Source organism: Quercus robur, chromosome 2, assembly GCF_932294415.1.
Source record: "Quercus robur chromosome 2, dhQueRobu3.1, whole genome shotgun sequence".
NCBI classification, from domain to species: Eukaryota; Viridiplantae; Streptophyta; class Magnoliopsida; order Fagales; family Fagaceae; genus Quercus; species Quercus robur.
In genome coordinates this window covers 60,485,625-60,605,926 of record NC_065535.1, presented here as the reverse complement: position 1 = coordinate 60,605,926, position 120,302 = coordinate 60,485,625, and the positions used below count along the sequence as shown (strand labels likewise).

At 36.4% G+C, this 120,302-nt stretch overlaps 7 protein-coding genes, 1 long non-coding RNA gene and 6 other non-coding genes across 15 annotated transcripts; 9 read left to right on the top strand and 5 right to left on the bottom strand.

Annotated features, from left to right (window-relative positions):
• Positions 1-3,292: 3,292 nt before the first annotated feature.
• LOC126714327 (ALA-interacting subunit 3-like) lies at positions 3,293-6,586 on the bottom strand. Its single transcript, XM_050414422.1, has 8 exons — positions 6,394-6,586; positions 5,748-5,806; positions 5,532-5,606; positions 5,289-5,405; positions 5,099-5,169; positions 4,633-4,933; positions 4,166-4,455; positions 3,293-3,506 (listed from the first exon to the last, which is right to left on the bottom strand). Exons 1-8 carry the CDS (start codon positions 6,479-6,481, stop codon positions 3,446-3,448), a joined length of 1,062 nt encoding a protein of 353 aa, XP_050270379.1. The 5' UTR covers positions 6,482-6,586; the 3' UTR covers positions 3,293-3,445.
• Positions 6,587-8,652: 2,066 nt separating this feature from the next.
• On the bottom strand, positions 8,653-15,232 carry LOC126714326 (sucrose synthase 5-like). Its single transcript, XM_050414421.1, has 15 exons — positions 14,885-15,232; positions 14,622-14,776; positions 14,062-14,254; positions 13,824-13,942; positions 13,533-13,749; positions 13,335-13,430; positions 13,073-13,246; positions 12,773-12,889; positions 12,529-12,695; positions 12,049-12,273; positions 11,372-11,938; positions 11,096-11,234; positions 10,115-10,191; positions 8,991-9,020; positions 8,653-8,891 (listed from the first exon to the last, which is right to left on the bottom strand). The coding sequence occupies exons 1-15, from the start codon at positions 15,119-15,121 to the stop codon at positions 8,876-8,878; spliced, it is 2,529 nt and encodes an 842-aa protein (XP_050270378.1). The 5' UTR covers positions 15,122-15,232; the 3' UTR covers positions 8,653-8,875.
• A 4,075-nt stretch (positions 15,233-19,307) lies between these two features.
• LOC126701508 (uncharacterized) lies at positions 19,308-20,162 on the top strand. The gene has a single exon (XM_050399646.1). It carries the CDS (start codon positions 19,308-19,310, stop codon positions 20,160-20,162), a length of 855 nt encoding a protein of 284 aa, XP_050255603.1.
• Positions 20,163-38,580: 18,418 nt separating this feature from the next.
• Positions 38,581-39,474, bottom strand: LOC126701500 (uncharacterized). Its single transcript, XM_050399634.1, has one exon. It carries the CDS (start codon positions 39,472-39,474, stop codon positions 38,581-38,583), a length of 894 nt encoding a protein of 297 aa, XP_050255591.1.
• Positions 39,475-42,690: 3,216 nt separating this feature from the next.
• LOC126714325 (uncharacterized) lies at positions 42,691-45,405 on the top strand. Its single transcript, XR_007651578.1, has 2 exons — positions 42,691-42,933; positions 43,299-45,405. It is a non-coding gene; the product is annotated as an uncharacterized LOC126714325 (long non-coding RNA).
• LOC126716204 (small nucleolar RNA Z103) lies at positions 43,048-43,148 on the top strand. Its single transcript, XR_007652023.1, has one exon. It is a non-coding gene; the product is annotated as a small nucleolar RNA Z103 (small nucleolar RNA).
• Positions 43,253-43,374, top strand: LOC126716263 (small nucleolar RNA SNORD14). Its single transcript, XR_007652070.1, has one exon. It is a non-coding gene; the product is annotated as a small nucleolar RNA SNORD14 (small nucleolar RNA).
• LOC126716205 (small nucleolar RNA Z103) lies at positions 43,471-43,568 on the top strand. Its single transcript, XR_007652024.1, has one exon. It is a non-coding gene; the product is annotated as a small nucleolar RNA Z103 (small nucleolar RNA).
• LOC126716201 (small nucleolar RNA Z103) lies at positions 43,793-43,890 on the top strand. Its single transcript, XR_007652020.1, has one exon. It is a non-coding gene; the product is annotated as a small nucleolar RNA Z103 (small nucleolar RNA).
• LOC126716264 (small nucleolar RNA SNORD14) lies at positions 44,287-44,408 on the top strand. Its single transcript, XR_007652071.1, has one exon. It is a non-coding gene; the product is annotated as a small nucleolar RNA SNORD14 (small nucleolar RNA).
• Positions 44,676-44,771, top strand: LOC126716203 (small nucleolar RNA Z103). Its single transcript, XR_007652022.1, has one exon. It is a non-coding gene; the product is annotated as a small nucleolar RNA Z103 (small nucleolar RNA).
• Positions 45,406-48,452: 3,047 nt separating the features above from the next.
• Positions 48,453-54,299, bottom strand: LOC126714323 (protein SET DOMAIN GROUP 40). The gene is made up of 5 exons (XM_050414420.1): positions 53,931-54,299; positions 53,710-53,841; positions 53,457-53,597; positions 52,609-52,902; positions 48,453-49,185 (listed from the first exon to the last, which is right to left on the bottom strand). The coding sequence occupies exons 1-5, from the start codon at positions 54,264-54,266 to the stop codon at positions 48,526-48,528; spliced, it is 1,563 nt and encodes a 520-aa protein (XP_050270377.1). The 5' UTR covers positions 54,267-54,299; the 3' UTR covers positions 48,453-48,525.
• A 14,758-nt stretch (positions 54,300-69,057) lies between these two features.
• Positions 69,058-74,869, top strand: LOC126714322 (phytoene synthase 2, chloroplastic). 2 transcript variants are annotated; one of them, XM_050414418.1, is made up of 7 exons: positions 69,058-69,459; positions 69,916-70,517; positions 70,639-70,689; positions 71,986-72,158; positions 72,720-72,955; positions 73,681-73,873; positions 74,592-74,869. In XM_050414418.1, exons 2-7 carry the CDS (start codon positions 70,043-70,045, stop codon positions 74,769-74,771), a joined length of 1,308 nt encoding a protein of 435 aa, XP_050270375.1. In that variant the 5' UTR covers positions 69,058-69,459; positions 69,916-70,042; the 3' UTR covers positions 74,772-74,869. The 2 variants fall into 2 exon arrangements, with proteins under 2 accessions (XP_050270375.1, XP_050270376.1); XM_050414419.1 differs by lacking the exon at positions 69,058-69,459 and adding an exon at positions 69,503-69,637.
• A 2,300-nt stretch (positions 74,870-77,169) lies between these two features.
• On the bottom strand, positions 77,170-82,638 carry LOC126714321 (glutathione S-transferase F11-like). Its single transcript, XM_050414417.1, has 3 exons — positions 82,416-82,638; positions 81,576-81,624; positions 77,170-77,936 (listed from the first exon to the last, which is right to left on the bottom strand). Exons 1-3 carry the CDS (start codon positions 82,560-82,562, stop codon positions 77,488-77,490), a joined length of 645 nt encoding a protein of 214 aa, XP_050270374.1. The 5' UTR covers positions 82,563-82,638; the 3' UTR covers positions 77,170-77,487.
• Positions 82,639-120,302: the final 37,664 nt, after the last annotated feature.

Here is a 120,302-nt window from a genome sequence, read left to right as displayed (position 1 = left end):
AATGTTAAAATTTCAAATTTTTGTAATCTAAAATTGTATATAAAAAATAAGTATATTGATCAAATAGTAAATAACATCCGATTTGAACGAAATTTGATATAAATGTTAAGAACATAAGGAACATAGAATAACATAGTTAGATTTTCAAATTTTACCCAATATATATATATATATATATATATATTTATGAGAAGTTTGAAGAGTTTGTTTTTTTTCCCTATGTGGTCTACTCTTTAAAAAGAAAATTGAAATGCAAACTTATAAAAGTAGGGATGACAACAAAATGGCACATTGTCAAGGTAGGGGCATCTTGTCCCCTCAATTTTTATTTATTTTTTTCATTTTTATAATAAATTTATTTCAAAAAAAGTAAAGATATACCCAAAAAAAAAAAGCGTAGAACAAGCATTAATGATGTGTGATCCTAATGCATAGAAATTACTATTCCATCATGGGGAAGCAAGATCCCTTACTACTTAATGGTTCGTTTGGTTGGAGGGATGAAAATGCAAGAGGTTAGAAAATGAGGAAAAGATAAAAAAGTGGGAAGATATAAGAGATTTTAGTTTCCCTAATTTGTGTTTGGTTGGAGGTGGAAAAGTAGAGGGATGAAAAAAATGAGTTTTGTATAAGTGTGCATTTGGGACAAGTTGAAAGTTTCAGCTTATTTTTGCTACTATTTATGGGTCGCACTACCCTTTTTGGTACTATTCATGGGTTTCATTGTACTATTCAGCTAATTTTTACATTTATCTACAGTACTCTCAACAAAAAGTTTTCAGTTTCAGTTAAATAAGCTGCTCCCAAACAGACACTAAATTTACTCATATGCCCTTGTTAAAAAATGATGTCCAATTAAAACAAAAAAAGTGACAAACAACCACCTAAAAAAAAAAAAAAGGCAATCACCCAAATTTTTTAAGGACAAAACTTAGGTACAGTACCTTATGTGCTGTTTCTTAGATTCTCCTCTTAAGATTTAGTCATGTGACTACTTAACTAAAAAATACTCTTCCATCCTATGAGAAAAATCCATATGGCAAAATCTTAAAAAGGGAACCTAAGGAACACTACCTAAGTACTGTACCTAAATCTTGCTCATTTATTAAAAATGCAAAATCATGCCAAAAAAAAAAAAAAAAAGAGCAACTAGCATGTTCACGTAAGAGAAGGAGGTGGATAGTTTAGTCATTGATTGCAACTAATCCTCTCTCCTCTATGTTCTCCCCAAATTGGGAAAATAGAATTTGGGTCAGCCAAGGGAGAAAACACCTGAGCCGTACCAATTTTCCATCCTCCCTCTCTCCAATCAAATATCCATAAAATCAGTTTTCTCTCCACTTTTCTCTATCCTATTTTCTATCTTTCCTATTTCACCCCAACCCAACAGACCATAAGAGTTGAAAAGAACCAAGCTTTACAAACACAAGATGATTAATCACTTATAATAAAGGTAAATTTAGAAAATTATAGTTTCTAAGTAGGTTTTGTAAATTTAGAAAATTATAGTTTCTAAGGAGGTTTCATAATGATATTGGAGACATTTTGACCCCATTTTCTCTTCCCATTTTCAGTTGATGAATTTTTATTAATTAAATTTCTCTTATTTTCTTCTTTAGCTACATCACTATTTGAAGCCGGAGAAGATTGAAATGAAGGACCTCACTAATATCATCTTGAGTTGCATTGACTGAATGGCATTCCAGGGTTCCAATTCTTGAGGACCATTAACTTTCCTAGAACACTGAAAGACCCTCCATTTAAAATACTAATGCAATTGCAAGTAGAGTCACTAGTGCATTTGAATAGTTAGAAGTCATTGCCTAGCAAAATGAAATCATCTATGGCATACTGCCATTTTTTGGCTGCCCAATGTTTTCCCAAGCGCGTAGGGAGAGGCCTATCCCTATGCAACTAATGTATTCTCTTGTCAATAACCCTTTGAAGATATCCCCTCTGAGATGTGAAAGACACCACTTTCATAGGCTCAACAAATTATTTTTTTATTGGCATGATAGGTATCGCCTTACCTATATTGGACTTAGCCTCACTACCATGAAAGAGTGTTGGCCCAAGAAGACATCATTACAGATTTTAGGTTCTCCTACTAAGTGGACTCGTATAAAATGATGGATCTTGCTTTAGAAAGCTTTGGATTTGGACCCATTTGTTCAGTTGAGATCCCTTGGGTCTACTGGGTTGCAAGTGATGCTCCAAAGGAGGGAAATCATAAGTTCCAAACTTAAAATTGGTTCAAGGCCTTCATGTCATGTCCCTACAAATCAACTTAATGGGGCCCACCTAAACCAACTTTTCTTTTTTTTTAAAATCTTTGCAAGGAACTAACATAGTGTTTGTCGGTTGTGAAAACCAAATAAAAAAATATACATTGTTTGTTGGTTACTGTCTTCCTATGTTTTCCTTCTTTTCTATCATAATCTCTTGGACTATCATCAACCAATCCAGTAAATTCCTTTAATCTCTGTATTCTTGATCCTGGCTTGCTCATGGGGCTGGGACTCCCCTGCGGCCCTGCCTAAGATCAATCTTGAGAGGCTATGAAACTGATTCACAAGAATCATGCAAACTAGACAAAATGCTCATTAAACTCTCTAAAGACAAATTTTGAAACATTTCTCACTGCAGAATTCTTTCCCATATTGCAATGAATTTTCTGGGGTGCTTGGACTCCCATGCCAGAGACAATTTTGAAACATTTTACATTTCTCTCTTAAAGAATTCTTTCCTATATTTCTTAAGGAAAGAATTGTTTCATGACTGATTTTAATGTATGAGAGAGATTTAGCTAGAGAAGAGAGCAGGTTGAAGTCACATGATGCATTAAAATCTTCATAACAAACTAATTTAGACAACCAGAGTCTAATTGGTCCTAGGTTGAGAGAACTTGATGGGACTAACAGGGTAGTGTTTAATCCACTATCCATAATTGGTAAACAGAAACCACATATATACCTACAAAAACATGGAAGATGAACAGTAATGCCATGCAACAAAAATTACATTAATAATTTAGGCAAGAAATCCATAAAAAAGGTTCAGTCCAACTTTGCTTTCTTTTCTTTCAATTACATTAGGATATTTGCAATCCATTTGAGTTGAGACTAATTATCACGAATGCACACAATAGTCCACAAACTATGCCCATTGTGGCAACCCAAAGGGAATTGAATTTAAACCTGTAATCCCACTTGCTTTGGAGAAAACAAAGTATAAAGTAAGATGAAAAATATTATAACAAAACTGATCCTATCACCAAATTAAAACAGTGCCATTGCTAACTAAAAAAGATAAATATTGATAACAGCAGGGCTTTCTATACACTCAAATTAGAATGTTGCAAACATAAATTAGGCTCAGCCTTGTAAAAACATTAATAGTAAAACATTAGCACATGAGAGATAGAGCATATCTTAAAAAGTTAAGCCTAATTCATTATTCCTGATGGGTTTCTGTTCCAAGACAAGAAGGCTGGGTCCCCAAGAGGCCTGCATAAAAAGCAATTACAAATTCAGACTCAACTTAACAAATGGCCTATGCTTTACAATTCAAGGAACCATTCTAATCATCAATGTATGAACCAGGGTGGAATCAAATTTGATTTTCTTTATAAATGTAAAAGAAGAAATAGTGGAACATGCCAGGGCAGATAAAGGTACAAGTTCAACATTGACTAGGCTATGAATCACACAGATTAAGTGCCTGTTTTCAACAAGACCAATAAAATGACAGGATTGACACCTTACAAGAACCAGCTTAAGTTTTATACTTGCATCTTGTTTGTGGGACCCTTCAGGTGTTGGAACCTAGATCTGGGTGGATACCACCTTTGAAGAAATTGAGTAAGAGGACGATTCCAAGAAATTTTTGCATGCCATCCCCCAAAATCAGGAAAAGTACACAAGGAGGTACAAGTACTAATATGGGTTGATAAATACCAGAAGCTTATCAACATTGATGGACGTCTAAAATTTGGGAGGACTTGGTATTTAAACATGCTGCTATTAGCCTAAAAAAATCTAGACGGCAGTTTAAGCAACCATATATTCTCCATTATACAAAATTAAATCAGAAATTTCTTTAACAAAAACAGGAACTAGTTTCAGCTGAGCATAGTGACTAATAAATTTTTGAACCATTTCCTCACCTTGGCTTGATCACATAGAGAAGTAAGAAGCCAATAGCCAAGAAAATGCAGAATCCACCAACAGTAAGATATGCTATTCCTAAAAAATCATTTTTGCCGCCAATCCAGCTTGTGGTTGAAAGAACCAGCCTCTTTCTGCCACCAAAACTATAGGTGTTGTAGTTGTTCTGTATAACTACTGTTATTTCATCATTAGCTTCAAGGTCTGTCTCTATCTTCCCATATAGTTTTCTAAAAGTTGGCAGTGCCGCAGTTCGCATCCAAACAATAAGATCCTCTTGTTCACTCAACTGTTACATGCAGAACCAATCATAATTATATCTTCTTTTGCAAATAAAAGAATATAATACAAAATACGAGAACAAGGACATAACCAGGAAAAAGGGATAACGAAAAAGGAAAAAAAAATTTGGGGGTGGGGATATGAAAAGATGTAACAAGCAAGGAAGAAGATGAAGACGTATTACAGGTATGCTCGCATTTAGTTTGCCACCCCCAATCAAACCTCCACTCTGAAAATTTTTTGGATAGACATCAGAGCCAAATTTATGCTCTTGGTCACTTTTCCAAGCTATGTTCTTTTTGCTGACATTTAGCACCTTGTTTTTCACTGAGAACCCATATGTGTCATTAAACAAACTCCATGCAATAAGGCCACAAGGAACAATTGGAGAGTTATTTCCTGTTGTAGCTTCAGGTTTACAGGTACTTATATCAAGTTCACCTGCTTTGCTTCGCAATTGTTTATCACTTCTACTCTTAACATATCTGGAAACAGTAATTCACATCCAAGATAAGGTCCACTTTCAGAAAGAGAAAAAATAAACAGTTAATTATGAGTGCAAGATGTTTAAAGTTTTAATTCCTATAATACCTCCAAGCGCATTAACTTGATAAAATAAATAAAATATTTGCTCAGTGATTTTAACATACCGACGATGATTCTGATAGAAGTTATCAAGCTGATAATAGACATAGACGGGACCTTTCATTTGCTTTGGAACCTGCACAATATCCAATTAATGCACGCATTTAGAAGTAGATAATAAGGCATAATGTGTAAAGCAAAACCAATGCGTAAGCTATATCAAACACATGAGTGGTGAAGGAAATGAAAACTAACAGTGAAATTCTTAGTACACGTCTTGTTAGTGATACTACTTTGAATAAAGGCAAGCTGATCGCCGCTAAAAATAGGAGGAACACATTCTTCATCGTAGCGGTGCACAATTTCCACAACCTGCAAGACAAAAAAAGCATAGTTTCCTTATGCTCAAAGCTCAATATCGGTCCCATTGCTATTGCTAACACTACTAGATTTTGATGCAAAATAATGAATAAATAAAAAGGATTAGAAATATTTTACACGTTGTGATGCAAATAAAGAAGCAAGGCCTATCGGTATGAAGACAATGCCAACAGCGATGAAAGTTGCAATGACCTGAAAACCAAATTTGTAACAAATAAATAAATAGCTGATGAATGTAAAGTAACATAAGTGAAACAAAAAGCTCTAGCAATGTAAAATTGAATAAATAAATAAACAAATAAAGATTAAAGAGATATATTTGTTCAGCTATACCCATCCTGGTGTTAAAATTGGTTTGCAAGCAGGAAGCTCTTGCTGTGTGAACCTAGAATCTGCAGTAAACAAAACAATACCATCTATCATTTAATTATATAAATTAAAAAAAAAAAAAAAAAAAAAAAACAATTTCCTGGCAGAAGATTAGCAAATCAAAAAGAGTTCTTCTAAGGCCATCATAAAATCTTACAACATTTCACAACAACTCAATACAAGGTTGTTGTAAGAATGTTGTGAAATTTTGTTGTGTACATAGATTAAAACCCCATTTTACTTTGATCTCTTAAAAAATCAAACTTTAAGGTTTAAAACCCAATCTTAGAAAATATTGTTCAGAATCCAACATCTGGGTCCTTGAGATTTCAAAGGCAAAGACAGAAACTTTTTGATTAAAAAAAAAGGAAAACAAAAACCCATCAAGATAAAATGGCTCATCAAATTCTAGATTAGATTACATTACTCCAAAACAAAAATGTGTGGAAATGAGAATAGAGAAAAACATGGGAAAAGATGAATGGCATTGGGGGCATAGATAGGATAGGAATACTGGAAATCACAATGTGTAATGTAATGAAGATCAAGATGCATTGCATTTCTAACAATGAAAAAAAAAAAAAAAAAAAAAAAAAAAAGAAATACAGACATTTGGGTTTCTTGGAAATCCTCTTGGATGAATCTGAAGTCCCCAGTTGGGGGCCCCCAGAGCTGCTGGCTGCTCCTCTGCTAGACATCTTCCCACACACACAAACCCCGACACCACTCTGTTTTTTATGGGTTAAATTTTAAGGAGAAACTTTTTGTTTAGGTAAGGATGGGTGATATGTAATTTTCTTTTTTTCTTTTTTCTTTTTTTTGTATGTTTGATAAAAATTTAAAAAAATATAAAAAAATGAAAAGAGCAAAATTAGATTGAATTAGGTTGATTATTTCTAGAACTACAACTATTATTATAACTTCCCTATAATTATTTTACGTGGCAATGTACAATCGGTTCCCTATTATTTTCATATAGATTCTTCTTTTTTTTTTTTTTCTTTTTCCTCAACCGCTCACATTTTACCGCATTAAAGTTGTCAAATGGTACTAGAGATTTTAGGGGTTGGATTGGGTGTGAAAAACGGTTTGGGAAAGAGGAGGGAGGAAAGGAGAACCGCAAATTAGCGAAGTTGTTTGTTTGTTGGTTGCACTTTAGCACAATGCACTAGCGGAACTACCGGTCCTTTTTACTTACTTACTTTCCCTGTGGATAGACCGTTTGGAATGGATCACGTGACATGCGACCCATACTATGGCCTTTTTTTTTTCTTTTCTTTTTTTTGTTGTACCTACAAAAACGAATTTTTAAATTTTTATTAAAAAAAAATTGGTTGTACAAAAGTATTCACAAAAAGCAGCAAGGTAAGGGCCACACGAATATACAGTCGGCACTTTAGATACTGCCTATGATGGGCCCATATGATATGTCTTTAAAATTTACTATAAAGACTTAAAATTTTATTTATTTATTTATTTTTTTTTGTCTCTTTCTTGATTTGTCAATGTTAACCATCAAATCTTTAACATGACAAATAATCTTTCTCTCTTCAAGAAGATTGTTACGTGATTATGTTATTAAGTTATTGTTTGGATAGCACGTCCAGCCTCTAACATTTTTTTTGGTGAATCCTGTGTACTGTTCATTAGACTTGTAAATATTTTTTTCACAAAAATAATTTTAAAATTAGGTCCCATGATACTATTCACACATTTAAAAATTATTTTGCTACAATATTTTCAGTTTTTAATAATAAGCGGTATCCAAACAGATCCTAAGTGAAGTTGTAATGCATTTGATAAAGTAGATTATGTTATTCGCTTTAAAATTTATTTTATTTTTGTCATATTATCATTTTAAGTTGTAGATAGTTTTTCTTTTATTTGTTAATTTTTTTTTAAATTATAAATCTACATTAGAAATATCATTCTCAATATGAAAAACTTAAAGGAAAAAAAATGAGAGAAGAATAGAGAAGTTGATTTTTTTTTTTTTTTTGAAAAATAATTACAACATACTGCTAACCCCACAGCTCGAACCATTTTCCCTAAACCCCCAAGTACTTTGTGCATGGAGAGATGTCAATTCAGATACAAGATTTTTAGCATCGAATAGAGAAGTTGAATTGAATCTCACATAAGATCTCTAAATAAATTTGTTATTAAGAAAATAAGATAAAACTTATATATAAAATCTTTCAAAAAAAATAGTTATAACATAATGAACTAATACAACTGAAAAGTTTTTCAAATTAAAATTTTTAAAATTATAATTAAAATCAATCATATTAAAAAAAAGCAAACTAAGTGAATTGAATTAGTCATATTTCAATTGAAATCTAGACATTACAAAAACTTATTTAAAATTTAATTAGTAATTTTCATATTAAAAAGTAAGAAAAAATGAATTCTTTTAATACATATACGTGTGTATAAATAAATTAAATAAATAATACTTAAAAAAAATCGACTTAAAATTGTTGCCTCAGACCTCGAACTTTCTTGAGCCAACCGTGATGATGTGAAGAGCATCAATTAAGTCAACTGAGATGTCTATGCAAATGGAAATTATTTGTCTCTTGATATACCTAGGGATAAGGAGTTAAGGAATAAGGATCCAAAACGATCATGCATGTCCCATTACAAATGATAGCTATACATATAAAATCCTTTTTTTTTTTTTTCTTTTTTTGAGAAGGGATAAAATCATTTAGTTAAAATAGAATGTTACGAGACAGTCTTATGAAATCTCTCACATAATATGTGTGATTCTCTGGGATTGCTAGGAATCTGTCACCTATATTGACCAAATTGAGCCATCAATAATAACAGTGTAAAACATCTCAGCAACAAGAAATTGATCTCAACAGAAGAAAAAAAATTAATAGAATGTTTTATAAAAATTAAAAGAGTCACATTTGGAATATCTGGTTCATACACACTTAGAACTGGTTTATATCATAAAACCCGGTTCTCCAATTCTCAATCATTACACAATAATTTTAATTACAAATGTTAAAAAGAAATGGAACTTTATGAAGACACAACACTGTAATTACATGCCACCAGTGTCTGAAGGCTTGAGGTGCAATTTAAGATCCAAACAACCTGAAGAGTCAGTTAAATTGGTTTGAGTGAATTGTTAGGTGGCTAAAGTGCAAAATAATCCATAGCAATGCCAATGAGTCAAGAAGGGAGAAGCCTTACCTTTGTAGTCGAGATTGAGAGCGTTTTGGGCTGCACAAAACAAAATTTTGTATTTTATATTGAGTGAAAAGTAAACATTTTTATTTTGTTGAAAGAATAAATATTATCTGAAACAAATAAAAGAGAAAGAAAATTAGATGAGTTATCAGCAATATATGCAAAATATGTTATAAAACTCTATATCTAAGAATTAGTTCTGTTTGATTGTGTTTTCATAAAATAACTAACTTTTAAAATGGTTTATTTCAATGGTTTTGTTTTATATAAACCAATAAAAGAAAAAGTAGAAAAACATCATTCCGTATTTGATAACTTTAGTTTGCGTTGTTTTCTGTGTTTGTGAAATTATAAACAAAAGATTCCTTTTTAAAAGGAAAGTGTTTAAAGGATTACAAATTTTTATTTATTTATTATAAAAGACTTACAAAGTGGCTTAACAATGAATGTAATTAGTATTACTTAAATTACATAATAAATTAATGTTGAATTATATTTTTAGTGATTGGTGATATATCAATTTGTGACTTTAGCATTTTTTCATCAATTTATAAAGTTTTTGTAGTAACATTTGTAGTATTCCTAATATTACTCTTTTACAAGTGGTTTTTAAGAAAGTTCATTGTCTAACTTAATAAGCAAAACGACACAATGAATGAATGAAGAAATATGTGAAATTGGAAGAACATTGGTATAACTTCGAGACTAATTTCAGTTACCATGTGGTCAAGGTTTAGTTTTGTCATTAAAGAGCTCCAAACACTTCATTACTCGAGGTTTTTATTATTATTTAATTTTAAATATGGTTCCAATAATTTATCAAGGATTCCCATTTTACATGCTTTGAGTCATAAAAAGTAGCTGAACACTGTTCTGGCACCCCGTAATTATAACAATCTTATTCTAAAAAAATAATCATAAAAATTATAACAATCTTCTCATTCATATAATAATATAGACCATGCATTAATCATATTGGGGAAGATGATCCACCTTCCATTCAAATATAATTTTGTTCAGTAAAAAAAGAGCAAGAATTTGTTGTAATATACTATTATTTAAGAATATTTATAACATCAAGTAATTATTAACAAAGTTCCCTCTATATTTTTGGTCCAGTAACATGCCTTTTTGAGGGCTGCGGCTTGACATCTGGTTTTGGCGCTGGTGGAGCTTCTTCACTTGGGATAGGTACGTTCTTTGCCTGTAACAATTAATGACATGATGTGAGAAACACTAGGGACCCATATCTTGAAAGAGTTGTGATAGTTATACAATAAATGGGGGACATAAAGTCAATGGCTGAGCCAAGAAGTTTTATTTGGGACACAACTAACATAAACCATATATCTAAACAACAAAAAACTCAAGTAGAAAAAAATATTGGTATAATTATTATTATATTTAAAATGCTTTGAATAATTCATTTTATATTTCATGTTTCTATTTATTTATTTATTTAGATGTAAAAGAATACTATGTCATTGTATATTGTTTACTCTATAATTTAGAAGTTATCTAAATATTAAATAAAATACAGTTTTTTTTAACAATTTGTTGGCAGCTAAGTATTGTAATTAAATCAATTATAAATTATAGATATGCGGTTAAAACGATTGAAAATTATATGGAATAAAAAAAAAAATTATACTTGGAAAAATATTATTATATTTTACACATCAAAAAAAAAAAAAAAAAAAAAAAACACTAATGCTATTTACAACCTAATACACACACATATATATCGTCACTCTTGACATATATTATGAGAGGATTATTACTTAATTATTTGTTGACTATGCTTACATTAAAAAGTATTTAGACATTTAATAATAAATAAAGGAGGCCAAGTTGTATTTTCTCAATTAGCTACTTGTAAATATAATTACGTCATATATTAAAATAGATATTTTTCAAAATATTTGGGGGGGCCTAGGCCCCCTCTAGTCCCTTTGATCATCCGCCACGGTATACAATTGAAATTGTGTTTTGAGAGTGTGCGGCAGTGTGTAACTCAAAATGTGCAACAATTAGTGATCTTGAAACTTGTATCAATCGGGACAATTAATAGTTACGCAATATTATAGGTTAGAAGTGAAGTAACATACCAAGCTTTTGAATTGGAGACCATAGAACAATTGAATGTATCTTTGCTTTGCCAGTTTCTTCTCCTTGTTCAGTTGTCTCCAGAAACTATAAATGCTACCCATATTCAGCACCTTGTTTGCGTATATCTTCCAGGTGTAGCTACAAAGAGAGAGAAAATAATTCAAATTTCATATGATATATAAGTAATGAATCCTCACAAACTGATAAAAGTGAGGCCTAATGAATGAAAATAGTCTGAAGTTGGAAAGCTATGAAATACTCAGTTTTGTGATTACCATTCATTTATACGTTGCAAACCGGCTGTTGAAAACTTGCTCCAGTATGTGGCATCCACCTTGCACTTGTCAAAGAAATCCGCAATTTTGTTACTTGATTCACCCCCATTGTTGGGATCAATATGAAAACCTGAGACCCCATCAACAATGATTTCAGCTGGGCCACCTTGATTGGTTGCAAAGGTGGGTAATCCACAGTTCATTGCTTCAATGACAGTTAGACCAAATGCTTCATACAGAGCAGGCTGCACAAAAGCTCCCTTTGAGTCAGCAATGCAGCGGTATAGTTCTCCATTGCGTTGCCTATCAGTCTGTGCTGCAATCCATCTTATCTGACCCTTAAGTTGGTATTTTTCTATCAATGCATGCATTTTCTTAATTTCAGAAATTTCTTCTCTATCCTTTGATTTGGAAGCATCGAAGAAGCCCCCAACCACAACAAGGTTAACCAGATTTCTCAGCCTCTTGTTTTTCCCATACCACTCGGTTAATCCAGTAATGTTCTTCACAACATCAAGCCTTGCCATCGAGAAGATGATAGGTTTCTTCTTGTCTGCTAGATATCCACTGTTTTCGAATAAAGTTCATAGAAGATGTCAGGCAATTTCAACAAATTTCATGATCCATAGTAATAGCAGTAAAAAGGTACATGCATGTTTTGAGGCTCCAGAACTTACATGTGTTCATTGTTATCATCTTTACTATACAGTAATTCTTCAATGGCAGGGTGAAATGATGTGAGTCGTCTTTGTCTCTCAATGTAAGGGAAATAGATGGACTGATCAGCCCCTGGTGCAGCAATGTTGAACTTTGGATCAAATACGTTGATGCCTGAAACTACTCTGCAAAGCCCCGGGAGTGTAAATGCTGTATGGCTTTCATACTGTCCAGGTCTTTCTTTGCTGCAAGAACAATCAAATTCATGTGAAACAAACTTAATTGCACTTATACATCAAATAGTTCTTTCCTTTTTTTGTATGTGCATTTATTACTAGTTATATTCCATCCATATTGAATTTTGCTAAAAAAATCTGAAAATTTTTATCTGACTTGATTCTGAAAACTTGTGCTTCTATATCATTCTAATTCTTTGGCTAGCCTGTTATATTACTTCAAGTTCTATTAGATATATATAGCTTTGTGTGTAATTCTCTAACCTTCCTGCAATCTCCTGGTATGTGCTGGCTATGACAAAATCTGTTGCATTCATTGCAATTGTATCAGCAATGAATTGGCATGAGAAATGATACTTGGGATCTAATTCCTTCCATCTGATGTCTGAATCTTCATACTTAGTCTTCTCTAAAGCATGCGCAATAGTTCCCTGGTTTTTAAGAGCACTAGTTTAGTAAATATAACAGAGAAAATTTATAGCTGAATAAACTGATGAAGAAAAGACACCTGAGTGACCCCAAGTTTACTAGCCATGAGAGTTGCCACCAAATTCCCATCAGTATAATTTCCGATGATAAGATCTGGCTTCCCTTCCATGTGGTCAAGGACTTTGGTTGTAGCATCCTGTTAATAAAAGTGTTAGAAATGGTTAAATGATTAAATCCACCATTTATTTTTAGTTTAAGATTTTGGGACAAGTAATAGTTTATTAAAAAAAAATGAATAATTGATAGGAACTAAATCCCACTAAAAATGTCATTATAGGAAATTTTAAATCATGTTTTCAAAGATAGATGGAACACATACCTGACTGAACTTCTCAAGATAGGGATAAATATCAAAACGAGAAACCCATCGGCGGAGGACTCCATTCTCTGTCTGAAAAGGCACCCTAAGAATGTGGGAGTGCTTGGTACCATTGATTGCTTCCACCTCCTGGTTACACTTTGTTCCCCGAGCATCTGGTATGAGCCGCGTGACCTGTCATCATCAATAGCATGATTACATGATGCTTCCAAAGTAAACTGCTGTAACTGAGATATCATTCCTGGCTCCTTATGAAACTCACCACAACAATTTGAGGCTTCGCATTAAGCCCTTGTTGCTTAATTCTAAGGAGCAATTCTTCTTCAAGAGCTTTTACTTGATCCAGAATGTAAACCACCTGTTTTTAAGTGTAGAGGAAGAGCAATGTCAGCTTACTAATGAGTGTTAATTACTGCAGGCAGACTACTTTGATTTTTAAGGCCAAGTAAAAAACTTGTACCTGCCCACCAGTGTCTGGCAAACCTAGAACATCTGATTGACCAAAGTAGCCATGAGGAGAGAAAATTACAACATTGAATATTGTAGGAAGCCTGCTAAATAACTTCTCCATATTAATTGGATCGGGTGCTTGGAGTACTTCTGAGAGTGTTCTCATTGTCTCCTTTACTCTTTGTGCAGTATCTCCCCACCCTTTCTCAAAGCCCCACTGCTTAAACCTGTAAAGGAAATTGATTTATCAGATAACAATTCTTCAGCATCTGATAACAAAATTTAGTATTAGATAGATCACCTTAGCTCAAAATCTGGATATGGAGTGTCCTTGGGAAGTGCTGATAGGAACACCTCAGCTACTATCAGTGCCATCTGAAGCTTCAAAGCAGTATCAATGGTGCTATTTATCATAAGATTCTGCAAATTTAAAATTACTATAAGTATTCAGAACCATTTAATAGATATTACAATGGCAAATTCAACAATGTGTTTGGATAATATTTTCTTTTAATGATCGAATGCTGTCTTTCCCATACATCTCCTAGATGATTCAGTGATAATAAGTAGTCCACAAGTGGCTGTGAATTCTCCAATTTCTGGCTAAGCGTTGAAGTTATGAACTTTGAAACCAAGGCGACTCCATTTCCAATTGAAGAAGATAGGGTTAAGCGAGGCATAGAATAGTCCAGTGCTGCGAAATCCACTTCCAAAGCACTTTGATCATTTGCCCTGCAACATAAAGCAGAGTTATTATTACACAACCTTTGAGCTATAAACTTGGATACAATGCTGGTTATAAGCCAGGAAATATACACATGTAATACAGGTGATCAAAAACATGTGAAGTGCATGAGAAGCTAGCAATTTGTTCATTGAAATAATGGGCGAAGGTCTTTTCCCTGTGGTACTGTTCCACTTGTATTTGATTTTCGAAAACAAATCCAAAAATTCTAGGAATATGATTAAAAGAAAAATACTCAGTCAAGTCGTTAGATAGATATATAAGTATTTTAGAAACATGGAATTTAAATTTAGCTGGTGCTATGCTAATCACATGAAGCAAGCAATCAGAGCTAAATGAAGAGAGAAAACATACCAGTTTTCATCATAGATCATTTCTTTACATTTCAAGAAATCTGTAATGGTGATTCCCTCAACCGATAAATCATCAGCGCTGACTTTAACATATTCCCAAAATCCAGGATTTGGTCTTATGGCAAAGGCAACATAAGGTGGTATAACAATCGCTTCCTGGAAAAAAAAATAGCATTTTGATATCAACAAGCCTATCATCTTGGTTTCACAATGTTAACCAAAGAGGAAGAAAAAAAAAAGTGAATGTCAAAGAAAAACAAGAACCTGTGTAGAACACAATATGTAACCAAGTAATCCCCCCAGGACCTGAGTTCTGTCATTCTTGTCATCAATGGCTTTCTCCATTTCTTCCATTAGATGGGTCAGTTTCATTATCCTCCTTCCCTTTTCGATATACTTAGCAAAGCACCTCTTCATATGGTAACGACTCTGCTTCAAGGCTTCGGGCAAGCTATCAGTTATTGACTCAGAACGCTGTAAGACTCCTGCAGCTGAAGCCATTTCAGAAGACAAGTTGTTAAGGTTTTGAATTGTGGAAATCAATTACCAGTTTGGCTTGGTCAGTGGATAGGATTCTGCTTTTATAGTCTATGGAGCTAGGATTTTTTTTGTATTTAATGCATGGCTAACTTGTCCATCATGATAGCTTGCTTTGAGTTTCGTCAACGTTTTGGATTTTTAACTTTCTCCAGCTGGAAAAGAAGGGTGCATTGGTGCAAGAAGAAAGAAAGAACATTTCACAAAGAAAGGGTAGGAAAAGAAAAGAATGTATCTGTAGGAAGAGATTCCTAGTGAAAAAGCAAAGCTACCATGGAAATTATTTTTCACGCGAAGTACTGGGTAATGGGTATCATTCTTTCCTTATTTCTCTGTCTGAATGTCTGATGTTGTTTGTGAACATAGGAAAGAATACGTAAAATTGTCATTTCTAAGGCAACACCATATCTTGTATCATTGCAAACCTTTATATGGCATTTGGTATAATCTTTTATGATTTTTAAGAATGTTTGAAGATTCTTATATTTGGTTGCAAATCATACTAAGGAATCAGATGTTAAGAGAATCTAGATTCTCCCTTTAAAACCCTCTTAGTAGGAATGAAGATTCCCTTTAAAACATGTGGATATCCAGATTCTCAAGCTTAAAGGAAATTGTATTTTTTATATATTGACAATTTTAACCCTTTTGGCTTATCATTTAAGCAATTAAGATGAAATATAAAACAAATCATCAATATATTTTCCCTTGTCTTTATCTTTTCTCGCCAAAATAACATTAACAGGATAGATAACTCTGTTGATATATTCTTTAACAAAGTTCTATTTAGATTTCACGTGTGGAAAAAAAAAAGTTTAAAGGAGTCCTCAGCTAAATAAATAATTCATTTAAGATTCCTCTAAATAAATAATGAAAAACAAAGTTTATGTATCTTAAGAGATTCATTTAAGATTCCTGGGAATAGACCAAACATTATCATCTTAAATCCCTAGGAATCTTAAGAGATTCCGAATGAAACCAAACATAGAAATAGTTACATTTTTAGGCATCTAGATTGCAAGAAATCACATTCCTAGGAATTCGCAATCTAAATGCCAGGAATAATGTGAATTTCCCTGTATCAAACACTACATTAAAATTGGAATTCTCCATGTTGGATTTTAACTCAACTGGTTCACGTCAACTTCTTCCTTGGGTCAAAGTGGTTCATTATGCACCCATTCAAGGCAGCCTAGCTAGGCTATGTGGAATTATGAGATGGATTAAAAGGAAAGGATGAAGTTGATTAATTTGAAGTAAATTGGATATGTAAACATAAAATTTAGACTTTGCCTTCAATGGGGATTTTCTCTTGGTTCTTCATTTCATCAATGACCTTTTCCTCACTTTGTTGTACATTGTCTATTAGGATATGTTCTTTTCACATGAAATCTGGAAAACATTAGTATTATTCCCAAAAGTTCATTCTTTCTTTCGTTTTTTGATAGTACCAGAAGTTCTTTCTAATCTGTGCATATGGAATTAACAATTTTTTTTTCATTGTATTATAAACAAGGACGGAGCCAAGAGGTCAGGAAAAATGCACTATGTTTCGGATGCATAAGTCTTTCCTCTCATATAAAAGTAGACCCCACACTTGTGGGATTCACCCTCATGTAAGGGAGAGGACTCGTAAATCCGATACATGATATACCTCCTTAGGGGGTTAAGCGGGGGCAATTGCCACTCGACCCCACCCAAACCCCACCTTCTATACTTCATGGTTTTTGTTAGTTTTCGTTTTAGGTTTTCATGTTCTTAACTTTATCCAAATACAATTTACATCCGCTAACTTTATCCAGGAATTATTTTGGTCTTTTATGTTTGAAATTAGTCATTGACTCATTATATTCTCGTAACTTTGCCCAAAAATCATTTTAGCCTTTTAAGTTTGAAATTTATCGGTTTCTCAACAAGTTTGAAGTTGGTCATTTTAATCTAGTAACTTTACCCAAAAATCACTCAAAACTACCAACTTATAAGACTAAAATTATTTTTAGGTAAAATTAACAATTTCAAACTTAAAAGACTAAAATGATTTTGGGGTAAAGTTATTAGACTAATGTGACCAACTTTAAACTAAAAGCTCTAAAATGATTTTTGGACAAAGTTAATGGTGTACATTGTATTTTTGCCAAAATGTTTTTGTAGGGGTAAAATTCCCAAGTGAACAATGGGCCTTGGGCCCCGTACGGAGTCCAGCCATGACCAAGGGGGAAAAAGGGGACCAAAATACTTACAGCCCAATCCTGTTGAGCCCAACTTATTTAAAAGACGTCCGAGGAAGAATGTCTCCTCGGACGTACCAAATACGGGTCCAATGTGCGCCCTATCCATAGTGAAGAATCATCCCAAACAAATGTGGGTAATAGGATAAGCCTCACAAAGTAGGAAGAAGGAAGAAAATGTAAGACGTCCAGGGGGAAACCACAACTGCCGCATTAAATGCAAGGAAACTACTTTTCCAGCCGCATTAATGTGGAGAAGACAGGCGAACAGTGCTACATTGGCCAATGCAACTCACAAAAAGATAGAGTGGATGTCCGATGGGACGGGCACTCAAGTGAAGGTCCAAATGGTTAACAAGTGTAAGGCTTTTATTAATTTAAGGAGGCTATATAAGAGAAGGAAATCCCCATGAAGAAGGGATCGAAAAAGAGGGAAGAAAAATGAGATAGAGAGAAAGAAGAATGCTATAGTCTTTAATCAGAACCAGAAGTGCACCCATACGTCTCCTTGGACCAAGTGTCCTGTGGACATAAAGGAGATATTCTTACGTTCAAACTGCTGCATGGCATGCAATTAACTAACATTCACTTCGTCAAACCCTAGTTTTATAACCCGCTCTCTACAAATTCATTGTCTAGGGTTCTTTGGGCCAGAATCACTTACTTGTTGGGCCTGGGCCTCAAAAACGAACCCTATAATTGGCGCCGTCTGTGGGAAGAACTTGTTTTTCGACAAGTGAGACTGTTAAGAAATGGAAGGATCAGGTCCGCGCCAAACCGGACACGTAGATTCCCAACAACAGGACAACTTTTTGAATCTCCAACAAGGGAAAAATCAAGACAAACAGCAAGAAGGCAGCGCGAACACCTCCCACACGAGTAGAAGTCGCTCGAAAGGGAAAGATCATGCATCCCATAAGCGAAACGATTGCAAAGCTTTACAGCAAGAAATCGATGACTTAAAGAAAAAGTTAAGCCGAGCAAAGCTAAAACGTCCTTCACCCGGCTCGGATACTAGCAATGAGGAGGACAATGAATATAGGTGGAGATCAAGAACCCCTCTCAGCGAGACTTTTTCCTATGAGGAAGAGCAACCTCGCAAATGCGATCATAAAAGCCCATCTTATCAAGGCCTGACCAACGATGCTATGAGCAAGGCCCTGGATCGCATCTCCCAGTCTCCTTTCACACGTAGAATAGAAAGGGCAGAGCTTCCTCGGCGGTTCCATCAATCAACCTTTGCTATATACAATGGTCGGACAGACCCAGTAGAGCATGTAAGCCAGTTTAATCAGAGGATGGCCGTCCATTCAAGGGACGAGGCGTTAATGTGTAAGGTGTTTCCGTCCAACTTGGGACCTATGTCGATGAGATGGTTTGATTCCCTTAAGCCAAATACCATAAATTCCTTTAAACAACTGACACAGGCTTTTGGTTCCCGCTTCATTACTAGTAGCAGAGTCCCTCGGCCCTTAGATTCCCTCCTATCCTTGTCCATGCGGGAAGGAAAGACACTAAAGGCCTACTTAGACAGGTACTGGGAAATGTATAATGAGATGGAAGGAAATTACGATGACGTCGCCATTAGTACATTCAAGAAGGGCCTGCCGACAGAGCATGGCTTAAGAAAGTCCCTCACCGGGAAGCCAGTCACTAGCGTGCGCCAACTTATGGACAAAATTGACAAGTACAAAAGGGTTGAGGAAGACTAGCAGACGAGGAAGGGCAAAGCTAAGGTTGTCCCTCAGGAGAGGAGGGACTTCAGGTCAGACCGCATTATCAACAGTAATAGGCCGAGAAGAGATTACTCAGAACAGTCTGGTTCCACTGGGGCACTAGTGGTCCATGCTGTGTTCCGAGAACCACTACACAAGATCCTAGACAAGGTAAAGGGCGAATCGTTCTTTCAATGGCCAAACAGGATGGCTGGTGACCCCTCGAAACGTAATCAAAATCTGTATTACGCATACCACCAAGAGCCAGGTCACACCACCGATGATTACAGGAATCTAAAAAACCATTTGGACCGGCTTGTCCGAGAAGGGAAGTTGAGGCATCTGTTACATCGCCCTGAGGGATGGCAGGAACAGTCAAATATCAAAACCAGACAAAGTACATTGAGGCCACCCATTGACACAATAAATATCATACTTGCCGCACCTGGAAGAACCGGTTCCAACCCTTTCAGAGTAATGTCAGTGGGCAGGTTCCCGGCTGAACCGGACGACAGGGAATCCAAGAAAGCTAGAGTAATTGTCATGCCCTTAATCAGGTTCTCGGATGAGGACAAACAAGGAACTCTTCAACCCCACGATGATGCCCTAGTCGTCACGCTCAGAATTGGAGGTTATGACGTGAAAAAAGTGCTGGTTGATCAAGGCAGCGCCGTGGAAGTAATGTATCCTGACTTGTATAAAGGATTGAACCTGAAACCAGAGGACCTGTCGGCATACAACTCCCATTTGGTCAGTTTTGAAGGAAAAATCGTCACCCCGAAAGGCATGATTAGGCTGCCTATACAAACAAATTCAGACGTGATGGAGGTAGACTTCATTGTAGTAGATGCTTACTCCCCCTACATGGCCATCGTAGCCCGACCGTGGCTTCATGCACTAAGAGCTGTGTCATCAACTTTACACCAAAAAGTGAAGTATCCGTCAGGAGGTCGAGTGAAAGAAGTAGTTGGGAACCAAGGGATGGCCAGGCAATGCATGGTGTCGGCAATCTCACGACAACCAAATAGTGAACCCCCCACCTCAGCCGAGAACAGCTTATAGCAATTAACGACCCAGGTCCCAGCGACGGGTAGTAGAGGACCAGCCATGGAGGTGAGTTGCAAGGATCTGGAGAAAGTACTTGTCGGATCAGATCGAGAGAGGTTTTTTCAGCTCGGCTCAGAATTACCGCCCCAAGAGAAGTCAACACTAGTTGATTTTCTTATACAGAACGTGGATGTATTCGCTTGGGACGCCTACGAGGCCCCTGGGGTCGACCCAGATTTCATCTGCCATTATCTTAATGTGAACCCGGCTATAACGCCTAAGAAGCAGCTTCCTCGGCGACCGTCGAAAGAACACACAGACGTCGTGAAAGAGGAGGTCATAAAATTGAAGAAAGCAGGGGCTATCAAGGAGGTATTCTACCCTAAATGGTTAGCCAACACAGTCGTGGTAAAAAAGAAGAATGGGAAATGGCGGGTCTGTGTATATTTCACGGACTTAAACAAGGTCTGCCCAAAAGACCCCTTCCCCATGCCGCGGATAGACCGACTGGTGGATTCGACCGTCGGACACCCCCGAATGAGTTTTTTGGACGCCTTCCAAGGCTATCATCAGATACCCCTAGCTGCTGAGGACCAAGAGAAAACTGCTTTATTCACCTCCGTCGGAAACTATCATTATAAGGTGATGCCCTTTGGCTTAAAGAATGCCGGGTCGACCTATCAAAGGATGATGACCAGGATGTTTGAACAACAGATGGGTAAGAGCGTTGAAGTGTATATAGATGACATAGTGGTAAAAAGCAAATTAGTGGCCAACCACGTTAGAGATCTCGAGGACATCTTCCAAATTCTGAGAAAGTACAAGCTGCGACTAAACGCATCCAAATGTTCATTTGGGGTTGGATCAGGGAAATTCTTAGGTTACATGGTGACCCACAGAGGTATAGAAGTTAACCCTGACCAAATTAGAGCTATACATAGCCTGCAGCCTCCTCAGAATCCCAAAGAGGTCCAAAAGCTCACCGGCATGATTGCCGCTTTAAACCGTTTCATCTCCCGCTCAGCGGACAGATGCAGGCCTTTCTTCCTCCTATTGCACAAGTGGAAGGGCTTTGAGTGGACTGAGGAGTGTGCTTTAGCTTTCCAACAGCTCAAGGAATACCTCGTCCGACCACCAATTATGTCCAGTCCTGATGCCGACGAGGTGTTGTTCGCCTACATCGCAGTAGCCTCTCATGCAGTGAGCTTAGTGCTAATCCGAGAAGACAATGGCACGCAACGGCCCGTCTATTACGTGAGCAAATCACTGCACGAGGTGGAGACCCGTTATCTGCCCCTCGAAAAAGCCATCTTGGCCATCGTACAAGCCACGCAAAAGCTCCCCTACTATTTCCAGGCACACACTGTAGTTGTGCTAACTCAACTACCGTTGAGATCCATTCTCCGCAGCACCGACTACACAGGCAGAATTGCAAAATGGGGAACGATTCTGAGCGCCTTCGACATTAGGTACATGCCTCGCACCGCCGTGAAAGGTCAGGTCCTCGCCGATCTAGTAGCTGAATTTGTGGAGCCCGCACTAGAAGGAAAGGAAGGGTCAAGATCACTAAGTCCTGATGGGAAACTGATCAGCACAATCTCTCAACAAGAACACAATTGGTGGAAAGCACACATCGACGGTGTAGCCAACCAAAGGGGCTCAAGGGTGGGGCTCGTTCTGGTCTCCCCCGAAGGGATAACCATCGAAAAATCGTTGAGGCTTGGATTCTCCGCCACGAATAACGAAGCCGAGTATGAGGCACTATTGGAAGGAATGTCAATGATCCGGAAACTGGGTGGAAAATTTGTGAACATGTTCTCGGATTCGAGACTCATCGTGGGACAAGTAAACGGGGAGCTGGAGGCGAAGGATGAAAGAATGTGAGAGTATCTCGTCCAAGTTAAGCACCTGCAGACCCACTTCCATCTGGCGCATGTATCCAAGAGCGGGAACACCCATGCTGATTCTCTCGCGACGCTCGCCACCTCTTCGGCTCAGCCACTTCCTCGGGTTATTTTAGTAGAAGATCTCTACTGCCCAACAATGGAGAAGGCCAATGGAATACTGGTCCACAACGTCAAGGTAGGACCTAGCTGGATGGATCCTCTGGTGCTGTTCTTAAAGCACGACACCTTACCAGATGATAAGAACGAGGCCAACAAGATCAGGAGGAAAGCTTCTTGATTCTGGTTGTCCGAGGACTCCAAACTGTACAGGCGCTCATTCTCAGGGCCATACTTGCTGTGTGTGCACCCAAAGGCAACTGAACTCATCTTGGAGGAGTTACACGAAGGAATTTGCAGAAGTCATATGGGGGGTAGGTCCTTGTCCCATAGGGCCATAACGCTGGGTTACTAGTAGCCGAGCATGCATAAAGAGGCGCTGGAATATGTGAAAAAGTGCGACCAATGCCAAAGGTTCGCCCCGAATATACACCAGCCAGGCAGAAAACTTAACCCGCTGTCCAACCCTTGGCCATTTGCACAATGGGGCCTAGACATCCTAGGACCATTTCCCAAAGCGGCAGGGAACAAGAAATTTCTTCTCGTCGGCACTGATTATTTCACAAAATGGGTCGAAACTGAGGCACTGGCAAACATTAGAGACGTTGATGCCAAGAAATTTATTTGGAAAAATATCATCACCAGGTTCGGGACCCCCCACACACTGATCTCGGACAACGGCCTCCAGTTTGACAGTAAAGCCTTCAGAAGATACTGTAGTGAGCTGGGAATTACCAACAGATACTCCACGCCGGCTTACCCACAGGGTAACGGACAGGCGGAAGCCGTCAACAAAACTATAGTGAATGGGCTGAAAAAGAGGTTAGACGACGCAAAAGGGAGGTGGGTTGAAGAGTTGGTCCATGTCTTATGGACATACCGCACCACACCTCGCAGGTCCACGGGAGAAACCCCCTTTTCAATGACCTAAGAAGCCAAGGCTGTCATTCCATTGGAGATAAACTTCCCAACATAGAGGACCACTGCCTTCTGCCCCATTGCCAACAACGGACTTCTGGAAAAAAGCTTGGAACTCATCGAAGAAAGGAGGGAAAACGCGATGGTCCACCTAGCATACTATCAGCAAAAGCTCAAGCAAGGTTACGATGCCAAGGTGAAGCTAAGGCCCTTGGCGCCCGGGGATCTGGTACTGAGGAAAGTCCTGGGCACTGCGAGAAACCCCGCGTGGGAAAAACTCGAATCAAATTGGGAAGGCCCATATCGTATCACCTCCATAGCTAGCATAGGAGCCTACTTTTTGGAAGATTTGGATGAACATGTAGTGCCCGCCCTTGGAATGTAAATAACCTGAAAATGTACTGTTATTAATAAAAGACATAATTCTTGGCGCCACACTACTGTACAGCCATTTTCACTTAGTGTTAAACAGAACCCAAGTACTGCCTGGCTCTTCGGACCACATGCTTGGGGGAAATTAACGATTCTATCAGTTTTGCTAAGTGTTAAACAGAACTCAAGTACTGCTTGGCTCCTCGGACCACAGGCTTGGGGGAAATTAACGATTCTATCAGTTTTGCTAAGTGTTAAACAGAACCCAAGTACTGCTTGGCTCCTCGGACCAAAGGCTTGGGGGAAATTAACAATTCTATTAGTTTCGCTAAGTGTTAAACAGAACCCAAGTACTGCCTGGCTCCTCGAACCACAGGCTTGGGGGAAATTAACCTTGAAACCATTATTGCCAAGTGTTAAACAGAACCCAAGTACTGCCTGGCTCCTTGGAACACAGGCTTGGGGGAAATTAACAAATCTATCAGTTTCGCTAAGTGTTAAACAGAACCCAAGTACTGCCTGACTCCTCGGACCACAGGCTTGGGGGAAATTAACAATTCTATCAGTTTTGCTAAGTGTTAAACAGAACCCAAGTACTGCCTGGCTCCTCGGACCACAGGCTTGGGGGAAATTAACAATTCTATCAGTTTCGCTAAGTGTTAAACAAAACCCAAGTACTGCCTGGCTCCTCGGACCACAGGCTTGGGGGAAATTAACCTTGACGCCATTCTCACCAAGTGTTAAACAGAACCCAAGTACTGCCTGGCTCCTCGAAACATAGGCTTGGGGGAAATTAACGATTCTATCAGTTTTGCTAAGTGTTAAACAGAACCCAAATACTGCCTGGTTCCTCGGACCACAGGCTTGGGGGAAATTAACAATTCTATCAGTTTCGCTAAGTGTTAAACAGAACCCAAGTACTGCCTGGCTCCTCGGACCACAGGCTTGGGGGAAATTAACCTTGAAGCCATTCTCGCCAAGTGTTAAACAGAACCCAAGTATTGTCTAGCTCCTCGGAACACAGGCTTGGGGGAAATTAACAAATCTATCAGTTTTGCTAAGTGTTAAACAGAACCCAAGTACTGTCTGACTCCTCGAACCACAGACTTGGGGGAAATTAACGATTTTATCAGTTTTGCTAAGTGTTAAACAGAACCCAAGTACTGCCTAGCTCCTCGGACCACAGGCTTGGGGGAAATTAACAATTCTATCAGTTTCGCTAAGTATTAGATAGAATCTAAGTACTGCCTGGCTCCTCGGACCACAGGCTTGGGGGAAATTAACATTGAAGCCATTTTCATTAAGTGTTCAACAGAACTCAAGTACTGCCTGGCTCCTCGGACCACAGGCTTGGGGGAAATTAACAATTCGTTCATTTTCGCTAAGTATTAGATAGAATCCAAGTCCTGCCTGGTCCCTCAGATCACAGGCTTTGAGGAAGTTAACCTGGAAACAGTTTTACCTGATCAATGACTATCATTTTTGACTCATTAATTATCATTTTTTACACATTCACTCATTCATGCTTGGTTCTCAACAGTTAGTGGCAGAATAGATATTCATTTATGATGAAAGCAGAAAAGGTATTAGTGCAACAAAATTTAAAGGAAAATGACATCATTCATTGAAATCCAAAACCGTTCTTTCATAAACATTAACGGTACAAAATGTAAGGATTAAAGAAAACAGCTACAGATAAAGCCCTACACTACTTTCCTAAATCCTAACCCTAAGTAGGCTCAGGTTGAACATCTCCTGCCTGAGGTCCCGGAACAGCCTCCTTAGCTTGCGCGACAACATCCCTGATTAAGAGACTGTCCTCAAGAGATTTATCCCTCGCGGCCGGCTACGTCCCCTCAACTTCAGGCACCTGCGAGTCCGAAGTTATGTCCTTCGTAGGAAGAGGTTCCTCAGGAGCAGCCGAATCTGGAATCTCTCGAATATCTTCCGGGAAAAAGATATTCTCAGCTTTCCGAAATCAAAGTCCGCCGGAACTGCCGCCCAATCCAAGGCTACACCCCAAGACATGGTGATGTAATCCCTGCATACAGCGGCCACCTCCTCGGTCAACCTAACCTCTGTGTCCCTTACTCCGCGATCATATGAGGTCGCCACTACTTTCTCGGCTGCCTTCCTGGCCACGTGGGCCTCCTCCTTGAGCTTTGCAAGCTTGGCCTTGAAATCTGAAACTGCCTGCTTCTCTATCGCGAGTTTTTCTTCGAACTGGCGGAGCTGCTGGCTCAAATCCTCAGCCTGCTTTGTGGTGTTTTTAAGGCCGGCTTTCACGCTCGCGCGACCCTTTTGTGCCTCTTTCACTTCACTGCTCAAGCGATCCTTTTCCTACCTAAGGGTACCGGCAACGTTCTCGGCAGCAAGCCGGGACTGAGCCTCACTGTGCAGGTCCTCGCGAGCCTTCTTGGCCCATTCCTCAGCAACAAAGATTTGTTGGGTGACCTGCGCCAGAAAAGTAGAGGTCTAATTAAAAGAAAATGACGAATAAGTAGATACGTAATGAGAAGACTAGATAGGAGAAGTCTTCACTTACCATAGCCATGTCCCTCTTCAACGACATGAAAAGATCTGGTTGCCAAGTAGCCTGAAGACCCTCCATATCGAGAGGCAAAAGGAGGGGCTGTTGCAAGGCCTCGGCCAGGAATGATGCCTGCCCTCGTTGGGACTCCCATAGAGTCGCGTCCTAGGAAATCGGGGCACCATCTAACTCGAGCCGTGGCGACCATGTCCGCTGTTCCTTCCGAATAGCCGCCTCGTCTCGGCTATCAACAGACATGGTCCTCTTCTCCTTAGGCTCTTTAGGCTCTTTGCCCTTCTTTTGGTGCTTGGCCTTTTCATGGCCAACCTTACCCTCCTCCAGTTCTTCCACAAGCCTTTTTCGCCTCAAATTAGGCATAGGCTGTAGTGTTACATCCGATGTGGAAGGAAGAGGCGGAAGAGCCTTGGAGGTAGGCTGTTCCTTTGGGGCATCTTTGGAGGATTGCCCCTTGTTTCAGTTGGAAAGAAGGCCCCTGAGACCAGACCTTGGTTTCAGATCCATTCCTTCTTCCTCGATCTCTTGGCTGGTATCAACTTGTGCAATTACCAAACCAAGATTGGGGGCTGCCGAGGCTCGGTCTAAGTCTGAATCAGAGTCCAAGAGCTCTACTGGCCTGGCCGACACCTCTCCCTCCTCGGCGAAGTGGAACTAATCTATCTGATCTTCCAAAGACAAATGCGAGGAACCAGCTTCTTCCCCTGGGACAACTGCTACGGGAGGAGCACACTGAGCAGGCAGCTGAACGGGAGGTAAATCTCTCGAAGCGAGAAATCCTGGTATGGAGACGTCAATGCATGCTAATCTTGGACTACCGGCCCTGATGGCTTGACTAGCGTCCACTAAAGATCGCGAGAGGGGCATGTAGTCCAAAATCAAAGGAGCGGCCCGCAGTTGCCCGTCCGCGCTCACGTAAATCTCAGACCTTAGAAGAAAATTGAGTGTCGGGACGTTGACCAAGCTTAGCCGAGGAGACGTTCGCTCCCTGTCTGCGAAGCCCAAAGAAAGGGTTACGTTAGTCCGAGGAGGCAAATAAACAAAATCAAAACTGAAAAAGGAAAAGAGAGCTCAAAACTAAGGTCCCCTCCAGGGGATCTAATTCTACAATGCCCCACCTGGTGTTCCTACCCTAACCGGACAATGAATACCGTCGTGCCAAGGTCCGGAGATGATCAAAAGGTCGTCCTTCAAGCCTTTGTTGGACTTGGGAAGGCAGGATATCAACCTCACCTCGTCGGACCTGGACTTTAGGTAATATGAGTCGCCGAGGCTATGGCATTCATATAGATGAACCACGTCGTGCCACGAAAGGCCGAGGTTCATCTGATCGTTCAAGGCATCTACGCATCCCAAGATCCGGAACATGTTCGCGGCACACTGGTGGGGGGCCAACCTATGACCACGCAAATAATCCCTAGTTATCCTCCCCATTGGGATCGTCATTCCTCCTTCCACGAAGGCTATCATTGGAATGGCGACCTGCCCCGTCTTTCTCTTGATCAAAATTTCCTCCAAAGGGCAATACTCTAGACCTACTTTCGGCAGAATACGGTACTTCGCCCTGAAGCCTTCCATACCGGCCGGAGAGTCTACCATTCTCTTAAGCTTACCCATCCCCCTAATCCTAGGCAACACGAAGACGATTTATTTAAGGAAGAACGCTGGGAAAGGCAACGGAAAAGAAATGCGCACTTACGGGTGAGGAACTTGCTGGGAATCTTCAAGGGAATGACTGCGAAGGCTTGAACACTTTGAAAGGGAAGGTACTGGAGTGCTCTGGGTGCTTGAGTGCTTGTCCAAAAAATGGGGAGTAAATGCTTTTAAAAATCTTATATATCCGGGAGAAGCTAGACAGACATACTCCCGCCTAGAGAAATGGAAATAATATCAACCGTTGATCTGGCACCCAACCGTCGGATTGAAAGGATATAAAACCGCTAAACACAATAATTAGCACCTCATGGGTCATTAAACGCCTTCAGCATTAATGAGGCACGTGGGAAGCACATCTCCGCGCGGATGAAGCAGGAATCCACAATAAATGATCCTATGAACGTCAAAATCCCGCCTTTCCTCCTCGAACAAGAGAGAAAGAGCCGGAATTTTGAGGGGCTATATTGTAGGGGTAAAATTCCCAAGTCAACAATGGGCCTTGGGCCCCGTACGGAGTCCAGCCATGACCAAGGGGGAAAAAGGGGACCAAAATACTTCTAGCCCAACCTTGTTGAGCCCAACTTATTTAAAAGACGTCCGAGAAGGAATGTCTCCTCGGACGTACCAAATACGGGTCCAATGTGCGCCCTATCCATAGTGAAGAATCATCCCAAACAAATGTGGATAATAGGATGAGCCTCACAAAGCAGGAAGAAGGAAGAAAATGTAAGACGTCCAGGGGGAAACCACAACTGCCGCATTAAATGCAAGGAAGCTACTTTTCCAGCCGCATTAATGTGGAGAAGACAGGCGAACAGTGCTACATTGGCCAATGCAACTCACAGAAAGATAGAGTGGATGTCCGATGGGACAGGCACTCAAGTGAAGGTCCAGATGGTTAACAAGTGTAAGGCTCTTATTAATTTAAGGAGACTATATAAGAGAAGGAAATCCCCATGAAGAAGGGATCGAAAAAGAGGGAAGAAAAAGGAGATAGAGAGAAAGAAGAATGCTATAGTCTTTAATCAGAACCAGAAGTGCACCCATACGTCTCCTCGGACCAAGTGTCCTGTGGACATAAAGGAGATATTCTTACGTTCAAACTACTGCATGGCATGCAATTAACTAACGTTCACTTCGTCAAACCCTAGTTCTGTAACCCGCTCTCTACAAATTCATTGTCTAGGGTTCTTTGGGCCAAAATCACTTACTTGTTGGGCCTAGGCCTCAAAAACGGACCCTACAGTTTTCATTAGATAAGCTTTATATGTAAAACTTAATCAAAAAATGTAAAAGTTTTCCTTCTTTTTTTTTTCTTTTTCATTTTCTTTAAATATGTTTTATATGTCAAGCTTAATTGAAAAATGTAAAAGACAAAAGGTTTCTACTTAGTGTTTTTTAATTTTCTTTTTTTAAAGCTAAAAAAAAAAAGGATTTTAAAAAATAGATAATAAAGAAGCAAACGTTTTTTAATTCAAGATTTTAAAACAAAAATTACCCCCCCCCCCCCAAAAAAAAAACTTTAAAAGGGTGAAGAGGTCAATTTTTAATAAAATAATATTTATTTATTTATATTTTTATAAAAATGAATATATGAGTCATAAAACTTAAAAATATTTAATAAACTCCATAATTTGATATTCGTTCTAAGTTGAACTCTAAAGTTATAGATATACAAATGGTTACAAATATGACTTAAAATTGTTACAACACTAATTTTATAATTTAACAAAAGTTATCCTTAAGGTTTATCTAGTAAGTAAAAATCGTTGCAATATATTATAAGTAGAATTTTGATCATAAAAAAAATTACAACACTATCTTTTATTTATAAAATAAATTTTAAGAAATGAACACAATATAGCTATAAGGACCCGACTTGGCTTCCTTGTCTAGGACGTGGATGGACTTAGGCCCAAGAAACCCAAAACAATGAATTTGTAGAGGAATGGGTTGGAAAATTGGGATTTAGTTGGTCAAACAATGATCTAGATAGGCTTAATGACAAAAAGATAAAAATAGACAACTATAAAATGAAGAAAGAACGTCCTCAGCGAAGTCCGAGGACAATAGTTCTTATATAATGCTCTTAGATAACGTTACAAGTTTGATTGTGGGTTGCTACAATATTTCTTTTCTCAATTTTTCCTTCCCCTCTCTTGTTTCCTCCTTTTTCTTTTATACTCTCCCCCCTTTTCACCTCCACCGTCCACCTGTATGCTAGATGGTTAGAGCTGATACTTGTCCCATCAGCCCTTCTCATAAGTCCTCAAGTAGTAGCTGTAAGGCTAAAATATACTATTCAGGTATCACTTCTACATTAATGTGGTCAGGGGATTAGCTACAGTGCATTTAATGCAAAGGTAGCAGCTTTCTCCCCAGATATTTTGGGGCTCATCCTTATCTTATATCTCTGCAGTGCTTGTCCGCCCCAAATGAATTTCAGGGGTTGTCATCCTTGCTGTCAATCCATTTTCCAGGACCTCAGCCAAGTTCGGCCGAGGAAGTTTTCATCCTCGGCACACTCTCTGAAGCCTTTAGGACCAAATCCCACCTTTTATTCATCAACGCAATCTCCTCTGACAAAGACATCTCCTTCTCGGGCAAATCTTCGTTCTCGACTTGGGCCACAGGCCCAATATATGAATACATAATGAACTTCTGGGCCCAAGGACCCTACAATAGCCCCTCGAGATTCCCCTTTTTGGCTCCTTGGGAAGAAAGGAGGATTTCAATGTCTCTAAATTAGCTTCATGCCTATTTTGCTCTTCCTTTGCTTATGAAGACGCCTTTTTGTCTGCCCAAGATGCACTCCTAGCGCTGCAGCATTCAAGGCACGTCCTTATTAAATTATGGCGGCTCTTTGTCCCCCACGTTCTAGGGCATGATGTGAATCGTAAGGTTGGGGCTTCGTTGGGAGTTGAGCGGGAACTTTCTTGCTCTCTGCTCTCTCCTTGGTATAAATATCTATTAAATCAACTTTTTTCCTCACTTTAGCATTCATTTCGTTCTAGCGCTCATACCTTGAACCTGTACACTTTTTCAACTTTCCTGGGCCCTTACAAATACTATGAACTTGTCCGAGGACACCTTTACTCTTACCGTAAGTCTTCTTAAACTTTTTCTCTTTAATTTTCTACATCCTCCTCTTTTCTTCACGTTCTTTCTTTTTCTCCTCGGTTCTAATTTTCTTTCTCATTCTCTTTAGTTTTCCCAGACTTTTCTAGAAATTGGTAGATTTAAGAGTTTAGTAGATTCCGAGGAGGGGATAGAAAGCTTTAGGGCTCGTTATAGTGTCCTTCTAGGAGTAGGATTTAGATACTATGATGAGAGTCAATGGCATGAGGATAGGCAAGTCAAGGAGGTAGTAATCCCGATGATTGCATTCATAGAAGGATGGATGAAAATCCCCATGGGTGGAGTCACTAGAGACTACCTTAGAGCTCTTAGGTTGGCTTCCACTCAGTGTGCCCCTAATATGTTTAGGATCCTAGGCTTCGTGGATGCCCTAAACGAAAAGATGGGTTTAGGTCTAACCCACCACGATGTCAATTGGGTTTATAACCTTCACCGCCTAAAGGGATAGGGATACTACTTGAAATCAAGGTATCCCGAGGTTAGGCTCATTCAATGCCTCCCCGAATCCAACAAGGGGCTAAACAAAGACTTCCTGATCTTGTCAGGGGAGTGGAGCGATGGTCTCCCTTGCCCGACGAGAGAAGGAGAACCAGGTGAGGTACTAGGCCTAGGGTATTCATTTACAAGTCCTTTCTTTGATTTATTGAATTTTTATATCTGACAAAATTTTATTTCACTGATGGATTTGTAGACAGACGTGCTGCTGAATCGAATTTCAACTTAGTCAACAAGGATAACCTAGAAAAAATCCTTAAGGCCAAGATATTCGTGAATTCGAACGACCAGTTACGAGCAGCTCATTTGATCCTAGGATACACGCCGATCTCGTCCAGCTTTCAAGCTCCGAAGTGCGTCATAAGGGCCAGAGACCCTCGCCTACATCAGATAAGCGTAGCTGCTCCAGGTTTCCTTCTTCCTGGTCCAAAAGTAGAGATCGAAGAAATCACAACCCCCATTCCTGAAGGTATACCAACAGTAAGGGCCTCGTTGCTACAATAGACAACCAATGCGGCCACTTCATCTTACCCCCCCAGCATACAAGAAGAAGAAGTGGTAGAAGTAGCCGATTTAGAGGATGAGTTTGAAGTTTTCAACCGAGTATTGTCCCCGGAAGTTTCAAATCCTGATCTCGGCCTTCCATTCTCACCAATAATCTACGAGATGGGGATACAGCGCAAACCAAAGTCCAGTTTGCTTGACTTAATAGAGTCTCAACTTGGGAGGGATGCACTTGGGAAGGCTGCCCAGACTAAGCTTTCCACTCCATCCCAGACTAGGATTCCCACTCCTCCACCTGCCTTGCCATCTTAAGCGGCAGAACTGAAGAGGAAGAGAGAGTCAAAAGGGAAGGAGGTGATGGGAGCTAGACAAACCCTCCCCCCCCCCCCCCCCGCTAGGATGAGGTTCAAAGGGCGTTCAAACAAGCCAAAACGGGGCAGAGGGGCAACGAGAGGGTTGCCGAGAAGAGGAGCGATCCCCAGATTGGGCCTCCAGCCTGGCTCCCTGCCTCAATGCTGAATGGGGAACCTCTCCTTGCTAACGCCTCAATTCACGATTTTCAAGGAGAAGTAGTCGGTTACGTGGCCGACGTAGTGGAGCAAGCTTTACTGCTCCCTGAGGACATGGCCGAGCTACGAGACATGAGGAGACATGAGGTTTTTCTCAATCTCAAAAGATATCTGGCTATGGTACGTCCCCCTCATTTCTTTCTAACTTATTCTCTTCACTTTCCTCTTTTGATTCTTTTTTCTTTCCTTGGCAGGCTATTCAAGCATCTTTCGGGGCTGAAGAGATAGCCAACTCCTGCCATCGACAGATGAAGGAAGAGGAAGGGAGGCGCAACGCTACTGTGGACGACTTTCATGTGGCCGAGAAGAGTATCCAGGAGCTTAAGAAGAAGCTGCAAGAGGAGGAGAAAGAAAGGAAGTATGCGGCGGCATCCCTAAAGAGTGCTAAAAAACAAGCTGAAAGCCAAAGGTTGCTGCTACATACTGCTGAGGACAACCTGGCCTCTTCCAAAACTCAGATTGCTGCATTAAAAAAGAAACTGGAAGAGGTTGAGAAAGCCAGAAGTCTCGCCAAGAAGGCTCGAGAGGAGGCAGAGAAAGCAAAAGATGAAGTAGAGGAGCATGGCTATGACGTAGGCGTGGCCAGGACTAAGGACGCCCTTAAGGCCGAGGTCCCTGCCGTTTGCAGAACTTACTACGCCCAGACGTGGGAAGAAGCCCTCAACCAGGCTGGGGTTGAGGCCTCTTCCATGCTCAGGAGGGCAAAAAGTGTCTACTACCCGCCAACCATACTCCTTACGAGCTCTTCAGATTCTAAGGTCGACCCAACACCCTCGGAAGCAGCTAAAGCCCAAGGAAGTCCACCTAGAGCCCCTCCTGCAGCTAATACTTTTTCTGAGGGTGGGGAGCATGCCGAGGACACTACAAAAGCTGGGGATGCCAACCAAAGCACAGTCCAAGGTGCTAACTTAGCTCCGACTATTCCAAGGGATTTCCTCAAAGAAAAAGAAACTTCCCAGAGCATGGAGTTGGTGTTGGCAACCCTTGCCATACCCCCAAAAGTGGACCTAAAGGATAAGGCTTAAGTACCCCCCACAGTAGCGGATACCCAGCCTCCCAAAGATGTAAAGGAAAAACTTGTAATAAAGATGAAAAAATAATAGTATCTTTTCCTTATTATTTAGCTGCGTTTATTTGAGGCCTAAACTTTAATGGAAGTTGCAGATTTTCTTTTTATAATTTTGCTTGTTGTGATGGGATATATCTTGAGTGACCAATCGTCTAAGTAACAACACGTACCTTACACAAAAATATGACCAGTATTAAAACAAATTGAATCTGCTAAGTTAAACACCTCGGCCATGCCTAAATTTTTTTTTTTGAAAAACTTACACAACATTTTGACGTGAGCATAGGTATTAAAGTTACAACTTGCCTTACTTAAAAACAACTTTATAGGAGCTGAGTGGCAGACCACTTTCATACAGACATGGGCATGCCTACAAATGTTTTAAGTGATGCTCATGAACATCTAATTGAGACCATTGTAACTGTACCCAGAGTATGTCATGCTTAAACACTTAGGTAATGGTCAAGACATGTTAACTTTCCTAAGGCAGATGGTCCGAGTAACCAGGCTTAGCTAAGGTTCTGTTTAATACTTAGAATAATGAATAAAGTTGTCAATTTTCCCAAGGCATGTGGTCTGAGGAGCCAAACATGGTCAAGGTTCAGTTTGATACTTAGATAGATGGCAATGAGTATTAATTTTCCCAAAGCAGATGGTCCGAGGAACCAAGCATAGCTAAGGTTCTGTTTAATACTTAGAATAATGAATAAAGTTATCAATTTTCCCAAGGCATGTGGTCCGAGGAGCCTGGCATGGCCAAGGTTTGGTTTGATACTTAGATAGATGGCAATGAGTATTAATTTTCCCAAAGCAGATGGTCCGAGGAACCAGGCATTGCTAAGGTTCTGTTTAATACTTAGAATAATGAATAAAGTTATCAATTTTCCCAAGGCATGTGGTCCGAGGAGTCAGGCATGGCCAAGGTTTAATTTAATACTTAGATTAATACTTAGATAGATGCCAATGAGTATTAATTTTCCCAAAGCAAATGGTTCGAGGAACCAGGCATAGCTAAGGTTCTGTTTAATACTTAGAATAATGAATAAAGTTATCAATTTTCCTAAGGCATGTGGTCCGAGGAGCCAAGCATGACCAAGGTTCAGTTTGATACTTAGATAGATGTCAATGAGTATTAATTTTCCCAAAGCAGATGGTCCGAGGAACCAGGCATAGTTAAGGTTCTGTTTAATACTTAGAATAATAAATAAAGTTATCAATTTTCCCAAGGCATGTGATCCGAGAAGCCAGGCATGGCCAAGATTTAGTTTGATACTTAGATAGATGTCCAGAGCACATGACAAGCAATATAACAAACCCAAAATGGGGTGAAGAGAATCTCCATTGATAATAACATCTCCTTAGGTTATATACATTCCAGGGGCGTGGTACGGCCCTTTCTTCTAAATCTTCTAGATAATAAGCACCAATCCCGGCCATTGATTTAATACAATAGGGCCCCTCCCAATTAGGTCCCAACTTCCCCCATGTTGGGTTCTTAGCAGTCCCCATAACTTTTCTTAGTACCAAATCTCCAGGTGCCAGTGGCCTTAGCTTTGTGTTAGCATCATATTTTTGTTTGAGCTTGTGTTGATAATAAGCTAATTGAACCCTAGTATTTTCTCTCCGTTCTTCAATTAAATCTAAGCTCTTTTCTAACAGCTCATCGTTGCTGCCCGGAGCGAAAGAATTTGTTCTAAGTGTGGGGAACCCAATCTCCAAAAGGATGACAACTTCAGCACCATAGGTCATTGAGAAAGGCGTCTCTCTAGTAGATCTACGAGGTGTAATCCGGTAGGTTCAAAGGATGTGTGGCAATTCTTCTACCCATTTCCCTTTTGCGTCGTCTAGTCTTTTTTTGAGTCCACTCACTATAACTTTGTTGACCGTCTCGGCCTGCCCATTTCCTTGTGGATAGGCCAGAGTAGAATACATATTCTTTATTCCCAGATCACAGCAGTACCTCCTAAAGGTTTTACTATCAAACTGAAACCCATTATCCAAGATGAGGGTGCGAGGAATCCCAAACCGTGTGACAATATTCTTCCAAACAAATTTTTTAGCGTCCACGTCCCTGATGTTTGACAGGGGTTCAGCTTCGACCCATTTAGTGAAGTAATCTGTGCCGACCAACAAATATGTCTTACTCCCTGCTGCCTTAGGGAAAGGCCCCACAATATCTAAGCTCCACTGACGAAAGGCCAAGGGCTGGTCAAGGGATTAAGGACTCCTCCAGGTTGGTGGATGTTTGGTGCAAATCTTTGGCATTGATCACACTTCTTTACATAGTCCTGAGCTTCCCTTTGCATGTTTGGCCACCAGCAGCCTTGTGTGAAGGCCCTGTGAGACAAATATCTACCTCCCGTGTGGCTTCCACAAATTCCTTCATGCAATTCTTCTAGGAGCAGCTCCATTACTTCATGGTGCATGCACAACAGATACGGGCCAGAAAAAGATCTTTTATACAGTTTTTGGTCCTCAGACAACCAAAACCGAGGTGCTTTTCTTTGCACCATGTCAGCCTCGGATTTATTCTTAGGCAAAACATCTTTTTTAAGGAATAGTGCAATAAGGTCCATCCAGCTAGGCCCCACCCTTACTTGATGAACTTGAATCACATTCCTTACCTCTTCAGAAGGTTTGTGTAAGTCTTTCATAAGGATTACCCGGGGTAAGTCCTGTGCCGAGGAGGTTACCAGTGTGGCAAGAGAATCCGCATGTGCATTCTTACTTCTAGGAACTTGTGATAAAGCAAAAGACTCAAATCCAGATTGCAAGTGTCTAACCTGGCTCAAATACTCCTGCATTCTGGGATCCTTTGCCTCCAACTCCCCTTGGACTTGGCCTACCACCAACCTTGAATCAGAGAACATCTCCACTGCTTTTCTACCCATTTTCTGAACCATGGTCATCCCTACTAAAAGAGCTTCGTACTCGGCCTCATTGTTTGTAGTCGAGAATCCCAATCTCAAGGACTTCTCGATTGTGATCCTTTCTGGGGATATTAGGACTAGCCCCACTCCAGATCCTCTGTAGTTGGCTACACCATCAACGTAAACCTTCCAGGACAAAGGTTCTTGTAAGGAGATTATGCCAACCGATTTTTCATCCTTGTTTTACTCTTCTAATTTATCTTCTGATGAGGTCTCGGTGAACTCAGCTACCAAGTCGGCGAGGACCTAACCTTCGACCGAGGTGTGAGGCATATATTTGATATCAAAAGCCCTTAGGATCGTACCCCACTTCACAATTCTCCCTGTGTAATCGACACTCCGAAGTAGGGACCTGAGCAGGAGTTTAGTCAAAATAACAACCGTGTGTGATTGGAAATAGTGGGGGAGCTTACGTGTGCCATGCACTACCGCCAAAATGGCCTTTTCAAGTGGTAAGTATCGGATCTCAGCTTCATGTAATGACTTGCTTATGTAATAGACTGGTTTCTACACACCACAGTCGACACGAATCAAGACTACTGCATGAGGGGCCACAGCAAGGTAAGCGAACAAAACCTCATCCATCTCGGGCCTTGACATAATTGGTGGCTAAGAAAGGTATTCTTTCAATTGCTGGAAAGCCCAGGCATATTCATCGGTCCATTCAAACCATTTCCACTTATTTAACAGTTTAAAGAAAGGTCTACACCTGTCAGCTGACTGAGAGATGAACCAGTTCAAGGCAGCGGTCATTCCCATAAGCTTCTGGACCTCTTTTGGATTCCGAGGTGGTTGCAAGTTGTTGATCGCCTTAATCTGGTCGAGATTGACTTCAATTCCACGGTGTGTGACCATGTAGCCCAAAAACTTGCCTAACCCGAGACCAAAAGAACACTTGGAAGCGTTAAGTCATAGTTTGTGCTTCCTCAAGATATCAAAAATATTCCCGAGATCATTAACATGCTCGGACTTTGCCTTACTCTTTACTACCATATCATCGATATAAATCTTAATGTTTTTTCCTAACTGTGGTTCAAACATCCTGGTCATCATCCTTTGATAGGTAGCCTCTGCATTCTTCAAACCAAAGAGCATCACTTTGTAATGATAGTTTCCTATAGGAGTGATAAAAGTTGTCCTCTCTTGGTCGTCCAAGGCTAGAGGTATCTGATGATACCCTTGAAAGGCATCCATAAAACTCATTCGAAGGTGGCCCACAGTGGTATTCACTAATTGATCAATCCGAGGCATAGGGAATGGGTCCTTTGGGCAAGCTTTGTTCAAGTCTGTAAAATCTACGCATACACGCCACTTTCCCGTCTTCTTCTTAACCACTACGGTATTAGCCAGCCATTCAGGGTAAAAAACCTCTTTAATAGCCCCAGCCCACTTAAGTTTCATCACCTCATCTTTTACAGCATCCGAATGCTCCTTGGATGAACGCCAAGGTGGTTGTTTCTTGGGGATGACAGATGGATTGACATTCAAATGATGGCAAATGAAGCTTGGGTCCACTCCTAGAGCCTCGTAAGCATTCCAAGCAAATACATCAATATTGTTCTTAAAAAAAACTACCAACTCTTCCTTCTCCTGAGATGGAAGTTGAGCCCCAACCTGAAAAAACTTTTCTGGATTGTCACCAATGGGGAATTTCTCCAAATCCTTACATTTGGCATCCTCGGTAGGCCCCCTCGTTGGTAATTCCGAAGGCATTGACTACTATAAACCTTCTTTGACTATGGTCGAGGACTCAGCTGCTGGTTGATGCAAAATTGTAGACACGAGGCACTGCCTAGCCATAGTTTGGTTTCCTACTATCTCCTCAACCCGGTCTCAAGACAAATACTTAACCTTCTGATGTAGAGATGAAGAAAACGCACCCAAGGTATGAAGCCAAGGTCTGGCGACAATGGCCGTGTAAAAGGAGTATGCATCCACCACTATGAAGTCCACTTCCACCAATTCTGAACCGGCCTGCACGGGTAACCTAATTTGACCCTTCGGGGTAACAAGCTTTCCATCAAAACCCGCTAGAGGCGAATCATAAGCTATCAGGTCTTCAAGTTTCAAGTTCAATCCTTTGTACAGGTCAGGATACATAACTTTTACACAACTGCCTTGATCCACCATTACTCTCTTCACATCATACCCCCCTATTCAAGGGTGACCACTAAAGCGTCACCATATGGTTGGATAGTTCCGATCTTGTCTTCATCCGAGAAACTCAATGAAAGTCAGATCTCTAACCTAGCTCTCTTCGGCTCGGAGTTTGGGTCCTCAGCTGGTAACCTGGCCATAGACATCACCCTGGCAGGTTGAGAGCCAGTCCTTCTAAGCGTAGCAAATATGACATTTATTGTGCCCAATGGGTGCCTTAAAGAAGCACTCCCCTGGCCATATGACCTTGATTGGTCTCCCTGTCCATTAGGTTGGTACAGAAATTGTTGCAGCTTGCCCTCCTTAACCAATGGTTCCAGATGGTTCCACAATGTTCGACAATCCTCAGTGGTATGTCCTCGGTCCTGATGATACTGACAATGGAGGCTTTGGTTACGCCTTGTAGGATCTCCACTCATCTTGTTCAACCATTTAAAATACGGCTCGTTCTTGATTTTCTCTAAGACTTTATTCACAAGTTCTCGGAACACAGTGTTTACTACTTGTGGGGCTGCAAGTCCAAATTGTCCAGCAAAATCTCGCCGAGGTTTGTTATTATTGTAGCGTTCCGACCTGAAATCCCTCCTCTCTTGAGGGATAACCTTGCCCTTCCCTTTATCTTGCAGCTGGTCTTCCTCAACCCTCTTATACTTGTCAATCTGATCCATGAGTTGACTTATACTGGTAACAGGTTTCCCCATCAAAGACTTCCTTAAACCATGCTCTGCAAGCAAGCAGAGCTTGAAAGTACTGATGGCCACGTTCTTAAAATCACCCTCTATCTCGTTGAATATCTCCCAATATCGGTCCAAGTATGTTTTTAGAGTTTTACCCTCTCTCATGGACAGAGATAGCAAAGAAGCCAAAGGATGAGGCGCTCTGCTACACGTAATAAAACGGGACCCAAACGTCTGGGTGAGTTCCTTAAAGGAACCGATGGATTCTGCCCTCAGACCATCAAACCACCTCATTGCCACAAGCCCTAAACTGGACGGAAAAACCTTGCACATCAAGGCTTTATTCTTAGAATGTACTATCATCTTTTGATTAAAGTGGCTAACATGTTCAACAAGGTCCGATCTGCCATTATACAAAGTGAAAGTGGGTTGAGTGAATCGTCGAGGAAATCTTCCTTCCTCAATCCATCGGGTGAAGAGGGATTTAGAAACTTGGCTGAGTGCTTTATTCATAGCATCATTTACCAGGCCTCTCGAAGATGAATTGTTGGTTCTGCGTCTACAGCAGTCATCTTCATCATACAAGAAAGATTCATTGGGGGGAGTTCTTAACCTTTGCCTATAGTCTTAATCCTCTTCATCATCGGAAGAGTAGTTAGAATTGGAGGGAGCTCGCCTTCTGCACTCATGGCGAAAGCTTCTCTTTAGGTGGTCAATCTCCTTCTGCATGTTTCTGGCATTTTCCTCATGAGAGATATGGTTTTTACCTCAAGACTAACTCTTGCTGGTGTGTGTAGTGCACACACTTCCCTCCCAGTCTCTCTTTCGCTCAAGTTCACGGAAATGATCTTGATGCTGAGAGCCCATAGATTCTGCTGGATTTGGACCTGATCCTACCATCATTCAGCATCTAACTCACTATCGCACCAGTAATTTCCCACAGACGGCGCCAATTGTAAGGACCTGACTTGGCTTCCTTGTCCAGCACGTGGATGGACTTAGGCCCAAGAAGCTCAAAATAATGAATTTGTAGAGGAATGGGTTGGAAAACTGGGTTTTAGTTGGTCAAACAATGATCTAGATAGGCTTAATGACAAAAAGATAAAAATGGACAACTATAAAATGAAGAAAGAACGTCCTCGGCGAAGTCCAAGGACAATAGTTCTTATATAATGCTCTTAGATAACGTTACAAGTTTGATTATAGATTGCTACAGTGTTTCTTTTCTCAATTTTTCCTCCCCCTCTCTTGTTTCCTCCTTCTTCTTTTATACTCTCCCCTTTTTTCACCTCCACTGTCCACCTGTATGTTAGATGGTTAGGGCTAATATTTGTCCCATCAGCCCTTCTCATAAGTCCTCAAGTAGTAACTGTAAGGCTGAAATACAATGTTCAGGTATCACTTCTACATTAATGCAGCTAGGGGATTAGCTGTAGTGCATTTAATGCAGAGATAGCAGCTTTCTCCCCAGATATTTTGGGGCTCATACTTATCTTATATCTCTGCAATGCTTGTCCGCCCCAAATGAATTTCAAGGGTTGTCATCCTTGTTGTCAATCCATTTTCTAGGACCTCAGACAAGTTCGACCGAGGAAGTTTTCATCCTCGGCACACTCTCCGAAGCCTTTAGGACTAAACCCCACCTTTTATTCATCAACGCAATCTCTAACAAAGACATCTCCTCCTCGGGCAAATCTTTGTTCTCGACTTGGGCCACAGGCCCAATATATGAATACATAATGAACTTCTGGGCCCAAGGACCCTACAATAGCAATTATATAATATTTTTATGTGTTTTATAACATTAAAATACCACTTAATATTCACATTGGTGTCATTTTGAGAGACTGCTTGGGTATGAGTTCAACTAAATTACATTAATCAATCACACTTCTCATTAGTATCCAATATGAGACTTCACTCTTTAACTAATATGTTACTCATACGTGAATATTCCAACAAATCTCTCACTTCACACGTGAGTCTTCTATCAAGTCATTCATTTTTGGCACTTCAGTTAGTCTCCCCCTTAAATATAAGTTTTTTTTCTTGACAGTCCAAGTGTCAAACATCACTTATACCAATAGTGTGCCTTTCACTCAACTATGCTTAGGGTGAACTTGGTAATTTTCCTTGCACAACTATGGAAGTTACTAATACACAATTGTTTTAACTCACCACTGGTAGAACCCTTACTCAACCATGGGTAGAGGCATGGGAGTCTTCCTTATTCTACTCAGTGGCAAGTCACTCACTTTTGGCACTTTTGTTAGTCACCCCCTTTAACAAAAGCTTTTTTTTCTTGACAATCCAAGTGTCATGCATCACTAGCAACAATAGTGTGCCTTTCACTCAACTATGCTTGGGGCAAACATGGGAGTTTTCTTTGCACAACTATGGGAGTCACCAATACACAATTACTTTGACTCACCACTGGTAGAATCCTTACACAACAATGGGTGGAGGCATGGGAGTCTTCTTCATTCTACTCAATGGAACCCACTAATGAACATTTGCCTTTTAAGCATCAGCCCTGATACCATTTATTGGGGAGAGAAACATCTGGAAAAGACTCTTTGAGTAGTTAATATAACATATAAAAACTCAAAAGGCTTAAGCCCAATGAGTATAACTCAACGATATTATATTAATCATGCACTCTTCTTATTATTCTCTAACGTGGGAATTCACTTCTTAACTAATTCTGTTACTCACACATGAATATTCTAACATTATAAAATTTGCTCCTTTTGCAGCCAAATATTGGCTCCACAACTTATTATAAAAGTCCAAATATTTTATACAATTAGTATTATGCCCATATGATGAACAACTTAATCAATAATCATATATAAATTAAATAAAAAATTTCAATAATACAATGAACTAGAAGTTTTTTTAAATTGTGAAGAAGATTTTAACTTAATTACTGATCATAATAATTTAATTAAAAAACTATAGACAAGTATAAGCTTAATCAGAGTATACTATGGTATATTTATTAAGAAAAAAAATTACAAACTCCCTATATATATATATATATATATATATATATGTATATATTTATTTATTTCAATTTTATATATGTATTAACTTATCAAACATGTTTCTTAAAAAAAAATCAAAATTTTCTTATATATAATCAATTTATTTAAGCAGGTGAATGTATCCTTTATTATTACAATTTTATATTTATGGGAGATGCTACAAGTATTTTTTTTTTAATACATTTATGGAGATAAAATATTTGAACAAATAATAATGATACTAATTATAAAATTATTTAATTTATACATTATAAGCACTTTTTTATTTTTTCCGAAAAATTTATTTTATTATCAAATCATATTATACTTATATACCATACCAAATTGTGAATTATTACATAGTATTTATGTCTATATTTAAGCTTTCTTACAGCCGTACACGTGGCAAAAGGGCACCCGTCGATCGCTAAAACCTAATAAAAAGACGAGAGGTTTTTAGGTTTAGGGTTTTGTAGTTGGAAGACGAAGCTATATATAAATACCCTTCGCCTCTCTAAGCCTAAAATCATTCTTAAACCTCTCTCAAATGTCTTTTCCTGCTTCTCTGCCTCTGCATCAGCCTCAGCCTCTAGGGTTTTTTAAGTTTCAACTAAAGTAACTCTGAGACGAAAGTGCGGCGTCGTTATACTGATTACCGGCGCTCATATCAGTGGGCGTTGAGTATGAGCCGACGCCGATAGTTGGTCCGTCTCTGCAAATCTACACAGTAAAAAGAGGCTCTTTATACTCTCTTTTTATATACTTGCAGATCTGGATAAATTCTATTTCTCTTTGTTCTCTATTCATTTAGATCTGAAACATATTAATATGTGATTACATGATGGAAGTGATGATTATTTCCCCAAATGATCGAAGCTGAATAAACTGAGCGATTTTTTTGTTTCTCTTTTTTGAGAAACCAAGCCAACAGTTCTGATCCATCTTTCTTTGTTCATATAATAATTGCTATTTCACATGTTGATAACTTTGAATTGTGACTTTGCTTGTGATTGGTTTTGAAAATTAGTTAATATCTATGAAGTATGGACTGATGATGATAAATCTAAGGCTTGTTTCTCAAAACATTCGCAGGGCCGCCTAAGAGCTTTCGCCTTCGCCAGGCTTGAGAGCTAATGCTGCTTTTTTCCTTCCTTGGATGTCTGAGGTCTTATGTTGTTTCTTTCTTAGAGATTCTGATTTTTTTACTTGTTTAATGTTAATGTCTGAATATCTGTTTAGAAAATAGATGTTATATATATTAGAGATGGAGGTGATGATTATTTCCCCAAATGATCGAAGTTGAATAAACTGAGCGAATTTTTGTTTCTCTTTTGAGAAACCAAGCCAAATGTTCTGATCCATCTCTAGTTTATAATTATTTTGTTAGAAATACAATTTATACAACATTTTTTTTTGTGTGCATCTCTTCAGAAATTGTGTCTCTGCAAGCATTTTACTTGTATGGTTTTTTTTTTTATGTATAACTTGTTCCACTTTAGTTGAAATCTTATTTGTAGCTTGTGAGATAAGAAATCTTAATTTTTTTTTCTAGTTCTTTTGGAAATTAAAGATTAAATAAAATTTTGATGGAAGTGATGATTATTTCCCCAAATGATCGAAGCTGAACAAACTGAGCGATTTTTGTTTCTCTCTTTTGAGAAACCAAGCCAATGTTCTGATCCATCTCATTTTTTTAACTAATTTGATTTTTTGTTTCTCTTTTTTTTTAAAAAAAATTGTTTTTAGTTTATTTATATAATATAATTAAATCGTTTTGGCAAGCATTATTAATTTTATTCATTTGCATTTTTGTAATTAAGCGTTTCGGAGGTCACAGTTGGTAGTTGCTAAAGGGTGTTGTCTCTTTGAATTATTGTATTCCTTATGTGATTGGCTACATTTATGAGATATTCTTAAACTTCCATGGACATTAGATTTGCTAGACTGCTTTTGTTTTTATAGTTAATAGTAATGTAGTTTTGTTTTGTATTTAAGTTTTTGTCATGTTTGGGTGGGAATGGGTTTATTTGAATTGTAACATGCCATGAATATTGGATGGTGTTTCCTAATTTAATATAATGTCCGATGATGACAAATCTAAGGCTTGTTTCTCAAAACATTCGCAGGGCCGCCTAAGAGCTTTCGCCTTCGCCAGGCTTGAGAGCTATTGCTGCTTCATTCCTTCCTTGGATGTCTGAGGTCTTTATAAGACAATTGTGCTTGTTATTGCTGAATAAATTGTTCTCTTCCCATTAGGTTGTTATTTTTTATAACATTTTAGCTTTGCCTTCTCACTGCTCAGGATCTGTCTTGCCTGAGCTTGTAGCTTGTACTTTTCAATCCTTTCTTGTGTTGGTACTTCTCAGTCTTATAATTTTTTGTTCTAATAGGTAGCTAAATGTTGCACAACTGCTCTTTGGATACAGTTAATTTGTATGTGATTAATTTTTTTGAGATGATTAAATGGAGATGGATGTGATGATTATTTCCCCAAATGATCGAAGCTGAACAAACTGAGCGATTTCTTTCTCTCTTTTGAGAATCCAAGCCAAATATCTGATCCATCTCTATATTAATCATCAATCATGGATTATTAGTTTCTTTTTTAAGTTTATATTCATGTGACGATTTATGGATTCGTGCTTTTCATTTGCCAGTGTATAACATGGACAATGGCAGGTCAAATTTTTTAAATTATTGTTTTTAATGTGCTCAGTTTTTCTTGCTTTTGCATTCTATTAGCTTTTCTTTTCCCTTTCTAAAAACAATATTTGATTTCTTAAAAATTTGCAGTAGCTACCTAAGATTGGCTTCATCCCCATCATACATACTATATATTGGAAAGTTTTATGTTAGAACCATAAAACACTGCTGTTGTTTGGTAATATTTTTTTACTCTAGCATTTGCGAAGTTGTGTTAGAGAATGTCTTTCAGTTAGGAGTTTTTGTGGTGCGGTGTAGTTTTGGGCCATTTTTAGCACTGCACTTGGCCAAAACCGTAATCGGTGTGGTGCGGTTTTGAGTTGCTTGTTCCGTCTCTACTTAAAAGGAAAGATTGTGGCAGAATAAGCAGATTTTATGGCGTCATTAAAGTTGTTTCTTGTCTTTGTAATAATATTTTCTTGCCGCCATAGTCAATTGTTTCTAGTCTCAGAGATGTAAATCAATATTATCAATTTTAATTTACTGTTCATCTGTCTCTATTGGTTTTAAAAAAAATAATAATCTATCTACCATTCCCACGTGTGAACCGAAATTATAACTTGTAGTCACGATTTTTATGTTGGAAATTAAAGTCATTATTTCAGTTCAAATGTGCGTGTTCTTTTAGGGTGACGTTTATACACGCTCTACCAAACAATGTGTAAAACATCCTCAGAATATTGCTTGCAGTGATCACACTTGTCTTTGAAAAGAACTCAACCCCAACACGGATTCTTTACTGGGATTGCTTCTTTGGAGCATTCTCATAAGCCTTTTTATAAAAAATGTCATTTTGATTCACTGAAAATCTACTTTATTATTTTACTACATTGTTTTATAATATCTCATTTATCATATATTTTATTTTTTCCTTCTATATATTAAAATAATATTTACAACGCATTAAAATAATATATTAAACTCTTTCAACAACAACTCCTCCACCACTGTCACAATAACCGTCACCAACAACAACTGTTGCAACAACACTAATAGCCACCACTTGTCCAAATCCACATCCACCAATGACACTTTAAAAAAAAAAAAAATCCACAACAACCTAAAAAAATAACCACCACAACTACTCAATAATCACCATCACAACCACCAAATTGCTGCCACAACCACAGTACTTAACCCACCACATTTACAAACCTCAAAACCCATCCCAAATCAAACAAATCCAAAACTCAGGCCTTAAGATCAGCTTGAGGATGAGAGAGGAAGAGAAAGAGAGTGAAGAGGGAGCTGTAGAGGACGACTATGGCTTCGGCAAGATCAACGGTGAGGTTGGCGGCTTTGGCCAGATCAGCAAGGGAGAAGAACTCAAATGCAAAGAGAAAAGAACGAAGATGAGAGAAAAGATGAGATAAAAGAGAGAGAAAGTCGGAGTGAATATATGAAGGACAAAGTTTAGTTACAAAATTAGTTGTAACCTTAAACTACAAACTTACTTAATATCTTTTTATTGGATGTGAATTTTGACAAATCTACCATTGGATTACATCTTCTTCTTATATCTTTCATACTTTCAAAATTTCAAGAAAATTAAAGATCAATAACTATGTCATCAATAATTTTTTTAAATTGCAAGTTTTTGTAATTTAAAATTATATACAAAATATAAGCTTATAAATCATATAGTAAATGATATTCAACTAACACAAAATTTAACATGTGTATCAAGGGCGTAAATAACATGCAATTCAACGGTTAGATTTTCAAAATATGTTGTAGTATTTATTTTATTGAGTGAGTTTGTAACCTTAAGTTACAACCAATTTTGTAACTAAACTTTGTCCATATATGAAAGAGAAAACCCAATGAATAAACAAATAATAAAAAATTTGGCATTGATGTCCATACCGTTTCATATTTGAGACGATACTGTAGCATGTTGCAAAATTTTGACACATTTGAAACACCTCATGAGGCTTGAATAGTAGTGTTTGGTGTGTCAAATGCCAAATATTTGGCATTTAACACACCTAATGAGCATGCTCTTACACGCTTTCCATAAAAAATTACCATAAAAACTCTCACGAAATAACTTCCTTACACGCTTTCCATAGAAAATTTCTCGCCTGGGGGGGCTAAATTTGAAATTTATGTTAGAAGATACTTAAAAGAGCTGGTTAAGAAAGTAGACTACTAATGAAATATAGAACTTTACTTGGAAACATAAACTAGAATAGAAGATTATATAAACATGGTTTTTACATTAGATTTTTACATAAACTAGAATTTTTGAAAATATCTATCTTGAATAAGTTCCTGAAGGGACATAGGGCCAAATCAACTTGTCCTCCATAGTGGGTTGGCAAAGAGAGATGGTTTCAATCAATTCAGCTTCTTGGGGGGCAAATAAACCATGAATTAATTCTGTATCCTAGCTTCTAGTCATTGGATTTATAAGGGTACTCACCTTCATATCCTCAAAACTCACAACCACTAGAGATTGAATATGAGGATGATCAAGAGGTGGAAGCCAGGAGTCCAACCAAACACTGATAGAATCTCCACATCATACACTCCACCTAGTACCCCTTTTAAGCTCATCCCTTCCTCGCAAGATGCTTTGTCAAGCATAGGATCCAGAGATAAATTCAAAGGCCTCCATAAAAGAGCAATTGGGAAAGAACCTTGATTTAAAAACCCAATAGAAAAGGGAATTGTTTTTTGTGTAGAAGTCGCCAAATTTGCTTTGCTAGTATAACATCATTAGAGAGAGATGTGCCCATACCTCCTTTAGACTTGGGTTGACAGAGAGTTTCCCACTTAACTCAATGAATTTTCCTGCGATCCCCCATTTGGCCCCACCAAAATTTTCTTATGAGATTCTCAATTTCATTGCGGAGACCTAAAGGAAGTTTGAAACAACTCATTATGTATGTAGGAATAGCTCGAACTACGACTTTAATCAAGATTTCCCTCCCAGCTTGAGACAAAAGTTTTTCCTTCCAATCTTGAAGCTTCCTCCGCAACTTCTTTTTAATGAAATTAAAACTAGCTTTTTTCCTCCATCCTACCAAAGAGGGCAAGCCAAATATTTTCCGTATTGTCTGATTTTCGGGACACCCAAAGCTTGCTTGATGCGGATAATAAAATTTAGAAGGTGATGCAGTGAATGTAATCAAATTTCCAACAAGATAATATACTTTCTTTGAATAGTGCACACAATCTTGTGGTTGGGCCTCTTGCGTGACACAAGTTGTGTCCTTTTTTTTCTTTTTCTTTTTTTTAAATAAAATCATTATTTAGCAATATTAATAATATAAGACCCTGTTAGTCTCTTTTTAGAGTGATACCAAGTGTACTCTCTCATCTGCAGTGACTAAGGACCCCAACCATACCATACCACTTATGGCGTGTATTTCCATGTGTTCCAGTATGCCAAGCCTGTGGTCGTATTGTGAATCTGTGATTAGAGGTGACTGTCACACTCGCCTGTTTCACCGCCACCAGAGCTTGTGGTTTGAAGAACTTTAGTTAGATTTCAGTTGTTTTTCACAATCAATCAGTTATTAAAGTAGAAGATGCATCTGGGCATATTATGGTTACTCTTCCAAGCCATTAAAGTTCATTGATATCCAGAGAGAGAGAGAGAGCATCAAACTCAGCCTTGTTCAATTCTCAAGGTAGAAATATTTTTCGGCGAGAGAGAATCAATGATTTCACTGCAATAAGAAATACAATCAAGAAGTATTTTCTTGTATCTGAGCCTCCACTGGATAGCCAAATTCCATCTGTCCATAGACCTTCTTGTTTTCCTGGACAAAAGTAAGTTACTACCAGTTTCTACATTTTGCAAATTATTGGCTTTTATGAATGCCTGAATCTCGTCTCTAGAAGTGGAAAACTCCTTGCCAAGCTCCAAAAGAGTATCGAGATCTTGGATCTCATTGATAGCACTTAGTAGCAAACTGTCTTCTTTAATTGATGTTGGCAAATTCTTCAAAATGGTATTGCATTTCTTTGCTGTCCACTTCATGACAACTATCTCATTGTCTACTGAGAGTTGAGAGCCTGAATAAGCAAGGTGTCCAAGAGATCTCCGCTTATTTGGTGGGGTTGCCCATAATCGCAAAGCAGACAAGAAGGAGAAAGATGGCTTTCCATTTTGATGAATATATAGGGACTCCTTTGGCCATGAACTGGAAGAATAAATTTCAGGTTCCAAGGGAATAAACACTTTGTCATTTGGATTTTCATTTAGAATAAACCCATAATGTTCAAGCAGCTCTAAATTTGTGTATGTCCCATAGCATAAAAGAACCTGGAGAGAATAAAGTACCATCTCAGTTCCATATCTCCTCATGCACCAAATAAAGGTAAAATATGTAAGTCAATTGTACACCTCCCTAGGCTTAAGGAATCACCGCTTTTATAAGGTCACCTCGTTTTTAGAAATTCATTTGGTAACATGTCCAAGTAAAAGCCCAATAACCTGTGTTGGTTTTTGGTCACAATTTTAAACTAAGAAATTAATTGTAAACAAAAAACAATATTTACTAAATTAATTGTAAGATCTGTATATAAAACCTATGCTCTGGAAAAAATAAAGTTTTTATCATTTCTCATTCGTTAAAGAGATGAATGGACTCTTATTTTTGCAGCAATTCATGGACTGTACAAGGGCTTCTTCATTTTGATCTTGCTGCCATAGAACTTTGTTTAGTCACAGACGATAAGAGTATTTCTCAAAATAGATCAGAAACAATTCAAGGGAGTAGAAATGATCCATCTCAAATCTTAGAGCATTTTGGATTGGGAGCTATGGAATTGGTTCTGCTAGAGCTAACGACGTTGTTTTAGCTGTGGAATTGCAGATTAGGAGTAAAGTGTTACACTCTATGATTGGCCAAAGCAATAGAGTGCAGCCCATCTGAACAAAAGGGGAAAGGATGTTGGAACCGGGGCCGTAGTGTGGCTAGGATTGAATACAACCAACACTTTGAGTTTACCATTACCTTGATGGGACAAAACACGGACCAGCCCTCCAATAATAACTGCTTTGCTCTATCAAGGCTTGAATATTTAACCTACATTTCTACGTTTTGAAGCAATTTCGGGGCTGAACATCAACTTGCATAAGAGTAAATTGGTCCCAATAGGGGTTGTGGACATTACTGTTGTAAGGTGGGATCTTTACTCCTGACCATTTTGCATATGCTTTCATACTGTGGCATTGACTATGATTTTAAAGAGGATGGAGAAACTGTTGGCTGGTTCAAAAAAGTTATATCTGTTGAAGGGCGTTCATCTTACATTAATTAATAGTCTATCTGGCCTTCCAACCTATTTTCTTTCCTTGTCTACTATACCTACACATAGCAAATGGAATGAAGATGATCCAAAGGAATATTTTGTTAAATTCCATTTGGTAGATTTAAACATGGTGTGTTTCCGTATAAAATTAGGTGTTCTGGGAGTGATAAAGTTGACTTCCTTGAACCAAGCTTTGTTGGGGAAGTCATTAGGGAGGTTTGTTTGATTTAACAGGTTTTTTTGAAATTTTCTGCCAATATTCCTTTTGCTATAGAGGGTGGTAAAAGAATCCATTTTTGACATGATGTGTGGAGGATGTGCATTAAAAGATTTATACCCTAACTAACTTACATCTGATTGTAGAAACTGAAGATGCATCTGTATTTGTTATACCGAATTCAAGAGGGGAGAATGACTATGTTATTGGAATCTAAGCCTCATACAGGCTTTTCATGATTGGGAACTGGAGGTAGTAGGTTGCCTAATGGATTTGTTGTATTCTAGTGTAGGCCTTTTTTTTTTTTTTTGGGGGGGGGGGGGGGGGGGGGGGGATAGGAGGTGTGTCAACTGTGGCATTAGGTGAAATTCTGACAGTGAATAATATTATTTAATGCAATGTGGTCATGGACAATTGGTGTTGTATCTGTAAGTATTGCTGTGACTTTCAGGATCATTTGTTGCTACATTGCTCGTTTGCTTAACAGATGTGGCCCTCTTTATTTTCTAAATATGGGATCAACTGAGTGATGCCATAGAAGGTGATTTCTATGCTACTTGGAAAGGGTTGAATGGTCGAGCATACTCATTTTGTTATGCGGACCATCTGGAGAGGGGAAAATCAAACCTTTGAAAGAGTAAAGAGATTGGTTTTCAGACTAAATCTAGATTTTTGTATTCTTTGCTTGAATATTGTACTTCGATTGGTGGGGTACCTTGTAATTCTATAGCTGATTTCACGATCTTTTAGATCTCATGTAATTCTTTAGTAGGCTCTATCATTTGAGTTCTCCTCTTTTGATAAAATACTATATACAAAATATATAGAGCATGAAAAGCCAAAGATTGAAGTGACCAATTACCAAAGAAGCCTAATGATACAACTGAAGAGGTTCTTGACATGAAGAAGGTCCAATTGTATTATGAGTAATCACTATCAATTAGAACATCCAGTGGTTTGGCAAAAATGCTACTTAAAGTACTTGGAGTTTTGAACAAAAGAGTAAAAGAAAATCTATTTATCCTTGTCTTCTTGCTGTGGTCCAGTTATTTTCACCACAAAGGAAAGAAGTTGCACTTTACTATATAAGTTGCTGTTCACACTAATGTCGCACGAATTAACAGTTTTATATTAAGGGTTTAGGGGATTTTATGGAACTCTTATGCTGGACTCTCTCAATTTTCCAACTCCTTTAAAGGTTCAATTTTTTAGACATTGATGAGAAGCCAAAACAACACGAATCACCTACCCCCACCCCTCAAGTCTTATTCAATTAAATTATGTCAATGTTATTTCTAAAGGAATATATGTTGGGGTCACAACCTATGACACCTATTAGAGTAACTAGTTGCAACCCCATGCAATGCATGGGAATACATAACTATTTTGTAAAGAGGTGTAGTTTATGAAAAGCAACAATTGCTTCAAGTATTGTCTTCTTTTTTTCTTAAAGACTTCTACAAGTTCTTTTATCTTTTTATCTCTACAAACATAAATAAATAAAAAGGCTTCTATAACAGTTGCTTTCTTCACATCAATTCTGACTCTCATTCCTATGCTAAGAAGAGCCTAACTACTAATAATCCAAAAAAAAAAAAAAAAACTCATTTTTTATGAGTAATCTAGAAAAAAAATGAAGTACTTTCTGTTAATTGATTTTGAATGTAGACATTTAATTATAAGTCACTGAACCATCTTCTATTGGATTAGTGGCTAGGGAGCTCTGATACTTTCTGCCCTGGTTCAGGGTGGGGTTTTGCCACAATGTGTTTCTGATGTTCACTCTAGCTAGCATGGTAGATTTGGAAATTACATGACTCACATTGCAAGTTTGGAGAGTTGCTTTTATGTGCTTGTTTTGGAGTTTTGGGAGGAGACTGGAGAGCAAACAGAAGTCATGTTAAAGGTGTGGAGCATTATATTCTAGAACTTTTCATATGTTGCATTGTTAATTCTTAATTAATACTCTATGGTGGCTTCTCTTGTAAACAACTTGTATACTTGGTTTGCGCCTCCTAAGCAAACTTTATAATGGGTTCTCTTTTTTAAAAAAACATGAAAGTCCCTTCAAAATTTAGGTTTTAAGATATAGAAAAATGAAGCTAGAAGCATTAAAGCAAATATAAGAAGTCATGAAATCATATGAAATATTGATCAGCCAATAACTACTATGAAACCCAAACTTAATGTTGAATTATGCAAAGCTTGCAATACCTGCTCTCCTTTTTTATAATCTTGCCGAGCATAGAAGCAATATGCAGCAACATCCTCCTCGAACCCACCATCAATTAACCTCTGAAAATGAGGATCGAATTGCACCACATCCGACTTATGTGTACAGTCGCCATTTGACAGAGAAGCGACCTGAAAGGATGAGGCACACATCCAACTGTCTACATCTTCAGAATCCAATGTCTCCTCTCCTGGTGCAGCATAATTAAATAAGTCTCCCACAGGACATAAACATCCAGCTTGATCCCATGGTATATGCAACGTCCGTGAGGATATCTTTGAACAGAAACAGATACAAAAGATTCAGATTACTAACAAATTAAAAACAAGGGCAAAGTAGAAGTATATAATGTAAATAAGTCCCAAAAGTAACAAATTAGATTACACCTCTTGAATGCACCAATTAACAGATGGGACTACTAAATCAAAGTGCATCAATAAACAGATAGAGACTATTAAATTGGTAAACATAGCCCAAGAGCATCTTGCTGGTATACTATTGTACAAAGAGCAGTAGATTTTGCGGCTCTTGGATGTTGCCAAGAGCCTTGTAGTTCAACTGGCACCTCCTGGTGTTTCCAAGGGAGACATCAGGGTTCAAATCCCTCCTCCCCCATTGTTGTAAATAATTATCAAAAAGAAAAAGAAAAAAAGAGCAGTGGATGTTTAACCATAAACTAGATTTGTCAATATATGTATTATACATATAAATTTTCAGACAATGCTCAATGAGTCAAAAACCAGAATGAAGATATCATCAAATGGGGCAACTAATTTGAGTATGCATTTCATTTATATGATTAGAAATAGAAGGGGGCAAGTATTCTCACAGTTGCAGCAGCCCAAAGCCATGCCTTGAAAGTTAGAAATTGAGGCTTAAGCTGAAGTAGTTCCATGAGTTGATTAGCTTGTTGCCACTCGGATTTAGCCTTTGATATGGCCTTTTCAGCAGCCCAGATAGCATCATCAACCTAGCAAGCAACCCGCCAACAATTTTAATCACTAAGTTAACATGAGCGTAATATAGACACAATAAGTTGGTGAAGATTTTTTAAATGAGAAAGCAAAAAAAAAAAACAGAACTTGCAGAGCTTTCACGTGGAATTCACAAAATGTTGATAAAAGATCATAAGAGCGAGGCATGTGGATGAGATAAGGGTGCCACCATGAACTCTTTCCTTTACCCATTTCGTGTAATAAGCAGACAGTGAATATCTGCATCAGAAATAGGAAAAATTTTCAATTAAATCAAATAAATAAAAACAGTATTGTATTTGAATGAATGAATGGAAATTCTGTCTTACCTGAGTGGAGGAGAGAGAAGAAGCGTGAGTGTTGAGTTTTTGGAGAGGAAGAGAGAGTTTGTTGAAAAGGGTATCTTTGGTCATGAAAGCAGATTTGGGAACTCTGAGAATGAGTTCTCCTTTTCTAAGATCACGCGAAGCACCCAAACCTCGACCTCCTGCTTGAGGAAAATAAGAGAGGGACAGAGAATGGCCCAAACAGCCACAAGAACGAGTGTCAGTGTGGGCATCAAAATCATCATTGGTGGAGTCTGAAATTCCAAGGTCTGCTGCCCACTTCAGAAACCTTTCCAGCTCCACCATAATGACTCCTTCTTCCTGCTCCTGCTCCTCCATTTCTCTCTCTCTCTCTCTCTTTTGCTCTTTGCTCTTTCAGGACTCAAATTTCCAACTCAGATCAGTGGGCTTCAGAGGCCGGCTTGGGCCTTTCGTCAACTTTGGTCATGTCGGGCCCGATACTTTTTAAGGCCCAAATGTAAATAGAACCATCTATATTGAGTTCTTTAAGTTTTTAGATTTATTCAGTTTAGAATTTTTTTTTTTCAATTTCATTAAAAAAAAATTGAAATTAAGCATGCAGTTTACTAGTGAAAAACATTTTTTGAAAAAAAAAAATTTTCTCACATAAAAATTGGATGGAAGGTCTTAATTGAATAAATTTGATTGGAATGTCTGAATTAAATAAATTTGAAATTTAGAAAAATTAATATAAGTAAAACTAGATAATTGAAATAAATTTTAATCAAACTTAGATGGTGTAATTTGAATTTTAGCATTTTTTTTTAATTTATAATTGAAAAAAAAGGACTAGCAAGGGTGGTCACTCTCCTAGCCCACTTAAATCCTGTCATGCATGGCATGGGACTATTTGCGCAATAGTGAAGTTTGCTATTATACAAACTCACAAGTGTTATGAGTTACAAGAGTTTTCTACCACCAAGCTACTTCTATGGATTAGTGACAGAGTCAGGATTTTAGTGTACAGACAAGAAGATTAAAAGATAAGAGGTTAAAAGTTAAATTGACCTTAAAATAAGTATTCAATTTAATAACAAAATAAATAAGTAATTATATGCTAATGTAATTGTCACACACAATCTAATATAGATGTAAACTATTGTAAAGTGGTGGGTTGTGCTAGTAGTGTTGGGCTGCTTCCTGCTGCATTAGGCTCAAGTTTTCTAGATAAGGGAGTTGGGACCGATCCAGCTACAACTCAATTTGGTCCGGCTTGTGCGCAAACTAAGCCTGGTTTGCCAGGAACGTGCTTACGGCAGACAAAGCTATTTCAGACAAGTTATGGCAGAAGGACATAATAATAATAAAATAAAATATCTGGCTACTTAGTAAGAAATGACCAAATGAACCCCAAACACAATCACAGTAATAATAATCACTTTTACAGAAAGAAAAGAACAGAACGAAAGGGAACAAATAGTAATATGTATGAGTTAATCAGAAGATGAAGAAATCAACTAAAATCTGGTCTGCAGGAGCAAAACCAGAGAGGAAATGATGCGAACCTCAATAGACACGCTTTGAGACCCAACAAAAATATTGGAATACTTGCCCAAGAAAGCTAAAATTCAGATTTTGATAGAAAACCCTGACCCAACGTTTATAAGTGAAACGCGAACCAAAGGTATAAGTAACACCTTGACCCAATGATTATAATTGAATCACGAACTAAAGGTATAATGTTTGAACGCCACAAGGAAGAATCCCTGATAAGTTCACAGTTCTTGAAGAACCAAAAAAAGAGCAAAGCCTCACCTTTTCTGATTTTTATTCAATAATCCTCTATTACAATGAGTGCATGCTACTTATAAGGCATGACTGAAAAATAGAAAATATGAAAAACGTAATAAATAATAAAACCCTAAATAAAAGTTGATTTGGTCTGAAATTAGCATATCCAAAATAGGAAAATAGCTAAAAAACGTTCTAAATAATAAAAGCCTAAAATTAAGGTAGATTTGGTCTAAAATAATAAGTTCCAGAATAGGAAAAATGGCTATTAACTAACATGGGGCTGGAAAGTCAATCAACCATTAATCCACGTCATAAATCACTCCCAATCAAAGCAGATCAGCCCTCAATAGCTTGGATTAAATTTATTACACCTTCATCTTCCTTTGGGCCAAGCTTGGAATGTCCTGCGTTAGAATCAGCCCAAATCTCTTGAATCAGCCCATTAAGTGTTTCTTTGATCTTCTTGGATCTTGCTTTAGTAATAGGCCCAACTGGAACATGCAATGGATCCTTGAATGCTTTGTGTTTCTCATCAGGAAAGAACGTTCCTTTTCAACGCAATTAATCTCTCAGGAAAAATCCTACTGTGAAGATTAACTGCCCTGAGAGAAACGGACCTGAATGGTTGATGCACAAAGGCCCCTTTTAGTTTTAACAGAGAGCAAGATTTTGTAAGGGAGAAAGGGAATCAATCTACCGGTACATGCCTGCCGTTCTAATTGTCACTTTACTTTCTTTCTGGTTGTTTTCCTTTTTTCCCTCCCACTTGTTTCTTTTCTATTTTCTGGTCTCTGTTTTTGAATTCCTATTTCTTAGTTATGATTTCTGTTCTTCCCCTGTTTTATGTTCACGACAAGGTTCTCTTTTTATAGTGCCTACCGTGACTGGATTTTACTATTTTAGCCTTAAACCTCCTTTGTCTGGTCAGGGTGTACTGGCCGACCACCACTAGTCCGTCTGTGTGCCACCCCTTCATCACCAGACAAAGAAGGGCATTTTGTTTGTTTGTCTACCGTGGCACCCTTTCTTACTAAGGTTTGGGTTCTTTCTCTCTCCCTATCCCTCATGGCATGCACCTAGTAGTTCCAACTCAGCTTGCTTCTTTTGGGTAGTAAGTCATCCCAGCAGGATACTTCCCCGAAAGAACCTGAGCTGGAACCTCAAAAATAGATTTTTTTCCCTCTCCCCACCACCAAACCATGCCATCTAAATCTCTGACCCCCGACCTCACCATGTTCTGTATTGGCTGGGTACAGGCTGGTGGTGTTTAGGCCTTGCGCGTTCCTTCCTTCCATATATGTCCAAAATCTGCCTGCTACTCATTCGTCTACCATGGTCTGAAGGCTTGCTTGCATAGCCTGCTGTCTGTTTTCTTTGATAATAGGCCTTATTTGATAATAGGCTTTATATTTCTTTGACCCACTTCTTGATTGCCCTCATTTCCTACTGTATTATTCTGTTATTCCTGCTGTAATGACTCAATCCTGTTGGACCTCTTTAGGCCAGCCGTTTACTCTTTCCCCCAGTAGCTTGGTATGACCATTGGTTTTCCTACTTATGGGCTCCTATGTCCCTTTTGTCTTTCTCTTGGGCATCCTTGGCCCACTTGCTTTTTTTGGGCTTCCTTGGCCCTTTTACTAACTCTACATTCCCATGGGTTTTTACTAACTTCATTGGGCTTCCCTGACCCAATTACCTTATTCTCATCCTTGGGGTTCATGGGCCTTCCATTAACCCCTTACTTTCTTTGTTTGCATTACTTTGAGCCTACAGCGGCCCTTTCTCACTTTTATACATCATATACTTCCCATGAGTATGCTATTTCTCTATTTCTAGGCTTCTTTAAGCCCACTTGCCTCTTCAAGGCCCATTTGTTTATTTCATGGCCCTGTGATCCATTATTCCTGCCGCTTGGGCCTAATGGTTTTGCCATCTGCTTGCCAATTCTTTGCTGCCCTTGTCGTTGGGCTTTTCTTCTTTCTATTTAGATTCTCACAAATGACTCTCAACAACTATATGAAACTATAAGGTTTAAATAAAACATTTTAACCACTTGACATTTGTTCCAAGTGTTTAAGATTTAAAATATAAGGTTTAAAAATAATTTATCTTAAAAAAAAAAAAAAAGATGTGCGACAAATTATTATTGTTGTTATTATTATTACTTATGTGTGACAGATTACTATTGATGTATAGGTATTATTATTCAATATTGTAATTATAATTTTTTTTTTAAAGAAACATATTGTACTTATAATTATAAAATCTAAGAACTCCACTAAGAACATCATGGACATTGGACACCACTAAAACCCTGTTGGGTCTTTTTGGTATGCGGTCACATTCTATCCATTGGAGGCCGACCCAATGAAGACTAATGTCTACCATTGCACTTTTTGGCCCACAAGAAATAGAAGGCCTAAAACCCAAGAAAAACAAGATAATACAGATTCAACGGTTAATATAGTCACGAGTGTCATGTGATAGGGTACTAGTAAAATCATAAATCCAATGGTAAAGAAACTGCAAATAATGATATGATCAACCATCAGGTTTCCAGATTATAGACACGAACTTTATTAATGATGGGAGGGGAGAAAGTCTGGCCAACTGTGCACAAGGGTGCATTGGCCAAGTCTATTTGTTGATCACTAGCTTAAAGGAATATTGGATTTTGTCCTCCCAATATTAGCGTCTTTCTTTTCATTGAAATGTTTTTTGAGTGGAGTGATGTGAGGAAGGGAAGAATGTGATTTTTCAGTAGTGACTGTAGTGTATTTGGTTTATCGGCAATAGGGCAATAATGAGTTTTTAACTTCTTGTCTTTTTGGCTGAGCCAGCTCTAGGCCTAGGCCTAGGCCATGTATATACCATGTTTCTAGTATATGTATTCCCTTTCTCAGATGGAGTCTACCCCTGTATAAGAGGATGATACATGCACTACATGTATAGTATACCACCTCCTCTACTAAAAAAAAAAAAAAACCTCCAAATTTCTGAGCAACGAGTGATTTTTATTTTTTATTAAATTGAGATTAAAAAAAATTGAAAGACATATTATTACTAACAAAAAAAAAAAGGAACTAATGATATTTATTTGGTAAATAAGTTTGATGACTTTGATCTGCAAATCATAGATCATAACAATTACTATTTTAAATGGGACTTTACCATTATTAGCATAATGATTTTGTAATGGATTGTTTGATTTTGTATATTAAAAGGAAAATTACTCTGAAATTTAGTATATAGTCGATCATAGATGATTTTTTCAAGAGAGATACTACGTCTACAATATTTTTACAACAAATCACAGGTGGTTAGTTGTTATTGGTTCAAATTCGAAAATAACACTAAGATTACTTTTTTAACCTAATAACAACCAATAACAATCTGCCACTTAGGATTTGTTGTAAAAATGTTGTAAAAATATTATAGACATATCATTTCTCTTTTTTCAATTTAAAACAACGTTGAGTTCCATAGTGATAGCCCATAAATGATTGACTTGAGATGTAGTATGAAACATTTATTTCATGTTTTCTCTTTTGTTTAGATTTTTTTAGTAATGAAAAGATACTAATTTTATTTTTAATGTATTAATTTAGTTATATATTTTAATATATATTTTTTGAATGATCATTTTTTATTAAAATTTTATGATTTAACCCAAATATTTTTAAAATTTTTGAACATTTTGGCATTCACTTTCAGATGGTAGATTTAGCTCGGACTATAAATGAGCCGACTTTTGTTGAGTAATGAAAGTTTGAGTTGACTTGATAACAAAAATAAAATGTTCAGGTTTGGTTTGAGCTCAAATGAAGCTTATGAACAATGTTTGAACTCAACCTTTTCAGAAAGTTCAAAACCTTAAGCTTGACTTGGCTTAGTTTATAGTCAAGCTAAGCCCAAGCTCAAGATCCTACCCAAGTACATTATCAAGTTCATGTAATTTGAATGAGTGGTTCAAACTCTCAATTAATTAAGGGCTCAGTGAGATATAAAATTATTTCTCAAGCTCATAAATAACCCTAGGCTCAACTTATTTTTTAGGGAAAATTCTTAGGTATTCTTGAAGTATAGTGAAATGATGCTTCCTCCTCTCACATTCATGGTGGACCTCACCATGAATGTGAAAGGAGAGAACACCATTTGTCATGCTCTGGAAGTATCTAAGAATTACTATTTTTTTAGGCTGAAATGCAATTGCACCCTCTAAGTTTAGCTGAATTTAATTCCAGTCCCTTAACTTAACTTTTATTTTATTGAGTTTTCTAAATTTCAAATTTATTCAATTAAGGTATTCTGTCAAATTTTGTTAAAAAATTACGATTAAACAAATTATTTTCACAAGAAAATTTTTTTGTAAGATTAATAAAAATATAATATAGGTTTTTTATGAGAGAATTTTTTTTATTAGTTAATTGCATACTTAATGGAATTTTTAAAACACAATTGGACAAAAAGCCCGAATTGAATAAATTTAAAACTTATAGAACTCAATTGAAAGAAAGTAAAATTAGAAGATTGAAATAAATTCCAGTTAAACTTAGAAGGTACAATTTACATTTTAATTACAGTTCTTACATCCAACATTAAAAACACATACACACACATATATATAAAGGTATAACAGTACTCACATCAGTGCTTATATGATAGAAAATGTATCACATTTTGGCTAATTAATTGAATTAAGTCCAAAATTCATTCACATCATGACATGCAAAGTTTATGTAAAAATACATGATTTTTATAATAACAGTGTATTTTTACACTAACATTATTTATTTTTCATTTGATTTTTTTTCTTTACATATTCCGATGACGAAGAAGAGAAAGTAAATGGTGTTTATTATGTGTGAAGAAATATAAAAAAAAATAAAAAAATCAAGAAAAAAAATGATATTTTATTAATATATAATGTAAAATAAATAATATGATTTGAGTGGTGTAGGGACACGATTCTCAAGCGGCCCAACGTTGACGTTGGGCTCGCGCGTGATGGATCCCTCACAATAAAATTTGTAGAGAATGGGTGTGAAAGGCTGGCGTTGGGTCACGGGGCGTTGGTACAGGCCGGACATTAGATAAACCTAGACTGAAAAAGGCTTTAGTCCGGTTATCTAAGCCCATTAACTTTATGAATTGAGGGATTGGACTCCTCGGATAATGTCCGAGGAGCACTAATGTATTCTCCGGTTACCCGTCGATGGGTTATCCTTGGTGGAGCGTATATACTTTCCGGGCATTCTCGTTCCTGGAGTTTTTCTTTAGGAAGTGAGATGGATCCCCCCCTTTTGTTACCTTGTGTTTTCTTTTATACTAGCCTACGTTCATTATCCCCCGTCCACGTGTAGGGTCGACTTTTCCAGGACAGAGATTTGTCCCATCAGTCTCATCCCGAAATTGTGGGAGATGGTCCATAAAGCCTAAGAATCTGGCTCTGTTAGGTGCGGTGTCATGTCAATGAAGGGTATTAAGGACTATTTCCCTGAAATATTTTCTGATCTTTTAAGTTTGATTATACTCCACTTTCGTCAATGGGATTCTGGGTCTTCCGAGGACTGAGTGGTCCTCGGACGTATCTTTGAGCCATATCGGGCTCACTATTTTTGGGCTTGGGTCCTGGCCTCCTTTAGTTTGGGGCCTATGGACTCCATATAAGCGAGCGAGCCGGGCCCATAAACTATTGGGCCCCACAATAGCCCCTCAAAACCCTGCTGTCCAACGTCTTGGTTGGAAAGGTGGGTTTTGGTAATACCGAGCCTTAACTGCGGCTCATTTAATTCGGCCCTTGATCAACGTTGGCGACTCTTCACCTCCACGAGGAATGCGTCGGTCTACAAGATATTCCCCTCGATTTGCGCGTGATGCGCTTATTCCGTTCGGTTATCCGTAGCACGCCTTTAATATCTTCCTTTTACGAGACCTCCCCAACCTAACAGTTACTGATAGCGTGGGGGAATGAAACGAATGCACATTTATTCGCAGATTTCCTTGGGGATCAGAACGTGTTACGCACTCTCGTCTTACTCCCCTATATAAAGAGAGAGGACAAAAGGTGATTCTCTCATATCTGAATCCCTCAGTCCCTTCTCATAGTTCATTTCTTCCGTCTGGTTATTCTTTATCCAATAATACATCCTCCATAATAGTCAACCATGAATAAATCCTTCCTTTCTCAGAAACGCCATGTCCTAACAAAACTTAAGATGGCTCGATCAGGGCAAGGATGGCGGAGACTCAAGATTTGCCTCCCCATTCTTTTAGCCAAAATCCGAAGCAGGGACCCGTCACACCTCACTTCCGGTGTGACTGAGTCGAAAACCTCCCTTGTCATCTCCATCCGCTCTCTCATGAGCATACCTAATATGGCTCCCCTTCTCCCTCTTTTGCTCCTTTTACTTTCTTTTCATTGCTTCCCTCTTCTTCTCCTCCTTCCTACTCATGTCCTCCATCTTCTTTTTCCCTTGCTTTCTTCAGCGACAAGAGTTTGCTGAAGTGCTTCCATGTGTTCCAATTCTTCTTCCTTCTCCTTCTCCTCTGTAAAAGGTTCTTATCCTGATATGAGCAGTACTGAGGCAAAAATTTCGGAGAGACTTTGAAGGCGCTTTCAGAAGACTCTTGGCGGTTTACTTATCTGTATTACGGATGTTATTACTGCTTCGGCAGTTCATTTTTGTATAGGCTTGTGTAAGCCCTTCCTTGTACGTTGTAATAATAATTTTTTATATTAATAAAAGTTACTGTTATTCTATTTCGCATGTTCTGTTCATATGTTTTAATAAATTTGCAAGTTCTGCTCGGCACAGTAGTATAGCATTTGAACCAATGACAACTAAGGCCAAAATACTTGCTAATAAAAAGACGCCATAATAACTTTAACAAAATTATTATTCGACATAACAATCCGACCAGTGAGGAACGAGACTTACCTTAACATTAGTCGCGATGGGGACTAAGTGCTTGATAAGGTGTAAGAAGTAATTATCCGAGGACATGTCACCCTTTTAATGAGCAGTTTCCTTAGGCTAACTATCATCGGTTCGTTACGTCATATTCTTAACACGCTGGCCTTAACCTTTTCCAGTATTTAAGCCGAGAAACTTCTCCATCCGAGTAGTTGATTTCCCAAAAAGCCTGAGTTCGAGGACTTCGCACAGCCAGGGTTTTGCTTAGGACTTATACTTTTTCTTTTAGGTGCTCGGTTTCCCCATAGGCTTGAGTCCGAGGGCCATGCAAGTCCTAGGTTCTGTCCAAGACTTATAAGATATCTTTTTCGTATTTGGTTTTCCCATAGGCTCGAGTCCGAGGACCATGCAAGTCCTAGGTTCTGTCCAAGACTTATAAGATATCTTTTTCGTACTTGGTTTTCCCATAGGCTTGAGTCCGAGGACCATGCAAGTCCTAGGTTCTGTCCAAGACTTATAAGATATCTTTTTCGTACTTGGTTTTCCCATAGGCTTGAGTCCGAGGACCATGCAAGTCCTAGGTTCTGTCCAAGACTCTTTGAGTTCTGATTCTCCCTTTCATAAGGCATTTCCCAAGGCGCCGAGCAGGGGTTGTCCTTGGCCATGGCCATTGCTCGGCGTGGGCCACAGTACCTGGGCCCTTACGCAAAGCGAGCCCGGGGCCACGAATCCACTTAGCCCATGAATTAAGAGATATTTCTGCAACTTCTGGCCACATGGTACTTTCTGATGTCACGGTGACCGAGGTGCGCCTTTACGAGGCTCTTTAATCTTGTGGTTGCAGTTGATGTTGGAAGTTGAGCCAGGACTATTTTGTCTGTAGCGTTTCTTGGGACGCCACGTGAGTTGACTGCCATCACCTTGTCTTTTCCAATAAATGGGAGGGAGAGAAAGTTGCTTTATATACGCACAAATCCTTCAGATTTTCTCCCACATCACAGCTTCCATATCCGGAGCTCTCCTCCCTTAGCATAACATGTTTAAGGCAAGGGTTGGGAAGAAAGAACTTTCTCCGCCGCAGATGCACCCTGCCTTCATGAGACTCAGAATAGTACGGTATGGGCACAGGAAGCTTAAGTTCAGGAGAATACTTCATTTCGACCGAGGGGGAAGGGAATCTTCCCCTCTTTTAGTCAAAATCCGAAGCAGGTTCTGTCCATGCCAGAATTTTGGTGTGGCAGAAGAAAGATTTTCCGCCATCAGCGCCTCTGCTTTGCGGCAGGCGTATATTTAGAGAAAGGCCCACCACCTCCAACTCCCTGCACCTTTCCTTCAACGGTGTCAGGTTCAAGTTGGGTCTCTTTTGCTGTTTGAGTTGTGGGCATGTGAAAGCATTGAGGAAGAACAAGGTCTTGGAGCTGTAGCCAACCTCTCCTCTGATCTACCTCCTCAGCTTCATTTTATTCTCTTGTATTTTCCTTTCTTCTTGGTTATGTAGTGAGTTTCGACACAAACTGATTCCTGCTTTTTCATTGTACGCTGTACTATTTCTTTGTTTTAGTAAGAATGGAAATTTCTTTACTTGTTTTGAACATTGTTTCTTTGACAACACTGTTTCTTGAATGGGTATGCCCTATGTGTGCGTTTCTTCAAGAATATTTAGAGCAAAATGGCTTGAAGCATAATTTAACTAATTCCAATTTACCAACACTACCAGGCATTATATCGATAATTCATAATAAATCAAACTTAAGAAACTAACCGGGATATCAGTTGGATATTCTGTGATAAGCGCGTGAATATCGTCCAAGGCTGATGATTTCTAAATAATCCATCCGAGCAATCGACTGGGAAGTAGGGAACTCCGATGGCGCTTTTGTGTACTTGGTTTCCCCATAGGCTTGAGTCCGAGGACCATGCAATGCCTTGGTTCTGTCCAAAATTTTTTTTTGTATTTGGTTTCCCCATAGGCTTGAGTCCGAGGACCATGCAATGCCTTGGTTCTGTCCAAAACTTTTTTTTTTTTTTTTGTATTTGGTTTCCCCATAGGCTTGAGTCCGAGGACCATGCAATGCCTTGGTTCTGCCCAAAAATTTTTTGTGTTTGGTTTCCCCATAGGCTTGAGTCCGAGGACCATGCAATGCCTTGGTTCTGTCCAAAACTTTTTTTTTTGTATTTGGTTTCCCCATAGGCTTGAGTCCGAGAACCATGCAATGCCTTGATTCTGTCCAAAAATTTTTTGTGTTTGGTTTCCCCATTGGCTTGAGTCCGAGGACCATGCAATGCCTTGGTTCTGTCCAAAACTTTTTTTTTGTATTTGGTTTCCCCATAGGCTTGAGTCCGAGGACCATGCAATGCCTTGGTTCTGTCCAAAACTTTTTTTTTTTTTTTTTGTATTTGGTTTCCCCATAGACTTGAGTCCGAGGACCATGCAATGCCTTGGTTCTGTCCAAAAATTTTTTGTGTTTGGTTTCCCCATAGGCTTGAGTCCGAGGACCATGCAATGCCTTGGTTCTGTCCAAAACTTTTTTTTTGTATTTGGTTTCCCCATAGGCTTGAGTCCGAGGACCATGCAATGCCTTGGTTCTGTCCAAAACTTTTTTTTTGTATTTGGTTTCCCCATAGGCTTGAGTCCGAGGACCATGCAATGCCTTGGTTCTGTCCAAAAATTTTTTGTATTTGGTTTCCCCATAGGCTTGGGTCCGAGGACCATGCAAGGCCTTGGTTCTGTCCAAAACTTTTTTTATTTGGTTTCCCCATAGGCTTGAGTCCGAGGACCATGCAATGCCTTGGTTCTGTCCAAAAATTTTTGTATTTGGTTTCCCCATAGGCTTGAGTCCGAGGACCATGCAATGCCTTGGTTCTGTCCAAAACTTTTTTTTGTATTTGGTTTCCCCATAGGCTTGAGTCCGAGGACCATGCAATGCCTTGGTTCTGTCCAAAACTTTTTTTTGTATTTGGTTTCCCCATAGGCTTGAGTCCGAGGACCATGCAATGCCTTGGTTCTGTCCAAAAATTTTTTGTATTTGGTTTCCCCATAGGCTTGGGTCCGAGGACCATGCAAGGCCTTGGTTCTGTCCAAAACTTGTTTGTATTTGGTTTCCCCATAGGCTTGGGTCCGAGGACCATGCAAGGCCTTAGTTCTGTCCAAAACTTTTAAGATCTCTTTTTTTGGAGGTCAGCCCCTTGGCCATGACGGGAGGAGCAGACTTGGGGTCGGAAGCCCCTAGAGAAACCCGCGCCGTTAGCGGTGCAAGGCGTAACCCCTAGCAGAAGTTTACGGCGGAGCAACAACTGCACGTCGCCGGAAATGAGAAAGACTCGTGAATCTCCGCTTGCTAGAGAGCTGACTTATGCGCCACTCGCGCCAACGCGCAAGCCTCCCCACAGACGGCGCCAATTGTAGGGACACGATTCTCAAGCGGCCCAACGTTGACGTTGGGCTCGCGCGTGATGGATCCCTCACAATAAAATTTGTAGAGAATGGGTGTGAAAGGCTGGCGTTGGGTCACAGGGCGTTGGTACAGGCCGGACATTAGATAAACCTAGACTGAAAAAGGCTTTAGTCCGGTTATCTAAGCCCATTAACTTTATGAATTGAGGGATTGGACTCCTCGGATAATGTCCGAGGAGCACTAATGTATTCTCCGGTTACCCGTCGATGAGTTATCCTTGGTGGAGCGTATATACTTTCCGGGCATTCTCGTTCCTGGAGTTTTTCTTTAGGAAGTGAAATGGATCCCCCCCTTTTGTTACCTTGTGTTTTCTTTTATACTAGCCTACGTTCATTATCCCCCGTCCACGTGTAGGGTCGACTTTTCCAGGACAGAGATTTGTCCCATCAGTCTCATCCCGAAATTGTGGGAGATGGTCCATAAAGCCTAAGAATCCGGCTCTGTTAGGTGCGGTGTCATGTCAATGAAGGGTATTAAGGACTATTTCCCTGAAATATTTTCTGATCTTTTAAGTTTGATTATACTCCACTTTCGTCAATGGGATTCTGGGTCTTCCGAGGACTGAGCGGTCCTCGGACGTATCTTTGAGCCATATCGGGCTCACTATTTTTGGGCTTGGGTCCTGGCCTCCTTTAGTTTGGGGCCTGTGGATTCCATATAAGCGAGCGAGCCGGGCCCATAAACTATTGGGCCCCACAAGTGGTTTCCAAAAATTAGTATATTAAAAAAAAAAAAGTTTTTAATGCTAAAGTATAACTAAATTTTTGCATAAGCAATTTTTTTTTTTTTTTTTTTTTTTTTTTTTTTTTGTTTGGGTAATTTTAAAGTGGGGGGAAGCGCGTTGCGTGTCAAAGAGCTGACCGACCATGAAATGAGTGGAATGGAGAGTGTACACTGAACCATGTGCTCTTTTTAGTCTTTCTTTCTTATGAGTCACGAACGACAAGACAAGAATGAAAAACAAAAAAACAAAAACAAGAAAGCGGGAAGTGGAGTAGTCGACAACATACACTGTAGGACCCGACTCGTAATTCTCTCCAATTACATTACAATACCCTATAGGCTATAGTCGAACCAAATCGAACTTTAACTAATGAAATTGCTGTCGTGTCGTGTCGGGTCGTGTCTACCTCAAAATTGTCAACCGTCAAGTCAAACTCTCTCCCCCAATATCAAATTGCGTGGGTCCCATACTCAACTCCACCAATCTGTACCTTCCGGGACTCCTTCATACCTTCACTCACCTTTGGCCACGTGTACTGTAACCCACCCAAATACTTTTTTTGGACCTCCACCGCCATTCTACTGTGATAACGTTATCTTTCACCCATTGGCTGATTTTCTCCACCTGTAATCCTCTTTGGATTTTCTTTTCTTTTCTTTTCTTTTTTTTCCAATTAGATAGAGTTAGGCCTATCTTATTTGATTTCTTTTGGATTTGAGATTTCCCTTCAAATCTCCTCGGATACGGATCCCCTTTTTATTCGGAGTATTTTTTACCAACTTTATTTCTTACCTAATTCAAAATAAATACTATTTTTATAAGGAAAATTTTATAAAAATGAAAAAAAAAAAAATTTATAGGTTTCTCAAATTTCCTCTTAAAATTTATTCACTCCTTAAATTATTTGGGTTTAACTTATCTCTGGTACTTCTTTAACTATAATATCTTTTTGTTTTAATGAGAAACTGTCACATTACCAATTAACTAAATAAAATGTAAAGATTAAAATCCACTATTACTTGTCATTGTATTTTAAAACAAAAGGAGACTCCCGTTAAAAAAGCACTAGAGGTAAGCCAAACTCAAATTATTTTACCAATAAAAAAATGTAAAACTTAGATGTTATTCCTTAAATTTCCTTTTAAAATTTAGTCACGTGATTGTACTTAACTAAAAATATACTTCCATCAATGAGAAAAAAACCATATGACTAAATTTTAAGAGAAAAACCTAAAGAATAGTAGTTAACATATTGTACCTAAATTCTGTCCTAAAAAAATAAAGAAAACTATAGCTACTTTTATGCCTTAAATGATTAATAAACGATGATGTAATGTAATGACCAATGACACCTATTAATTTCTATGGGAACACCCAAATGGAAGATTCAATCATATAAAAAAATGCTATTTTTATAATATTTTCACAACAAATCTTATGTGGTAGGTTATTACGAGTTGTTATTGGTAGGGTAGAAAAGTAATTTCGATAAATTCAATGAACTTAAAGGGAGTAATCTCAAAGATTATAATCAAAGTTAAGAAGATTACTTTTAATATGAGCCATTAGATCAAAGTGGTTAAAAGAGTAAAAAAGTTAAAAGTTACAATAGATAAAAAGATGAAAATGGTTCAAACTTTCGTGAGTAAATTAGAAAGTATTACAGGCTATTGCACCAGATCCAAATTTCGTCAAGATTACGTACAGCTTCCTTATATTAAAAAATTAAATAAAATGATACTTATCCTCTTTTTTTTGGATTTATTAATTTTGAGTGTGGAATTCTTAAACCTTTTAGAAAAATAACACTTATCCTCTTTTTAAGATTTATTAATTTCGAGTGTGGAATTCTTATAGTTTAAAAAAATTAAAAAATTAAATAAAATGACTCTTATCCTCTTAATAGGATTTATTAATTTTGAGTGTGGAATTCTTATAGTTTAAAAAAATTAAAAAATTAAATAAAATGACTCTTATTCTCTTAATAGGATTTATTAATTTTGAGTGTGGAATTTTTATAGTTTAAAAAAAATTTTAAAAATAAAATAAAATGACACTCATCCTCTTTTTAGGTATTATTAACTTTGGATGTGGAATTCCTATAGTTTAAAAAAATTTTAAAAAAAGAGGGAAAAAAAAAATACAAAAAGTAACAAACAAATGTTCAAAGTAGTTTAGAATATCCGGGTTACCCGTATGGACCTTTTTAAAATGGGCGGGTTCAAGAGTTAATTACACTAGTAGGATCATATTTCTAGTCCCCAGTCCTGTCAGACTTGTCCAGCGCTAATCTCAATCCCCATTTTAACCGAAAATAACCCAAATCCCAATCCAAACAAACTTACAAAAGCCATGAATAAAATGTGCTTTAAACAGAACAGAAATTATGACATTTTTATGAGCAGAGAAAAAAAGAAGAAGAATAGGGACAAAACCAAAAGTAAAAAATAAACATTGTAATAATTAGATTAGAGGGAGTCTGGAAGAATAGAGAACAACAAACAGGTTTCAGTGTGAGTGTGTGTGTGAGTGGAAGAAGTGGAAGTGGGGGGGTCAGATATTGTTATAAGTGGTAGTTCATTTGTTTGTTTTTGTTTCCATGATGTTGATGACATGAGCTTAAGAGTCTTTATTAGTTTGGAATCTCCTGTGTGTGGGTCTATAGCAACAGCAATTTGCGGGTAAGCTTCTCTTTCATTATTTTTGTATATATCAATGCAAGATTGTTATTTTAATTTTTTTTTTCTTTTGTATGGTCCTTCTTCTCTGCTATGATTTTGGAATGTAAAAAAAAAAACAAAGTTCTAATGAACTGCTGAGGAAAATCTTTGTTTAAGTCAGACTGAGAGTGAAAAAAAGGTAAACCCAATTGAAAACTTTAAGAGAAATAATGTCAAGCAGTTAGCTGAACTTATTAAAGATCCCATTTTGTGAGTTATAGATGCTGGTAATATGATATTCTTGTAATATTGAGTGTACATGTTCTTTGATATGTATTAAGTGTTTCTATACTTTGTTTTTTGGTTCAATTACAGATAGTTTTGGCTGAGCTTCCATTGTTTTTCAATAACTGAATTGTTGTCATCCGTGGGTGGTTTCAATAGACAAGCTGATTTCTTTTGATCCTTTTCCTACAGGCTGAACTGTGTTTGTTTCAAGGAACATATAGTATAATTGGTTTAGTTTAAATTAAGGTTGGAGAAATAGGAAGGCAAGAAGAAGTATATTCCAGGGTATAAGTGATTGAGACTTAGAAGTTTAATCATGTCAGTAGCATTACTATGGGTTGTCACCCCAAATGTAGAGATATCCAATTGCTTTGGTTTCTTCGATTCAGTCCGAGATGGAAACTGGCTTTTAGAGTCATCAAGATTTATATCCCAAGATTGGGGATCGATTAGAGCAAAGAAGAGTAGGAAACAGAAATGGAGGTCTTGCTCTCTTAGTACGGATTTGAAGTATTCATGTGTTGGTGAGTCAGGCTTAGAGAGCGGAAACAACTTCCGTGTATTATCAAGCATGGTAGCCAACACTGCAGGAGAAATGACAATCTCATCAGAACAGAAGGTTTATGATGTGGTGCTGAAGCAGGCAGCCCTGGTTAAGAAGCAATTGAGGTCTAGTGTGGATCTTGATGTGAGACCAGATATTGTACTTCCCGGAAATCTGAGCTTGTTGAGTGAAGCTTATGATCGTTGTGGAGAAATCTGCGCAGAGTACGCAAAAACGTTTTACCTGGGTTAGTCTTCTCATATCTATCATTTAACTTAAGGAATTTTACTTTGAGGTTCAATTTGAGATTTAAATGTGGAATCAGTAGTACTTTGAAATTCAATTCTTCTTTGCTTTTGCCGTTTCAGGAACTCTGCTAATGACCCCTGAAAGGCGAAGGGCTATCTGGGCAATATATGGTGAGTGGTGGTGACCTTTAATCAGAAAACATCTTTCTTTTTATGATGTAGAAATAGTTTACTGATTTTTAACTCTAATAGGAATGTAGAAGTTAAGAGGGCAATGATTATAATAGTAAACTCTGGTGTATTTTCTGCAAGGGTTATATCAAAGGATCTTGCTTTAGTAAAAAACATATAATATTCCTCACCAGGTGGGGCTCATACTAAATCTTTAAGTCTAGTTTCTGAAACATGAGTAATACTGCTTTCTTTGTTCTTAGGTGTGCTAATGCATAAACTTTGGATGATTGCCAGATATGTTCTGAATATCTGCATGAAATTTTTGCGGGTAATACTTGTCAAAGCTAACACAATGATGCCCATGGATTAGTTCCACTATTTGACATTTCATGCTTTTTAACTTTTGTTCTGAATGACTTTTGTAACTATCTGGTTTATGACTTCTTTCCCTTTTGCTTAAGAAGAAGTTAGGCACCTTTTGGTTACTGTTTTAAACGCATATAGTTCTTCCTTTACTAAGAACAAATATATGAGATGGTGATGATCATTAAGTACTGTCTTGCCTCCAAAGAAGCTTTTAGTTCTCTTCATTGTGTTTCCTAATTAATAGTTAATTTAGCATAAAAGTAGGTCCTCATCATGATACAAACGTAAAGATTATTAGGACATGAGGACTTGAAGATACCCATAATCATTCTCCAATATTTGGATGAGTGCTAGTAAATTACTTTCAAATCTTAAATTATTTTACATGTTATAAATCCAATCTTAAGGTCTTTTCAGATAGACAAACTAAAATAAAAAGGCAACACTTATTGATTTAATCTCAGTAAGGATGGGCCCAGCTATTGCTGTGAGCCTGTGAGGACAGTTTTTACCATATGATATCTGGAAGCAAGCTTGGAGGTTCATTAAAAGATGTAGGAAAGTTTTAGGTTTTTACTTCTGGTGAAAATTTAGAAAACAAATTGGAAAATGTATCAACAAAATGAGAATTTTATTCTAGTGTCCAAGACTGTGACAACTGCTACCAGCACTGCAAGAGAAGTTCTAGTGCTTATCTTTCAATCCTAGAATAAATTGTATCACCTTTACATCTGCCCATTGTTTGGCTTTATTCAATATACCAGATAGGTGAACAGGAGTGTTGTTTTCCTTATAATCCATGCGTTTGTAAGCAATTTCGATGTATGTGAATCCAATACGAAGAAAGATAAAGTTGTTCCATCTATTAAGGTTTAGCGAAGTTGAGTTGACTTTTTTTATATCCTGTGATGGTGCTTGTACATACAGTGTGGTGTAGGAGGACAGATGAGCTTGTTGATGGACCTAATGCTTCACACATCACACCAACAGCTTTAGATAGATGGGAGTCACGGTTGGAAGATCTTTTTCAAGGTCAGCCATTTGATATGCTTGATGCTGCTTTATCAGATACAGTTGCCAAATTCCCTGTTGATATCCAGGTTAGACATTACTTTTGAGAAATACATTAAACATCAGATCAGGTCTCAATAATAAAACTAAAGTCTTCAGTTAGGCTTGCCCTGACCTCTTGATTTGATTCCTACATCCATCTGTATTCTTCATAACACGTTCTTGAACATGCCAAATTTACATACTTTAGTTTCTTTAGCATTTTCATCGTTGATTCACAATCCAGCCAATATTCTATTTTTTCCATGTTTTTATTAAGTTGACCATTATTACCTTTCACTCGGAACCCACGCATTGCCAAATGCAAAGACATTTGGAGCTGAACCCTGAGGTTCGGTCAGCATGTTGCCACCCACAAAGGGTCTGGCATTCTCTAACAAGCCAAAAATTCTTGGGTTAAGGGGGAAGGTATTTGGGAACACCATCTTTGTAGCCTACAGCTACTCTTACTATACTCAATCTCATTTAAGGTTTAATTGATATCTTCCATTTTACTGATAGTACCCTTGACACAATATATAGCACTTGAAGTTTGTGGCTTTTATTGTTACACATCTTCTAACACAATTGTATGATATATATTATTGCAGCCATTCAAAGATATGATTGAAGGAATGAGAATGGACCTAAGGAAGTCAAGATACAAAAATTTTGATGATCTTTATCTCTATTGTTATTATGTTGCTGGGACCGTTGGATTAATGAGTGTTCCGGTTATGGGCATTGCACCTGAGTCACAAGCAACGACAGAGAGTGTATATAATTCTGCCTTGGCATTAGGGATTGCAAATCAGCTAACCAACATACTCAGGGACGTTGGAGAAGAGTAAGTGCAGTGCTTTAGAAATGGATATGCTGCAACTTTTCTGTCTTATTATCAATGTTATCACAACAAAAATGCTCAAAATGCAGAGGTTGATTCTTGGCTTGAATGGTTGGGGCATCCAGTTGTAAAGAATCATATTCTGAAAAGTATTAGAATGTTTTGAAAATGTAATATCAAAATATTTGAAATAGTAAAAATAATTTATCCAGTGAAGTATATAATTAAGTGACATATATTGTTCAACTGGTTATATGGCACCTAGCTTAGTTGCAAAACTGGAATTTCCAACTTTTTTTATTTGTTATTTTTTTATTGAAACTGGTTCATGCTGTTCAACCAGGCTGCCTAGTCCAATCTGGCCTTTGAGGTTCCTTACATTTATATTGAATATTTGAAGTGATCTAGATCCGAGTCTGTTTAATATATGCTTATGCTCCATTTAGTTCCCTATAGAAGACTAGCAATGATTAAAGTCAACTTGAAATTTTATGGCAGCCATTCTATAGTAAATTTTTACTTGCTCTTCTGTACTTTCGTTTTTTAATTTTAATCCTACTCTGGGGACAAATTTTATTTTCCTTTGTCTTCTTGAGAATCAAATTGAACATCAATTAAATGTCTGGTGCTTTAATAAACATCTCTTGATGGAAGCTACTTACTCTATCTTTAGTAATGATCTGACACTTCTCTTCATATCATCTTCTCCTGAATTTATCTTTATTCAGTGCTACAAGAGGAAGAATTTATCTACCACAGGATGAGCTTGCTCAGGCAGGGCTTTCAGATGAGGACATATTTGCTGGAAAGGTGACAGACAAATGGAGAAACTTCATGAAGAATCAAATAAAGAGGGCAAGGATGTTCTTTGACGTTGCAGAGAAAGGGGTGAAAGAGCTGAGTGCAGCTAGTAGATGGCCGGTAAACAATCTAAAACTTTTATTAATAGGAAAATATGCAGTGGAACATCCACCAAGTTCATTTTGGTATCCAAGAAAACAAATGGAGAAAGGGGGTTAAAATGGTTGTTTTATGATAACCGATTTTCGCTATTTTTCCCTATCATATATAGTTAATAGAATAAGGTGGAAGGGAATCCCTTGCGATCATGTTAAAAAATTAACACAAAGCCAATTTGTTTTACTAGCAAATATCTTATGTTGATTTATGTATTTGATAAACTGATAATATTATGCCATTTTATTAACCATATAAAAGTTATGATGGTTTATAAATGTATGTTAGAATGACAATATTTTTACATGTAATGTGTTGGAAACTTGGCATATTGCCTTGCCATGCAAAAGCTTAGCTATCAAAATTATCTGAGGTCAGGAAATGAAGCTCTTCAAGAGATTATGTTAGAATTTGTCTAAGCTTGGCCAATTGGCTCGTGGGTTGAAATAATGATGTTCTTGAAATCTTTTAAGAGTTATTTTGAAATCTGGTTTATATAGTTATTTTTATAAAAGTTTCCTTTCCTCCATTATTGGTCATATGAAAGAAATGAAAAAGACTAATTTATGTCTCTGGTCGATAAAATGTTTGGAAAGGATGGTTGGGTTAATCTTTGTGTGTGAGATTGTTTCTGAGCTTCCCATTGTACTATATGAATGCATAATGGTCTTGTATATTGCAGGTATGGGCGTCCTTGCTATTGTACAGCCAAATATTGGATGAGATTGAAGCTAATGACTACAACAACTTCACCAAGAGGGCTTATGTAAGCAAAGGCAAGAAGTTGCTTGCTTTGCCGATTGCATATACAAGAGCTCTCATCCCACCATCAACGACACTGTCTCTGTTGACTAAGACATGAATTAATCTTGAACATTGTATAAAATTCTACTACTTTGTTATACAGGGAAAAATATTGTAAAAAAAATTGTATATTATGAAATCTTATATTTGCAGCTAGTATCTATCGTCCACCTTTTTAAGTATTTTGTGTGTGTGTGCGTGTGTGATTGAGATTATATGTGATTCAATTTATACTTCAGAATTGCAGTTTCTGGATTCTGATGCAAGCTAAATTCCTTAATCAAACGGAAATTGAGCAAAACAAAATAAGCCATTTTCTGAACGTTAACTTTACACGCAACATAGAAAGTCTTGGACCAATCCTGTGAAAAAAAAACCCACTTGCCACTATTGTAAAAAATTTGATTTTCGAGGATTCTAACAAAATTCAAAATACAGGTATTTTTTTTTTCAATTTTTTAAAATGATATTGAAATGAAGAGATTTAGAGGTTTAGTTGTCATAAAAGGGAAAAAAACTATTTCCAGAGAAAAAAAAAATTATCATACACTTTTCATAACTTTTAATTTTCCTTATAACATATGTTATTAACCCATTTTCAGTTTTTTTTTTCTTTTATTTAATTTTTTTTGTTAGAATCCGAATTACGTCCTTTTTTTTAAGAAATGTTTTGAAGTCCATAAACCATACCTTTGTTACCCTAACCCCAAAGTTAAAAGTCCTAAAAAGGTAACGAACATTCAGGCTATAAGCTTGTGTAATGTTTTATAATATTATTAGTAAAGTGATTAATAATGTTTTGCTTGTTTTGAAGTAAAATATTTTCAAATGTTTTATAGGTAAAAAATTTTACATGTAAAACATTTTCAGGTGTTTGATATGACAAATATATATATATATATATATATATATATATATATTTTAAGTTAACAACCAAAATCGATGGCTTATAACCACTGGTGCCAGAGGTCTGGTGAACGGTGCCGTTAGAGATCTCTGCCAGATTGGTGTCTACTAGATAGCCAACATTAGTGGCCAAAGTAGTGTCTCCGACCACTAGACAGCTAGCACTGGTGTTTGAAAAAGGGTCTCCGGTGACTAGACCGTTGATATCAATCGTTGTAGCAGTGGCTTCAATGATTGAACCTTGGGCATCAATTGTTAGAGAGATGGATTTGGCCATCAAACCCTGACACAAGTTACTGAAGCGGCAACTTCAGCCACCAAACCACTAGCACCGGTCACACGAGCAGATCTAGACATCAGAGTGGTGGCTTCAGCCACCAAACTTTAGGCACCAGCTACCTAGCCTACTAGACCAGTGACCTAGCCACCAGATGGGGTGAGGGAAGTCACTGTGTGTTTTTGTGAAATATTTTACCAAAATTTTAAAAGTAAAATGTTTTACAACTTTTTATAAAAGATTTTATGGTCAACATAAATTATTTTACTAGTTTAACCATATTTTACCTACAAACAAATACTTGAAAATGGGAAAACATTTTCCAAAAAATATTTTATTTCAAAACAAATGAAGCCTAAGAGGTTGAAAAGGATCATACCCTCTATTATATTAGAGTCCCTAAGGACTTATCAATCCCTCAGGAGGATTACGCCAAGGAAACTCAATGTCTCCATAATTGTTCTTATTGTGGGTAGAGGGCCTACATGCTCAGCTAGACCAAGTAGTAAAGGACAGGGAGATTAGAGGTTTTCCATTGTTGAGGGATAATTTTTTCAACATGCCACATGTCCCAACCTTGTTGGATTTCACCTACCTAGTCACCAAAAAAGAAAAAAGAAAAGAAAAGAAAAAAAAAAAAAGAAGCATAATTAGCCTTTACAAATTATTTCCTACACCAAAACGATTTTGGACCTATTTCACTTCACTAAAATATCGGGCCAAAAACCCACAATTACATTACTAAATCAGAAGCTTTTATTTTTCACAATCTTTAAGGTGGCTAATTATAGTGGTGTATAATAAAAATAGTGTCGATGTTGTACTATTAATAATCTAATACTTTAGTCAGATGTAATTTTTTTTTTTTTTTAAGATGAAATTTGTTGTTAAATTCCTTAAATCCTACAAAAGGGCTAAAACGTACACAAGAAATGCCACTTATGCTGCAGCCATATATCAAGGAATGGTGGTAAAAAAAGTAAAAACTAACTCTATGTTTGGCAAAGTGTAAGAGGGGAGGGAAAAAAAAAAAAGGAAAATGAGAGGGGGGGAGAGGGAATGAAAGAGATGCCTTTCTGAAATTATATCTGCACACCTTTTTTATTTTATTTTTTTGCACCGCACACGAACAATTTTTGACCAATGTGATAGAAAGTACTGAAGTACTTTGGTTGAACCTATTAAAAATAAAATCCAAACAAAGTAAATTATGCTATTACTAATAATAGTTAAGTAGCACCATCTGATTACAGTAAACATATGACAGACGCCCTTTTGAAATCAAACTTGCACACTTTCTTATTTTAGGACAAATTACACTTATCTATTATAAACTATCAATCCAATTATACTTAATCTTCTGAATTGTTGAAACACATGATTGACCCTCCAAAGTATAACACATTTTTTAAATTGGGGAGTCGATCGTTTGTTTCAATAGGTCAGAGGCTCAAGCGTTATCCGGGTGACAGTTTAGAGTGAAAAAAAAAAAAAAAAAAAAAAAAAAAATTGTCCTTTATTTTATGTTTTGCACCACACATGAAACAATTCTGGGACCAACATTATATCTTGGGCAAGGTTCAAGAGGTAACTAGTAACCAGCAAGGTTCATTAACTTCTTCCAAGAAGGTCTGTTTGAGATGTCCTGCCACCATGCATTGACATTCTTTTTCTCTGTGATTAAGTGCCCCATATTTGCTTCATTCATAAGATATCTAATGCCAGGAAGATGGCTAAGATCAGCCAAAGTGAAAGAGTCTCCAGCAAGGTACTTGCATTTTGATAACCTTTGCTCATACACATCCAACACCTTCTCTAGCTTTTGTTCACAGCTATGAGCCAAGGCCAAGTCCCCAGGCTTTCCCATCCGTGGAAGGATCACAAGCTGAAACACGAGTGTGAAAATCAGGTCATTGAAGTTGTGTGCTTCCACTTCCAGCCACTGATCCACCATAGCTCTCTCTTCCAAATTATTTCCCATTAGGCTGGGAACACGGTCCGCGTACTTTGCCACGTAGTACCTTATAATTGCCCTCGACTCTAAAATAAAAATGAAAAAAAGAGTAACCATATGCAAGAGAAGAAAAAAAACAAGATTTTTCACACATGTGACGTAGCAAATTGTGAATGATGAAAAAAAAAAAGTAAATCTATATGAAAATGATAAACAACTGTTCACAATCTGTCATATTAAAATTGTAACAAAAAAAAAGTCTTAAAACCACTCGTGTAAGAAAAGAAAACAAGATTTTCATTTTCCCATCCAATTTTCTTTCCCAACTAATCTATTTTGTATATTTATAATTACAAACAATATTGTAATTAGAGACGGATGTGACACATGATGTGTCACGTAATTAAATAGATCCATACATTTATTTATGTTTGAAGATAAGTTACATAGTATATCATAAAGTTATTAAATTAAAAAAAAAAAAATCCTTTATTGATTTGGCTAAAAAGGGAAAGATGTCCATTTTTTTTTTTTTGAGAAACAAACACACACACAAGAGAGAGGGAAAATATGTCCATTTTTAAGTGCTCAATCAATTCAAACTTCGGAGGTTGGGCTTGGGTCGCGTCACAACTCACATGGAGTAATTTTTTTTAAAATGCTTCTGGAGTATAAAAAATTGTGCTTCTTCCTTTCACATATATGGTAGGGTCTAGTCATTAAATTTATGATGAAATCCACCACAGATATGAAAGGAGAGAGCACAATTTTTTCATATTTCGAAAGTATCTAAGAATTTTCAATCACGTGATCCAAATATTAGCTAGAGACTTTCAATCAGATCCGAATTGTATTAGGGTATTGGTTCTCATCAGATAAGCTTTGTGTTGCGTGGACTCCACCTCTCCAACACTCCATCACTGCCTGAGCTAAAGGTGTATTATTTAGGGCTATATAATCTAATATTATTATACTTTTTTTTAGAATCTTAATATTATATAATATTAACTTAATAACTTTTTATTGAATATATTTTTTATCTTCAGCTTAATAATTTCACTGTTGCATTTTATTATTTTTTTATATCTTCCATCTTTATAAAATGTCAAGACAATAAAAAATAAAAAATTCTTTCATCTAAATTATGAATCAAGTAATAAATATATACATAAGAAGATAATGCAAAGGAAATAAATATATAATTTTAGAGTTCGAATTTGGTAAGGATGAGGTGTAAAACTCATGTTTTACACCATTCAATAAGAGATTGTGACATTAGTATTTCGCTTAAAATTCAATACATCCTACCATACCTAATAACATCTCAATAAACTCCCAATTTGGTTGGATTTATATATGGGTATTAGAATTGATTGGGTGTAGTTGTGCTTATTTTTAAATATTTGATAAGATAATGTGATATGTTGGGATTGAAGGGATAAAATATGGGTTTTACACTACATCTTTACAAAATTTAATCTCATAATTTTAATGAGCATTTATTTATAGCCATTTCATTCTTTCCTGCAAGACTTTCTGATAAGGGAAAGAATATCTCTTAACTACCCTTTTTATTTTATCCATTTTCCTCCCTCCAGAAGGACCAAAATCCTTTAAAAATATGATTATGATTGGATTATAGTATGATTGTTACCATGTTAAACAAAAACAAAAGTCAAGGGAACATAAAAAAAAGGCAGTTAAAAATATTTAAAATGGTACTCAATTGCCAGATTAACATGACATAGGTGTAAAGATATTAGATTTACTTGTAAATTTGTTAGATAACTAGTCTGTGCAATGCTCAAGAAAGTTTATTAAAATATAAATTTTTTTTGTCTAAACATGAAATTTGATAATTATGATAGTTATTAATAGGTATTTATTATGATTGTATTTGTATATGGAGCAATCCTATTTTTTGAGAAAGTGTATATGGAACAATCTATTCTACAATTTAAAAAAAAATGATATAATATGATTTTAACCAAACATTTAAATATAAAATAGAATTTAAACTTAATTAACAAAATTAAAATAATGAATTATAAAATTCTGAAGGCTTAAAAGTTTATGTGGCAATATATTAAGAGGTCTACCAAAAGATGTTTTTAGTTTATATATATATTATAGTTTATAGCTAGATAAACAAAACTAAACCATTTATATGTTTTTGTAAATTGATGCAATCATATAGTCGGTATGGCTAATTTTTGGAACTCTCCTAGGTTTTGTTGTGAGCTCTGCTTCAGTGTGAGCCTCTCTCTGTCCTGTTTGTGGGCATTTTGCTGTCCTTTGTAGTGGTTTTCACTGTCTCCTTTATGGGTCTCAAGAAAGGACTTTTATATATTTTTACTTTTAAACTTGAAATTAAAACTAGGGCAAAAGTTGGATTTAACGAATAAAATGGGGAAAGTTTGGACTTTAAGGTTTAAGGAATTACTTCTCCCCTCTTCCCGTGTGTGCGTGTTAAAATTTTAGTATTCTCAAAAGAAAAAACAGTGGGTAAATCCTACATTGGTAAATGAGTGTGAGTTAAAGAGGTTTAAAGTCTGTATTGTATATTCAAGAATTAGGCCATTTTGGATATACACCACTGTAAGTTTCTTTAAAACATTTTCCCCTCTCCCCGTGTGTGTTAAAATTTTAGTATTCTCAAAAAAAAAAAAAAAAAAGGTTTAAGGAATTAAATCTTTACTTAAAAAAAATTTGATTTTTGTAGGGAAAAAAGAGAAAGGATTAAAAAAAAAGAAGAGGAAAATTTAAGAATCATTTTGGAAGAACTTTCACATTATTATTTTTTTCCCTTTATATTCTTATACAGAAAAAAGATTTATTCATCTAGCAGATGATGACAACACTTTTTAAGAGAATAAAAAAGGGGATTTTTTTTTTTGAACCCAAAAAAGGGAAAATTAAAAAGAGGCAACATTCATAAATAATTTTCTCTAAATAAGTACGTTATTACGACTTAAGAGTCTTTATAAATTGACGTGTTACTAGTCACAAAAAATAAAATAAAAAATCAGAAATTTATTTATTGTGCGTTTCACTCCATTAATCACAATCATCAATTTGTAAGACTATGTGCAAAATTCCTGGTATTTTTTACATTTTTCATATCTCTAATTATGAATGAAGAGATATTGAGGAATAAAAATTGGTAGCGAACTTAATTAGATTACATTCAATGTAGATGATTATTTTTTTTTAAATACTAAGTATTTTTAACACACACGAGAAAATGGGATATAGTTTTAAATAAATAATGTAAATGACAAATTTTTTTTTTTAAGAATACTAAGTATTTTAACACACACACAAGGGGAGAGAGGAGAAAGTTAATTTTAAAGAAACTAACAATGGTGTATATCCAAAAGGACCTAACTCTTGGATACAGTAAATGACAATTAGTGTCTAATAGTAACTATGTCTATCAATGTGTGGTCTGTCTTCTCTAGAAAAAACTATAGAACAATACTCTTTTTTTTTTTTTTAATATATAAATATAAAATAATACTTTTGCAGTACTATAAATACATATTTTCCTCTCACGTGAACAGTAAAACTTATTGTCACATGAGAACATGTTTTTTGGTAAGCCATGAGAACATGTTGGTAAGCATTTATTATAGGCTATAATGAAATATTGTTCCCAAGAAAGGTTAAGGGACCATGTATGCATATATATATATATTTGTGAAAGTGATGATCCGGGTTCTCACCATAAAGTCTGAAGTCGCCATCCTCTATGACCGGAACTTGTCCAAAAGGCTGCGCCAAAGAATTAGAACATCTCCCATCAATAAACTTTCTTTTCTTTTCTTTGTTTTTTCTTTTTTTTAATTAATATAAAAAACCATTAATAAACCTTAAGAAACCAAATATAAGCTCTACCCATAATCTATTATGGGGTCCATTATTTAAGCTCTACCCATTACTTATTTTTTGTGTCGGTCATGATGGTTTATTTTGGGGAGTTTATTTTTATACATAAAAACTCATTTTAATAAGTGAAGTTCTAATAAGTTGCATTTAAAAAAAAGAAAAACTTTAAAGTATTATACACTAATAAATAATGAAAAACAAGCTAACCAAGTTTATTAACTCAACTTTTAATTTTTAGCTTTATATATAGTTTTTTAAAATCTTACTTTTTTTTTTTTTTTCACATTTTCTAAATATAAAAATACTTAAGCATACTTTTAACAAAAAAACTAAATAAATTATTCCCAAACAACTACATATCTGTTGTGAAATTGTGAAGGAACTCTATTTAATCTTTTCTTTACATAGGCTACATGCCTTTTCTTTTTCTTTTTGTTGATAAAACATAAGTTCATGCATATACATATACATATAAGAATTTATTATGCATATTATTTCTTTCACGCACAAATACAAGCAGTGTCTAATATATGTTTGGCAAGACAAGTCTTCCGGTCTATAATTTTTAACAAACTCATATATATATATATATATATATATATATATGCACACTTAAGTGGAAGTATTGAGAGCCAGAAATTCTAATCAGCAATCTTAATTATTATTATTATTATTACCTGACGGACGAGGAACTCAGGTCGCTTATGTTCTCCGGCATCAAGATCAACATGTACAAGTTCAAAGTCCACCCCCATCTCCAAAAGGCAAGCTATCACTCTCTGTGTACATGCTGACTCAACTGTACCATACACTTTCACTACCATCTTTTCTAAATAAAAAGGGCACCGCACAACAGTTTGTATTAACTACGAGAAAGCTCTTTGAATCTTGCCAAGATCCAAACTGTTATTTATAGCAGAGAGAGAGAGAGAGATGTGTTGTGAGTTTTTATCATCTTGCAAGGCTTTGGGGTTGCCACGTGAGTTCTCAGAAAGATGAAATTGATGTTCCATTTTAGTTGTTGTTACTGCATGGTGGCTTTGGGGGTTGTCACATGCTACTGCATCATCAACTGGCGGAGTGGTGGGTATGGGCAAAATGCCAAAACCAAAACTTTCTAACTGCGTGAACGTAATGTACTTCAAATTCGGTAGCGAAGTCTTCACTCAATTTTAACCCACACGGCAAGTCAGCCACGTGAGTGGATCATCCAGTTGAATATTGACAGCTCATAGATGCAATTATAGTTTGAGAAAGTTTACTAACACAAAAAATTTAACACCCGCTTATGTGGCAGATTGTTAGTAGTAGGTAAAAAAGTGATGTCTGTAGTGAGTTTAGATGAGAACTAGTACAAGCTTGTCACATCAATAAGGGTAAAAAATGTTACCAATTTTTTTTGGAGTGTATGTAGCATTGCTCTTATAGTTAGGATTGTACAAGTTGTAAAATGACCTAAATGAATGTGGCAACTAGGGCTGTCCAAGCAACCTAGAGACTTGATCGAAACCGACCCGTCACAGTCAAATTTGACACCTCCGGCGGTCAATGATGGGTCACAACCCTTAGAAACCGACTTTAGTGGGTTTCGTCCTCTAAAACTCGAGCCACCTGACCCGATCGACAAATGCTAAATAAGGCTAAATTACTTAGATCTGGTGACAATCTGGTGCTCCTCAGCTTCGATCTGACTGCGATTGGCCTTCCTTCACTCAGTTCCGCTAGCTCAAAACTAGCTAAGATCTACTCAAATTCAACCACCATCGCTCCTCATTGGACCCAACCAAACCAATCGATCACTCTCTTGAGCCCATACCGACAGAGAAGGTCAAGTCATTATTAGCAATCTAATGATGCAAGTTGTGAATCTTGCCTATAGAGACAAACCACTCAATCACTATAGACTCAACAATTTTCATAACAAATTTCAATTATTAAGTTGATAGGTTATTATTAATTATGAGATGAACCCATTATAGATGATCAATTATTATTTACAATTAATAATTTTTCATCTTAGACCGTTGTAAAATTTGTAGTGCTTTGTATACTTTTTATTTTTTTATTTTTAAATTTTTTATGAAAATGACTGAAATTTATTAACCAAACGAAAAGGAAAGGACTAAGTTGATGACCTCAGAAATACAACAACACAACAAAAATGTTAATTACAGACCCAACCCTACAAACACAGCCAAAAACAAAAACATCACGTTTTTTATATTTGAGGCACTTCTACTTCGATATGAGGTTTGTAAATAAACCAATTCCTTCTATCTTGTATTCTCGATTAATGCAGCCTTAGATGCTTCAATTGTCGATTTTAGTATTGAGCGAAAGGTTACACCTATGGATTCTTTATTGTAAGCCAACTCTACTCCACTAGTACCAATAGGCGGCATAGGAGAAAAAGCACTACGCCTAGGAATTAAAAAAAAACGAAAACTTTGTTAGAAATTATCTCCTTTCCTTATCGGGATTGGGATTAACAAGAATGGTTGGTACAACAAAATCCATCTCGTTCGTACTTTGGATACCCCTCTAGAGTCCCAAAAAAGGGGAGGTGTCACGCATAAAGGATTTCACAGTCTACTTGATTCTATTTCGCTTCGCCAACCTATCTATCAACTTTCGGCACAGCTGTTCCATAATTTGGATTTTTCCTTTGCCGACTTAGATGAGGTGGCTAAAGTGAACACGTATGCAGAAAAAAACTCATATCACAATTCACAAGAGGCCATGGCTCTAATGGGCCAAGAGCGCACTTTCAAAGGGTTTAAGACTCTTCCCTTTGGTTGAAAACCAATCTCTCTTTAATTAAAATAAAAGGAAAGTCGTGGTTTTTGGGCCTTTTTTTTAACGGAAAATTCAAAGTGTTTTGTAGTCTACGTTCCCAACTTTTTGGGTCCAGGCAGGGACGGACCCAGGTACAAGGCTAAGGGGGCCCGAGGCCCCCCCGGGCCCAAAAAAAAAATTTTTTAGCAAGTAAAATTTTTCCAAAAAAAAAAAAAGGGGGGCTTGGGCCCCCTTGAAATTTTTGCTCCGGCCCCCCTTCCCCTAGCCCATCATCCGGCCAGCTCAGAAGTCAGAGCAGAGCCCATAAGGCCATAACCCATGTCAATCCACAACCAAAAAAAAAAAAAAATCTCGGCCCTCAGCAGTCCAAAACCAAACGGAGAAAGCAAAAACCAAAGGAAAAAAAAGAAAAAAGAAAAGAAAAGAAAGGAAAGTGAGAGACCTAGAGCGAGACTGCGATTGCGATTGCGAACCCAGCTTCGAGCATCGAGAGCGAGCGATTGCGATTGCGATTGTGTCGCCGTGACGCCGTGACGGAGAGAGACAGAAAGCGAGACTGCGAGAGAGTGCGAAGTGCGATTGCGAACCCAGCTTCGAGCATCGAGCGAGACCCACGCCGCCGCTGCCACCGGTTGCCGTTTCCCGATCTGCCCAGCCCAGCTTCGAGCCTTCACAGAATCACAGTCCACAGAATCACATGTATTTACTCTTTAACTCTTATCTTTTCCTTCAAATTTCAAAACCTTGTGAATCTGTGATCTGAGATTCTGAGAATCAAAGAAACTGTGCTTGTGCCTTGTGGTGTTTTGAGTGTTTCTTGTTTGTGTTTTTACTGATGAACTGAAGTCTGAAGTTACTGAACTGATTTGGTGATTTCACTGATTTGGTGCTTTGTGCTGCGGCTGAACTGTTTGTGTTTGTGTTTTTTTTTTTTTTTTTTTGGGGGGTTTTGGCTTTGTGACTCTGTGTTTGTGTTTGTGGCTCTTGCATTATATAGATAAAAGAGATAGATAGAGAGAGTAGAGATTGTAGTGATAGTCAGTAAGTCAGATGGTTTTTTCTTTGTTGACCGGTGGTTGGACATTAGTTGGACATAATAATAGGGAATAGGGAAAAGTGGAGTTGCTGTTGGGCAAAGGCAAGTGACAGGGGAGAAAAAAAAAACAAAAAAAAGGTAAAGTTAAGAAAAATTTTTGTTAGCAGTGCGGATTCATTGGATATTTGGGTTAGTGGGTCAGAATTAGGAAGATGAAGACAAGAGACAACACAATTACACAAAGATACAAAAAACATAAAAGATATAAATAAAGAAAGAGACAACATAGAGACATAAATAAAGGCAATTTAAACACAAAGACATTAAAGGCAGACCAAAGACAAAAAGAAAAAAATAAATCATATAATATAAGAAATTATCACACAAATTTTAAAAAAATAACGGTAATTTTTATTTTATTTTAAGAAATTATCACACAATGATTTTTGGGTATTTGTCTTAGTTGATAGTTTATTAATACTATATGGATGCGTATTTGAAATTTTTTTTTTTTTGCTTATCTCTGGCCCCCCCGGGCTTAGAATCCTGCGTTCGTCCCTGGGTCCAGGCACTTAATCTTCCAATAGTTTAAGGGTCCGTTTGGATTGGATTTATTATTGTTAAAATTAAAAACTGAAAACTGAAAATACTGTCGCAAAATGATTTTTAAATGTGTAAATAGTACCGTGGGATCTATTTTTAATATTTTTTAGTGCATGAACAGTGTTGTGAACAGATAAACAGTACGTGAACAGTGCTGAAGCACAAGCTGATACGTATGACATCTACATGCAAGTTTATACTGTTTATTATGGTAGAAATTTATAACTTCAAAAATAACAGGTCAAAACCCCTTCAAAGTTCAAACAATACAAATCACAAATAGAGTGGGTAAAAAAATTAAATAAATAAGAGACAGAAGGGAAGCTGCCTAAGTGCATCCAATCTAACAAAGCTTGTAAAATGTGCTCTTTGAGTACATAAGGACACTCCACTCCATCAAAGACCCGCTTGTTAGTGTATTAATTGGAATTACAAAAATATATTAATGATTTTATGACAAAAACAAAAAAAAATTTCCAAGCTCATTTTCAAGGTTGCAAGTCACAACCAAACACAAAAAACTGGTCAATTTTTCAGAAATTTTTTTTCGGGAAAAAGAAGAAATTATTCTCCAAAAATGTTTTACACTGAAATAAAAAGAGATTAGCCAAAGAGGTGAAAAAATTAATCCAAGAAAGTTAGCAAGACTGACTAGGCAACAAAAAAAGTAACTTATCCCAATGAGAGGAATAAATCATATAACATGATCATAAAAAATATAACTTATCCCAAAGACAGGAATAAATCATATAACATAGCAAAAGGCTACCCATAAAAGGGATTAATTCTTTAACAACAAGGTCAACTCGACAAAAATCAATTTCAGCTACAACCAGAAGTGTTGTTTTGAAATCCCTTGGGTTTTGAATAGATATCTTATGATATGGTCTTGTGAGACATTTCTCTCACATATATGAGATCCACGTGTATGAGACCCATACATATTATAAGAGAAATATCTAATGAAATCATTTTATAAGATAATTTTTTGTAACTTAGAGATGGTTCTTCAAATAGTCCACCCCTCAATAAAATTTAGTCTTAATTTGTCATTGCATGTCTCAACATTAGGATTCTCGAATGGCTCCACTTCCACCTTTGCATATTTATTAGTTTTTTCCCATGCCCATATTTACCTCCCACCCAAACCAATCTTTAGAAAATAATTCAGATCATAATATTTCAATTAGACACGAATAAATAATATAAGAAAAAAAATTATAGAAATAATTGTTTCTAATAAATTTGAAAGTTATCTAAAGGAATTTCTTATATTTGATCCTGAAGTAGAAAGTGTTCCGTTTGTTGAGGTCCTACTTGACTAGAAGAAATTATTTATCTAGTTATTAATTGTGGACAAAATTGCCTTATGCCCTTTTCACCCAAATTATATAGCTTATGCTCCCCCTTCCCAAACTAATTAGGGAAATACCCCTCTTTTGAAACTCAACTTTCTCAAAATCGAGTTAAACTCTATAGTGACGTTTTTAAGAACCTATAGTGGCGTTTTGTAACTCGATATCCATGAAATCGAGTTATAAAACACCACTATAGGTTCTTAAAAATGTCACTATAGGGCTCTAGAATTTTTTTTTTTTTTTTAAAACTCGATTTTGAGAAAATCGAGTTACAAAAAAGGGGTATTTTTCTAATTAGTTTGGGAAGAAGGGTATAAGGCTATATAATTTGGGTGAAAAGGGCATAAGGCCATTTTGTCCCATTAATTGTTGAAGACTTATGCTTAACTTTGCTAAACTTTGTTACTAACACTTTGCTAAATATTATATATAGCATTACTGGACATTTCTTTTCGTTCTCTACTGGAAACGTATGTATTTTAGTTTCATTAAACAAATTTAGTTATGATCAATAGATTGCTTTGTCCTAGTTTCATCATAAACTTTACTTTGACTTCACTAACATTTTGACATTGCTTTCCTGGATGAATAACGCTTACTTCATTAAACGTGTTATTATAACTTTGTAGATCATATTGCTTTTAATCTCAACTTTGATCAGCATGCTAATTACATTTTGCTAGTAATGCTAGAATCAAATCTATGTTATTCCTCACCTCTTTCAGCATGATCTAACTTGTCACTAAATAAATATTTACATGTCAAGATCTAATAATGCCTTTTAGATTATTTTTGAACTAATTTTAATGCTATCAATGTTGTTGCTTAATGCTTTATGTTATAACTACACCGTCTCTAACTTTATTCCACTTATTAATTACATTATTTTATTGTTCAATGGAAAGCATAATGGTAGCGGTAAATGCGTGACCCATTGACATGAGTTCCATACTTGACTCTCCCCCTTTAAATCGATTCCAACTCCTAATGTATCAAATCTTGACATGTGTTCTAGCAGTAAAAATCTCACCAAATAGAGCTTTAAAATTTATCTGTAAAAGAATTATTTGAAAAAGGAAAACACCTACTCAAACCATGTACCAACTTTCATTGCTCTGGTGAATTCTGTGCATAGAAAAACTGTTGTTTGGAGATTAGGGTTTGGTGTGTTGTTTAGAGAGAGAAAAATTGTACTGCCGTATCTTGTATTTTTTCCCTGTGAATAGTAAAATCCTTGTAATTCTATGAATGTAGGCAAATTTCCGAACCATATAAATATTATCTTGTATGATTATTTTCTTTGGTGAATATTTTTTTCTCTATTTTTGCATCTCACATATCTAGGAATTTCGTGTATATTCCCTACTTGCTCTACTACAAAAGGAAAACCATAAGTAATGGTATTGAACTAAAACAACCAAATGTAGTATAATCATGGCATGTACATACACAGAGAGAGCGAAACAATGGAATAAAAGGTAATCAACTTCCAGAAGTTCTTTAAAAATGCAAGGTCCTTCAAATGTTCATAAAGAGAAATCATACGTAATTTAGCTATGCGATTATTGATGCCATTAGAATGTTACACACCAATCATCTAACCAAATCCAGTTTCTTGAGTAACTTTCAAAAACTTGTCATTCTGAGATCATCTGTTCCATTGCCTTCTTGTCTTACAGTGTTACCGGATACCGCCAAGGAAGATCGAAGAGCTATCCTCAGCACCGTTCCTGTGCTAGCAGGGGAAAGAGGCGCTGTAAGGTAATGGTCACTTATGACATTATGCTTCCTCAACCGATAGGCAGTTTAAGTTGTTAATTCAATAGAGCTTTCTGAGCTTAACTCCTTAATAAAACCCCCAGTAAACTAAGGAGCTTAACTGCTCTAAATCCCCCTGAGGGGGACTTTAGGGGGGTAACAGTCCATAAGGAATACAACTCTTATGGAGCTAACTATTTAATAAATCCTTTACGGGAGGGTAAACAATACCCTCCCCCTCCTAGAGCGAGGGCTGTTACCGCTCTAATTCACCACCGGTCTAGGCAATAGGGAACCTTGAAAGAGCCTGTGTTAAGCAAAGTGCTGTCTCACAAGTTCTTTCAAGGCAGTTAAACAAGTGAAGCGATAAGCGGCGCGCAGGGGGTTTGGGGGAGAATCCCCCATCGCACGAAGTGCAAAACTAAATGAGTTAAACGAGTTAAAGCAGCCAGCTTGAAGAAAAACACCAATGCTTTCTAGAAAATGCTTGATTGTTAGTATTCTGGTTGGATAATTTCAAGTCCTATTCTCATGCCCAGTCAAACTGTTATCATCCTAATATCCCACATGGATTAAGTGTAATCTTAATCATATGTTTATAAACTCTTGGGCACCCTCCCCCTTGTAAGCCAAATTTCAAAAGCGAGTATCACCCATTGGTTTGTATCACAAACACTTGACCTAGATTAATTACTAGCACATTTCTAAATCCATATTTGTCAAGTCCATGAAACATATTGCCAACAATTACATCAATACCTTATTAAAATTGGACTTAAATTGGCTTTTGCACGTTAATTCATTTTTCGTTTCCTTTTTTTCTTTTTCTTTTTCTTTTTTTTGAGAGAGAGAATAAGCATCCATTTAGTATTAACAAAATCTTTAAAAAAAAAAAAAAAGTTGGACCATTTATTTTTTGTAAAATTGGTTGAGTGGAGTATTTGATTTTGGTAAAATTGTTATTGGTAATTTTATTGTTGGGCTAAATTTTTTGGGCTTACTAATTTTTTTATTTGATTTTATATCAATAATTTTATGGCCTTAAGAGGGGAAATACTATTGTTGAGGGTGGCCCAAGTGTAATTTTATTGAACCAAATTGCTAAAGTTAGTACCTATATGTAAGGACCAGATTTGGATCCCCACCCAAATGATAGATGGACTTAAGTCCAAAAAGCCCAAAACAATGAATTTGTAGAGAGTGGGTTGGAAAACTAGGCTTAAACGAGTTGGATAACCAATAGAGTGGGTTTCAATGACAAGAACAAAAAGACAGATTGATTCAACTAAAGAAAATCGTTCTCGGCACAGTCCGAGAAGATCAGTTCTTATATATTCCTCTTAAGTTTGATTACAAGTTGTTTCTTGATTGCTATAGTGTTCTTCTCTTGATTTCCCGATCTCCTACTCTCATTGCCTCCTTCTCCTTATATACTATCTTCCCCTTTCATCTCTACCCTCCACGTGCAGGCCAAATGGTTGGTGTTGATACTTCTCCCATCAACTCCTTCTTGAAGTCTTTAGGGGTAGCTGTAAGGCTAAAAAACACTGTTCAGAGATCACTTCCTCATTAATGCGGCCAGAAAGTTAGCTACAAAGCATTCAATACGGTAGTAGCAGCTTTCTCTTAGATATTTATGAGCTTCCATCCCTCCTATACGTTCATAATTCACGTCCCTATCAGTGAAATTTCTTGGAATGTCACTTTGAGCGATAGGATACACCTCTGGTCTGCGCTACATTTATCCAAGGAGATACTACTCTTCGGACCACCTCCCCCAATCTTTCCATTTACAACATACTCATGGGACTCTAAGCTTAACACCCTCACTACTGTTTATTAGTTCTCGGACCAATCAACGTTCTCGGCTAAGGCCCAAGGCCCAAAATATAGTTTTGGGCCCTTATCCCTACACTATATATACATGTTCTTTTTTTCATCCATTTGTTTTGTTTTAAGTTATATTTAATATTTAGTTGTATTTAAAAGTTGGTATTTCAGTAAAAAAAAAAAGTTGGTATTGGAATTTGTATATCAATGAATATACCAATTGTTTGATTAATTGCAAAATATAAACAATAGGCTATATATATATATATACATAAAATAAATAATGACCAATAATTATTATGACCAAAAACAAAAGGCAACCTTTGTGCTAAAAAAGAATGGAAACTATGGTTTAAGTTTCTTACAACAAAACAACCAATTAATTATAATTGATATAGCTATCACAAAACATTATAATTGATATATATATATATATATATATTTTTTTTTTTGAATCATTGTTTTGTTGGATTTTACTTTCAAAAGTTTTTTTTTTCTTGAATTTATAAAATTTTCTAATACATTTTGTGTTGTAAATATTATTAAGAGAAAATTCATATTTTGACGTGATTCCCCCCCCCCCCCTCCCCTCTTTTTGGTTTGAATCATGGTTTTGTTGGGTTTTAGGTCCTAAAAATGTTTGTTTCATTTTTTTTCTTTGATTTAAAAATATTTTAGATACATTTTCAATGTTTTAGATATTAAGGAAAAAAAATTTGGTTATTGAGAAAGTTTTTTTCTTACCATTTTTTAGCATATTTTGATGATGAACAAAATTTTATAAATAAATGTTATATAGGAATGGATATTTTTCCTACTTTACCTTTTAACTTCTTGAGAAAGATTGTTTTGTTTTTCATTTTCATATATATCTAGTATTAAACTTTCTTGTGCATCATGCAGGTTAGTTTAGATCTAAAATGCAAGCATATATCTCATTCTCAATTTCTTTTGTTACTGCATTTTGATCTAAACACATGAGCATAGATTTTTTTTTAATAGCAAGTTAGCAACCCATCCACCTCCCTAATCATAATGCATGATAGAATGGAAAATTCATTAATTTTAAAATAATTGATATAGATGTATTAGGGTATACTTTAAAATAACAAGAATGATGGTATATTGGTCCCTACATTCATGTATTTCCAAAAATAAGATTATTTGAGATACTTTGGTCAAATGAATTGAGCTATAGATGAGATTATGCCAACCGAAATATCCATCCTTACTAAATTTTAAAAAGAATGTTAGCATATTAAGGTTATGGTTGTAATGTAGGAGATCAATTGCCCAATAGGAATCAAGACTAAATACACTATAATTAGCACATCTCAATCACTATGGAGAAAAATCTTTGCAATTTATTGTTTAGGTCATTATAGTGATTCCCATTAACATTCTAGTTAGTATAATTCATCCAATGACAATATAACTAGGAGTTTGAGCAACAACAATTGTTAGGACACCCACGTTATTGAAAAAAAATTATAAAAAATTATCAACTTTTTCCTTCCAAGTATATTATTCAGCGAAATAGCCAACAAAGCACTAGCTATGGCACCACCTAGCATTGTGGATATGATCAATTTTTGAAACCATTGATGCTCGTCAATGGTTGGAAAATCTTGGTACATGTAAAATAGCGATACTAAGATTACACCTATAATCATGAAATATGTGTAATTTATTTTTATGAGATTATGCCTACAATTAATCATGGAATATGTTTATACATATGTTTGACTTCAAATTAGTTTTTCTCAACTCTACTCGTTATAATTTTTTCTCTATCATATAAGAAAGGAGGAAATTTAAGAATAAAATTTTGGTATGGAAATATTGATTATCTTAAACAAATTATTGTTATTTATATGTTTATTAACATGTTTAGTATATAGTAAGTGCAAAAATTTACCCCAAAGTAGAGATTGGGTTTAATGCCACCTCTTCCTTTGTACTGTGAGCTACTGGGATTAATTTGATATAGCCCCTCCCAAATCATAGCGCATGAAAGAAATGAAAATTCATCAACTTTAAAAATATCGGTATAGAAGCATTAGGGTAGAGTTTCAAATGAAAAAAATGATAGAACATTGCTCCTCACATTCATTTATCTCTAGAAAGAAGATTATTTGAACTACTTTATTAAAATTAATTAAGCTACATATGAGATTATGTCAAATCCAAACATCGACTTTGCGTACCAAGAAGCTGCAAGAGAATTAGTGTAAGATTTCAAAAAAAACTACATGCCTATATTATAGAACATCATGGTAAGATCACATAAATTAAAAAATGTGTGTATTTATAATCTTACATATAGAGGTTTGGGTAGAATAGTATTTGTTGTGGTGAGATGGAGTGCGAATTTACTTATGGTGTTTGTAAGTTTCCTTGCAGTCATGAAGCAAATAGAAGATTGGGGTTTTTTCTTTTTCTTGGGTGACTATGTTTGGTGGGTTTAGTTAACTTTTTGTACCAGAAATTGCCAAAGTTCCTCTTGAGTAGTTGGATAAGGTAAACGATGGTAGGTCAGCTCAAACGTACAATAGAAAACATTGTAGACTGTGGATATTTTTTTTAATTGACTATGAGATAAAGTAATTGGATAAGGTGCACTCTTCCCTATTAGGTGCTTTGGATCGTTTGTTTGATGGTTTTCAACAATTTCAACGAATTCTTTCAATTTCTTATTTAACTATGTTCAGCTTTATGTATTCCACATTTGTTTTTATTTTTAACCATTTGTTCGACTCTAAATTAATTTTTCTTGACTCTACCCCTTATTTTTATCTATCATATAAGGAGGGAGGAAGTTTAAGAATTAAATTTGTTATGAAAATAGTGTTTACCTTAAACGAATAATGTTGTTTATATGTTTATTAACATGTTTGTGTAAGTAGAAAATTTTACTCTAAAGTTGAGAGATTTAGTTTAATGACATCTCCTCCACTTCATTATGAACTATTGGGATTACTTACTTACTGCTACCATTCTCTTTATGAAGACCTTCTGTGGACTAATATTGGGCCATTTGGGCCAATCATATTGGGTCTAGGAACCATATTGGGCCATTTGGGCCAATCACTTACACACATGAATCCACGTACCAGATTATGGGTCCGAAGTTTGGATACAGCTTGGAAAGGTGTTAGGCACCCAAGACTGCTCGACTTGTGGGCCGGCCTCCATTATGTGTTGTTAGGCCATATTTGATTAAAGAGTTTATTAAGAGAGCCCTAATCCTTAATCTAAACATACATCATGCAGTTTGGGAAATAACACACACAACATGTTAAAAATGTATCACAATATAAAAGGAAACAAACAAAACATAATCAAACAAAATAAAATAAACATGGCAAGTTGACAATTAAATATAAATATATAAGGAAAAGATATTAAATAAACTAAATATGGCAAAAAGATAAACATGGAAAGTTGAAAATTAAATAGAAACACACAAGGAAAAGATATTAAATAAACTAAATATGACAAAAAGATTCAAATAAACATGGTAAATAATTAAACATAAACATATTAACCTAAATAAAGTCAAAACAGAATCATATAACAAGTTAAAAAGTGATTAAAATAATAAAAAACTAGATTATGTCTGAATCTGGGGTGCATACGCATACTCAACTATGCGTACGCATGGTTAAACCATTCATACGCATACTCAAAGATGCGTATGCATCTTTTAGCATAGATTCGAAAAATTACAATTTTACATATTTAATTATTCAAAGATTTTAAAACAAAAATCAAATAGGCATGTTAAAACCCTAAACACTAAACTAACATAAAGAAAATAAAAACAAACAATTATACTAAACTAACATTAACTCAATTAAAATGTCAAACTTTACATGGAACTAAAATAATAAAACAAGAACAACTAAAACATATTATAAACAATCTAAAATCAGATTAATACATATCAAACATAATCATGAATATCAAGCAAATCAAATAAAACAAATATAAAAACTATGTAAGAAACTCATGTGAATCCCATTAAACAAAGGAAAAGTTCATGGAAAGAACACTCACCTTGCTTTAGATTATGAGATTAGAGTTTTTTTAACCAACTGCTCAGTGCCTACAACACAAAGATTAGTTTAAGAGGACAAGAATAATCAAAGAACACAACAATGGTTAGTAATCATGACTCAAAAACAAAGTTTAATTGAAAAGGTTTTGAGAAATCAATTTAGAAAAATAGTTACTACCTTAGAACTAACTAAAGAGAGGTTTTAATTTTGTAAAACATGTGCTAAGGTGCTGCCCTGAGGTTTTGAAAAGAGAAAAAAAAAAAAAAGAAAAAAAAAAGGGTTTTAGAGAAGATGGAGGCTAAAAAATCACTCTCTCTAATTAAGGTTTTGATTGGAGACATAAGATGATTATTTATAAGTTAAAATTAGGGTTTTGGGGGGGCTTTTTAATGATCTTTGGACGTGCTCAAGGGTCTATGGGCCGACCACATCAAATAATGGTGTTTTGGGCCTTTCTAATGAAGTTTTAAAACCCAGAAAATCGGACTGCCCAGTCGGCCCAACTTCAAACAGTCATAACTCACTTGATATAAGTCCAAATTAGGAAAAATTTGTATTCAAATTGAATCCCAAGATGTCTACTTTCCAATAAAATAAATCTCACTCAAAAATTCTTTGTAGATCAAAAGTTATGATCAAAACAGTGAGAAAATGTCATTTTCCAGTATTGATTTCAAAGTGATTTGAGCACTTTTGAGTTGTGATTACTTCCAAACTATTGTGAATTATTTAATTACCCTTAGTTGACATATGTCAAGCTCATTATTGGGGCCGGGGACCAAAATTTATTAATGGGTACAAAATGCGGTGTCTACACCTTCCTATGGATATTTTGATGATTCAAACAACAAGAAACTTTTCTTTAATATTACACCATTAGTTTTGGAAACATGGAAGCAAATATAAATCATAAATAAAAATATCACAATGTCGTCCAAATATATTTGCATCACCAATTGTGCCTAAAATCATACAAAAATAAAAATTGCCACCCAATTGATGATTGCACCCATGCCTCCACCTATGGCCCTATACCTTGTTGGATAATACTTGGAGTTCATAATCCACAAAATAGTTCAAGAGCTAGGCGAATATTAATATATGTTTATGTTTATGGGTAAGACTAATTTTACCTATTTTCTTCAAAGTCAAAACCCAAGATAAAAACTAAACATTTTCATCATTCATTAGCTCTTTAGAATGAGCAATGCACATATTTATTTATTTATTGTTTTATTTTAATTTTGGGTATAATATTTGTTATGTTGTCACATTTGGTGGATAATTTCAAATTTATTTGCCTGAAATTGATTTTAGATGTAGCAATCATTGTTGCTATACTCAACACCTCCTTCTATGAATTAATTAATGAGAAGATAGGTAGAAAGAAATAATTAAAAACTACCGTTTGTTTCTACTTCTTGAGCACGGTAATAATGGCAAATGCATCCACTTTGACAATGTTTGTCGTCAACAAGTCATTAGTTAGATTAGGATTAGAAATTGGATGAACGTCAACCCCCTCTATATATTTGATCCTTACCTAGACCGGATAAGAGGGATATTGATCAAAGTATTTTCTAATCTACATTCACAACTTCTTGTGTTTAGGCCCATAATCTTCCAATAGTCTAAACGTCAAGGTTTAATGATACCCAACGAAATGTCAAGGTTCAACCATTCCTTCGTATGTGATGCAATGCTCTTATCTCCCTGGTCGTATCATCCAAGGAATGAATCGTGTCAACCGAAATTTCCTATGGGGCTCTACAGAGTTAGTGAAGAGAATTCATTGGGCTGGTTGGCATAAGGTAACCAAACCCAAAAAAGAGGGAGGTTTAGGTCTAAAATTTGCTAAGGGCATAAATATTGCCTTACTCTTAAAGCTAAACTAACAACTTCATCTAAAAAGGAATCTCTCTAGGACCGTGTGTTGAGATCAAAGTACTGTACCAATAGAAGACTTAATTCTAGAAATGTTATAAAACTTCCTTGTTTCCAAGTCTAGTCAGCAATGAAAAAAAAGGACAAACATTCAATAAAGGCATCAAATGGGTTGTGGGTAGGGATAACAACCTCAAACTCTGGTTTGACAACTATACAACTCATGGTCCATTACGCAACATGATCCAAGGCCCGCTCTCTATAAAGGGCTCTAATTTGAGGATCCAAGATATCCTTAAAGTGGGTTGATGGACACCGCACTTTGTACTCGTTAATAAATTTTAGTCCTCAACCCTAATGATAAGCTTGACATATGTCAACCAAGAGAAATTAAAGAGTTCACAATAGTTTGTAAGTAATCACAACTCAAAAGTGCTTAAATTTCTTTGAAATCGATACTAAAAATGATCTTTGCTCACTATTTTGACCATAACTTTTTATCCACAAGGAATATTTGAGTGAGATTTGTTTCAAAGGAAAGTAGACATCCTGGCTTCAATTTGAACACAAATTTTGCCTAATTTGGACTTATATTGAGTAAGTTATGACCGTTTGAAGTTTGGCCAATTGAGCAGCCTGATTTTTTGGGTTTTAAAACTACATTTTAAGTGCCCAAAGCATCATGACTTGATGTGAACCGGCCCCTAGACTCTTGGGAATGTCCAAAGACCATTAAAAAGCCCAAAAAAACCTAATTTTAACTTATAAATACTCATCTTATGCCTCCAATCAAAACCCTAGTTAGAGAGAGTTATTTTTTTGTCTCCATTTTCTCTAAAGCCCTATTCTCCCTTTTCAAAACCTTAGGACAACCCCTTAGCACCTTTTTTTACAAATTAAAAACCTCTTTTTAGTTAGGTCTAAGGCAGAAACTAATGTTCTAATTTGATTTGTCAAAAACTTTTTTCAATTAAACTTTGTTCTTGAGTTGTGATTCCTAAAACTATTGTTTTTCTTTAATTCCTTTGTTCTATCAATCTAATCTTTGTGTTGTGGGCACTAAGGGGTGTGGACATAAGGGGTCTTAGGAGTCACCACCTAGTTATATGATCTAGGAACCATGAATATAGTGTCCTTTTGAGGAAGAACCTTTGATCTTACTACTAGAGTATGAGTTCGGAGTTTAGGTACGCTCTTGGAAAGGTGTTAGGCACCCAAGACTGCCCACCCCTAAGGTTGGCCTCTCATCATTGTGTCTTACGTCTTAACCTTATTAAAAGCATATTCAACACTTACATCTATACTCACACATGCACTAGCATACATCTAAGCATACAATATGACATCTTTATCCCAAAACAACATACTTATCCATCTACCCAAACAAAAGAGAACCAAACTTATCAAAGAAATCCTAGCATTCATCTATCATGTGAAAACCTATCATACATCTAATACATCTCATAAACCAAACGTCAACAAACTAGAAACCCTAATCATGAATCTAAGCATGTTTCATCACATCCTAAGGCCAAAGCATAAATGCATGGAAATTGCTAATGCATGACTTACTTCTACTTACCTCTCAGCAACACGGCACTTATGGCATCTTGAATGGGCATGTGAATGCATGTTGATGGAATCAAGGCAAGAAACAAACATAAAACCCTAATCTAAGCATGCTAAAAGGTGAACAAGAACTCATGGGGCTTAAAACATATAAAGAAGAGGCTACGCAGAACAAACATGTGAATAGATAAACAAAACAAACAAAAATTAGGGTTTTTGGGCAATGGCATCACGCACGCTAGAATAGGTCTGTGTACGCAGAATCAAGCCTGCATGCGCAGGCTAGATTATGCGTATGCAAATCCTTACCCAAAAAACGTAAAAACACAAAAATAGAGCAGAACTTTAAAACAACAAACTAGCAACCTCACGTACACAAAATATGAAAAGAACTAAAGGGCTAATCTAACCAAACATGTACAAACATAAACTAAGCAAAAAACAGGATTAAAACACAAAAGAAAAATGGAAAAGGAAGAAAAAAGAAAAAAAAAAAAAAAAAAAAGAAAGGTTAGACTCAATACCTTAAACAAAAGCTTTTCAAGCTTGATTTTGACCATTTCCCTCTGTCAAATCTTTTTACAAACCAATAAGAGAGTAATTAGCAACGCTGAACTAAAAGGATTGGGGCCAGAGAAAGTCCTAATCAAATAAAATGGACTTGAGGGTGTTTTGTGAAAAAATCCCTTTTAATTCACTATCAGTAAATCTTAGGTTTTTTTTGTGGGATTTCTATGTATTTTGAAAATGTACCATGTAAGACTTTTTATAGTGGAAAAATAGGATTTGAAACAACTCCCTGATAAGAATGGCAACGGGCCGGGTTTTTGCATTCCCGGACCCGACCCGCGGGCCAAGACCCATGACCCGAACCCAACCCGATTATTAATCGGGTTTTTTTTTTCGGGGCCCAAACCCGCCCTACTGGGCCCCGTTTAGCCGCTTGGGCCAGATTTTGGCCCAACCAATTTTTTTATTTATTTTAAGCCCATTAAGATTTTTGGCATTTGGGCCACGTTATATGGTAGCCAAATCAATCCAAATCATAGGTTAATCATAAATCAATAAATCACCTGTTAATTATACATCTATAAATCAATAAATCATAACTAAAATCACCAGCTAAACATAAAAATAAAATAAATCCAACAAGTCCAAGAACAAAGTATCACAAGTCCAACAAGTTCAAGAAATTAAAAAGTTACAAAACAAATCCCACAAGTCTAAGAAATTAAAAAGGCTAAGAAATTACAAAATGTCTTATCCTCCACAAACCAACAAATTAAAAAGGCTAAGAAATTACAAAAGGCTAAAAAGGCTTAGAATAATTACAAACCAACAAATTAATCCAACAAGTCTAAGAAATTAAAAAGGCTACTAAATTAATACAAAATGTCTAATCATCCACAATTGTGACACAACTCCCATCCTCTTCATTAGGCTCCCCATCATCAAAAATTGATTGAAGTGTACAATCTCCAGACATAGTTGAAGAACCTACAACAACAATGAATTAAAAAATGGAATAAACTTTTTCAAATTGTAACTAGCAAATATAAAAATACAATTTTGATTTTATAAATAGAAATTAGACAATTGCTAACTGTTGATTTCACTCCATAATCAATTATGAGCACACATCATTGCCTCTATAGTCTTGGGATGTAGCCTACTACGGTGTGGATTTAAAAGTCTCCCACTAGTGCTAAAGGTAGATTTTGAAGTAACAGTTGTGACAGGAATGGGTAAAATATCTCTTGCAATCCTTTGTAAAGTAGGATACTTAAAACCATTACTTTTCCACCATCCCAAAATATCAAAATCTTCACTCCTCTTCAACACTCCCTCATCAATGAAATGATCAAATTTCATTCTAGCACTCCCATGTTTCTTTGAACTACTTGAACTATTGTTCACAAACAAATCAAAAGATGACATTGCCCCATTCAACCTAAACTTCATTTGTGCCACAAGGCTTGAAGTACTTGCAGGAATATGAGAATTTCCTTCATTATCTACAAGAGACTCATCTATATCTCCATACTCATCAAGCAAATCATAACAAAGATTCTTAATTTTTTCAATCTCCAAATCAGAATTATCACCATAAATGTTTGGATAATAAAACTCTAATAACTTCATCTTATATCTTGGATCTAAGATAGCAGCAATAGCCATAACAACACTAACATTAGCCCAATAAGAATTAAATTTAGTAAGCATGCTTTCTGCTATCGTACTTATCATCTCATTTGAAGATAAACTCCATTCATTCAATGCAATTTTCAACTTACACACCAAAGTAAAATACATATTAGTTGTGGGGTACTTACGACTAGAGAAAAACTCAGTCGTACTATGAAACAACTCCAACCTCCCACAAATATCTTTGGCTAACTCCCAATTATAATCATATGGTAAACAAGTATAAGATGTTTCACGTTTAGCCAAACGTGAAAAAACATCTTTATAAAGCAATGCAGTAGAAACATTAAGTAAGTTGAATTCCAACGAGTTTTACAATCTAAGACTAACTCTTTGGTGCATTGAACACGCAATTGACTGCATTTTCTTTAAATTTCTTCCTCCTTTTTGGTGATCCAGTCCAATAAATCACACTATCACGAATCCTTTCAATACCATCACCAATAAGAGACAACACATCTTGAACAATCAAATTCAAAATATGTGCAACACACCTCATATGCAACATAGACCCACCCAACATAAGAAAACTAGTATCAAGCTTATTCAAGAGAAGTCTTATCATGACATCATTAGTACTACAATTATCAACAGTTATTGTAGACAGCTTCCTATCAATGTTCCACTCTAAAAAACAATCAACAAGGACTTCAGCAAGGACATCTTTTGTGTGTGGAGAAGGAACATAAACAAACCTAAAAAAATAATATGAATAATTATAACATAACTCAATAAACATTCTAAATGTAAAGTCTTTAACATTCAATTTATAGATAAAAAAATTACCTTAAAACCCGGCTTTGCAACGTCTAAGTATGATCAATAAAATGAGCGGTAATGACCATAAACCCTCTCTTTTTGTTACTTGAAGTCCACATATCAGTTGTAATTGTCATCCTACTTCCATTCTTGTCCGTCATCTTCAAAGCTTTCTCCCTCTCATTATCATAGATTTTAAAAATGTCACTCTTCAAAGTATTTCTTGTGACAAGTTTAAACATAGGTTGAAGATCAGCCACAAATTCTTTAAACCCAATATGGTCAACCATTGAAAGGGGATATTCATGTAGGATGACCATACAAGCAAGCTTATTCCTCACTCTAACTTGATCAAATTGGTAAGTATTCAAACTCATAGTTCCATCCACCTTATTTTTTTGTATAATTAAGACTTGTTGTCTCATATCCCTTATATCTTTAAACTTCATCCGTGGACATCTTGTTAAATGATTACGCAAATGAGTTGTACCTTGACTAGACTCACCCAAGTAAAGTTTGTTACAATGATGGCATTGGGCTTTAACTTTTCCATCAACTTTCTTCCTTGTAAAATGAGACCAAACATCTGAGGTAGTCTTTCTTTTTTTACTTGTATCCAAGTCCTCATTTGTAGGATCTTGCTCTCCCTCTGTCCCTTCTTGTTCCTCTACCTCTAAGTCTTCTCCCACTAAGTCCACCGTCGGGGATTTCGAATTCCTAATTGGTTCAGAAGTTTGGGAGTTAGAATCAAAACAAATTATCACAAATTTATTATTACACATACTCATTGATTAATAGGCACAAATTTATAATTACACAAATTCACAAATTCTATCAACGCAATCATAATTAAACATGATTAACTACAAATTCAAACACTTACTCGTTGTTTAATGGTGATCCTGAGGGTGAGCTGCCAGGCAACAATGGCGAGGGTGATCATGAAAATGGCGAAGGAGACTGCATAGTTGGCAAGGGACAACGTCCGGTTCTCAAGGGAGAGCCACTTGGTGAGGAAGAACTAGATTTGTTTGTGTCTGTGTTTGTGTCTTCCATCTCCGTTTTAGGGTCTGCATTCCCAACAAACACAAAAAACAAACAATTTCTTCCATTAAACAAACTATGCAAAAATGAGAGAAAGAACAGGAGAACAGAATGCTTTGAGACTTGAATCAGGTGAAAGATATGTGTACAAAAATTCATTACCATATTTCACACTTAGTTTCACTGATTTCAACATCCCCAATGTATTACTTATCATCAAATCCAATCCTAATTACCAAACAAACAAAATCTCCACACACACACACACACACACATATATATATATGGAGGGTCCTGGCCCTCATTAGAAGCAACACAGCACTTCAATCCAATATTTCCTCTTTACTCAGTCATTCCAAATGTTTTTTGTTTTAAATATATATAAAGTGCTCAAACAAATTGGATCTGACATGCAGGGATCGCCCAACTTATATGCCAATGAAGAAGACCCCAAAGTTATCACATGAAACAAGCGTAATGATCAAAGATAATTTAAGGTTGTAGGTTGTTTCCTTGAAGATTATATGCATTAAGAAACAGGTATATACTATGTTCCATGTTTATTCACATGCACCTCACACTCTCAAATTTTCCTAAAGGAATCATTTTTCCTAAAAGAAAAAAATTTTAAATACCATAAAACATGCAAAAGCATTAATATTGAACTAATAAACAAATAAAAAATAACATATTAAGCCTACAAAATTATAAACCAAACTGAAACATCAAAGAAGACCCAAAAAAGAAACTTTAACATAGTCCTTAACTGAACCCCAGGATAACAAGAATCAATCTTAAATTTCAGTGACCACAAACAAACTAGAATCTACAATGATACAACTAATACACCTCAAAAAAACCCAATCAATCAATCAGTCCATAACCCCACTGGTACAAAACAAAGCATCCAATTTTTGTACACTTAACCTATGAATTTACAAAAAATAAGAAACCCAGAAAGCAACAATAACAACAACAAAAAATGAAAAAAGAAGATGGTGAGAGCACAAACCAGATGGGTCTTTCAAGGAGATCAGAACAAAGCAAAATGAGGGAGTGTCAGAGTGTCAGTCGGAGTGAGGAAGTGTCGGACTGAGGGAGAAGAAGTGTCAGACTGAGCTGAGGGAGGTTGAAGAAATGAGGGATTACCGGATTAGGGTTAGATTATAGGTATATATATATATATATATGGTATTTTTGTAATTTAGGGTACCGGGTTTTTAAACGGGCCAGGTCTCGGGTTTTTTTGATAAAACCTGGATCCGACCCGGACCCGCTTCGGGTTTTTTTTTTAAACCTATACCCGACACTATTCCTAATCGGACTGGGTAAAACCCGGCCCATTAGGGTCAGGCCGGGCCAGGTACCTACAGGTCGGGCAAAAATTGCCATCCCTACTCCCAGACGATGTGGGATTCGTTTCAAATCTCAGTCATTATTACAGAAAACTTGTCTTTCTTATACTTCTGAAACCCTAGCTGCGTACACAAGAATGTGCCTGTGTATGCATGCATTGGCTCGCGTATGTAGGTTGCGACTCACATACGTAGGCCAAGGGCAATTTTGGTCATTTTATTTCCAAAAATAGATTTTTGCTAATTTAAAAGGTTATATTTTCCATTTTAATACTTCTTAAGTCAATTTAATATCTGATTGGGCTTTAAACTAGCCTTGAGCCTTAGAGTTCGAGCATCATTGGGGAACGAGGGCTCGAGTCGTAAGAGGTGCAAAATGCAGTGTCTACAAGGGATCGGTTAAACAAACTCCAAACACATAATCTTAAGTAAGGTGAGTGTTCTTTCCATGAACTCATTCTTTGTTTAATAGGATTCACATGAGTTTCTTAATGTAGTTTTTCTAATTGTGTTTATTTGATTTGTTTGTTAATTTTAATTCTTTTAATATGTGTTAATATGATTTTAGGTTGTTTATAATTTTTTTTGGTTGTTCTTATATTAAACTTTTGGATCTCTAAGGTTAGTTTAGATCTAAATTGCAAGCATTTAACTCATTCTCAATTTTGTTGCAACTTCTTGTTGGAAAAACATAGTTTGTATTGCATACAAAACATACGCAACAGAAAATTAACGGATCTACTTCATTCGTAATTGATAACATGTACTATGTAAATTTCAGAATTTAAGAACAAGAGAGCGCACCTTGGTGCGGTGAAATTCAAAACCAAAGATTAGAAGTACTTGGGAACACTTTTAATCTTCACTCCAATCCCACTTGTGCCCAAGAAATGTGGTCTCTCAATCAGTTTATACGTATATGTTCAAGGGAGAATAAGAGAGTGACTTACACTCACATACACACCATTTTCATACATTACACTACATTACTAAATTCTATATGTTTCTCTTCTTATATATAACTGATTATCTAATTGGGCTAGCCTTTTAGATCATTCCAATTGGGCTTTAATATGTGGCTTGGAGTGGAATCAAAATGGACAAATAAAACACTAGCTCCAATGGGTTTTGGGTCTTTCTATCAACTCTTGACAAGTTCAAAATTACTATTAATTATATTTAATACCACTAAATAAATATAATTGCATTCTAGGCCTTATTAATAAATTATATCCCAAGACTTTATTATATATTCAACCCATTCATTAAAATATTCGTAGTAATACAAAGTCATGAATGTTGATTGTCACTTTGAAGATTACTACATCTTAATTCTTAAGTACTCGGTTTAATCCTTTAAGTTATTCATCATATATTTATGAAATCCAATTTCATAAATATATACTTTAGTAACTTCTTACTAAAGTGATTAGACCTAACACTTTGAATAACCAAACTCATTAAACTTATCTCAAGGGAATATTTTATATCTCCGTTAAGAGATTATGAATTCCATCTTGAGAATATATATTCCTTCAACATTAAATGTGGCTGCCCAACATACTGAGATTTTGATCGTGACTTTAGTTCTCACTCCTGATATATCAAAGCAACCTACACTTCATGATCAGGTTCATTATTCTCTCAGGATTGAGAGTTCATGTAAATAAAAGTCGTAAGATTTATTATTCTACTAAATAAATCTCACAGCGATCTAGTTCAATATGTCTTAACACTTAAAACATATCAACATATCAACTAGAAGTCTCCACTTCCATGATCAAGACAAATTATCTTAATTGATATGTTATAGTCTTCGTAGATAAAATGCCCAATTTTATCACTGACTACAAACTAAAATTCTGAGTTTACAAAGAACTTGTGATTTATATCTTCTGTTACTAAATCACATACTATGCATCTCATGGACTATAATAGTGTCCAAATATTCATGTTACCATTATTTGAGATAATAATAAAACAAATTTATTAATCACAACATAATATCATACATAATGTCATACATAGTATCATACAATAGGATTTAAATGGCACATATCCTAACAATCTCCCACTTGCCCTAAAGACTATTGTGCACTAATCTAACTCTCATTCCCTCTAAATGTGACTCAAAAGTCCTTTGGAGCAAGGTTTTGGTAAAGGGATTTGCTAAATTATTTGCACTATCAATCTTTGCTAGTACTACATCTCCTCGAGCAACAATGTCTCGAATGATGTGGTACTTTCTTTCAATATGCTTTCCTTTCTTGTGATTTCTTGGATCCTTGGATTGTGCAACCGCTCCACTATTGTCGCAGAACAATGTGATAGGAACTTGCTCCATTCTCACAACACCAAGCTCAGAAAGAACTTTCTTGAGCCAAATAGCTTCCTTTTCTGCTTCACAAGCAGCAACATATTCAGCTTCCATGGTGGAGTCGGTAATACAAGATTGTTTAACACTCCTCCAACTTATGGCTCCATCTCCTAAGGTGAACACACAACCTAAAATGGGCTTTCTGAAATCAAGATCTAACTGAAAATCAAAATTTGTGTAACCAATAGGTATCAAATCCTCACATCAATAAACTAGCATATAGTCTCTCGTTCTCCTTAGATACTTGAGAATATGTTTTACAGCCTCCCAATGTTTTGGTCCCGGATTTGATTGATATCGGTTGACTATGCCAACTGAATAACAGATATTTGTCCTAGTACATAGCATGGCATACATGAGACTTCCCACTACAGAAGCATAAGGAACTTGTCTCATTGTCTTTTCTTCTTCAAGAGTCTTAGGCCTTTGGTCATCAGACAGAAGAACTCCATGTGTGAAAGGAAGTAATCCTTTCTTGGAGTTTTGCATGCTAAACCTTGCTAGAATCTTATCTTTATATCCAGCTTGTGACAATGGAAAATAAATAATTGACTTCGAGAGAATGTAATTGGATAATGTGCACTCTTCCTTACTAGGTGCTTTGGATCATTATTTTGATGGATTTTCAACAATTTCAACGAATTCTTTCAATTTCTTCTTTTACTATGTTCAAATTTATGTATTCCACATTTGTTTTTATTTATAACCATACGTTCGACTCCTAATTAATTTTTCTCAACTCTACTCCATATTTCCTTACTAGGTGCTTTGGATCATTATTTTGATGGATTTTCAACAATTTTAACGAATTCTTTCAATTTCTTCTTTTACTATGTTCAAATTTATGTATTCCACATTTGTTTTTATTTATAACCATACGTTCGACTCCTAATTAATTTTTCTCAACTCTACTCCATATTTTTTTTTATCTATTATATGAGAAGGGAGGAAGTTTAAGAATTTAATTTGGTATGGAAATAGTGTTCCTTTAACAAATATTGTTATTTATATGTTTATTAACATATTTAGTACATGGTAAGTGGAAAACTTTACTCCAAAGTTGAGATATTGAGTTTAATGACATCTCTTCCTCTTTTGATAAGCTATTGGGATTAATTTGGCATTGCCACCATACTATTTATGAAGACCTTTCTATAGATATTTTGATGGCTCAAACAACTAGAAACGTTTCACTAATCTTACGCCATTATTTTTGGAAACATGGAAGCAAACATAAATCATAAATAAAAAATATCACAATGTCAGCCAAACATATTTACATCACAAATTGTGCCTAAAATCATACAAAAATAAAAATTGCTACCCAATTGATCATTACAACCATGCCTCCACCTATGGCCTCGTTGGATAATACTTGGAATTCATAATCCACAAAACAATTTACAAGTTAATATATGTTTATGTTTATGATTATGTTTATGGGTAAGACTAACTTTACCTCTCTTCTTCGAAGTCAAAACCCAAGATAAAAACGAATTTTTCATTATTCATTATGCTCTTTAGATAAATTAATGCACATATTTATTTATTGGTTTATTTTAAGTTTAGCTATAATATTTGTTGTGTTGTCATATGTGGTGGATAATTTCAAATTGGTTAGCTTGAAACTGATTTTAGGTGTGACAATCATTGCCGCAATACTCGGCACCTCCTTCTGTGGATTAATCAATGAGAAGATAGGTTAAAATAAATAATTAAAACTATTTTTTTTTCTCTACTTCTTGAGCACGGTACTAATGGCAAATGCATCTTGTAATACCTCGATTTTATTTTATGATCATCACCATCATCGTCATTATTATCATAGAGTTGAGGTACTATACGTGTGCATAGTAAGATGGGAGTAGACAATTTTGTGGTGCTTCAAAATAGGTGAGAAAATTAAAGTTTTAGTGTATAGAATTTTGTGCGGCAGTAAAAATAAAAAAGGAAGATGTAACGTGGAGAGTTACTTTGTGGGTTATTCATATAAAACTTTTAGTCTTCTTATCAATTAGGAAAAATGATAAGAGATTAAAACCTATTTGGATTAGAAGTTTAAGAGTTATTGAGATCTTTTGGAGTTCCAGTCTATCTAAACAGATAAACCTTAATTTGAGGTTAATTGGAAATTAAAGTCTTGGAAGACTATTTAAACTAAGCGGGTTTCCTAGTAAATGTGGACGCCAAAGAAAATTTGAGAGGGAGAGAGGTCTGACAGAAAAAGGAGGCCAAAATTGTTTAGGGGCATAAGGTTTGGATACAAAATAAAACTGAGAACCCCCATCTCTAAGATGATCAATATTTATATGTTTATTAACATATTTAGTATATAGTAAGTGCAAAACTTTACTCCAAAGTTGAGAGATTGGATTTAATGCCATCTCTTCCTTTGCATTATGTGCTAACTGGGATTAATTTGATGCATGAGGGTAGAGTTTTAAATGAAAAGAATGATAGAATATTGCTCCTCACATTCATGTATTTCTAGAAAGATGATTATTTGAACTATTTTATTAAAATTAATTGAGTTACACATGAGATTATGCCAAACACAAACATCAACACTACGTACTAGGAAGCTAAATGAGAATTAATTTAAGATTTCAAAAAACTGTATGCCCATATTATAGAACATCATAGTAAGATCAAATAAATTAAAAAATGTGTAGATTTATAATCTTTTTTTTTTAAGTAAGCAGTAATAATTATTAGAACACACACGAAAATAGTAATAAATTTAAAAATGTATAGATTTATAATCTTAAATATAGAGGTTTGGGCAAAACAGTAGTTGCTGTGATGAGATTGAGTGCAAATTCGTTCCTAAAATTAGGACTGTTCTTCTTGAGTACCTGAATGATATAAATAGTACAATAGAAAACATTGTAGACTATGTGGGTGTCTTTTAATTGACTTCGAAAGAAAGTAATTGGATAAGGTGCACTCTTCCTTACTATGTGCTTTGGATTGTTTGTTTGAAGGATTTTCTTCAACAATTTCAACGAATTCTTTCAATTTTTTTTATTTTACTATGTTCAACTTTATGTATTCTACATAGGTTTTTATTTGTAACCATATGTGTGACTCCTAATTAATTTTTCTCAACTCTACTCCTTATTTGCTATCTATCATATGAGAAGGGATACAGTTTAAGAATTCAATTTGGTATGGAAATAGTGTTTATCTTAAAAAAAAATTGTTATTTATATGTTTATTAACATGTTTAGTACATTGTAAGTGAAAAATTTTACTCCAAAGTTGAGAAATTGAGTTTAATGATATCTCCTCCTCTTCATTATAAGCTATTGAGATTAATTTAATACTGCCACCATTCTCTTTATGAAGAATTTCTTGTAGATATTTTGATGGTTCAAACAACTGGAAACATTTCTCTAATCTTATGCCATTAGTTTTGAAAACATGGAAGCAAGTATAGATCATAAATAAAAAAATATCACAATGTCGGCCAAACATATTTGCATCGTAAATTGTGCCTAAAATCATATAAAAATAAAAATTGTCACCCAATTGATGATTGCACCCATGCTTCCACCTTTGACCTCGCTGGATAATGCTTGAAATTCATAATCCACAAAACATTTCAGAAGCTAGGAGAATATTAATATATGTTTTTGTTTATGTTTATAGGTAAGACTAACTTTAAATCTCTTCTTTGAAGTCAAAACCCAAGATAAAAATGAATTTTTCATTATTCATTATGCTCTTTAGAATAAACAATGCACATATTTATTTATGTTTAGGTATAATATTTGTTGTGTTGTCATATGTGGTGGATAATTTCAAATTGGTTAGCTTGAAATTGATTTTAGGAGTGGCAATCATTGCTACAATACTCGACACTTCTTTCTGTGGATTAATCAATGAGAAGATAGGTTGAAAGAAATAATTAAAAACTATTGGTTATCTCTACTTCTTGAGCACAGTATTAATGGCAAATGCATCCACTTCGACAATATTTGTCATCGACAAATCATTAGTTTGATTAAGAATAGGAATTGAATGAATATCAATTCCTCTATATATTGATCCTTACTTAGCTTGGATAGGAGGGATACTAACCAAAGTGTTTTCTAATCTACATTCGTAACTTCCAATAGTCTTAAATGTCAAGGTTCAATAATACACAAAAAATTGAGGCACAAGTTGATCCGTATGACATCTGCATACAAGTTTATATTATTTATTACCTTAAACTATACTCTTGATTGAATTTTGCACCATAAACTTTGAATTTTCATCCAAGTTAACAGCAAACTTATGTTAGGGTACAAAGTGTAATAATGGTCATAGTTTGGGGTGCAAAACGTGCATTCAAAAAGTTTAGGGTGAAAAGTGTAATATAGGGTAGTATAGTTAAAAGTGGTAAAATGTAATTTCTCTAATAATTACATTAACTCATTTAGTTATTTACAAATAGATTTTTCTGTTGAAATATACGGTAGTATCCCAATGGATTGAAGTGGACTTGAAATGAATGGACTGAAGTTGACTGAAATGCTATGCTAATATCGCTCAACAGGAATATGTTACCCTTCCACTTTTAGATATTATATAGATAGATAAGGAAGAAAAACCATATGCCCTGTACATAAATATATAAAAAAATTGAAAACAATTTACTCGAGACATTTTTATTTTCACCCTAAAGATGTAATTGGAGCCACAATATCAAAGAGCAGATCAACAACATAGGTTAGCTTCCCACCATAACCCATATATGATATATCGATAAATTAAATTGAAAAATAAAGTGGGAGTTAAAGCAAGGAAGTTGGAAAATCAAAACTACGAAGTATGAAGACAATCGACATGATCAATGACAAGCTCAATCTTTTCCTTCCAGAGTAATGTCCCCTGTATGTTGAATGCCACCATCTAGAACAAGAACACAATCCAATGGATACCTAAGATGGGCATGTAATCTCACCTAAACAAGGCTAATATGGATAACATTGCACAATGACCAAGTACACAAAGCTAGCAAAAAGTAAAGCCACTTAAAAAAAATTGCCTAAGACCAAACTGTAAGGTTTTTGTTGTTGTTGTTGTTGTTGTTGAGGGGAAATAATAAAAAGGCCTAAAGGGATGTCTTATTATTTTTTTTAATTGAACCTTATACTCGTTCTATACTGCTATTTTCACTTTGGTGTTTTTTCTTTAATGGATTACGTATTCACTCCCAAAAAAGAAATCATTAGAGTAAAGAACGTAAACATGCGTAGTAATGTTCATCAAAAGTAAACATGCATAGTAAAAAGTAATCAAACAATGACATTTTAAGTTACTATTAAGAAAACGAGTAATGCTACAGTCACAAACTATTTTACAATATTTTTATAAAGTGTTGATATGGCCAACTTATTATTGGTTTTTATCTAGGCCCATCATTAATATCACTTTTTATTTACCAATAATCACTCATCACACCAGCAATTTGTAAAAATTTTTGTAAAAAAATTTATATCTCTAGCATTATTATAAGAAAACAGTACATATCAGCATTCAATATACTTCTCTTTCTTGTTGTAAACACACACAAAATGTAATAAATAAATAAATATATACAGAGTTCAGTTTGATAATCTATCATCTTCTCAAAAAAAAAAAAAAGTTTGACACTCTATCATAAGAAGTAAAGATTATAGCACAAGCATACTATTGAGAATAAGAATTTGAATGTCCCAAGCTCACAAGTCACAACTATAAAAATCAAATCTCTACAAGGAAGGGAAGCCCGATAGATTTACACGCCTCATAGTCATTCAGTGAGAGTGAAACTATTCATGGTGAGTCTTCGAGCCTTGATTCTCTACTCTACGAGAAATGCTATGTCAACAATATTTTCACAACAAATCTTAGATGACAAGTTGTTATTGGTTATAATCTGACCTACTGTGGACGACTAAATTTCTAGTTTGAAATAAATCAAACAAGTAAAATAGCTTCACAAATATGAATTTGTATTAATGAATATGTGGTACAATTCTCTAAAATTTCAAAAGAGTGATCATTTGACTCGATCTTCTTGAAAGACTTGTTGATTAGAATTCTAATAATGTGATTTTGACTCGAACACCAAATATCCTTCAATTTGGCTGAAGGATGAATCGAAGACCCTTTAAACAGAATTACAATGAATCTCTGGCTATGAGCTTGTTAGGAATTCTTTGTTCTTCACGTTCTTCGTGTGTTCTTCATGCGTTCTTCATCTTCGAAGGTTTGTGGTGGAAATTTTCCGGGGCTTTGGAGGCTTGAATCCATTGAGCTTCACCAATTTGTAGTTTCTTGAAGTTTCTTGAGGCTTTTGAACTTGATTCCAGTGACCTTTGAGATTTAGGAAAATGATTTGAATGATTTCTCTTCGAATGTTTTTTGTATTTGAAGTTAAAGTTCTCGAAGTTCTTGGAAGCTTCAAGGCTTGATTCTAGCAAAGTTTCTGTACATTTGAATCTTCTTTAATGTTGCTTGTGCCCTAGATATCTTGGTGTCTTCCAAAATCTCTCCCAAGATGTCTTGCTGTTTGTAGAAATGCCTTAGGAAGGCTTCTATTTATAAGAGTTTGGGGATAGGTGAGTGACACGTGGCGGAGTCTGATTGGTGACACATGTCATCGCCTGATTGGACTACTTATGTCACTGCTTACACGCACTTGACTGCTTATGTCATTGCTTACACATACCAATGTGTGATTGTTTTTTTTTTTTTTTGCATGTTTTTTATGCTTTTATTCCAAAGACACTTGGCAAATTTCTATTGGTTTCTAAATTGTGATAATAGAACCTAGAGCAATACATGGCCCTTTGTAATTGGTCGTACTTTGTGGATTCGGTAGTATGATGTGTCAGCTTATGATAGGTCAGGAATTTTGATGAGAGGTTTTAATGAGACCGAAAAGTGGTCAGTAAGTAGTTAAATGTACCTGCGTGACTAGGCCTTCTCAAAAGAGGTTAAGTTGAAGTAATTTCAAAAGAGTGTTCCATGGTATTTGAAATGGGTTGGTGAGGCTGAAAGTTATTTGCAAGTAGTTGGATATACTTGTGTGATTGAATCATATCAACAGAGGTTAAGCTGAGGTAATTTTAGAAGAGTGTCCCATGGTATCTAGAACGGGTCAGTGAGGCAAAAAGTTATTTGCAAGTAACTGGATGTACTTGCATGATTAAATCATATCAGTAGAGCTTAAGCTCAGGTAATTTCAGAAGAGTATTTTGGATTGTTAGTGGCGATCACAAGGTGTAGAAGGTGGTGATGAGGCGAGGATGTTGGCTGGGTACAGCATGCAAAGCTATAGGGATGGCCTCGCATTTTTAAGAATTCCAGGCGAAGTAATTTTAGAAGAATATACTTCGGATTATGGAAAGGATGTGTGAGAAAGTGGTTGAGTGTGTATGCGTTATTGTATCGCTCAGGTTTAGTTGAGGTAATTTCAAAAGCATATGGATTTTGGGTCTGCTGGTGGTGGTTGTGAAGAAGACGGAGATGAAGCGGAGATGATAACTGTGTGAAACATATGATACCATTGAGCTGGCACTGTACGTTGGGGAATTTTTAGTGTAGATGTTTCTAGGGAGTATAATTTGGAATATGGGACTGACTGTATGCCAAGCGGAGTCTGGCAACAAGTAGTAGAATGTGTGTGCATGATGGGACCATGTCGACAAAGGCTAAGTTGAAGTAATTTCAGAAGCATACTTCCTGAAATACTTCAAGTATAATTTAAGTTGGAGTAATTCTAGAAACATGTGTTTTGGAGTACCAACAACGATGACCTTTGTGTCTCGAGCTGGTGGCGACATGGAATATGGTTTTGGTGGAAACACATTTTTTACCAACACCAAAGACTAATAATTATGGAGGACCCAGACTGAACCATGTTGCTAATTTCTAATAAGCTGGGACCTTGGAGTTTGCTGTGAGTGTTAGATGGGAGAAAATTTGTAGAATGACCTAACACCTTTACAACCCTTACCTAATGACATATGTTGAAAGATATGAACACAGTCAGGCTGTCAGTTGAGATATATGGGGTTATGGTCTTGAGTATGTTGGAAAAACCCAGAAAATGAAAGATGGAGCTAACTTGTGATCCTAGTTTGGAAACCAACCAAGCTATTGTTTGGTTCTAAGTTGCTGCCTCTACTGAAAAACAAAACAATTGAAGAGAGATTACAAGGTTCTCAAAGCAGTTAGGAAGTCTCCTGAGCTTAGAAACAGGTGCGTTTGTTGAATTTAGATCTCCTGGCTAGGCACATCTGAGGTTACATGAGATTATGATGTGGGCTAGGTTATGTGAAATTTTATGGACAAATGAGGTCATTAAGTGGGGAAACGAAATTTGTTTGGATCTTAAAACTGCAATGATGTTGTGAGAAGAGTTTCTACTAAACCATGAGAAGATTGGGTTCAAGCTGATTATAAAGCAATAGTGGTTGTTAGGTGTTGAGACTAATGAAGCAATAGCGAGAAATGGCTGTGAGAATGAGGATCTGAAGATTTGAAAGAAGCAGATTTTCATTTCATGATTCAGTGTATTTTTCTTGATGAGTTTCAATGAATCTGAACCTTCTATTTATAACAAAGAGATGGAGAATGGTAGATGAGAATGATGGATTGGAATTTTTGGTGGGAATGGCAGATGAGAATGTTTGGCACCGAATAGGAATGGTCGGTGGGAGACTGGTAGGCACTGAACGGGAATGGTAGGTTGAATATGTGACCCAATAAAATTTCAAGTTTAGGACACACTTGTAAGAGTTCTTCTGTTCTTTGAAAGGGAAGTCTTGATGACCCTAAGGGAATCTAGACTAAACGGATGAATCTCAATTTTTGATTTTAGGAGCTTGAGTTTTGGACACTGCCAGTACTTTGGAGAAGTGGGTCAAATGGGTGGTTTCCAAGTCCTAAACAAATAAACAGATTTCAAAATCAAAATCTTCACAAAAAATCTAATGGGATAGGCTTTGCTCGGACATCTTGATTCTTGGTCAAAGTTCACATCAAAGCCAACAGTTGTAGAATCAAACTATTTGAACAATTTTGGATTCTCAAATGAAGAAATGGACCCCAAAATCAGAATGTACGTGAAAAACCGAGCAAGGCAAGTCCTTTCTGAAAATTTTGACTTTTGGTTAAGATTTATGCAAAAGTCAACTTTATAGAAATTGGAGCATTTGCGCAATTTCTGAGTCTCGGATGAAGAAATGGATCCCAAAATCAAAATGTACTAAAAAAACCGAGTGGGACAGATCCATTTTGAAAATTTTGACTTTTTGGTCAAAGTCAAAGGTCCAAATTGGTCAAAACCCCCTTTTTTTCCTCTTTTTTTTTTTTGGGCAAGCAATTCGAATTTGGGTCAAAAAACGAGTCGGGTCTAAAAGTTCGGGTCGATTGAAGGATGACATCAAGATGACGTCAAAAGCTTGCAAGGAGTGTGTCTGTGCGTGGGAGAGTGGAAGCGCATGACATCGCGTGTTCGCGCATGGATGCCCATGTGTGTTTAGGGTTACGCGTGAGAGCGCGTGCAACTAATGCTGTGAACTCTAAAGCATCTGGTGGTGAGTGGTGGTGCATGTATAAGCTTCTAGAGTTGATTTTTCTGGGTTTTGTAGATCGGGGGCCGCTAGATCAAGTGGTAATGCCACTTTCGTGAGATGAAGTCTGGATTTGTACAAATGTGAAGTAGTAGGCCATGATCTTCAAAGCTTGTGGTGGCACGTGGAGGTGCGTGGCAAGGCTTTTGTGCCTGAAATTTTCAAGTTTGGTAGATCGAAGTCCATCTAAGATCCCTGTGGGGTCAGTTTTGTGAAATAATGTTTAGGCTTTCACAAATCTAAGAGAGAAGACCGCGGGTGACAATTTGTCTTGTATTGGATTGATGTGGCTTTTCTGTTCTTTTTGCGGCAGTGGCTTTGACAAGGCGGTGCCTATGTTTAGACTTGAGGGTCAGGAGGTAGGTGGTGAGCCACCATTTTCTATCTCTTTTATTAACTAATTGTCCTCCTTTATCTTCAAAATTTGGTGCAAACTTCCTTGATTTTAAGTGCATTTGAGTTTGCAAAATTTGACTCCGATCTGTTTTCACATTTTTGAAATGTGAACATAATCTTTTTTTGCTAGCTAGTTGGTGGAACCATTTGACTTTCTTTATTTTTCTTGCCTGCTATTTTAGCAGAAGTTCTCTATATAAGAGTTTGTGAAATTGGCTTTGTCCATCACTTAGGCATTCTTAGCCTTTTAGCCTTCTTCTCTTGCTTTCAAGATTTTTTTTTTTTTTTTTTTGCTTCTTATTTCTTTGAACTTGTTAGCTTCTTTTCTTGTAGATTTTTTTTTTTTCACTTGCCAAGAGATCTTCTTTTGACAAATTCTTTGTTGTTTGTTGTTTGTTGTTGTCTTGTAGCACACTTTCCTTGATCTTTGGACTTCGACATCAAACTCTATATTGATGTTCTTAGAGTTATGTTTGCCTCCATTTGGTGGCTTTGCATTTCATTGATAGCAACATTCTTACAGTGACGTATGCCTTCATGCCTTTTCCTACAACAACAATCTTTTAATGATATCCATTATTAACGTTGTCATAGCGGCGGTCATCTAGGCAACAATGTGATCATTGGTGTTCATGATACAATGATGCTATCTCTAGTACTTGACTTTAAAGTTTTACTGGCCTTTGTCTTGGTAATTAAGTTGCATCAACACTTGTTTTTGCAACGTAGCCACATCAAAAGTCTTTACCATGAAGTCGCGCCAACATTTGTCCTTGTACTAAAGCCATATTAGCACCAGCCTTTGCAATGAAGTTGTATCCATATTTTTCTTTGCATTGAAGTCGCATCACCACTTATCTTTGTCATGAAGCTGCACCAACACTTGCATTTGCATTGAAACATCACCATTACTTTGTCTATTGAAGTTATATTTGCACTTGCATCTGCTATGAAGTCGCACCATCATTTGCCTTTATAATGAGCTGCACTAGCACTCTTCTTTTGCCATAAAGTTGCATCGACACTTTATTTGCGTTGAAACCATGCCAATATTCATCTTTGCCAGCCACATCAACACTTCATTTGCACTGAAGTTGTGCCAATATTCATCATTGTCATGAAGCCACATCAACAATTCATTTGCACTAAAGTCGTGTCAATATTCATTTTTGCCATGAGGCCACGTTAATACTTCATTTGCATTGAAGTTGCATCAATATTCATATTTGCCATGAGGCCACATCAATACTTCATTTGTATTGAAGTCGTGCCAATATTGGCCTTTATAGTGAAGCTACATTAGCACCAATTTTCAGAGGCAACATAGTTCAAACATCGAGGGTACATAACAATGTAGCCAGACATCAAGATTTCAGAGATGCCAACAAGACTTTGAAGATGCAAGGAGTTGCCAACAAAACCTTGAAGATGCAAGGAGTCCCTATCAAGACTTTGAAAATGCAAGGAAATGCAAACAAAACCTTAAAAATGCGAGAAGAATGACGCCAATACTTTAAAGATGCCATAGTATGCTGCCGAGACTTTGACATTGCACGAACATGCTCTCAGGGGAGAGATGATGCAACACCAACTTCAGAGACATGATGTGACTCAGAAAAGCAGTGATCTTGTTCGGATTTCATCAAGACATTCCAAGTGATTTGAAGGAAGAAATTCATATAGGATCTTTAAAAGATCTATACCAATTCTACCAATCTTTCACTCGTCGCAATACAAATTCCAAGGTATTCATTCTGGCTTTTTCCATAGACTTCGAGAGTTAAGTCAAACATTGTTACAAACAATGGTGGGAAAGAGTTTGCGAAGATGACTTTACTAAAGGAACATATTTTCTAGCCGATGCCGCCTCCTTCCATGTTAAATCACCAGCATCCATTAAATTTCATAGAGGAAAGAGAAAACTAAAAGACCCATACATTCCACAACGTTCGACAAAGTTTGCACGGTATTCTCATAAAGATGATTGTCACTTAAAAGATAAATCTTGAAATATCGGAGCTACTCAAAGTCGAGGTATCAAAGGTTCATCGGTCATACAAGTTATGGATGCCACCAGAATTTCTAAGGAGGAGGTGTGCAACAATTCTAACCACAATTGGAAGCATTTGAGGAGTCCAATGAGAGGCGTTCATGTAAGAGCTTCCATTGATCATGCCCTCAGGAGATAGATGATGCAAAGCATACTTCAAAGGTATGGGAGGATGTCCCTAGAAGATCGGCAATGCTATGTGGATTCCATTCAATTTTCATTTTCTACTACAACGGCCTTTGATCATTGTAGTGAGTGGTTGATTGGCCTTAACCAATGCCTTTCCAATCAAAGGGATATCAAAAGCACATTGATGACATTTAGAAAAACTCTTCAAGCTCGACTTGCAATCCTTTTTCTTTTTCATGTGACTAAACTTAGTAAAAAGTACTAAGCTACCTACATACCCCAAAGAGGGATCAAGTCATTACGTAGTTCACACGAATTTTTTTTTTTTTTTTTCCTTCCAAAGAGGGATTAATTTCTCTTTATTCTTACACTTTCAAAGGTAATGGGAAGACATCATGTACCCTTGCAGCATTACGGTAGGCAATTTAAGCTCCTACCGAGGAGCGATCCTCGATTTTCAAGTGTAGAAGTGTTGTAAGAGCTTCCCATTGATAGGGTTAATCCTTGCATCATCATTGTTAATCAACTTGTGAGCTTCAATGGTCTTTGCCCGCTGCTTGAAAGTTGGAAGTACACCACAAGCAATGGTCACATGGTTTAACCCAACAACTTTATCAAAGTCTAGATCAATCTTGTTTTCTTTGGCGATCTTCATGATTTTTTTTTTGAAGACGAAATTTTTTTGGATTGGGTGGTCAATGATGCGATGATATTTGCAGTAGTTAGGGTCATCAACTTTCCCCATGTCTTCTGGTCACTTGCATTCTGGCAATTCAATCAACTTCAATTGTAATAGTTGTTCTAAGATGTTTGGCACATCTTCATCAGGGAACGAATATACTTTTTGTTCACGTTCCTTAAAAGTCAGACGACGCACTTCATTCTTTTGTCATCCTTCAAGCCTTTGCTCATCTTCTTGGAATCTTAACTATGGCAGTGTTAACAGCCACTGGGTCTTTGAGATTGACTTTTGTATTTCTGTCATTCCTCCTTACTTCCTTCCTTCCTTTCCTTTCCTCAGGTATGGGAGGTTTGGTATTTATGTGGCTAGCAATGCTCAACTCCATGTCGTGTGCACAAGTTGCTAACTCTTCAAATATTTGGGGCTTTATCCCTTGAAGGATGTAAAGAAGTCCTCAATGCATGCCTTGAATGCACATCTCTATAGAAAATATTTCAGAAAGTCTATCTTTGCAATCCAAACTCAAAGAACGCCATTGATTGATATAATCGACCACTGGCTCATTTTCCCATTGTTTGGTATTAGTAAGCTCCATCATGCTATAGAATTGGTCAAAACTCTCTTTCAAGTTCCCAACTGTCGATTGACTCAAGTTCTAAGTCCGTGTACTAATCAAAGGCATTCCCCTTGAATGAATGGACAAACTGCTTCACAAGGAGATCTCCTTGAATCCCTGCATTCTCACTAGTTTCTACGAAGTGAGCAATGTGTTGTTTTGGATTGCCCTTCCTGTCAAATTGTAGGAACTTAGGAGGTTGGTATCCATTTGGCTTCCTCATGTTATCGATGCGCTTTGTGTAGGGTTTTGCATATGTGAGAGAACTTGTAGAAGAACCTCTATATTGTGCTCGGATGGTATTTGTTATCATGTCTTGCAATTGTTGGACTAATAATGAAGCAACTGAAGTAGATTATTCACGTCAAGAAGTGTCTTCATTTCCTATCCCTTTGTCATCCTTTGTAGAAGTGAAGCCAAATGGAAACTTAGGACCATAGTT

Bases quoted from the DNA above. Each gene is read 5' to 3' on its own strand.
- LOC126714326 (XM_050414421.1), bottom strand. From the start codon at position 15,121: ATGGCTTCAGCTGCAGGAGTCTTACAGCGTTCTGAGTCAATAACTGAT. The intron at 11,939-12,048 runs GTAAGTTCTGGA...ATTCGAAAACAG, and splicing joins GATGATAACAATGAACACAT to TGGATATCTAGCAGACAAGA. The intron at 9,021-10,114 runs GCATGTTACTGG...TGTTTTGTGCAG, and splicing joins AAGCCGCAGCCCTCAAAAAG to CCCAAAACGCTCTCAATCTC.
- LOC126714321 (XM_050414417.1), bottom strand. From the start codon at position 82,562: ATGGTAGTGAAAGTGTATGGTACAGTTGAGTCAGCATGTACACAGAGA. The intron at 81,625-82,415 runs GTAATAATAATA...TCTTTGGCGCAG, and splicing joins CTGAGTTCCTCGTCCGTCAG to CCTTTTGGACAAGTTCCGGT. The intron at 77,937-81,575 runs GTGAGAACCCGG...TTTTTATTTTAG, and splicing joins TGGCGACTTCAGACTTTATG to AGTCGAGGGCAATTATAAGG.
- LOC126701500 (XM_050399634.1), bottom strand. From the start codon at position 39,474: ATGAGGTGGTTTGATGGTCTGAGGGCAGAATCCATCGGTTCCTTTAAG.
- LOC126701508 (XM_050399646.1), top strand. From the start codon at position 19,308: ATGGCTGGTGACCCCTCGAAACGTAATCAAAATCTGTATTACGCATAC.
- LOC126714322 (XM_050414418.1), top strand. From the start codon at position 70,043: ATGTCAGTAGCATTACTATGGGTTGTCACCCCAAATGTAGAGATATCC. The intron at 70,690-71,985 runs GTGAGTGGTGGT...TTGTACATACAG, and splicing joins GGCTATCTGGGCAATATATG to TGTGGTGTAGGAGGACAGAT. The intron at 73,874-74,591 runs GTAAACAATCTA...TGTATATTGCAG, and splicing joins GTGCAGCTAGTAGATGGCCG to GTATGGGCGTCCTTGCTATT.
- LOC126714327 (XM_050414422.1), bottom strand. From the start codon at position 6,481: ATGTCTAGCAGAGGAGCAGCCAGCAGCTCTGGGGGCCCCCAACTGGGG. The intron at 4,934-5,098 runs GTATGTTAAAAT...TACTGTTTCCAG, and splicing joins TTCTATCAGAATCATCGTCG to ATATGTTAAGAGTAGAAGTG. The intron at 3,507-4,165 runs GTGAGGAAATGG...CTTTTTATGCAG, and splicing joins CTCTATGTGATCAAGCCAAG to GCCTCTTGGGGACCCAGCCT.
- LOC126714323 (XM_050414420.1), bottom strand. From the start codon at position 54,266: ATGGAGGAGCAGGAGCAGGAAGAAGGAGTCATTATGGTGGAGCTGGAA. The intron at 53,842-53,930 runs GTAAGACAGAAT...TTTCTGATGCAG, and splicing joins CTTCTCTCTCCTCCACTCAG to ATATTCACTGTCTGCTTATT. The intron at 53,598-53,709 runs GTTCTGTTTTTT...GTTGCTTGCTAG, and splicing joins TCCACGTGAAAGCTCTGCAA to GTTGATGATGCTATCTGGGC.